We start from the raw sequence: 137,977 nt of genomic DNA, 5'->3' as shown, positions 1-137,977 counted from the left end.
GCCTCCCTCTGCCCCGGGCCCCCAGGTGAGACCGGCCCCCCCGTACCGGCCCCCCCGCCTCCCTCTGCCCCGGCCCCCAGGTGAGACCGGCCCCCCCGTACCGCCCCCCCGCCGAGACCGCCCCCCCGCCTCCCTCTGCCCCGGCCCCCAGGTGAGACCGGCCCCCCCGTACCGGCCCCCCCTCCTCCCTCTGCCCCGGCCCCCAGGTGAGACCCCCCGTACCGCCCCCCCCGCCGAGACCGGCCCCCCCGCCTCCCTCTGCCCCGGCCCCCAGGTGAGACCGGCCCCCCCGCCGAGACCGGCCCCCCCGCCTCCCTCTGCCCCGGCCCCCAGGTGAGACCGGCCCTCCCGTACCACCCCCCCCGCCGAGACCGGCCCCCCCGCCTCCCTCTGCCCCGGGCCCCCAGGTGAGACCGCCCCCCCGCCGAGACCGGCCCCCCCCGCCTCCCTCTGCCCCGGCCCCCAGGTGAGACCGGCCCCCCCGCCTCCCTCTGCCCCGGCCCCCAGGTGAGACCGGCCCCCCCGCCTCCCTCTGCCCCTGGCCCGCAGGTGAGACCGCCCCCCCCGCCGAGACCGGCCCCCCCGCCTCCCTCTGCCCCGGCCCCCAGGTGAGACCGGCCCCCCCGTACCGCCCCCCCCGCCGAGACCGGCCCCCCGCCTCCCTCTGCCCCGGCCCCCAGGTGAGACCGGCGCCCCCCCGTACCGCCCCCCCGCCGAGACCGGCCCCCCCGCCTCCCTCTGCCCCGGCCCCCAGGTGAGACCGGCCCCCCCGCCGAGACCGGCCCCCCCCGCCTCCCTCTGCCCCGGCCCCCAGGTGAGACCGGCCCCCCCGTACCGCCCCCCCGCCGAGACCGGCCCCCCCGCCTCCCTCTGCCCCGGCCCCCAGGTGATACCCCCCGTACCGCCCCCCCGCCGAGACCGGCCCCCCCGCCTCCCTCTGCCCCGGCCCCCAGGTGAGACCGGCCCCCCCGTACCGCCCCCCCGCCGAGACCGGCCCCCCCGCCTCCCTCTGCCCCGGCCCCCAGGTGAGACCGGCCCCCCCGTACCGCCCCCCGCCGAGACCGGGCCCCCCGCCTCCCTCTGCAACGGCCCCCAGGTGAGACCGGCCCCCCCGCCGAGACCGGCCCCCCCGCCTCCCTCTGCCCCGGCCCCCAGGTGAGACCCCCCGTACCGCCCCCCCCGCCGAGACCGACCCCCCCGCCTCCCTCTGCCCCGGCCCCCAGGTGAGACCGGCCCCCCCGCCGAGACTGCCCCCCCCGCCTCCCTCTGCCCCGGCCCCCAGGTGAGACCGGCCCTCCCGTACCACCCCCCCCGCCGAGACCGGCCCCCCCGCCTCCCTCTGCCCCGGCCCCCAGGTGAGACCGGCCCCCCCGCCTCCCTCTGCCCCGGCCCCCAGGTGAGACCGGCCCCCCCGCCTCCCTCTGCCCCTGGCCCGCAGGTGAGACCGCCCCCCCCGCCGAGACCGGCCCCCCCGCCTCCCTCTGCCCCGGCCCCCAGGTGAGACCGGCCCCCCCGTACCGCCCCCCCCGCCGAGACCGGCCCCCCGCCTCCCTCTGCCCCGGCCCCCAGGTGAGACCGGCGCCCCCCCGTACCGCCCCCCCGCCGAGACCGGCCCCCCCGCCTCCCTCTGCCCCGGCCCCCAGGTGAGACCGGCCCCCCCGCCGAGACCGGCCCCCCCGCCTCCCTCTGCCCCGGCCCCCAGGTGAGACCGGCCCCCCCGTACCGCCCCCCCGCCGAGACCGGCCCCCCCGCCTCCCTCTGCCCCGGCCCCCAGGTGATACCCCCCGTACCGCCCCCCCGCCGAGACCGGCCCCCCCGCCTCCCTCTGCCCCGGCCCCCAGGTGAGACCGGCCCCCCCGTACCGCCCCCCCCGCCGAGACCGGCCCCCCGCCTCCCTCTGCCCCGGCCCCCAGGTGAGACCGGCCCCCCCGTACCGCCCCCCCGCCGAGACCGGCCCCCCCGCCTCCCTCTGCCCCGGCCCCCAGGTGAGACCGGCCCCCCCGTACCGCCCCCCCCGCCGAGACCGGCCCCCCGCCTCCCTCTGCCCCGGCCCCCAGGTGAGACCGGCCCCCCAGCCTCCCTCTGCCCCGGGCCCGCAGGTGAGACCGCCCCCCCCCGCCGAGACCGGCCCCCCCGCCTCCCTCTGCCCCGGGCCCCCAGGTGAGACCGCCCCCCCCCGCCGAGACCGGCCCCCCGCCTCCCTCTGCCCCGGGCCCGCAGGTGAGACCGCCCCCCCCCGCCGAGACCGGCCCCCCCGCCTCCCTCTGCCCCGGGCCCCCAGGTGAGACCGGCCCCCCCGTACCGCCCCCCCGCCGAGACCGGCCCCCCCGCCTCCCTCTGCCCCGGGCCCCCAGGTGAGACCGGCCCCCCCGTACCGCCCCCCCGCCAAGACCGGCCCCCCCGCCTCCCTCTGCCCCGGCCCCCAGGTGAGACCGGCCCCCCCGCCTCCCTCTGCCCCGGGCCCCAGGTGAGACCGCCCCCCCCGCCGAGACCGGCCCCCCCGCCTCCCTCTGCCCCGGCCCCCAGGTGAGACCGGCCCCCCCGCCTCCCTCTGCCCCGGGCCCGCAGCTGAGATCGCCCCCCCCCCGCCGAGACCGGCCCCCCCGCCTCCCTCTGCCCCGGGCCCCCAGGTGAGACCGCCCCCCCCCGCCGAGACCGGCCCCCCCGCCTCCCTCTGCCCCGGGCCCCCAGGTGAGACCGCCCCCCCCGCCGAGACCGGCCCCCCCGCCTCCCTCTGCCCCGGGCCCGCAGGTGAGACCGGCCCCCCCGCCGAGACCGGCCCCCCCGCCTCCCTCTGCCCCGGCCCCCAGGTGAGACCGGCCCTCCCGTACCACCCCCCCGTACCACCCCCCCCCGCCGAGACCGGCCCCCCGCCTCCCTCTGCCCTGGCCCCCAGGTGAGACCGGCCCCGCCCGTACCACCCCCCCCGCAGAGACCGGCCCCCCCGCCTCCCTCTGCCCCGGCCCCCAGGTGAGACCGCCCCCCCCGCCGAGACCGGCCCCCCCGCCTCCCTCTGCCCCGGCCCCCAGGTGAGACCGCCCCCCCCGCCGAGACCGGCCCCCCCGCCTCCCTCTGCCCTGGCCCCCAGGTGAGACCGCCCCCCCCGCCGAGACCGGCCCCCCCGTACCGCCCCCCCGCCTCCCTCTGCCCCGGCCCCCAGGTGAGACCGGCCCCCCCGTACCACCCCCCCCGCCGAGACCGGCCCCCCCGTCTCCCTCTGCCCCGGCCCCTAGGTGAGACCGGCCCCCCCGTACCACCCCCCCCGCTGAGACCGGCCCCCCCGCCTCCCTCTGCCCCGGGCCCCCAGGTGAGACCCCCCCCCCGTACCGGCCCCCCCGCCTCCCTCTGCCCCGGGCCCGCAGGTGAGACCGGCCCCCCCGCCTCCCTCTGCCCCGGGCCCGCAGGTGAGACCGGCCCCGCCCGTACCACCCCCCCCGCCGAGACCGGCCCCCCCCGCCTCCGTCTGCCCCGGCCCCCAGGTGAGACCGCCCCCCCGCCCTGCACGCACTGCCCCGTGTGTCATACTCCCCGCACTGCCCCCAGCCCCAGGGCTCGGCCTTCGCTAAGATGCGGCCAGGGTCCCTGCTGCCAGGGTGGGGGTGAGTCCCAGGGGCTCCATCCTGCGCCCCCCACGTCTGGGGCAGGGAGCCTCTGACTCTGGGAGCTGCTGGGCTGGGAATCTGGGGGGAAAAAGCTGCAAGGGAGAAGCTGTTCCAGCCCCCCCCCCTCCCGCCAGTGCCCCTCACTCCTGACCTGCAGCCCCCCCAGCCCAGCCCAGCTGTGATTCTCTCTTAGGCAGGGGAAAGGTGAGTTGTGCTGCCCTCCCAGTGTGTGCCCGGGGGGGGGCGTGGGACACGTGGGGGGAGCGCCCCCCCCCACAGGGGTGTGGAAGGCACCCTTAGGTGCAGGGTGCCAAGTGCTGGAATCTGGGGCCTTCCCCTCTCGGGGGCACCAGTCCGGCCCTGGCCTGGGGGCGCTGGACTAGGGCTGCTGGGGTCCCCGCGGCCCCCCCAGGCCGGCTCTGTGCGGAGGTGTCACTGGGTCCGAGCTGCCCGTTACCGCCGCGCAGGAGGGGCGTTGGCTCCCCGCCTCCGTCCAGACGGGCGTCCAGTCCTTCTCGCCCTGTCGGTGCCCCTCACTCCCGACCCGCAGCCCCTGGCTCCCCGCCCCCAGCCGCCGGCCTGGAGCCACGCCGGCCTGGAGCCACGCCGGCCTGGAGCCACGCCGGCCTGGAGCCACGCCGGCCTGGAGCCACGCCGGCCTGGAGCCACGCTGGCCTGGGGCTGGGCCCTGTGCAGGTACCAGAGCCTTCGCTCTCCTGCCCACCCCCCGGGCGTTTGGCCCAGAGGGGCCCGGGGGGGTGGCTTGTCCGCTGTGGCCCCGGATCCTTTGGTGTCCCGCTGAGCTGGCGTGTGGCACCGGCTGCCAGGGGCAGGGGAATCTCAGGCCTTGCCGGCGTGGCCCCGGGGAAACCAGCCGTTTTGCCCAGGACTCGTAGCCGGCGCCGCGTGGCTCTGCTGGGATCCACGGCCACGCACCGCACCCCCACTTATCAGCCCCTGTGAGGGGCCCCCGACATCCAGCGGCCTGTTCCGGCTGATCGCTCGGCAGCTGGCGCCAGCCACGGGCGGACACGGGACGCTGGGCTGCCGGGGCCCTCGGGTGACCTTGGCCTGCCCGGCGGGGCCGGGGCAGCTGGACGCCCCGGCTGAGGCCCCCGGGAGTTGGCGCCGGGCTGGGGAGGGAGGGGCCCAGCCAGAGCGCGCAGGCCGGGGGGCTCATCCCTCCCCCACCTAGGCTCTCTGGGGTTTATCGTCACCGCGACCCAGCTGGGGCAACTGAGGGCCCAGGGCAAGGGAGGTTAATGGAGCAGCATCCCCCAGACCCCCACAACAACCACCAACCCCCTGGGACCGAGTCCGGCTCGAGCTCCCTCCCACGTCTCTCTCGCCCCAGGCATGAGGTCAGCTTGTTCCCCAGGAGCTCCCCCGGTCCCCTACCCAGAGCGCCCCCGAGCATCCCCTGCCGGACATGGGACACAGGCTCCCTGAGCCTCCCCTGAGCCCCCCGCCGGACCCAGTCCCCGGCCCAGAGCCCCCCCCGAGCCCTCCTGCCGGACATGGGACAGAGCCCCCTCCTGAGCCCCCTCCTAAGCCCCCCCGGTCCCCTGCCCGGAGCCTCCCCTGAGCAGCCCCCACCGGACACGGGACAGAGCCCCACTGAGCCTCCCCTGGCCCCCCCGCCGGACATGGGACTGAGCCCCCCCAGTCCCCTGCCCAGAGCCTCCCCTGAGCACCCCCCGCCGGACATGGGACAGAGCCCCCCCCCGAGCCCCCTCACCGGTTCCATGCCCAGACCCCCCCTGAGCACCCCACGCCGGACACAGGACAGAGCCCCTCCTGAGCCTCCCCTGCCCTGAGCCCCCTCTGAGCCCCCCCGCTGGACATGGGACAGAGCCCCCCCCCCGAGCCCCCTGCCTGCTCTGTGCTGGCTGGTCCCACTGTGGGGGTTCGGGGGGAGGGGGCGTGCGAGCCATCGGGGCTGGCGGCGCTGTTAGCCCGGGGACTGGGGCAACGCCGCTCAGGCTGGGGGAGCTGCAATCGGCCTGGCGGTGCCCAGTCCCCCCCTGCCCGCCCCATGCCGGTGCACCCTGGTTCCAGCCTGTCAGCAAGTGCCCCCCAAGCCAGGCCACAGAGCCTCTTGGGCACCTCTGGGGAGGAGAACGGCGAGCCCACGTGCTGTACCGTGCACCTCGCTGGGCTGCAGACTGGCAGGTCTCTGCCCAGGGCCAGTCCGGCGGGGCTCCCAGCTCCCCCCGGCCAGGGCCAGCCCCTCACGGCCCGGAGCCCCGAGTGGATCAACTGTCCCCGGGATTCCTCCTGCGGGGGAGGTGGCCGGGGCCCTGCGCGGCTGGTCGGACTCGGCCGATTGCCTCTCTCTGGCCTCGCTCTGGGGGCTTGATAGCGGCTGCCCCGGTGCCGTGTGGTACTTCGAGTTCTGGACAGGATCTTTTCGGGGGGGACAAGGTAATCCATGTATCAATCCCCACTCTGTCATCGGCATAGGGTGGATTGATAGCCCCAGCGATGCCAGGGCCTTCCTGGGCCCTGCCCAGCACCCGGCCAGGGGGACCATGTGGTGGTGAGTTCCACAGGCCAACGGGGCTCGGGGCTGAGAGGCATTTCCTCTGCCCCCCTCAGCGTCAGCGACTCCCCCTCGGTCTGGGGGAAGCAGGAGGTAACGGGTCAGACTCCCGATTCTCTCCTGTCGGCCCTGGGCCAGCCCGGCCTGGTCGCTCTCCCGGGGCAGGAATCTCTCCAGCCACTGAGAGTTCCCAGAGCCCATCTCTGCCCCCACCTCTCTTCCACACCAGGGGGTGGATCCAACGCGGTGCCCGGGGGGGGGGAGTCGGGGGGAGCGGACCCAGCGAGGCGCCCGGGGGGGGCAGTCGGGGGGAGCGGACCCAGAGCGGCGCCCGGGGGGGGGGGCAGTCGGGGGGAGCGGACCCAGCGCGCCGCCCGGAGGGGGGGAGTCGGGAGGAGCGGACCCAGCGCGGCGCCCGGGGGGGGGGAGTCGGGGGGAGCGGACCCAGCGAGGCGCCCGGGGGGGGGGAGTCGGGGGGAGCGGACCCAGCGTGCCGCCCGGGGGGGGGAGTCGGGGGGAGCGGACCCAGAGCGGCGCCCGGGGGGGGGGAGTCGGGGGGAGCGGACCCAGAGCGGCGCCCGGGGGGGGGAGTCGGGGGGAGCGGACCCAGCGAGGCGCCCGGGGGGGGGGAGTCGGGGGGAGCGGACCCAGCGTGCCGCCCGGGGGGGGGGAGTCGGGGGGAGCGGACCCAGAGCGGCGCCCGGGGGGGGGGAGTCGGGGGGAGCGGACCCAGCGAGGCGCCCGGGGGGGGGGAGTCGGGGGGAGCGGACCCAGCGAGGCGCCCGGGGGGGGGAGTCGGGGGGAGCGGACCCAGAGCGGCGCCCGGGGGGGGGCAGTCGGGGGGAGCGGACCCAGAGCGGCGCCCGGGGGGGGGGCAGTCGGGGGGAGCGGACCCAGCGTGGCGCCCGGGGGGGGAGTCGGGGGGAGCAGACCCAGAGCGGCGCCCGGGGTGGGGGGAGTCGGGGGGAGCGGACCCAGAGCGGCGCCCGGGGTGGGGGGAGTCGGGGGGAGCGGACCCAGAGCGGCGCCCGGGGTGGGGGGAGTCGGGGGGAGCGGACCCAGAGCGCCGCCCGGGGGGGGGGAGTCGGGAGGAGCGGACCCAGAGCGGCGCCCGGGGGGGGGAGTCGGGGGGGAGCGGACCCAGAGCGGCGCCCGGGGTGGGGGGAGTCGGGGGGAGCGGACCCAGAGCGGCGCCCGGGGTGGGGGGAGTCGGGGGGAGCGGACCCAGAGCGGCGCCCGGGGTGGGGGGAGTCGGGGGGAGCGGACCCAGAGTGGCGCCCGGGGTGGGGGGAGTCGGGGGGAGCGGACCCAGCGAGGCGCCCGGGGGGGGGGGGGGAGTCGGGGGGAGCGGACCCAGCGTGCCGCCCGGGGGGGGGAGTCGGGGGGAGCGGACCCAGCGAGGTGTCCAGGGCGGGGGCAGTCGGGGGGAGCGGACCCAGAGCGGCGTCCGGGGGGGGCAGTCGGGGGGAGCGGACCCAGAGCGGCGTCCGGGGGGGGGAGTCGGGGGGAGCGGGACCCAGCGTGCCGCCCGGGGGGGGGGAGTCGGGGGGAGCGGACCCAGCGCGGCGTCCGGGGGGGGAGTCGGGGGGGAGCGGACCCAGAGCGGCGCCCGGGGTGGGGGGGAGTCGGGGGGAGCGGACCCAGCGCGGCGTCCGGGGGGGGGGAGTCGGGGGGAGCGGACCCAGCGAGGTGTCCAGGGCGGGGGCAGTCGGGGGGAGCGGACCCAGAGCGGCGCCCGGGGGGGGGAGTCGGGGGGAGCGGACCCAGCGCGGCGTCCGGGGGGGGAGTTGGGGGGAGCGGACCCAGCGCGGCGTCCGGGGGGGGAGTCGGGGGGAGCGGACCCAGAGCGGCGCCCGGGGTGGGGGGAGTCGGGGGGAGCGGACCCAGCGCGGCGTCCGGGGGGGGGGAGTCGGGGGGAGCGGACCCAGAGCGGCGCCCGGGGGTGGGGGGAGTCGGGGGGAGCGGACCCAGCGAGGCGCCCGGGGGGGGGGGGGAGTCGGGGGGAGCGGACCCAGCGAGGTGTCCAGGGCGGGGGCAGTCGGGGGGAGCGGACCCAGAGCGACGTCCGGGGGGGGGCAGTCGGGGGGGAGCGGACCCAGTGCGGCGTCCGGGGAGGGAGTCGGGGGGAGCGGACCCAGAGCGGCGCCCGGGGGGGGGGAGTCGGGGGGGAGCGGACTGCCACACTGGTCCCCACCGGGGTGTCATGCCCGGCCGTCAGCCCAGCGGCTGCCCCGGTGCCGTGTGGTACTTCGAGTTCTGGACAGGATCTTTTCGGGGGGGACAAGGTAATCCATGTATCAATCCCCACTGTGTCATCGGCATAGGGTGGATATTACACTCCCGCACACACACACACGCACATGCCGTCTCCTCGTTACCAGCTCGTTGCTCCCCTGAACATCTCTGGCCAGCTGAGTTCGACAGGGGAGGGGTGGAGCCGGGCTTCTGCCGATCCGGATCAATGCTCCCACGTTGACAAGACGAGACCCGAGGTCCTCTGCACGACACCTCGCACATATAGCCGCTTCCCTCTCCTGCAAATCGAGCCCAGCGTCAAAATTTGTGTCTGTGGGTCCCCGGCGGTGCTTCCTTCTGGGCACTGTCCCACTGCCCCACGTTTACGTCCAGAGAGGGTGTTTTCAAAAGAAGGTGCCGCATCTAACCCCCAAGGCCGTCAACACGTCTGCTCTTCTGCCGTGAGCCCACTGGGCCGGTTTTGCTGTTCTTGGCCCTGGCTCCCATCCCCTCTCGTCCCCTAACGCCCCTACTCGCGCTATATTGATGACATCTTCATCATCTGGACCCATGGAAAAGAAGCCCCTGAGGAATTCCACCATGATTTCAACAATTTCCATCCCACCATCAACCTCAGCCTGGACCAGTCCACACAAGAGATCCACTTCCTGGACACTACAGTGCTAATAAGTGATCGTCACATAAACACCACCCTGTACCAGAAACCTACTGACCGCTTTTCCTACCTGCATGCCTCCAGCTTTCACCCTGACCACACCACACGATCCATCGTCTACAGCCAAGCTCTGCGATACAACCGCATTTGCTCCAACCCCTCAGACAGAGACAAACACCTACAAGATCTCTGTCAAGCTTTCTTACAACTACAATACCCACCTGCGGAAGTGAAGAAACAGATTGATAGAGCCAGAAGAGTTCCCAGAAGTCACCTACTACAGGACAGGCCCAACAAAGAAAATAACAGAACGCAACTAGCCGTCACCTTCAGCCCCCAACTAAAACCCCTCCAACGCATTATTAAGGATCTACAACCTATCCTGATGAAGTGAGCTGTAGCTCACGAAAGCTCATGCTCAAATAAATTGGTTAGTCTCTAAGGTGCCACAAGTCCTCCTTTTCTTTTTGCGAATACAGACTAACACGGCTGTTACTCTGAAACCTATCCTGAAGGACGACCCTTCACTCTCACTTGGGAGACAGGCCAGTCCTTGCCTACAGACAGGCCCCCAACCTGAAGCAAATACTCACCAGCAACCACACACCACACCACAGAACCACTAACCCAGGAACCTATCCTTGCAACAAAGCCCGTTGCCAACTGTGCCCACATATCTATTCAGGGGACACCATCACAGGGCCTAATAGCATCAGCCACGCTATCAGAGGCTCGTTCACCTGCACATCCACCAATGTGATCTATGCCATCATGGGCCAGCAGTGCCCCTATGCCATGTACATTGGACAGTCTCTACGTAAAAGAATAAATGGACAAATCAGATGTCAAGAATTATAACATTCATAAACCAGTCGGAGAACACTTCAATCTCTCTGGTCACGCGATTACAGACATGAAAGTTGCAATATTACAACAGAAAAACTTCAAAAACAGACTCCAGCGAGAGACTGCTGAATTGGAATTCATTTGCAAACTGGACACGATTAACTTAGGCTTGAATAGAGACTGGGAGTGGATGGGTCATTACACAAAGTAAAACTATTTCCCCAAGTTTATTCCCCGCCCCTCCACCCCCCACTGTTCCTCATATGTTTCTTGTCAACTGCTGGAAATGGGCCACCTTGATTATCACTACGAAAGGTCGTTCCCCCCTCCCCCGGGCCGCTCTCCTGCTGGTAATAGCTCACCGTACCTGATCACTCTGGTTACAGTGTGTATGGTAACACCCATTGTTTCATGTTCTCTGTGTATATAAATCTCCCCACTGTATTTTCCACGGTATGCATCTGATGAAGTGAGCTGTAGCTCACGAAAGCTCATGCTCAAATAAATTGGTTAGTCTCTAAGGTGCCACAAGTCCTCCTTTTCTTTTTGCGAATACAGACTAACACGGCTGTTACTCTGAAACCTCTCCGAGGGTTGCGGCTGTCTGGAGGTCCTTCCGCGGCCCCCGTTCACACCTCGTTCATCCAACTGGACAATGGATTAAAACGGGGGGCGGGGACCTTGTTCTGCTCCTCGCGAAAAGACATTTTTTAACATCATACCAAGGTTCAATACAAGGTTTCCTGTATGAGGATCTGACACAAAGTTGCATGAAAACGGAGGCCGCACATGGACAGACCCAAGACAAGGTTGTGCGAAGAGGCCTGACACAAGTCGCGTGGAAGTTCTGCGAAGATGCTTAATGCGGAGATTTCTCGACAGCCAGGAGAGGCTGTGCCCGGAGGGGAGGGGGGAGCAGTGGGCGCAGGGTGGGAGCTGGCAGACAGCGGCCAGCATGGCCCAGCCACAGAGCATGGCGGGAGCCATCCTGAGGCAGAGTCAGTGGGGGCCCCCCCAGGCACCATCATGGGCATCCTGGCTCCCAGCCCCCCTGCTCTAACCCACCACACCCCCCTCCCCGAGCCAGGCAGGACCCAGGCATCCTGGCCACCAGACCTCCACCGCCCCCCCCCCCCCCCCGAGCTAGGCAGGACCCAGGTGCCCCGGCCTCACACTGCCTCTCCATCCCCACAGACCTGGACTTCACGGTGCGGGTCCTGCTCTACTCGCTGATCTTCCTGCTCAGCGTCTTCGGGAACTCGCTCATCGTCGTGGTCCTGGCCCTGAACCGGCGGCTCCGCACCGTGACCAACTGCTTCCTGCTCTCACTGGCGCTGAGCGACCTGCTGCTGGCCCTGTGCTGTATGCCCTTCACCCTGCTGCCCAACCTCATGGGCACCTTCGTCTTCGGCACCGCCGGCTGCAAGCTCATGGCCTATCTCATATGAGTGAGTGCGGCGGGGCTGGGCGGGGAGCTGGGCGGGGCCGGGCATCTGGGGGGGCCGGGACCGGGGAGCTGGGGGGGGCCGGGGGCTGGGCAGGGCTGGGGATCTGCGTATGCTGGGGATCCAGCTCGGGGTGGGGGGGAGTGGGTAGCCAGGGAGCTCCTGGGTAGAGCTGCCAGCCCTGGCTGGTGCCGGGGGGCGGGGGTCAGGCCTGGGGCGGTCTCCCTGCCCCTGGGAGCGGGCTGGGTGCCCGGTTCTCCTGCTGACCCCCGCGCTGGGCAGGGCTGGGCGCAGGCCTGGGGCCGGTTCTCACGCGGCGTCCCCCCCCGCCCCAGGCATGTCCGTCAGCGTCTCCACCTTCAGCCTGGTGGCGATCGCCACTGAGCGGTACAGCGCTATCTGCAAGCCGCTGCAGTCCCGCGTGTGGCAGACCCGCTCCCATGCCTACCGGGTCATCGCCGGCACCTGGCTGCTCTCCCTGCTGCTCATGCTGCCCTACGCCATCTACAGCACCACGGTGCCCATTCCCGCCCGGCCCGGCCTCGCCCAGTGCCAGCACCTCTGGCCCAACCAGCACTTCACACAGGCCTGGTGAGTCGCCCGCACCGCGGGCCCCTGAGCCTCCCTGCGCTGCACCCCCCGTCACGGGCCCGGGCGAGAAACCGCTCCCTCCGGAGCCGGGCAGGACTCTGGGGGGGTCTCCTCTCTGGGAGCAGCCTGTCTGCAGGACACACAGCTCCCCCGGCTCCACCTTCCTGGGTCCGACCCCGGAGCCTTCAGCCTCCTCTGCCCCTCCGTGCGCTTCCCCCCAGCGAGTCCGCCCGGGGGGGTCCTGGGGGGGCCAGAGCGTCCTGCCCCCCAACTCCGCAGTCAGACGTGACTCTCAGCCAGCCGGGGAAACAGAAGGTTTATTAGACGACAGGATCATGGTCTAAAACAGAGCTTGCAGATGCAGAGAACAGGACCCCTCAGCTGGGTCCATTTTGGGGGGCAGTGAGCCAGACAACCCCGTCTGCACTTCACTCCATGTCCCCAGCCAGCCCCAAACTGAAACTCCCTCCAGCCCCTCCTCCTCTGGGCTTTGTCCCTTTCCTTTGTTCTCCAACCCTTTAGCTCTCACCTTGCAGGGGGAAGGGCCCAGGCCATCAGTTGCCAGGAAACAGGGTGTCGGCCATTCTCTGTGTCCAGACCCCTGCACACCCCTGCCCTCTAGGGCTCTGCAACGATCATACACCCTTATCCCACCCCTAGATACTTAAGAAATGCACAGGGGAAACTGAGGCACCCACCCAGTATTCAGAGAGAACATTAAGAACAGTCCCACTTCGTCACATCCCCACTGTGCCCCCAACACCCTCCCGCCCTCCCCCACTGCCGTGGGTCCTGGCCTGGGCAAGCAGCAGGTGCTGGGCTCCGGCCCAGAGGACGCGCTGCCCGGGGCGGTGCCGGAGCCAGGCCCCTGTTGGGATGGGGCAGCTGGAGCAGGAGGCACGGCATGGCTGACTGCGGGGGGTGTCCAGGCCATGGGGAGCCCCAGGGCCCGGCCTGGCGGTGGGCTCGTGACGGAGCAGGGCCCGGGAGGGGGGTGGCACACGGGCAGCCAGGCTGAGGGGCTCCCGTGTGACAGGCTGTGCCCGCTCCAGGTACATCCTGCTGCTCCTCATCCTCTTCTTCATCCCCGGCGTGGTGATGGCCGTGGCCTATGGACTCATCTCCCGCGAGCTGTACCGCAGCATCCGCTTCGAGACGGACATCAGGAGAGAAGCCACGGGTGAGTGAGGGCTGAGAGCCCCCGGCGACGTCCCCCCGGCCACGCGCACGCCCCCGGCCACATCCCCCCGGCCACGCGCACGCCCCCGGCCACGTCCCCCCGGGCCACATCCCCCCGGCCACGTCCCCCCCGGCCACGCGCACGCCCCCGGCCACGTCCCCCCGGCCACAGCGCACGCCCCCCGGCCACGTCCCCCCGGCCACGCGCACGCCCCCGGCCACGCGCACGCCCCCGGAGCCCCCCCGGCCACGCGCACGCCCCCGGCCACGCGCACGCCCCCGGCCACGTCCCCCCAGCCACGCACACAGCCCCGGAGCCCCCCCGGCCACGCGCTACGCCCCCGGCCACGCGCACGCCCCCGGCCACATCCCCCCGGCCACGCGCGCCCCCGCCCACCCCCCCCAGCCATGCGCACGCCCCCAGACCCCCCCACCATCCACACACACCTCTCTTGGGGCCCCCATTCACACACCTGGCCCCCCCCGTACACGCACGCCCCGGCTCTCCACATCCACGCACGCCCCCAGACTCCCCCCCCCCGTCCACGGCGCACGTCTCCGGCCCTCCCATCCACATACACCACCCTTGGGGCCCCCATTCACACCCCCAGCTCCCCCCATCCACACACATCCCTGTCCACTTGGTAGCACGGAAATCAGTGACTTTCAGCACAGTCCATCTTGGGAGTCCTGGGCCAGACACCCTGGATTCCCCGGTCCAGTCCCCCCCACGCAGGCCTCCAGCCACCCAGTCTGACATCCCCCTGTTCTCCTCTGTCTCTTTGTCTCGCTTCCCAGCAAAAGGTGTCACCCGGTCGCATCCACCCTCCTGGGTCTCTGGTCACAAAGGTGCAAACAGCTGGGCAGCCTCACCTACCCTGAGGGCCTCAGCAAAATCACACCCCCAGTTCCCACCCCCGCAGGGTTGGTGCAGCACCCAGGGAAACTGAGGCACGCCCAGTATTCGTGCAGCACCCAGGGAAACTGAAGCACACCCAGTTTTGGTATAGGACAGTAAGACTCGCATGCAACAAAACAAGATGAATAAAACCCCACTTCGTCCACACCGTCCATCCCCAGGATCCCTCATTCACACCCGCCGACACCCCCCATCCACCCTGGGGCCCCCTGTGCTCCCCATCCGCTTCCTGGGCCCCCACCCCTTGGACTCCTTGGGCCTGTCGGCTGACGGGCGGCAGCAGGCTGACCCCTGGCTCTGCCGCGGGGCGGCCCGTGGCTCTGCTCTCTCCCCAGGTCTGCAGCACGGTGCCGCGGGAGCCCCTGGCCCCGGGGCTGGAGGACGACGGGTGCTACGTGCAGCTGGCCAGGCCGGGGGGGGTGCTGGAGCTGAGCTCGCTGGGCCGGGCGGGGCGCGGGGGGGGCGCAGGAGGACGGCGCCCCGCGTCAACAGCTCGCAGGCCAAGCTGCTGGCCAAGAAGCGGGTGATCCGCATGCTGATCGTCATCGTGGTCATGTTCTTCCTCTGCTGGCTGCCCGTCTTCTCCGCCAACACCTGGCGCGCCTTCGCCCCGGCCTCGGCCCAGCGCGCGCTCTCGGGCACCCCCATCTCCTTCATCCACCTGCTGTCCTACACCTCGGCCTGCGCCAACCCCCTCATCTACTGCTTCATGAACCGGCGCTTCCGCACCGCCTCCGCCGCCACCCTGGCCCGCTGCCGGCCCCGGCGCCCACGCCGCCCCCCGCCCGACGGCGAGGTGCACGCCACGGGCACCTCCCTCTCCAAGACCAGCTACACCACCGTCAGCAGCCTGGGGCCCCCCTAGCCCCCCGCCGGCAGCCTGGGGCTCCCCCGGCCCTCCCCCGCCGGCAGCCTGGGGCCCCCCTAGCCCCCCCGGCAGCCTGCGGCTCCCCCGGCCCTCCCCCGCCGGCAGCCTGGGGCCCCCCTAGCCCCCATGTCAGACTGGGGCTCCCCCAGCCCTCCCCCGCCGGCAGCCTGGGGTCCCCCTAGCCCCCCGCCGGCAGCCTGGGGCTCCCCCGGCCCTCCCCCCCCCGGCAGCCTGGGGCCCCCCTAGCCCCCCGCCGGCAGCCTGCGGCTCCCCCGGCCCTCCCCCGCCGGCAGCCTGGGGCTCCCCCGGCCCTCCCCCGCCGGCAGCCTGGGGCCCCCCTAGCCCCCATGTCAGACTGGGGCTCCCCCGGCCCTCCCCCCACCGGCAGCCTGGGGCCCCCCTAGCCCCCCCGTCAGACTGGGGCTCCCCCGGCCCTCCCCTGCTGGCAGCCTGGGGCCCCCCTAGCCCCCCGCCGGCAGCCTGCGGCTCCCCCGGCCCTCCCCCGCCCGCAGCCTGGGGCCCCCCTAGCCCCCCGCCAACAGCCTGGGGCCCCCCAGGCACCCCCGCCGCTGGCAGTCCCCCTGCCGCCGGCAGCCTGGGGCCCCCCCGGGTCCCCCTGCAGCCCCCCCGGGCACCCCCGTCAGCAGTCTGGACCCCCCCCAGGCCCCTCCATCAGCAGCCTGCAGCCCCCCCGCGGGCAGCCTAGGGCCACCTTGAGTCGCCTCTGCCCCTGTCTCTTACCCGCCCCCCCCCCCCCCGGGCTGTGCAGTCCCATGGACTCCTAAAGGCCGGGGCCTGGGCTCCCTGGTGCTGGAAGTGGGGCCGAGGAAGGCCGTGCCCCATCGGGGGGCTGGGCTCTGGATGGGGGTTGGTATCCCGAGGGCCGGGCTCGGGGCCACGCTGGGCTTAGGGTCACCAACATGAATCGGGCTCGATCTCCTGGAGGCTGCTGCAGCCGACCCGGAGGATTTGCCGGGCGGCGCAGTGGGGCCAAGGCTGGCTCTCTGCTGCCCTGGCCCTGCGCCGCCCCCAGAACTGGCCGGCATGTCCAGCCCCCAGGCGCAGGGGGGCCAAGGGGTCTCCATTTGCTGCCCCCACATCCAGTGCCGGCTCTGCAGCTCCCGTTGGCCGGGAACTGCGGCCAATGGGAGCTGCGGGGGCGGTGCCTGCAGGCAGGGGCAGGGACATGCCAACTGCTTTCGGGACTGGCGCAGGGCCAGGGCAGGCAGGGAGCCTGCCTTAGCCCCACTGTGCCGCTGACCGGGAGCCACCTGAGCCCCCTGCCAGAGCCTGCACCCCTCACCCCCTCCCACACCCCAACCCCCAGCCCTAAGCCCCCTCCCAGAGCCTGCACCCCAAACCCCCTCCCACACCCTGCACCTCCTCCCGCACCCCAACCCCCAGCCCTGAGCCCCCTCCCAGAGCCTGCACCCCTCACCCCCTCCCACACCCCAACCCCCAGCCCTGAGCCCCCTCCCAGAGCCTGCACCCCAAACCCCCTCCCACACCCCAACCCCCAGCCCTGAGCCCCCTCCCAGAGCCTGCACCCCAAACCTCCTCCCGCACCCCAACGCCCAGCCCTGAGCCCCCTCCCAGAGCCTGCACCCCAAACCCCCTCCCACACCCCAACCCCCAGCCCTGAGCCCCCTCCCAGAGCCTGCACCCCAAACCCCCTCCCACACCCTGCACCTCCTCCCGCACCCCAACCCCCAGCCCTGAGCCCCCTCCCAGAGCCTGCACCCCTCACCCCCTCCCACACCCCAACCCCCAGCCCTGAGCCCCCTCCCAGAGCCTGCACCCCAAACCCCCTCCCACACCCCAACCCCCAGCCCTGAGCCCCCTCCCAGAGCCTGCACCCCAAACCTCCTCCCGCACCCCAACGCCCAGCCCTGAGCCCCCTCCCAGAGCCTGCACCCCAAACCCCCTCCCACACCCCAACCCCCAGCCCTGAGCCCCCTCCCAGAGCCTGCACCCCAAACCTCCTCCCACACCCCAACGCCCAGCCCTGAGCCCCCTCCCAGAGCCTGCACCCCAAACCCCCGCCTGCACCTCCCGCACCCCCAGCCCTGAGCCCCCTCCCAGAGCCTGCACCCCAAACCTCCTCCCGCACCCCAACGCCCAGCCCTGAGCCCCCTCCCAGAGCCTGCACCCCAAACCCCCTCCCACACCCCAACCCCCAGCCCTGAGCCCCCTCCCAGAGCCTGCACCCCAAACCTCCTCCCGCACCCCAACGCCCAGCCCTGAGCCCCCTGCCAGAGCCTGCACCCCAAACCCCCTCCCACACCCCAACGCCCAGCCCTAAGCCCCCTCCCAGAGCCTGCACCCCAAACCCGCGCCTGCACCTCCCGCACCCCCAGCCCTGAGCCCCCTGCCAGAGCCTGCACCCCAAACCCCTCCCACACCCCAACCCCCAGCCCTGAGCCCCCTCCCAGAGCCTGCACCCCAAACCTCCTCCCGCACCCCAACGCCCAGCCCTGAGCCCCCTCCCAGAGCCTGCACCCCAAACCCCTGCCTGCACCTCCCGCACCCCAACCCCCAGCCCTGAGCCCCCTCCCAGAGCCTGCACCCCAAACCTCCTCCCGCACCCCAACGCCCAGCCCTGAGCCCCCTCCCAGAGCCTGCACCCCAAACCCCCGCCTGCACCTCCCGCACCCCAACCCCCAGCCCTGAGCCCCCTCCCAGAGCCTGCACCCCAAACCCCCTCCCACACCCCAACCCCCAGCCCTGAGCCCCCTCCCAGAGCCTGCACCCCAAACCCCCTCCCACACCCTGCACCTCCTCCCGCACCCCAACCCCCAGCCCTGAGCCCCCTCCCAGAGCCTGCACCCCAAACCTCCTCCCGCACCCCAACGCCCAGCCCTGAGCCCCCTCCCAGAGCCTGCACCCCAAACCTCCTCCCGCACCCCAACGCCCAGCCCTGAGCCCCCTCCCAGAGCCTGCACCCCAAACCCCCGCCTGCACCTCCCGCACCCCCAGCCCTGAGCCCCCTCCCAGAGCCTGCACCCCAAACCTCCTCCCGCACCCCAACGCCCAGCCCTGAGCCCCCTCCCAGAGCCTGCTCCCCAAACCTCCTCCCGCACCCCAACGCCCAGCCCTGAGCCTCCTCCCAGAGCCTGCACCCCAAACCCCCTCCCGCACCCCAACCCCCAGCCCTGAGCCCCCTCCCAGAGCCTGCACCCCAAACCCCCTCCCGCACCCCAACGCCCAGCCCTGAGCCCCCTCCCAGAGCCTGCTCCCCAAACCTCTTCCCGCACCCCAACGCCCAGCCCTGAGCCCCCTCCCAGAGCCTGCACCCCAAACCCCCTCCCGCACCCCAACGCCCAGCCCTGAGCCCCCTCCCAGAGCCTGCACCCCAAACCCCCTCCCAACCCCCCAGCCCTGAGCCCCCTCCCAGAGCCTGCACCCCAAACCCCCGCCTGCACCTCCCGCACCCCCAGCCCTGAGCCCCCTCCCAGAGCCTGCACCCCAAACCTCCTCCCGCACCCCAACGCCCAGCCCTGAGCCCCCTCCCAGAGCCTGCACCCCAAACCTCCTCCCGCACCCCAACGCCCAGCCCTGAGCCCCCTCCCAGAGCCTGCTCCCCAAACCTCCTCCCGCACCCCAATGCCCAGCCCTGAGCCCCCTCCCAGAGCCTGCACCCCAAACCCCCTCCCACACCCTGCACCTCCTCCCGCACCCCAACCCCCAGCCCTGAGCCCCCTCCCAGAGCCTGCACCCCTCACCCCCTCCCACACCCCAACCCCCAGCCCTGAGCCCCCTCCCAGAGCCTGCACCCCAAACCCCCTCCCACACCCCAACCCCCAGCCCTGAGCCCCCTCCCAGAGCCTGCACCCCAAACCTCCTCCCGCACCCCAACGCCCAGCCCTGAGCCCCCTCCCAGAGCCTGCTCCCCAAACCTCCTCCCGCACCCCAACCCCCAGCCCTGAGCCCCCTCCCAGAGCCTGCTCCCCAAACCTCCTCCCACACCCTGCACCTCCTCCCGCACCCCAACCCCCAGCCCTGAGCCCCCTCCCAGAGCCTGCACCCCAAACCCCCGCCTGCACCTCCCGCACCCCAGCCCTGAGCCCCCTCCCAGAGCCTGCACCCCAAACCTCCTCCCGCACCCCAACGCCCAGCCCTGAGCCCCCTCCCAGAGCCTGCACCCCAAACCCTGGCCTGCACCTCCCGCACCCCAACCCCCAGCCCTGAGCCCCCTCCCAGAGCCTGCACCCCAAACCTCCTCCCGCACCCCAACGCCCAGCCCTGAGCCCCCTCCCAGAGCCTGCACCCCAAACCCCCGCCTGCACCTCCCGCACCCCCAGCCCTGAGCCCCCTCCCAGAGCCTGCACCCCAAACCCCTGCCTGCACCTCCCGCACCCCAACCCCCAGCCCTGAGCCCCCTCCCAGAGCCTGCACCCCTCACCCCCGCCTGCACCTCCCACACCCCAACCCCCAGCCCTGAGCCCCCTCCCAGAGCCTGCACCCCAAACCCCCTCCCACACCCCAACCCCCAGCCCTGAGCCCCCTCCCAGAGCCTGCACCCCAAACCTCCTCCCGCACCCCAACGCCCAGCCCTGAGCCCCCTCCCAGAGCCTGCACCCCAAACCCCCTCCCACACCCTGCACCTCCTCCCGTACCCCAGCCCCCTGCCCTGAGCGCCCTCCCAGAGCCTGCACCCCAAACCCCCACCTGCACCTCCTGCACCCCAACCCCCAGCCCTGAGCCCCCTCCCAGAGCCTGCACCCCAAACTCCCTCCCACACCCCAACCCCCAGCCCTGAGCCCCCTTCCAGAGCCTGCACCCCAAACCTCCCACACCCCAACCCCCAGCCCTGAGCCCCCTTCCAGAGCCTGCACCCCAAACCCCCTCCCACTCCCTGCACCTCCTCCCGCACCCCAGCCCTGAGCCCCCTCCCAGAGCCTGCACCCCAAACCCCCTCCCACTCCCTGCACCTCCTCCCGCACCCCAACCCCCAGCCCTGAGCCCCCTCCCAGAGCCTGCACCCCAAACCCCCTCCCACACCCTGCACCTCCTCCCGTACCCCAGCCCCCTGCCCTGAGCGCCCTCCCAGAGCCTGCACCCCAAACCCCCGCCTGCACCTCCTGCACCCCAACCCCCCAGCCCTGAGCCCCCTTCCAGAGCCTGCACCCCAAACCCCCACCCACTCCCTGCACCTCCTCCCGCACCCCAACTCCCAGCCCTGAGCCCCCTGCCAGAGCCTGCACCCAGACCCCCACCTGCACCTCCTGCACCCCAACCCCCAGCCCCTGAGCCCCCTCCCAGAGCCTGCACCCCAAACTCCCTCCCACACCCTGCACCTCCTCCCGCACCCCAGCCCCCTGCCTCAAGCACAGCGAGGTTGGTGATGCTGTCAGGTGCCCCGGCTGGGAGGCTCTGTCCATCCGTCCCCGCGGGCACCGGGGGCTGGGAAAGGCGTCCGTGGCACGTCTCCCCGGTGCCCCCCAGCCCTGCTAGCAGGGGGCTGGGTCTCAGCCCAAGGCAGGGTGATCTCAGCATATCCCCCTGCCCATGGCTGGCTAGGCCTGGGGCCTCCAGCATGCAGCCCCCCCCATGTGTCCAGGCCCCAGCAGAGCCTGTCCACTCGTGCCCGGCTGCCCCTGTCCTGGGGTTGGGGCTGGGTGAGTGAACCCCCTCCCCGCCAGCTCTTAGCCTGGACCCCATGGGGCTGGCCTGGGCTCCAATGGGGAAAGGCCTTGGATGGGCGGAGAGCTGCCCGCCGGCGCAAGACACCCTGGGGCAGACACAGAGCTCGCCGTGGGCGGCAACGTGCCCCCAGCCAGGCCAGCCCCCGGGCTCAGGGAGAGGGCAGGAGCATTTCCAGGGGCCCTGAGCTGGGAGCCTGGTCGGGGGGCAGGAGTGTGGGGAGCAGGTGCAGGAAGGGGGCTGCTGTAGGCTGGTCAGGGAGCCCTGAGGGACGGTGCGTGAGCAGCGCGGGGGGCTGCTGGGAGGATGGGGTCCCCTGGGGAGGAGGAGCCAGCCCCACAGGGGAGTGGGAAGCGAGCAGGGCCCTGGCCAGTCTCTGAGCCCTGTTCTGGGGGCCCCGCGGGAGCCGTGCCCGGGGGGGTAACGGGGCAGCAGGTGGCTGACCTGGGGGGCGAGGGCCGCAGACCAGCAAGGCTGGAGATTGCTGGGGTGGTGAGTGTGAGCCCGTAACCCCCCCCCCGCCCCCGCTGCTGCTTGGCCCCACACGGGGTCGCGGATAATAAACGTCTTGGAACGGCCCCGCTCCGGTTCTGCTTCCGCCTCGGGACCCGATCCCCAGCCCGGAGCGACTCCGGCCAGCGTAACACAGGACAGTCCGTGAGCGTCTGAACCCGGCACAGGAAACTCCCCGGCCTCAGGCCTGGCCTCCCCAGCCCATCCAGGGGGGCTCTGCCTGCTCCCTCCCCCCCGCCGAGCCCCCAATTCACCGCCCCCAAGCCCTGCCTCTGCCCTTTGTCTCGGTCGCTGGGGCCCCTCTCCTCCGCCCTTTGTTCCCCCCTGGCCGGGACCGCCTGGTCCGGTCACCGGGATCCTCTCCCCACAGCCCATTGTCCCCCCGCAGCCAGACCCGGCTGGGCCCCCAGGTCCCCAGTCGCTGGGGCCTCCATTCTCCAGGCCATTGGCGGGGTCCCAAGTTCCCTCACCGGCCCTGTGTCCCCACAACCCCCCTCCCCTCCCCTCTTTGTGACGGAGCAGGGAGTGGGGCGCATTGACCTGGGGATGTTGGGGGGAGTTTGACTGGGACTGGCTGCGTCGGTGTGGGATGGTGGGGGGGTATTGGGGGTGACGTCACTGGCGGGACGATACCTGAGCAGGGGACCTGAGCCCAGGAAGGGGTTGGGGCCAGGTGACACCTGCCCAGGCACCTGGACAAAGGCTGGAGGAGGGGCCAGGGGGTGGGGGGGCTGGGTGCGAAGGCTGGAGGGGGTTTCAGTTTGGAGCTGGCTGGGGAAACGGGGGGAGACCCAGGGCCGGGCTCCAAGCTCCCTGTCCCCCTGACTGAGGGATCCTGGTCTCTGCACCTACAAGGTCTGGTTTGGGCCATGTTCCTGTCGCCTAATAAACCTTCTGTGTTACTGGCTGGCTGAGAGTCCCGGGGAATCGCAGGAAAGGGGGGGTGCGGGGCCCCAACTTCCCCACACTCCGTGACACTCGTTAAACAAGCAACACCCAGGGAAACTGAGTCCCACCCCTCTGATGCAAACCATGGGAAAAACAAGGAAAAAACCAAGAAACAGCCCAATTTAGTCACCTCTCCCCTTCCAGCCTGAGTGGAGCGGGGCCACTGAGCCAGTGACCCGGGGAAGCTGAGGCCCCCGCCCCGCCCCGTGATAAAGCGTGGGCTCTAACCTCGGCACTCCCGCCCCCTGGCCCACCTCCATGTGATACCCCTGGGGGCAGGCTTGGCAGCAGCCCCTTTCTGGTGCAGCCACAGCAGGGCGGATGGTCCGTGTCCACCAGGGGCCGCATGCGGCCGCCAAGCCCCCTGCCCCTGCGTGCCGCCCCCCTGCCCCCCAGCACTTTCCTTTGGCCCCGCTTAGGACTTCCCAGGAGGGTGGGGGCGGGGCGGGGATTTTGGGGAAGGGGTAGGAATGGGGGTGGGGCCGGGGCCTCGGGCCAAGGTGCTAATCCTCGTGTGGCACTCGGTGCTTCCAGGGTGCACACCGCGAAACGCCGCCCCATAGATCCGGCTGCAGCGTCTCCAGGGCCTGCCCCACGGCCAGGCATTTCTTCTCGATGGCCACGTAGGGCTTGGCACTGTCCGGGTTTACCAGAGTTACCGGGCCCTGGATTGGAGCCTCCTTCCGCGCCCAGAGAGCCCCCTGGCACTGCTCGGTCCCGACCACCTCGTCTGGCTTCTTCGTGCACAGCTCCGTGATGGGGGCAGCTGGGGAGCTCAAGTGGGGTCAAACCCCCGGTAGTACCCGCCATCCCGATAAAGGCCTGGACCTGTTTCTTGGTCTGGGGAGGGGGCCACTCCTTGATTGCCTCCACCTTGGCTGGCTCCGGCTTCCAGTGGCCGCTCCCACCTGAAGACCCGTGCGGGGGGGGGGGGGTGCTTGGAGCAGGGCTGGATTGGGGGGCAGGGGCAGGGCTACTACTGGGGCTCCCTGGCCCAAGCCAGCTCCTGGCCCGGACCCTTCGGCTGCTCAGTTCCTGGCTCCCCCAACTTGAAGGTGCTGCAGGTGTCCTGGCTGCGCAGCCTGAACCCTGGGCACCCACCCCTCCTCCATCCCTGCCAGTGCCCCTCACTCCCGACCCGCAGCCCCCCCCCCACACCCGGCCCAGGTTCCCCCCATCCCCGCCGGTGCCCCTCACTCCCGACCCGCAGCCCCCCCCTCACCCGGCCCAGGTTCCCCCCCATCCCCGCCGGTGCCCCTCACTCCCGACCCGCAGCCCCCCCCCACACCCGGCCCAGGTTCCCCCCCATCCCCACCGGTGCCCCTCACTCCCGACCCGCAGCCCCCCCCCCACACCCGGCCCAGGTTCCCCCCATCCTCGCCGGTACCCTCAATCCCGACCCGCAGCCCCCCGCCACACCCGGCCCAGGTTCCCCCCATCCCCGCCGGTGCCCCTCACTCCTGACCCGCAGCCCCCCCCACACACCCGGCCCAGGTTCCCCCATCCCCGCCGGTGCCCCTCACTCCCGACCCGCAGCCCCCCCCCCACACCCGGCCCAGGTTCCCCCCATCCCCGCCGGTGCCCCTCACTCCCGACCCGCAGCCCCCCCCACACACCCGGCCCAGGTTCCCCCCATCCCCGCCGGTGCCCCTCACTCCCGACCCGCAGCCCCCCCCACACACCCGGCCCAGGTTCCCCCCATCCCCGCCGGTGCCCCTCACTCCCGACCCGCAGCCCCCCCCACACACCCGGCCCAGGTTCCCCCCATCCCCGCCGGTGCCCCTCACTCCCGACCCGCAGCCCCCCGCCACACCCGGCCCAGGTTCCCCCCATCCCCGCCGGTGCCCCTCACTCCCGACCCGCAGCCCCCCCCCACACCCGGCCCAGGTTCCCCCCATCCCCGCCGGTGCCCCTCACTCCCGACCCGCAGCTGTGACGATGTGACTCAGCAGGGAGGGGGGAGTGTTGACCTGGGAATGTGCCCTGGGGATGGGAGACCTGAGAGCCTGTCCCCTGAGCCAGGAGGGGGAGAGGGAGGTGACACCTCTGCCCAGGAATGTGGACGGAGAGTGCAGCAGGGAACCTGCTGGGTGGGTTTAGTTTTCAGTTTGGGGCTGGGGAGAGGAACACAGGGAACCCCAGGGCTGGGGTCTAAGCTCCCTGCTCCCCCAGAAGGACGTGATTGAGGGGTCCTGGTTGTACCCACAAGCTCTGTTGTGGACTGTGTTCCTGTGGTCCAATGAACCTTCTGATTTACTGGCGGGCTGAGAGTCTCAGTGAATCCCAGGAAGAGGGGTGCAGGGCCTGGACTCCCCCACACTCCGTGACAACTGGTGGCAGAGGTGGGATCTACTGCACCCCGTGAACGGCGCTTCCTGCAGTAAGTGACTGGGGAACAGTAAAACGAAGGGGAATTGACGAGGACCAGGCGTGCTGAAGATTCAGAGAGAGACGGTTTCGGGGGGCGGTTAACCCCTGGGAATGTGTGACCAGAGAGAAGGACTTTTGCAATAACAGGGTCCCCCGGGGGATCGCAGCGAGCGGTCCCAGGGGCGGAGGAGTCTGCAGCTCGACCCTGGCAAAGAGGTGGTGACCTCAAGAAGGACTGGCACACTAAGGGCTTTTCCTGGAAACCGTGGAAAGCTGCCCGGCCTGCGAGTGGCCAGCAGGGAGATGTACGCTAAACGCCTGAAGAGCGACCTGGTGGAGCTGTGCAGGCAGAGGGGGCTGCACATCGGGAGGTCCACCAAGGAACAGCTGATTGCCCAGTTGGAGGAGAGGGATCGCTTGGATGACCCGATCCCTGTCCCTGAGGGAAGCCGCCCGGCGGACGCAGCGTGGGCCCTGGGGCCTGACCGGGCTGGGAGGGGTCAGACTGCCGCCCAGGACATCCCGAGACCCTTCCTACCTAGGCCTGGGGGAGGGGTTGGGGGAAGCCCAGCGAATACTGAGGGCACCCTGACCCCGGCAGCCAGCAGGGGATCCTCTCAGCAGAGCTCCCCATCCCTGGAGCGGATGCGGCTGGAATGGGAGAGGGAGATGAAAATGAGGGAGCTGGAGGATCATGAGAAACAACGTCAACATGAGGAGAAACAACGTCAACATGAGCAGGAGGAGAAGGAGAAACAACGTCAACATGAGCAGGAGGAGAAGGAGAGGGAATCAGGAGAAGGAGAAACAAAGACAGCATGAACTGGAGCTGGCCAGGCTGAGGAGCAGTGGGGCCCCGGCTGCGGTGAGTGAGGGGGGACCCAAGACTGCAAGGAGCTTTGATAAGTGCTTCCTGGCCCAGCGGAAGGAGGGGGAGGACATAGATAGCTTCCTGACGGCCTTTGAGAATGCCTGCGAGATGCACAGGGTTGACCCTGCAGACAGGCTCCAGTTTCTCACTCCCTTACTGGACCCCAAAGCCGTGGAGGTGTACAGCCGAATGTCAGGGCCGGAGGCAGGGGACTATGAACTATTCAAACAGGCCCTGCTCCGTGAGTTTGGGCTGACCCCCGAGATGTACCGGAGAAGGTTCCGGAGTCAGCGTAAAACGCCTGAGGTCACCTACCTACAACTGGTCAACCGGATGCAGGGATATGCCCGCAAGTGGACAGCTGGGGCCCAAGCTAAAGAGGACCTGCTTGACCTAATCGTACTGGAGCAACTGTGTGAACAGTGCCCTTCCGACCTGAGGCTGTGGCTGGTGGACAAAAAGCTGGAGAACCCCCAGCACGCAGGGCAGCTGGCCGACGAGTTTGTGAACAGTCGGTCAGGGGGTAGCTGGGAGGAGTCCCAAAAGAACAGGCCCCCCCCGATGCAGAGAGAGAGTCACCATGGGGCCTCCCAGCGGGGAAATAGGGAGAACCCCCTCCCAAGGGGGACGCCTGGCGTCGGGCCCCTCCGACCCGCTCGAGGGGACCAACGTGACCTGAGCTGCTATCACCGTGGCCAGAGAGGCCACGTACGGACCCAGTGCCCCGGGCTCAGGGACAGACTGAGCAGACCCAACCTACCCAGGGTTAACTGGGTAGGGACTCAGCTGGACGAGGGGCAGACGACCCAGGCAAGGGGGGCTACCAGTTTACCACCTGCGCAGGAGGGAAGAGTACCCCAGGCCAGCTCCGCCAGAGGGCTGGAGGCTCTGGACTCAGGGTGCTCAGTTTACAGGGTGGGCGCGGGGCTGTCCCTCCGGAGAGAGTGCCTTGTTCCCCTGGAGGTGGATGGGAGGAAGGTCAACGGGCGCGGAGGTGACGCTGGCCCGGCCCGAGGTGGTGGCCCCAGATCGGGTGGTGCCCAACACCTACCTGACCCTGACAGGGGTGGGCGGGACCCCATTTAAGGTGCCCGTGGCAAGCGTACACCTGAAATGGGGGGTCAAGGAGGGCCCCAAGGATGTGGGGGTACACCACCATTTGCCCACTGAAGTTTTGATGGGGGGAGACCTAGAGGACTGGCCAAGCAAGCCCCAGACCGCCCTGGTTGTGACCCGTAGCCAGAGCCGGCGAGGGGCACCGCACCCTGACCTCGGGGAGGGTACCGCACCGGAGGCGCAGGACCCTACCCTGGTGGGGAGGGAGCGCCGAGGGGCACGGCTCAGAGAGGCTGAGGCCTCAGACCTGGCCACTGAGGGGGAACCGGGCCCCATCCCTTCCCCAGCCGCTGAGTTCCAGGCCGAGTTGAGGAAAGATCCCTCCTTGCGGAAGCTCAGGGATCTGGCAGACCTCAGGGTGGGACGGACCATGAGGAGAGGCTGCCAGGAGAGGTTCCTGTGGGAGAAGGGGTTCCTGTACCGAGAATGGGCTCCCACAAGGGAAGTAGAGTCCTGTGGGATCAGGAGGCAGCTGGTGGTCCCCCAGAAGTATCGCCGCAAGCTCCTGTCCCTGGCCCATGACATCCCCCTCGCAGGGCACCAGGGAATCCGGCGCACCCGGCAGAGGTTGCTACAGAACTTTTACTGGCCCGGGGTCTTTACCACGGTCCGGCAGTATTGCCGATCCTGTGACCCCTGTCGCAGGGTGGGGAAGGCCCGGGACAAGGGGAAAGTGGCTTTGAGACCTTTGCCCATCATAGAGGAGCCTTTCCAGAAGGTGGCCATGGACATCGTGGGGCCTCTCAGCAAGACGACCCGGTCGGGGAAGAAATACATTCTGGTGGTGGTAGATTTTGCCACCCGCTACCCCGAGGCAGTGCCCTTAGCTTCCATTGAAGCCGACACCGTGGCCGATGCACTCCTGACCATTTTCAGCCGAGTGGGGTTCCCCAAGGAAGTCTTGACAGACCAAGGCTCCAACTTCATGTCGGCCCTGCTCCGGTGCTTGTGGGAGAAATGTGGGGTCCGGCACAACTGGGCCTCAGCTTATCACCCCCAGTCCAATGGGCTGGTGGAGAGGTTTAACGGGACGCTAAAGATGATGCTGAAAACCTTTATGAACCAGCACCCGCAGGATTGGGACAAGTACTTACCTCACCTGCTGTTCGCGTACAGGGAGGTGCCCCAGGAGTCGACCGGATTTTCGCCTTTCGAACTGTTATATGGCAGGAGGGTGAGGGACCCCCTGGACCTGATGAGAGACGAATGGGAGGGGAAGGCCACTCCCGATGGAGAGTCAGTGGTGGAGTATGTCCTGATCTTCCGAGAGAGACTGGCTGAACTCATGGGCCTGGCCAGGGAGAATCTGGCCAGAGCCCAGAGGAAGCAGAAGGTCTGGTATGACCGCACGGCGCAGGCCCGTACCTACACCACCGGGGATCAGGTGATGGTTCTCATCCCCGTGAGAAAGAACAAACTACAGGCCGCCTGGGAGGGCCCTTCCAAGGTCATCAAGCAGCTCAATGAGGTAAACTATGTGGTGGAGCTGTCGAACCGGGTGCACCACCGCCGGGTGTACCATGTGAATATGATGAAGCCATATTATGCCAGGGGGAAGGTGGTGTTGGCCGTGTGTGGACAGTGGGAGGAGCAGGGAGATGACCCTTTAGTAGATCTATTCCCTGGGACCAGAGCTGGTTCCCCCCTGGAAACAATTCCCCTCTCTGATCAGCTAACCCCTGCCCAGCAAGCTGAGGTCAGGTGTGTGCTGCATCCGTACGGACAGCTGTTTTCCAACCAGCCTGGACGCACTAATCTGACTGTCCACCGGGTGCAGACCGGGTCGCACCCACCGATAAGATGCTCCCCCTTCCGAGTCACAGGGAAAACTGCTCAGGACCTGGAAAGAGAGGTCCGGGACATGCTGGCTTTGGGGGTGATCCAGCCATCGGCCAGCCCGTGGGCCTCGCCAGTGGTGCTGGTCCCCAAAAAGGATGGGTCGGTCCGGTTCTGTGTGGACTGTCGGAAGCTCAATGCCATCACTGTATCGGATGCCTACCCCATGCCCAGGCCGGACGAGCTCCTAGACGAGCTGGGAGGAGCCCGGTACCTTACCGCCATGGACCTTACAAAGGGCTACTGGCAAGTGCCGCTGGATGCAGATGCCCGGCTGAAATCGGCCTTTATCACACCTCTGGGGCTCTATGAGTTCCTGACCCTGCCGTTCGGCCTCAAGGGAGCGCCGGCCACCTTCCAGCACCTGGTGGACCAGCTCCTGAGGGGGATGGAGAGTTTTGCCGTGGCGTATATTGATGACATCTGTGTCTTTAGCCAGACCTGGGAGGACCACGTGTCCCAGGTTAGACAAGTGCTGGACCGACTCCAGGGGGCTGGGCTGACTGTAAAAGCGGAGAAGTGCAAGGTGGGGATGGCGGAAGTATCTTACCTGGGCCATTGGGTGGGGAGCGGCCGCCTAAAGCCGGAACCAGCCAAGGTGGAGGTGATCAGAGACTGGCCCGCTCCCCACACCAAAAAGCAGGTCCAAGCCTTTATTGGGTTGGCAGGATACTACCGACGATTTGTGCCCCACTTTAGCGCCATAGCCGCCCCCATCACTGAGCTATGCAAGAAGGGGAAGCCAGACAAGGTGGTCTGGACCGAGCAGTGCCAGGAGGCTTTCTGGGCGCTGAAGGAGGCTCTGGTCAGTGGCCCAGTCCTGGCAAACCCAGACTTTGACCAGCCCTTTATGGCATTCACCGACGCCTCAGACACGGGACTGGGGGGGGTGTTAATGCAGGAGGATGAAAAGGGGGAGAGACACCCCATCGTGTACCTGAGCAAGAAGTTGCTACCCCGGGAGCAACACTACGCGGCCATCGAGAAGGAGTGCCTGGCCATGGTGTGGGCCCTCAAGAAACTAGAGCCCTATCTCTTCGGGCGACACTTCACCGTGTACACCGACCACTCTCCCCTGACCTGGCTGCACCGGATGAAAGGAGCCAACGCCAAACTCCTGAGATGGAGCCTGCTCCTGCAGGATTACGACATGGACGTGGTCCACGTGAAGGGAAGTGCCAACCTGATAGTGGATGCGCCGTTCCGGAGAGGGGCCCCGAACTTCCCCAGGTCACTGGTCACAGTGACCCCGCTCAGTTCAGTCTCGAAGGGGGGAGAGATGTGACGATGTGACGCAGCAGGGAGTGGGGAGTGTTGACCTGGGAATGTGCCCTGGGGATGGGAGACCTGAGAGCCTGTCACCTGAGCCGGGAGGGGGAGGGGGAGGTGACACCTCTGCCCGGGAATGTGAAGACAGGCTGCAGGAGAGAGCCTGCTGGGGGGGTTTAGTTCCAGTTTGGGGCTGGGGAGAGGAACACAGGGAACCCCAGGGGTGGGGTCTAAGCTCCCTGCTCCCCCAGAAGGACGTGATTGAGGGGTTCTGGGTGCGCCCACAAGCTCTGTTGTGGACTGTGTTCCTGTCGTCCAATAACCTTCTGTTTTACTGGCTGGCTGAGAGTCTCAGTGGATCCCAGGAAGAGGGGTGCAGGGCCTGGACTCCCCCACACTCCGTGACAGCAGCCCCCCCCACACACCCGGCCCAGGTTCCCCCTTTCCCTGCCGGTGCCCCTCACTCCCGACCCGCAGCCGCCCCCCCCCCCCCCACACCCGGCCCAGGTTCCCCCTTTCCCTGCCGGTGCCCCTCACTCCCGACCCGCAGCCGCCCCCCCCCCCCCACACCCGGCCCAGGTTCCCCCTTTCCCTGCCGGTGCCCCTCACTCCCGACCCGCAGCCGCCCCCCCCCCCCACACCCGGCCCAGGTTCCCCCTTTCCCTGCCGGTGCCCCTCACTCCCGACCCGCAGCCGCCCCCCCCCCCCCACACCCGGCCCAGGTTCCCCCTTTCCCTGCCGGTGCCCCTCACTCCCGACCCGCAGCCGCCCCCCCCCCCCCACACCCGGCCCAGGTTCCCCCTTTCCCTGCCGGTGCCCCTCACTCCCGACCCGCAGCCGCCCCCCCCCCCCACACCCGGCCCAGGTTCCCCCCTTCCCTGCCAGTGCCCCTCACTCCCGACCGCAATCTCTCGCCAGCCCAGCCCTGCTAGGAGCCTGTTGCACACACATTCTTGCACAACCACAGATTTGCACAAGGATTCACAAGAGGTGATTTCCACAAACGGGTCCCCTGCCCCCAGCGGAGGCCAGGCCCAGCCTGTGATGGGGATTGTCCCCAGAGCCATGGGGAAGCCCCGTCGACCCCAGCTCTGCCCCCCAGCGCAGAGGCAGCATTGTATGGGCCAGGCCGGCTCTGCTCTGCGACAGTGTCTGGCTGCGCCCGGCCGTTTGGGACAGGAAGTGCCTGCAGATGAGTGCGGGGGAGGGCAGACCCAGTTAGCCGGCCCAGGTGCCGGGCTCTGAGCCAGGACCCGTACAGCTCGGTCGCAGCCTGCGGGTCACAGACGTGTCGTTAGAGCTGCAGGCGTGGGTGGCTCCGGCCCCGGCCGCGGCTCTCACTCCACCCCCGCCCAGGAGCGGGGAACGGCCAGTTCCAGGCAGGGCTGAGACTAGAACCCAGGCATCCTGGAGCCCCGGGCCTGTGGTGACGGGCGGGTGCTGGGGCGGAAGAAGCATCCGTGGAAACCTCGGTCTCCGACTGGGGCGGGCTCAGGACGAGGCCAGATTCCAGCCCAGCTGGGAGAGCCCCTGGCCAGCGCTGCCTCGGGCTGGGGGCCCCTCCGGGAGTGGGCAGCGGGTGCTGTGGGCCCCGACTGGAGCCACCTGGGCTCTGCACCTGGGCACCAGGGGATGGGAGACTGGCGGCAGGCTGGAGCCCAGAGGCTCTGTCTTGGAGGCCCTGAGGCCGTGTGGCCAGCCCTGGAGCAGAGCGGGACACCCGGGACGCTGGCCGGCCGAGGGGCCCCTCGCTGGGGCGCGGTGCCGGTCCCAGCCTGGCCAGGGCTTCGCTGCCCTGAGCAGGGTCAGAGTCTGCTGTAGGTTGTAAGCTGCCCCCTGTTCTGGCCAGGCCCCGCCACCTGCCCCTCACCGGCCGGCACCAAGCTGGTGCCTCCGGTGCCCCGTCTCCCCCAGAGCCTGGCCATTAGCACAGAGCCCCCAGCCGGGCGCCCCGTGTCCCGTGGGGCTTCGGCCTGGCCCCTCGGCGCCAGCCGTGAGCGAGAGCTGCCCAGAGCCACCAGGTGCCTGGTCTCTGGGGTCCCCCCCAGCGCTCAGCTTCCTGCCTGTGGCTCTGGCTGATTGAATTAATGGGGCAGCGCCGGGGGGGGCTGGAGTCGCTCAGCAGCCGGCCTCCGAACGAAGAGCCTGGTGCACAGCCAGGGAGCAGGCACTGGGGCGGACAGAGACACCGAGATGGGGGGGGTGTCACGGAGTCCCCGGGCAATGCTCTGGAGCTGCTCCCCATGAAGCCAGTCAGGACTCTGGGGCAGTCGCCTTCCTGTGAGCAGCCTGTCTGCAGGACACACAGCTCACCCGGCTCCACCTTCCTGGGTCTGACCTCAGAGCATTCAGCCTCCTCTGCCCCTCCGGGCGCTTCCCCCAGCGAGTCTGCTCAGGCGGGGTCCTGGGGAAGCCAGAGGGCCCTGCCCCCCAACTCCGCAGTCAGACGTGACTCTCAGCCAGCTGGGACACCAGAAGGTTTATTAGGCAACAGGAACACAGCGTAGGGCAGAACTTGGTAGCACAGAAATCAGTGACTTTCAGCCAAGTCCATCTTGGGAGTCCTGAGCCAAACGTTCTGGATTCCCTGCTTCCCCCCACGCAGACCCCCAACCTCCAGCCACCTGACCTCCAACACCCCTGTGACGAAGTGGGACTGTTCTTAATGTTTCCTCTGAATAGTGTGGGGATGCCTCAGTTTCCCCTAGGCAGTTCTTAAGTATCTAGGGGGTGGGATAAGGGGGTATGATCATTGCAGAGCCCTAGAGGGGAGGGGTGTGCAGGGGTCTGGACACAGAGAATGGCCGACACCCTGTTTCCTGGTAACTGATGGCCTGGGCCCTTCCCCCCTGCAAGGTGAGAGCTAAAGGGTTGGAGCACAAAGGAATCCGATGACCTCCTGGACCGGGAAAGGGACAAAGCCCAGAGGAGGAGGGGCTGAGGGTGAGGCAGTTTGGGCTGGCTGGGGACGTGGAGTGAAGGGCAGACGTGGTTGTCTGGCTCACTGTTCCCTGTGACGAAGTGGGACTGTTCTTAATGTTTCCTCTGAATAGTGTGGGGGTGCCTCAGTTTCCCCTAGGCAGTCCTTAAGTATCTAGGTGGTGGGGTAAGGGTGTACAGGCTGCTCACAGGAAGGCGACTGCCCCAGAGTCCTGACTGGCTTCATGGGGAGCAGCTCCAGAGCATCGCCCAGGGACTCTGTGACAACTGCTGGCCGCGGTGGGATGTACTGCACCCCGTGGACGGCACTTCCTGCAGTGAGTGACGGGGGAGCAGTAACACAAAGGGGGATTGACGGGGACCAGGCGTGCTGAAGGCTGAGAGAGGAGCGGTTTCGGGGGGCGGTTAACCCCTGGGAGTGTGTGACCAGCGAGAAGGACTGTGCAGTAATGGGGTCCCCCTGGGGACTGTGGGGAGCAGTCTCAGGGGCGGAGGAGCCTGCGGCTTGGCCCTGGGAGAGAGAAGGACTTTTGCAGTAACAGGGTCCCCCGGGGGATTGCAGCGAGCGGTCCCAGGGGCGGAGGAGTCTGCAGCTCGACCCTGGCAAAGAGGGGGTGACCTCGAGAAGGGCTGGCACATGAGGGGTTCTCCCTGGAAACCGTGGGGAGCTGAGAGCACACAGGCCTGTGAGTTCACAACAACTTGGGAGGAGCGGAGTGATGGCCTGTCACCGTCTCCTTAAGAAGGACATTGTAACCCTGTGCAGAAAGAGAGGGTTGAGCATTGGGAAGTTCACCAAGGCACAGTTCATCCTGCAGCTGGAGGAGGATGACCGCTCTAAGGAACAGATTCCTGACCCAAATGGGGCTATAGCAGGATCTGGGAGCAGCTGGAGTGGGAGCCAGGCATCCCCAAGACTCCTGTCCCCGACCAGACGAGGGTCTTCACGATCGGGTTCCCCATCGGGGGATCGGAGACGGACGGGATTGGAGCTGAGTCCGAGAGAGCAAGAGGACTGTGGGAGACAGCGAGAGCCCGAGGAAGAGCTGCAGAAGCAGCAGCAGCATGAACTGGCGGTGGGGGAGCGGAGCGGCCTAGGGGACCTCCCAGGGGTGAGTGGGGATAGACCCCGGGGGGCCAGTTCCTCAGGGAACCTCGAGACTAAATTGCTGCCCCTGGTTAAGGAGTGGGGGATGTGGATGCCACCTCACTGCCTTTGAGCAGGCTGGCAATTTGAACCAGGGGGACCCTGCGGAAAAGCCCCGGTGTCTAGCTCCCTTGCTGGGTCCCCAGGCCGTAGACTCCGCCAGCCAGATGGGTGGGGAGGTGGACAGGCTCCCACTCCTGACCCCAACCTATATGTCTGGGTGGTGTATCCTGGGGTCAGGCCCCTCAGACCTCCAGTGGGAGCGAAAGGTGATGGTCAATGGGGAGACATTTCTGGGGTGGCGAGATCCTGGGACAGAGAGAACTGTTGTCAGGCCCCTGGTGGTGCAGCCTCAGAGGCTGAGGGGCTGTGTGAGCTGGGTGAGGGTCCCAGGGATGAAGCCCCTCGCCCTGCCTATGGCCCAGATTCCTGTGCAGACCCAGGAGAGGTGGGGCTGGCTGGTCGTTGGGGTGCTCCAGGATATCGGCTGTGAGACCCTGTTGGGGAGTGACTGCGTCTCTTTGGGACAGGATCCAGGCCCTACTCCTGTAACGGCCAAGGGTTTGAATTTGAATCCAGGGGACCAATCGGCGGAGAGGGAAATGGTCAGTGAAAATACAGATGACCTGGCTGGCAACAGGGAGGAGCTGCTAGGCTTAGGCTACCTGCCTGCCTGTAACCCCTGGGGCTGGGTGGGACAGAGAGATGCTCCCCGCCCCCTTGCACACTGGAGAGGGGACTCACGCTGGCTCTGATGCAGTGAGGAAAGCAGTGAACTTGCTGCCTACCCCCACTGGGACAGCAAGGGCAGCGCTGAGCACAGGGGGAGCGGAGACCCCAGCTGAGTGCGGGGAGACACAGGCAGGACAGGGGATCTGTGGGGAGTGGTAAGGTGCTTGGTAAGGGAAGTCTGGATGAGCCTAGGCAGCCTTGTGAGCTGATGGCTTTGTCTAGTCAGCAGCGTGGGAAGGCGAGGAGAGTGGAAGATGAGTGTCCCTGGACCTTACCTGTTAGCTGGGTGGAGAATTGGGACAGGGAAGGAAACATGCCTGTGTCTGTCAGGGGTATTGACTTGCCTATGGAGAGAGCTATCCTGGTCTCCAAGCAGTTGTCTGTGAACAGCCCTGTGTGCTGGGACCAGGGGAATGAGATCCCAAGCTGGGTGTCTGGGAAAGGAGAAGGTGTGTCTGGCTCTTCTTAAGGTGTGTCTGGCTCTTCTTCCGTGGAGCAGACAGAAGGGGCCTTTCAGCCTGTGATGGTTGAGGGTCGTGCAGTTGTCTCAGAGTCTCAGACCATGTTCCTGTCGTCTAATAAACCTCTGTTTTACTGGCTGGCTGAGAGTCACGTCTGACTGTGGAGTTGGGGGGCAGGACCCTCTGGCTTCCCCAGGACCCGCCCCCCCCCCCGGGCAGACTCGCTGTGGGAAGCGCACGGAGGGGCAGAGGAGGCTGAAGGCTCCGAGGTCAGACCCAGGAAGGTGGAGCCGGGTGAGCTGTGTGTCCCGCAGACAGGCTGCTCCCTGAGAGGAGACTGCCCCAGAGTCCTGCCTGGCTTCATGGGGAGCAGCTCCAGAGCATCGCCCAGGGACCCCGTGACAGTCTCACTTCCCCGGTCAAAGGTGTCACCTAGTTGCAGCCCCCTCCTGGGTCTCTGGTCACACAGGTCCAAACAGCTGGGCAGCCTCACCTGCCCTGAGGGCCTCAGCAAAATCACACCCCCAGTTCCCACCCCCGCAGGGTTGGTGCAGCACACAGGGAAACTGAGGCATGGCCAGTATTGGTATAGGAGAGTAAGACTCACATGCGATATGACATAACAAGATGAATAAAACCTCACTTCATCACATGGGGTCTGGGTTTGTGGGGGTAGATGGGTGGTGGGTGGGATTGCTGGAGGGGGGGGGGGGCTAGAAGGAGGGGGGGGGCTGCCAGACACTTCGCCTGCCCCTGTGCGGCCAGCCCCAGGCTCTGGCTATGATGGGTTTGCAGAGGGTGACCCCCCTCCCCTGGCTGATGACCCCCTGCCCCTCCCAGCTGCTGGTGGGTCTGGCTGCCCTCAGCCAGCAGGGCCCGTCTGGGGGTGGGGCTGGGTGTCTGGGGCAGAGGGGCTGACACAAACCATGCTAGCCTCATTAGGCTCTGGGGTGATAGCCTGAGGGGTGCAGAAGGGCCTGGGTCTCCCACAGGGGATGGGACATTTCACAGCTGTGTCCATCAGGGGCTGTAACAGGGCTGTGCTGATGCGAGTTCCTGCAGCAGGGAGTTCCATGGCCCTGGAAGTTACAAAGTGTGGGGGAGTCAGGGTCCTGTACCCTTGTTTTCTGCGATTCACATTCACTGTGACTCTCAGCCAGCCAGTAGAACAGCAGGTTTATTAGAGACGACAGGAACACAATCCAACCCAGAGCTTGTAGGCATGAACAGGACCCTTAGTCAGGTCCTTCTGGGGGGTAGAGAGCTTAGACCCCCGCTCTGGGGCTCTCTCCTCTTCCCCAGCCAACCCCAAACTGAAACAAAAACCCTCTAGGGTCCCAACCAGCCTCCCCCCAGCTCCTCCTCCAGCCTTTGTCCCATTTCCAGGGCAAAGGTGTCACCTGGCCCCAGCCCCCTCCTGGCTCAGGTTACAGGCTCTCAGATCTCCCATCCCCAATGAAACTCCCCTGCCACCTTCTGTCACAGGGTCCCCGGGCGGTGCTCGGGAACTGCTCCCTAAAAAGCCAGTCAGGACTCTGGGGGAGTCTCCTCTCCGGGAGCAGCCTGTCTGCAGGGGACACAGCTCACACAGCTTCCACCTTCCTGGGTCTGACCTCGGAGCCTTCAGCCTCCTCTGCCCCTCCGGGCGCTTCCCACAGCGAGTCCACCCAGGGGGGGTCCTGGGGGAGCCAGAGGGTCCTGCCCCCCTAACTTCACAGTCAGACGTGACTCTCAGCCAGCCAGTAAAACAGAGGGTTTATTAGATGACAGGAACATGGTCTAACACAGAGCTTGTAGGTACAGAGAACAGGACCCCTCAGCTGGGTCCATTTTGGGGGGCAGTGAGCCAGACAACCACGTCTGCACTTCACTCCATGTCCCAGCCAGCCCCAACTGACTCCCCCTCCAGCCCCTCCTCCTCTGGGCTTTGTCCCTTTCCCGGGCCAGGAGGTCACCTGATTCCTTTGTTCTCCAACCCTTCAGCTTTCACCTTGGGGATGGGGGGGGGGGAAGGGCCCAGGCCATCAGTTGCCAGGAAACAGGGTGTTGGCCATTCTCTGTGTCCAGACCCCTGCACACCCCTGCCCTCTAGGGCTCTGCAAGGATCATACACCCTTACCCCACCCCCTAGATACTTACAAACTGCATAGGGGAAACTGAGGCACCCCCACACTATTCAGAGGAAACATTAAGAACAGTCCCACTTCGTCACACCTTCCCAGGTCAACACTCCCCCCTCCCTGCTGCGTCACATCTCTCCCCCCCTTCGAGACTGAACTGAGCGGGGTCACTGTGACCAGTGACCTGGGGAAGTTCGGGGCCCCCTCTCCGGAACGGCGCATCCGCTATCAGGTTGGCACTTCCCTTCACGTGGACCACGTCCATGCCGTAATCCTGCAGGAGCAGGCTCCATCTCAGGAGTTTGGCGTTGGCTCCTTTCATCGGGTGCAGCCAGGTCAGGGGAGAGTGGTCGGTGTACACGGTGAAGTGTCGCCCGAAGAGATAGGGCTCTAGTTTCTTGAGGGCCCACACCATGGCCAGGCACTCCTTCTCGATGGCCACGTAGTGTTGCTCCCGGGGTAGCAACTTCTTGCTCAGGTACACGATGGGGTGTCTCTCTCCCCCTTTTCAGCCTCCTGCATTAACACCGCCCCCAGTCCCGTGTCTGAGGCGTCGGTGAACGCCATAAAGGGCTTGTCAAAGTCTGGGTTTGCCAGAACTGGGCCACTGACCAGAGCCTCCTTCAGCGCCCAGAAAGCCTCCTGGCACTGCTCAGTCCAGACCACCTTGTCTGGCTTCCCCTTCTTGCATAGCTCAGTGATGGGGGTGGCTATGGGGCTGAAACGGGGCACAAATCTTCGGTAGTATCCTGCCATCCCAATAAAGGCTTGGACCTGCTTTTTGGTGTGGGGAGCGGGCCAGTCTCTGATCACCTCCACCTTGGCTGGTTCCGGCTTTAGGCGGCCGCTCCCCACCCGATGGCCCAGGTAAGATACTTCAGCCATCCCCACCTTGCACTTCTCCGCTTTTACAGTCAGCCCAGCCCCCTGGAGTCGGTCCAGCACTTGTCTAACCTGGGACACGTGGTCCTCCCAGGTCTGGCTAAAGACACAGATGTCATCAATATATGCCAGATACAGTGATGGCATTGAGCTTCCGATAGTCCACACAGAACTGGATTGACCCGTCCCTTTTGGGGACCAGCACCACCGACGAGGCCCAAGGGCTGGCAGATGGCTGGATCACCCCCAAAGCCAGCATGTCCCGGACCTCTCTTTCCAGGTGTCACATTATGAGTGTAATATAATATCTCATTGAGAGGTGACCGGGCCAGAAAGAGTTAATGAACGCACAGACTGACCTGAGCCAGGGCCGGACTTTAAAGACTGGTTAGGGAGAGATGGAAATGGAGAGCTTTGAAATGCAGCCAGCATTGTTAGAGAGAGAAGGGGAGATGTTTGCTCAGGTCTTGTGATGTCAGCAAACAAGTCTTGTCTATAGCTGTAGCTTTGATTCAAAAAGGAATATTAACAGACACTGGAGTAGAATAGTGTTATTGTCTACATGTCTCTTTGAAGGTTGTGGTAACCTGTATCTGAACTGTTCAATGGATAAATTATCCCGTGCTAATTGCCAGGATGTTTGGGAGAAGGAAAGTTAAGCCTGTTGTTTTCTCAGGCCAAAAGGCTGCTGGAAAGGTATAAAAACCCTGGGACATGATCCTTCTTCATCCCAGATCTGCTTTGGGCTTCAAGAGGGGGAAACCTTAAGCCATAAGGATTGAGATCCCCAGTCACTGACTGGAGTCACCCTGAACATGGACATTGGACTATAACCTCTGGACTATTTCTAAAAGGGCTTTTGGCCACTACAAACTCATCTCCGCTCTGTATCTGGACCTCAAGAACTGAATTCAAGTCTGTCTGTATATTGATCTTTTAACCAACACTCTCTTTTCTTTTTTAATAAATTTTAGTTTAGTTAATAAGAATTGGCTATAAGCGTGTATTTGGGGTAAGATCTGAGTTATCATTTGACCTGGGTCTGGGGCTTGGTCCTTTGGGGTCAGGAGAACCTTTTCTTTTCTATGATGAAATAAGATTTTCAGAATTTATCATCCTGTGTTTGACAAGTGTGTCTGGATGGAGGCCAGAGGCCGGGCACTTTAAGGGAACTGCATTATTTGGACATCTGAGTAACCAGGGAGGTGATACAGAAGCTGGTTTGGGCTGGCTGGGTAAATCTCAGTAGTGGAATATCCACCAGCGTTTGGGGTTTCTCTGCCCCGGTCTGTTTGCAGATCACCCTGATTGATTGACCTCAGCTGGCTCCCACGGTCAGCACCCTCACACAAGTTCCTGAGCAGTTTTCCCCGTGACTCGGAAGGGGGAGCATCTTATCGGCGGGTGCGACCCTGTCTGCACCCGGTGGACAGTCAGATTAGTGCGTCCAGGCTAGTTGGAAAACAGCTGTCGGTACGGATGCAGCACCCCCCGACCTCAGCTTGCTGGGCAGAGGTTAGCTGATCAGAGAGGGGAATTGTTTCCAGGGGGGAACCAGCTCTGGTCTCAGGGAATAGATCTACTAAAGGGTCATCTCCCTGCTCCTCCCACTGTCCACACACGGCCCACACCACATTCCCCCTGGCATAATATGGCTTCATCATATTCACATGGTACACCCGGCGGTGGTGCGCCTGGTTCGACAGCTCCACCACATAGTTTACCTCATTGAGCTGCTTGATGACCTTGAAAGGGCCCTGCCAGGCGGCCTGTAGTTTGTTCTTTCTCACGGGGATGAGAACCATCACCGGATCCCCGGTGGCATAGGCACGGGCCCGCGCCGTGCGGTCATACCAGACCTTCTGCTTCCTCTGGGCTCTGGCCAGATTCTCCCTGGCCAGGCCCATGAGTTCAGCCAGTCTCTCTCGGAAGATAAGGACATACTCCACCACTGACTCTCCATCGGGAGTGGCCTTCCCTCCCACTCGTCTCTCATCAGGTCCAGGGGCCCCTCACCCTCCTGCCATATAACAGTTCGAAAGGCGAAAATCCGGTAGACTCCTGGGGCACCTCCCTGTACGCGAACAGCAGGTGAGGTAAGTACTTGTCCCAATCCTGCGGGTGCTGGTTCATAAAGGTTTTCAGCATCATCTTTAGCGTCCCGTTAAACCTCTCCACCAGCCCATTGGACTGGGGGTGATAAGCTGAGGCCCAGTCGTGCCGGACCCCACATTTCTCCCACAAGCACCAGAGCAGGACCGACATGAAGTTGGAGCCTTGGTCTGTCAAGACTTCCTTGGGGAACCCCACTCGGCTGAAAATGGTCAGGAGCGCATCGGCCACGGTGTCGGCTTCAATGGAAGCTAAGGGCACTGCCTCGGGGTAGCGGGTGGCAAAATCTACCACCACCAGAATGTATTTCTTCCCCGACCGGGTCGTCTTGCTGAGAGACCCCACGATGTCCATGGCCACCTTCTGGAAAGGCTCCTCTATGATGGGCAAAGGTCTCAAAGCCGCTTTCCCCTTGTCCCGGGCCTTTCCCACCCTCTGACAGGGGTCACAGGATCGGCAATACTGCCGGACCGTGGTAAAGACCCCGGGCCAGTAAAAGTTCTGTAGCAACCTCTGCCGGGTGCGCCGGATTCCCTGGTGCCCTGCGAGGGGGATGTCATGGGCCAGGGACAGGAGCTTGCGGCGATACTTCTGGGGGACCATCAGCTGCCTCCTGATCCCACAGGAGGACTCTACTTCCCTTGTGGGAGCCCATTCTCGGTACAGGAACCCCTTCTCCCACAGGAACCTCTCCTGGCAGCCTCTCCTCACGGTCCGTACCACACTGAGGTCGGCCAGATCCCTGAGCTTCCTCAAGGAGGGATCTTTCCTCAACTCGGCCTGGAACTCAGCAGCTGGGGAAGGGATGGGGCCCGGTTCCCCCTCAGTGGCCAGGTCTGAGGCCTCCCCCTCTCTGAGCCGTGCCCCTCGGCGCTCCCTCCCCACCAGGGTAGGGTCCTGCGCCTCCGGTGTGGTACCCTCCCCGAGGTCAGGGCGCAGTGCCCCTCACCGGCTCTGGCTATGGATCACAACCAGGGCGGTCTGGGGCTTGCTTGGCCAGTCCTCTAGGTCTCCCCCATCAAAACTTCAGTGGGCAAATGGTGGTGTACCCCCACATCCTTGGGGCCCTCCTTGGCCCCCCATTTCAGGTGTACGCTTGCCACGGGCACCTTAAATGGGGTCCTGCCCACCCCCGTCAGGGTCAGGTAGGTGTTGGGCACCACCCGATCTGGGGCCACCACCTCGGGCCGGGCCAGCGTCACCTCCGCGCCCGTATCCCAGTATCCATTGACCTTCCTCCCATCCACCTCCAGGGGAACAAGGCACTCTCTCCGGAGGGACAGCCCCGCGCCCACCCTGTAAACCGAGCACCCTGAGTCCAGAGCCTCCAGCCCTCTGGCGGAGCTGGCCTGGGGTACTCTTCCCTCCTGAGCAGGTGGTAAACTGGCAGCCCCCCTTTCCTGGGTCGTCTGCCCCTCGTCCAGCTGGGTCCCTACCCAGTTAACCCTGGGTAGGTTGGGTCTGTTCAGTCTGTCCCTGAGCCCGGGGCACTGGGTCCGTACGTGGCCTCTCTGGCCACAGTGATAGCAGCTCAGGTCACGTTGGTCCCCTCGAGCGGGTCGGAGGGGCCCGACGCCAGGCGTCCCCCTTGGGAGGGGGTTCTCCCTATTTCCCCGCTGGGAGGCCCCATGGTGACTCTCTCTCTGCATCGTGGGGGGCCTGTTCTTTCGGGACTCCTCCCGGCTACCCCCTGACCGACTGTTCACAAACTCGTCGGCCAGCTGCCCTGCGTGCTGGGGGTTCTCCAGCTTTTTGTCCACCAGCCACAGCCTCAGGTCGGAAGGGCACTGTTCACACAGTTGCTCCAGTACGATTAGGTCAAGCAGGTCCTCTTTAGCTTGGGCCCCAGCTGTCCACTTGCGGGCATACCCCTGCATCCGGTTGACCAGTTGTAGGTAGGTGACCTCCGGCGTTTTACGCTGACTCCGGAACCTTCTCCGGTACATCTCGGGGGTCAGCCCAAACTCACGGAGCAGGGCCTGTTTGAACAGTTCATAGTCCCCTGCCTCCGGCCCTGACATTCGGCTGTACACCTCCACGGCTTTGGGGTCCAGTAAGGGGGTGAGGAACTGGAGCCTGTCTACAGGGTCAACCCTGTGCATCTCGCAGGCATTCTCAAAGGCCGTCAGGAAGCTATCTATGTCCTCCCCCTCCTTCCGCTGGGCCAGGAAGCACTTATCAAAGCTCCTTGCAGCCTTGGGTCCCCCTGCACTCACCGCAGCCGGGGTCCCACTGCTCCTCAGCCTGGTCAGCTCCAGCTCATGCTGATGCTGCTTTTCCTCATGCTGACACTGCCTTTCACGGTCCTATCGCTTCTTCTCTCCATCTTCCATTTCTCTCCGTTTCATCTCCCTCTCCCATTCCAGCCACCTCCGCTCCAGGGATGGGGAGCTCCGCCAGGAGGATCCCCTGCTGGCTGCCGGGGTCAGGGTGCCCTCGGTATTTGCTGGGCTCCTCCCATCCCCTCCCCCAGGCATAGGTAGGAGGGGTCCCGGGATGCCCTCGGCAGCCGTCTGACCACTCCCAGCTGGGACAGACACTGGTGCCCACGCTGCCTCTCCTGGGCTGCTTCCCCCAGAGACAGGGATCGGTGCATCCAAGCGATCCTCCTCCTCCAGCTGGGCAATCAGCTGTTCTTTGGTGGGCCTTCCAGTGCGCAGCCCCCTCTGCCTGCACAGCTCCACCAGGTCGCTCTTCAGGCGCTTCGCGTACATCTCCCTGCTGGCCACTCGCAGGCCTGGGTGCTCTCAGCTCCCCATGGATTCCAGGAGGACCCCTAGGGTGCCAGCCCTTCTCCAGGTCACCACCTCTCTCCCAGGGTCAAGCCACACACTCCTCCGCCCCTGAGACTGCTCACCGCAATCGCAGGGGGACCCCGTTATTGCAACAGTCCTTCTCGCTGGTCACACACTCCCAGGGGTTAAGTGTAGCTCCTCTGCCCCCTGAAACCGCTCCTCTCTGACTCTTCAGCACGCCTGGTCCTCGTTAACCCCCTTTTGTTTTACTGCTCCCCAGTCACTTACTGCAGGAAGCACCGTCCCCAGGGTGCAGCAGATCCCACCTCTACCTCCAGTTGTTACGAAGCCTCAGGGAGTCAGGATCCTGTACCCTTGTTTCCTGCGATTCAGCGTGACTCTCAGCCAGCCAGTAGAATAGAAAGTTTATTAGAGAGGACAGGAACACAGTCCGGACCAGAGCTTGCAGGCATAAACAGGACCCCTTAGTCAGGCCCTTCTGGGGGGCAGGGAGATTAGTCCCCCGCTCTGGGCTCTCCCTTCTTCCCTAGCCCACTCCAAACAGAAAGAAAAACCCTCCAGCCAACTCACCCAGCCTCCCACCGGCTCCTACTCCAGCCCTTGTCCAGTTTCCCAAGCAAAGGTGTCACCTGGCCCCAGCCCCCTCCTGGCTCAGGTGACAGGCTCTCAGGTGTCCCATCCCCTGCCACCTTCCCAGGTCAACACTCCCCCGTCCCTGCAGCGTCACTCTGGCATAGCCCAGTGCTGCTTATGGGACGTGCCCACCCCCGCACCTCCTGCTGGGGGGCAGAGGAGGTGACGGGACAGGGATTGTGAGGGATGAGATGCTGGGTGGGGGCACGGGGAAAGCTAATGGAAGGGGGTTCATGGCAGGATCGGGGCTACACCCCCAGCTTTGGAGCCCCGCCAGCTAGCCACCCCCCCCCAGGGTCATGCAGCTCCACCGCCTCTGGGCTCCAACTACCTGTTTCCCACCCTGAGCTCTGCCCAGAACGTCCAGCTGTGATGGGCCCTGGGGAGCCGTGCCCCCCCTGCAGGGCCCCTCCCTGCTGGGAGCCATAGCCCCTGTCCCGGGGTCCCTGGGCGATGCTCTGGAGCTGCTCCCTACAAAGCCAGGCAGGACTCTGGGGAAGTCTCCTCTCCGGGAGCAGACTGTCTGCAGGACAAACAGCTCACCCGGCTCCACCTTCCTGGGTCTGACCTCGGAGCATTCAGCATCCTCTGCCCCTCCGTGCGCTTCCCCCAGCGAGTCCGCCCAGGCAGGCTCCTGGGGAAGCCAGAGGGTCCTGCCCCCCAACTCTGCAGTCAGACGTGACTCTCAGCCAGCCAGTAAAACAGAGGTTTATTAGACGACAGGAACATGGTCTAACACAGAGCTTGTAGGTACAGAGAACAGGACCCCTCAGCCAGGTCCATTTTGGGGGGCAGTGAGCCAGACAACCCCGTCTGCCCTTCACTCCACGTCCCCAGCCAGCCCCCAACTGAAACTCCCTCCAGCCCCCCCCTGCTCTGGGCTTTGTCCCTTTCCCGAGCCAGGAGGTCACCTGATTCCTTTGTTCTCCAACCCTTTAGCTCTCACCTTGCAGGGGGGAAGGGCCCAGGCCATCAGTGGCCAGGAGACAGAGTGTCGCCATTTATGTACCCTGGTCCTTTGCTCTGCAACAATCACACCCCCTTATCCCCCCACCTAGAGACTTAAGAAATGCCTAGGGGAAACTGAGGCACCCCTACAGTATTCAGAGGAAACATTAAGGAAGGTCCCACTTCATCACACTTGGCTGCAACCATGTTCTGTGTGGTCCCAGAGTAGCAGCCGTGTTAGTCTGTATCCACAAAAGAAAAGGAGGACTTGTGGCACCTTAGAGACTAACCAATTTATTTGAGCATGAGCTTTCGTGAGCGACAAATAAATTGGTTAGTCTCTAAGGTGCCACAAGTCCTCCTTTTTTTATATGGTCCCAGTTCAAGTCAATAGCGTGATACCCCAGGAGAGCTGCCAGTGCCTGGTCCCCGCTCCTGCCCGTGGGGCTCTCGGCTCAGCTTCCCTGCAGAGAGGGGAGAGTCAGGGTCAGCACCCAGGCAAGTGGCTTTGATTCCCCACTGACATGGGCTGGCCACGGCCAGTGGTTTGTACTGGCCCCTTCCAGCTCAGCCAGGCCACAGCCCCGCTGGGTCTCTCAGGCCACAGCTATGCTCAGACCGTGGGCGACACCCATGACATCAGCCTACAGCCGCTGCGGTTCGTAAGGCCCTGGGGCACGTGACGCTCGGGTCCGTGTGTTGGTGCTGCACGTCCTCACCAGGCACCCACGGCCCTGCACAGGGCAGAGCGGCGTGAGCGGCTCCCCCAGCGAGGTACCCGCCACCGCCCAGCTCAGGGGCTGGTGGGATGTGGGATGGGTCCCCCCCAGGACGCCACCTGGAACTGGGCTACCACTGAGCCCCCTGACCCACCCCAACTCCCCAGCCCAGAACCCCAGAGCGGCATCATCTGGCCCTGGTCAAAACCTGACCAGTGTGAATTTATTACCCAGTCCACCACTTCCACAAAGGAAAGTGGACGTGCCCCAACGCTTGTTACTGAGCTGAGATTTATCCCCTTGGCACTTCAAACAGCACAGTGTGTCCTAGGCAAAATCTAAAAGAGATTTATTTATCGGAAGGACAGAACAGGTCGTGCTGGTGGGGGAGGAGCACCATATGTGAAAGAAAGTGTAGAAGTAAAAATCTTAAATGAACCAAACTGTGCTAGAGAATCTCTGTGGCTAGTAATTCCATGCCTGAATAGTAAGACGACAGCAGCAGGGATCTGTTACTGACCACCCGACCAGGATGGTGATAGTGACTGTGTACTGCTCAGGGTGATTAGAGAGGCGATAAAAATAAAAAACTCAATAATAATAATGGGGGATTTCAACTATCCCCATATTGACTGGGTCCATGTCACCTCAGGACGGGATGGAGGGGAGAGGCAATTCCTGATTTAGTCCTAAGTGGAGCACAGGATCTGGTCCGAGAAGTGAATATAGCTGGACCGCTTGGTGACCATCGCTGGGGACGGGGGTCAGAAGCCCACCGCAGTCCAGAAAGGGGAACTACACGACAGTGAGGAAGTTAGTGAAAAGGAAATTAAAAGGTACATTGCCCTGGGTCTGACGGTTCCCATTGGGCAGTGCTGTCTCGGAGAGGTTTCTGTTGTGCACAGTTCCTGGGGTAGCCCTGGGGCGAGTGTGCATTTCCCCAGTGAGCCATTAACAGGTGTGGCCAGTTTACTGTCGTACCTGAGAGGCGGCTTGTGGGTGTTCTCAGCCTCGCCTCACGTGTCAGTAGCACACACAGCCAAGCGTCGTAACGTCACACTCGACGGGAGCAGGTACAACCCAGCGGGATGTGACCGTCCAGCAGATCAACGCACTCGCAAGGACACCTCACAAGGCGCCCTTTGTACCCAACGTACCAGCGTGATCGGCCAGTGGTGACTATGGGGTGTGGCCACCGCATGGTGGGGCACAAATGGGTCGCACGCAGGCACCTGAGCTTTGCAGAGCCCGACCCCACGGCGGGGAAGCTGGTGGTCGGGGCCAGAGGAGGGGATGTCAGCTGGGCCCCTCACCCTGCCGTGAGTGCGGAGGGGCTGGGGGAGGGGTCGTGCCCCATGCAGGCACCTCCAGCTGCCTTATTCCGCCCACGTCCCTCTCTGCTCATTGAGCGAGCGGGGCCAGTGCAGCCAGCCCTTCCCAGCTGCGGGGTCGGGCTCTGCAAAGCCCAGACACCTGTCCACGATGCATTTGTGCCCCACTGTCCAGTGCCATCCCAGCCCCCAGCCACACCGGGGGCCCGTCCCACAACCCAGACGCTCCCACCGGGGGGCCCGTCCCAGTGCCCAGACGCTCCCACCGTATAGATCATTGTTGCAACCAAGGTCCTATAGTTGCACCGAATCTGATACAAAGGAGGTCCAGTGAGGTGTCTATGGAGAGGTTATGATTTGCTGGGTATGATGATGCTGTCTGTCTGGGTGTAACATTTCTGTAGTTGACATTATGAATATTGGCTCTCTGCTTTGTATCTCAAATGTATTTGATTCTAAGTAGCACCCGTGAAGTATTTGCTCAGCTTCTGGAGAAGGGACAATTCTCAGAAAGTGCCCAGTTGAGAAACACTGAACTGACAATGGACTTTGGGGGACGCCAATCCACATCTGAGGAACCTTCCTGGGAACGTTCAATGCAGCATGTGAGCCATGGCTGCTCTGCCTGCAAACTGAGTCCTGCATGGAGATGTGACTTGCCCATGTGACTCCAAACTCCATCTTGCTGCTGTGATTTTCCACAGTAAGAACAAAGGGGTGTCCTTCCACAGGCAGAGGACATAAAAGGCCATGGAGACCCTTCCAGCTTGTCTTCAATCCGGCTTCTTGCCTCTGGAGGGACTTTGCTACAAACCGAAGCTTTGAACCAAGGACTGAAAGACCCATCCCAGCTGGGGATGTTCTCCAGAGACTTGATTTGAACCTGCAGCTTATTCCATCACTGCTGCAAGCCTGAACCAAGAACTTCGCTGTTACTGTCTGTCATTGATTCCATTTCACCCATTCTAGCTCTCATCTCTATCTTTTTCCTTTTATGACTAAACCTTTAGATTTTAGGTTCGAAAGGATTGGCAACAGCGTGATTTGTGGGTAAGATCTGATTTGTATATTGACCTGGGTCTGGGGCTTGGTCCTTTGGGATCGAGGGAACCTTTGTTCTTTTACTGGGGTATTGATTTTCATAACCATCTGTCCCCATAACGAGGGGGCCCTGGTGGGGATACTGGGAAACTGGAGTGTCTAAGGGAATTGCTTGTGTGACTTGTAGTTAACCAGCGGGGTAAAACCAAAGTCCTCTCTGGCTGGCTGGTTTGGTTTGCCGTGGTGTGCACAGAAACCCCAGCCTGGGGCTGTAACTTCCCTGCTTGAAGCAATTTGTCCTGAATGGGCACTCTCAGCTGGGCCCCGCTGGAACCAGCCTCGTTACAGTCCCCCATACGAAACAAGGAAAAACAAGAAACTCCCCCACTGCGTCACACCCCTGGGCAGCCCCCAGACTGGCACCTCCAGGCCGAGCGCCTGGGCAGGGGCTGGTCTCTGCTGCGGCAGGCGGGAGCCTGGCGCACGGGGCCTGGTGAAGGCCTGGACCGCAGTCAGCAGGAGTCCGGCTCCCGGCCAACGCCGGCTCACGTCCCCTGGCTGGTCCGTGCACTTGGCAGGGGCCCAGCTGGCGCTGCCCAAACTCAGCCGCTCCCAGGACATGCCGGGCTCGGGTGCTCGCGAGTCCAGCGACGGGATAAACCCCGGCCTGGAGCTGGCCCAGGGACGCGCCGACCCCGGGCAGAGACACGGATGAGCCGGACGAGGGATGGGCTGCGGGGGGAACCTGCAGGGCTGCGGTGCAGGGTTGGTGGAGTGCCAGGCACCAGGCTGGCAACTTTCTGAATGCACAAAACTGAATGCCCTTGCCCCTCCCCCTGCCCTTCCCGGAGGCCCCGCCCCTTCCTGGAGGCCCCGCCCCTGCCCCGCCAATCTGGGGGTTTCGGGTGCGGGTGGGGGTGCGGGGTCCGGGAGGGAGTTTGGGTGTGGGAGGGGGTTCCGACAGGGGCAGGGGGTTGGGGCGCGGGTGGGGGGTGCAGGGTCCGGGAGGGAGTTTGGGGGGGGTTCCGACAGGGGCAGGGGGGTTGGGGCGCGGGTGGGGGTGCGGGGTCCGGGAGGGAGTTTGGGTGTGGGAGGGGGTTCCGAGAGGGGCAGGGGGGTTGGGGTGCGGGTGGGGGTCCGGGAGGGAGTTTCGGTGTGTGTGGGGGGGGTTCTGAGAGGGGCAGGGGTGTTGGGGTGCGGGTGGGGGTCCGGGAGGGAGTTTCGGTGTGTGTGTGGGGGGTTCTGACAGGGGCAGGGGGGTTGGGGTGCGGGTGGGGGTGCGGGGTCCGGGAGGGAGTTTGGGTGTGGGAGGGGGTTCCGACAGGGGCAGGGGGTTTGGGGTGCGGGTGGGGGTGCGGGGTCTGGGAGGGAGTTTGGGTGTGGGAGGGGGTTCTGACAGGGGCAGGGGGGTTGGGGTGCGGGTGGGGGTGCGGGGTCCGGGAGGGAGTTTGGGTGTGTGGGGGGGGTTCCGAGAGGGGCAGGGGGGTTGGGGTGCGGGTGGGGGTGCGGGGTCCGGGAGGGAGTTTAGGTGTGGGGGGGGTTCCGAGAGGGGCAGGGGGGTTGGGGTGCGGGTGGCGGTGCGGGGTCCGGGAGGGAGCTTGGGTGTGGGGGGGGGTTTCCGAGAGGGGCAAGGGGGTTGGGGTGGGGGTGCGGGGTCCGGGAGGGAGTTAGGGTGTGGGGGGGGTTCCGAGAGGGGCAGGGGGGTTGGGGTGCGGGTGGGGGTCCGGGAGGGAGTTTTGGTGTGTGTGTGGGGGGTTCTGAGAGGGGCAGGGGGGTTGGGGTGCGGGTGGGGGTGCGGGAGGGAGTTTCGGTGTGTGTGTGGGGGGTTCTGACAGGGGCAGGGGGGTTGGGGTGCGGGTGGGGGTGCGGGGTCCGGAAGGGAGTTTGGGTGTGGGGGGGGTTCCGACAGGGGCAGGGGGGTTGGGGTGGGGGTGCGGGGTCCGGGAGGGAGTTTGGGTGTGTGTGTGGGGGGGGTTCTGAGAGGGGCAGGGGGGTTGGGGCGCGGGTGGGGGTGCGGGGTCCGGGAGGGAGTTTGGGTGTGTGTGTGGGGGGGTTCCGACAGGGGCAGGGGGGTTGGGGTGCGGGTGGGGGTGCGGGGTGCGGGAGGGAGTTTGGGTGTGTGTGGGGGGGTTCTGAGAGGGGCAGGGGGGTTGGGGTTTGGGGTGCGGGGTCCGGGAGGGAGTTTGGGTGGGGGGGGGTTCCGACAGGGGCAGGGGGGTTGGGGTTTGGGGTGCGGGTGCGGGGTCCGGGAGGGAGTTTGGGTGTGGGGGGGGTTCCGACAGGGGCAGGGGGGTTGGGGTGCAGGTGGGGGTGCGGGGTCCGGGAGGGAGTTTGGGTGTGGGGGGGGGGGGTTCTGAGAGGGGCAGGGGGGTTGGGGTTTGGGGTGCGGGTGGGGGTGCGGGAGGGAGTTTGGGTGTGGGGGGGGTTCTGAGAGGGGCAGGGGGTTTGGGGTGCGGGTGGGGGTGCGGGGTCCGGGAGGGAGTTTGGGTGGGGGGGGGTTCTGAGAGGGGCAGGGGGGTTGGGGTTTGGGGTGCGGGTGGGGGTGCGGGAGGGAGTTTGGGTGTGGGGGGGGGTTCTGAGAGGGGCAGGGGGGTTGGGGTTTGGGGTGCGGGGTCCGGGAGGGAGTTTGGGTGGGGGGGGGGTTCTGAGAGGGGCAGGGGGTTTGGGGTGCGGGTGGGGGTGCAGGGTCCGGGAGGGAGTTTGGGTGGGGGGGGGGTTCTGAGAGGGGCAGGGGGGTTGGGGTTTGGGGTGGGGGTGCGGGGTCCGGGAGGGAGTTTGGGGGGGGGGGGGTTCTGAGAGGGGCAGGGGGGTTGGGGGTTGGGGTTTGGGGTGCGGGGTCCGGGAGGGAGTTTGGGTGTGGGGGGGGGGTTCTGAGAGGGGCAGGGGGGTTGGGGGTTGGGGTGCGGGTGGGGGTGCGGGGTCCGGGAGGGAGTTTGGGTGTGTGGGGGGGTTCCGACAGGGGCAGGGGGGTTGGGGTTTGGGGTGCGGGGTCCGGGAGGGAGTTTGGGTGTGTGGGGGGGTTCCGACAGGGGCAGGGGGGTTGGGGTTTGCGGTTTGGGGTGCGGGGTCCGGGAGGGAGTTTGGGGGGGGGGTTCCGACAGGGGCAGGGGGGTTGGGGTGCAGCTGGGGGGCCGGGGCCGGGCTGGGGCGGAGGCGGAGGGGGCAGTCCCCGATCGGGGGGGCGAATGTGCCCCCCCTTGGCGGGATGCTCCTGCGTGGCCCTGGTTGCCATGGCGATGGGCTGGTATCCATGGCACCAGGCTCTGACCTTGGTGGCTGCATGAGCAGCTCCCCTCCCCCTCCCAGCGCAGGCAGGCGACAGGGCAGGGGATGGGGGGCAGGGCTGGGGGGCAGGGCCGGGGGACAGGACTGGTGGGCAGGCTGTGGGGCAAGGCTGGGGGCAAGGCTGTGGGGCAGGCTGGGGGAGAGGGCGGAGGGCTGGGGGACAAGGGCTGGGGGGCAGGGCTGGGGGGCGGGGCCGGAGGACAGGGCTGGGGGGCAGGGCTGGGGGGCAGGGCCGGGGGACAGGACTGGTGGGCAGGCTGTGGGGCAAGGCTGGGGGCAGGGCTGTGGGGCAGGCTGGGGGAGAGGGCGGGGGGCTGGGGGACAAGGGCTGGGGGGCAGGGCTGGAGGACAGGGCCGGGGGGCAGGGCTGGGGGGCAGGGCCGGAGGACAGGGCCGGGGGGCAGGGCCGGAGGACAGGGCCGGGGGGCAGGGCTGTGGGGGGGCAGGGGGCTGCGGGTCGGGAGTGAGGGGCGCCGGCGGGGCTGGGGGGGGAGCAGGGGGCGGCAGGTCGGGAGTGAGGGGCGCCGGCGGGGCTGGGGGGGGAGCAGGGGGCTGCGGGTCGGGAGTGAGAGGCACCGGCAGGGCTGTGGGGGGGCAGGGGGCTGCGGGTCAGGAGTGAGGGGCGCCAGCGGGGCTGGGGGGGGGCAGGGGGCTGCGGGTCGGGAGTGAGGGGCGCCAGCGGGGCTGGGGGGGGGGCAGGGGGCTGCAGGTCGGGAGTGAGGGCCACCGGCGGGGCTGTGGGGGGGCAGGGGGCTGCGGGTCGGGAGTGAGGGGCGCCGGCGGGGCTGGGGGGGAGCAGGGGGCTGCGGGTCGGGAGTGAGGGGCGCCGGCGGGGCTGGGGGGGGAGCACAGGGCTGCGGGTCGGGAGTGAGGGGCGCTGGCGGGGCTGGGGGGGGAGCAGGGGATTGCGGGTCGGGAGTGAGGGGCGCCGGCGGGGCTGCGGGGGGAGCACAGGGCTGCGGGTCGGGAGTGAGGGGCGCCGGCGGGGCTGGGGGGGGAGCAGGGGATTGCGGGTCGGGAGTGAGGGGCGCCGGCGGGGCTGGGGGGGGAGCAGGGGGCTGCGGGTCGGGAGTGAGGGGCGCCGGCGGGGCTGGGGGGGGAGCAGGGGGCTGCGGGTCGGGAGTGAGGGGCGCCGGCGGGGCTGGGGGGGGAGCAGGGGGCTGCGGGTCGGGAGTGAGGGGCGCCGGCGGGGCTGGGGGGGGAGCAGGGGATTGCGGGTCGGGAGTGAGGGGCGCCGGCGGGGCTGGGGGGGGAGCAGGGGGCTGCGGGTCGGGAGTGAGGGGCGCCGGCGGGGCTGGGGGGGGAGCAGGGGGCTGCGGGTCGGGAGTGAGGGGCGCCGGCGGGGCTGGGGGGGGAGCAGAGGGCTGCGGGTCGGGAGTGAGGGGCGCCGGCGGGGCTGGGGGGGGAGCAGGGGGCTGCGGGTTGGGAGTGAGGGGCGCCGGGGGGGCTGGGGGGGTTGCAGGTGTCCATGTTCTCCGTCTCCCATCTGTACCTGGAGCTTTCAGTGCCCAGATGGTGCCGAGCCCCCCCTCCCGCCCCCGGCCTTCATTCGCAGCCAGGCCAGGCTCCCCCCCCAACCCTCCGGGATCCTCCGCCCGCCCCCCCGGGCTCCACACAAGCTCAAAGAAAGACTAGGAATGGAGGGGGGAGGGGAGAGACGCCCCCCCCGGCGCTGCCCCCACCTTCCGCCAGCTGGTATCAGGGCTGCAGAACCAGGCAGGACAATCCCACTGGTGCCCCTCACTCCCGACCCGCAGCCCCCTGCTCCCCCCCCAGCCCCGCCGGCGCCCCTCACTCCCGACCCGCAGCCCCCCAGTAGCCCAGCCCTGCCCCCCCAGCTCTGCCGGTGCCCCTCACTCCCGACCTGCAGCCCCCCAGTAGCCCAGCCCTGCCCCCCCAGCTCTGCCGGTGCCCCTCACTCCCGACCCGCAGCCCCCTGGCTCCCCCCAGCCCCGCCGGTGCCCCTCACTCCCGACCCGCAGCCCCCCAGTAGCCCGGCCCTGCCCCACCAGCTCTGCCGGTGCCCCTCACTCCCGACCCGCAGCCCCCCCAGTAGCCCGGCCCTGCCCCACCAGCTCTGCCGGTGCCCCTCACTCCCGACCCGCAGCCCCCACTAGCTCAGTCCTGCACCCCTTCAGCCATGCCCCCCCAGCTTTGCCCCACAGCCCCTCTGGGAGCCCTGTGGGGGGCAGCCCCAGGGCACACAGGAAGCACGGGCAGATCCGGGCGGGGGGGCATGCACATGATAAGGGGGCCCAGCACGGCCTCCCCGAATGGCTCAGGAGCGGGGTGGGGACAGGGGAGGCAGAGAAAAACCTCAGGCCGAGGAGTAAGGCAGAGTGGGTCAGTCCCAGCCCCTCTGCAGGGCCCTGGCCCCCCATTCCCCGTCAGCTCCCCCATGCGCCCCCAGGGTCCTGCCCCCATGTCCGCTGACAGCCCCCCCCCCCCCGCGGATCCTGCCCCCATCCCCCGACAGCTCCACTATCCCCCCCCAGGGTCCTGCCCCCATGTCCTCCCCATCAGCTCCCCCCTCCCCCAGGTTCCTGCCCCCATGTCCCCCGTCAGCTCTCCCCACCCCCCCCCGCGGATCCTGCCCCCATCCCCCGACAGGTCCCCTATCCCCCCCAGGGTCCTGCGCCCATGTCCCCCCCATCAGCTCCCCCCTCCCCCAGGGTCCTGCCCCCATGTGCCCTGTCAGCCCCCCCACGCGGATCCTGCTCCCATCCCCCGACAGCTCCCCTATCCCCCCCAGGGTCCTGCCCCCATGTCCCCTCCATCAGCTCCCCCCTCCCCCAGGTTCCTGCCCCCTCCATCAGCTCCCTGCAGAGGATGGATCTGGCGGGCGAAGGGGAGGCAGGTAAATGTTGCAGCGAGGCCTGTGCCCTCCCCGTCCCCCCGTCCCGTCCCTCTGGGGGGCTCTGTGACCCTCCCCCCACATGCAACCAGGCCCCGCACCAGCTTCTGCCCCGTCCCCTGCAGTGCAGCCCGGGCAATGCTGGGGCCGGGGCTCCCTCTGCTGGGGCCAGGCGGTACTGCAGGTCACAGGCCAGTAGTGGGGGTGGGCCCTGCCTGTGCCAGGCCTTGGGGGTGACCCCTGTACTGGGCCAGGCCCCAGGCCCCCGCAGCTCACAAGGGAGGCCTGCGGCCTCCGAGGCTGGGCCATTGTCCGGGGCTCCCTGCCACGAATCTGGCCCTGGCGAGGGGCTGGTGCGTCCCCATCAGGGCACGATGCTCCCCGGGACCCCGGCAGGTCCCCCTCGACCAGTCACCTGGCTACTGGCTGCCAGGCCGTGGCTGGCTGGGGTGGGGGGGCTAAGCCGGAGCAGCCTGGCCGGCATCAGGCCACAGGAGCCAAAGGCCAGAGCGCCCCAGCTCCTGTCGCCTCATCCGGCAGAGCCCTGCTGAGGTCCCCACCCGCCTGCCACAGAGCCCTGGCTTGGTGTCAGTCGTTCGGTCTTGGGGGTTCCCCTGTCCTGGATCCTCCCTGAGCTGGGTGGGTTTCAGCCGTTCTGAGCGCCCATCACCCCTCCCCAGGGGGGATCCCCCCTCTCTGCCCGGCTGCTGAGCAGAGAGCCCAGCTCCGGACCCCAGCCAGGAGGGGTGAGGTGGGGATCAGAGCTGGGGGTGGGAGGAGTCGGGGCTCTTGTCGTAGGAGCAGCAGGGATCTGTATGCTCGGTATAACCTGTATGCTCAAGAGGTCTCTTACGCCTTCCCCCTTTGTCTCCTCTCCCTCTCTGAACCCCTGGGACGGGGCTTGCCCCCGCCCTCCTGGACTGCTTGGGGGATGGATGGATGGATGGGCTGCTTGAGCAGCTGGAAGATCAGAGGAGGGAGACAAGGCGTCTGGGAGCCTGATTAGGCAGCGATCACACCCCCAAGGCAGGGACCCTGCCCGGGTGGAGTGGGACCAACCGGCCAGGTCATCTCCAGTCGCAGGCCATGTGGAGCAGGTCCTGACAAGGGGAAGGGCCATGTGCTCGGCAGGGCACTCACAAGCTTGTACCTCCCGCGAAGGCCCTTCGCCCGGCCCGCCCGGCCAGGGGTCCACCGCCTTGCATGGCATCGAGCCTCAGGAAGACTCACCTTCATCGCACCCCCTTCTTCTGCACTTCGCTAGCAGTGCAGGAAGATGGCTGCTTTCCGCCAAACTCTGGTGGGTCCTTAGTCCTCCCTCAGCTTCCTAGCTGGCCCAATTTCAGGTAACAGGGCTGACTAAGGAGACTGACGGAGCCTGAGCCCAGGGGTTCCCCACAGCCTGGCTGGCCCAGCAGGGCCTGGGATTTCCCCGTCCGTTCTCTGCCCTGCCCCCAGGCTCCCTGGTGACCGACAGACCGTCTGCATGGGTGTCACAGCAGCTCCTGGCTGGGGGTGTTGGTCCCTCCCCCTGGGGGAGGCCAAGAACTGGGCTCTGGGCTCCCCACCCCCGAGGCACACCTGACTGAGGGGTCCTGGTCTCTGTACCTACAAGCTGTGCTTTGGGCCGTGTTCCTGTCGGCTAATAAACCCTCTGTTGTACTGGCTGGCTGAGAGTCCCGGGGAATCGCAGGAAGTGGGGTGTGCAGGGCCTGACTCCCCCGCACTCCGTGACACCCACGCACCCTCCAGCGGGCAGGAGCTGCCAGTCGGGTCATTCAGTCAGCCGGCCCCTGTCTCTCTCTCCTGACCGTGCGGGTGTTTGATTGAAAAGCGTGAATTGGGAGTGCTTTGTTCCAGGTGGGCCTTGAGTGGTTGATTGGAGGGAAGCCTCTGAGCCGGGCCACCTGCTTGGAGCCAGCAGCCTTATAAAAAGGCAGCCAGTTGCGAAGTGAGTGAGCAGCGAACCGAGGACAGGCAAACAGAGGGAGTTTGCCCAGAGTGTTTCTGCCTTTCAGGCTCCGGTGAGCAGTACATACAACATCTGAAGCACCTCTTAGAAGGAAGACATGGCTAGTGAGCGATCGGCTGCTGTGACCTGCTCAGAATGTTTGTCTTTCTCCGAGAGGACAGAGGCGACTTCGGCTGTACGAAGTGCACGCTGGTCTGCATATTGGAGGAGAAGGTTAAAGGACTAGAGACCCAAGTATCAACCCTGCATCAGAGAACATGAAGATTTTCTGGATAGAAGTCAGCGTTTGGTGCTGGAAGCACAACGTTCGGAAGGTTCAGAGCGGGCGGTGCAGAACGGGGAAGAGTGTCGGCAGCAGGTGACCTCCAGAAGAAGGAGGAGGAGAGCCCACGTCCCCCCGCGCAGACAGAGGTGTGAAAGGCTCTCCGCTCAGGCACTACAGTGGAGAGGGATTTGGAAGAGCCCTTGGTGGGAAGGGAGCAGAAGGAGACCCCATCAGCTGGAAGGCCTGGGATGCACTGCCCTAGGGATGGGGGTTCCACAGCCACCACTCCCAAGAGGAGGAGGCGGGTAGTGGTGGTCGGGGACTCCCTCCTAAGGAGGACAGAGTCATCCATCTGCCGACCAGACAGGGAAACCCGAGAAGTCTGCTGCTTGCCAGGAGCTAGGATTCGCGATGTGACGGAGAGACTGCCGAGACTCATCAAGCCCTCAGATCACTGCCCCTTCCTGCTTCTCCATGTGGGCACCAATGATACTGCCAAGAATGACCTTGAGTGGATCACTGCAGACTACGTGGCTCTGGGAAGAAGGATAAAGGAGTTTGAGGCGCAAGTCGGGTTCTTGTCCATCCTCCCCGTGGAAGGGAAAGGGTCCAGATAGGGACCGTCAAATCGTGGAGGTGAAGGCGTGATTGCACAGGTGGTGTCGGAGAGAAGGCTTTGGATTCTTTGACCATGGGATGGTGTTCCATGAAGGAGGAGTGCTGGGCAGAGACGGGCTCCACCTTACGAAGAGAGGGAAGAACATCTTCGCAAGCCGGCTGGCTAACCTAGTGAGGAGGGCTTTCAACTAGGTTCGCCGGAGGATGGTGACCTAAGCCCAGAGGTAAGTTGGGGAGTGGGATACTGGGAGGAAACACAGGAGGAAAGAAGGGAAGACAAGAAGGGGAGCCTCCTGATTCATATTGCGAAAGCAGGGCAATCAGCTAGTTTTCTTAGGTGCCTGTACACGAACGCAAGAAGCCTGGGAAACAAGCAGGGAGAACTGGAAGCCCTGGCACAGTCAAGGAATTAGGATGTGATTGGAATAACAGAGACTTGGTGGGTTAACTCACATGACTGGAGCACTGTCATGGATGGGTATAAACTGCTCAGAAAGGACAGGCAGGGCAGAAAAGGTGGGAGAGTTGCATTATATGTAAGGGAGCAGTATGACTGCTCAGAGCTCCGGTAGGAAGCTGGAGAAATGCCTGTTGAGAGTCTCTGGATTAAGTTTAGAAGTGTGAGCAACAAGGGTGATGTCGTGGTGGGAGTCTGCTATAGACCACCGGACCAGGGGGATGAGGTGGATGAGGCTTTCTTCCGGCAACTCACAGAAGTTACTAGATTGCAGGCCCTGGTTCTCATGGGAGTCTTCAATCACCCTGATATCTGCTGGGAGAGCAATACAGCGGTGCACAGACAATCCAGGAAGTTTTTGGAGAGTGTTGGGGACAATTTCCTGGTGCAAGTGCTGGAGGAACCAACTAGGGGCCATGCTCCTCTTGACTTGCTGTTCACAAACTGGGAAGAATTGGTAGGGGAAGTAGAAGTGGGTGGCAACCTGGGCAGTAGTGACCATGAGATGGCCGAGTTCAGGATCCTGAAGAAAGGCAAGCAGCAGAATATGGACCCCGGACTTCAGAAAAGAAGACTGTGACTCCCTCAGGAAACTGATGGGCAGGATCCCCTGGGAGAATAACATGAGGGGGAAAGGAGTCCAGGGGAGCTGGCTGTATTTTAAAGAATTCTTACTGAGGTTACAGGGACAGACCATCCTGATGTGTAGAAAGAATAGCATATATGGCAGGCGACCAGCTTGGCTTAACAGTGAAATCTTCAGTGAGCTTAAACACAAAAAGGAAGCTTACAAGAAGTGGAAGATTGGACAAATGACCAGGGAGTAGTATAAAAATATTGCTCGGGCATGCAGGAGTGAAATCAGGAAGGCCAAATTACACCTGGAGTTGCAGCTAGCAAGAGATGTGAAGAGTAACAAGAAGGGTTTCTTCAGGTATGTTAGCAACAAGAAGAAGGTCAGGGAAAGTGTGGGACCCTCACTGAATGAGGGAGGCAATGTAGTGAGAGAGAATGTGGAAAAAGCTAATGTATTCAATGCTTTTTTTGCCTCTGTCTTCACGAACAAGGTCAGCTCCCAGACTACTGCACTGGGCAGCACAGCATGGGGAGGAGGTGACCAGCCCTCTGTGGAGAAAGAAGAGAACCTGGGGAACTATAGGCCAGTCAGCCTCACTTCAGTCCCTGGCAAAATCATGGAGCAGGTCCTCAAGGAATCCATTCTGAAGATGAGATAACTGGCTCTGTGGATATGGGGAAAGCAGTGGACGTGATATATCTTGACTTTAGCAAAGCTTTTGATACGGTCTCCCCAGCAAGTTAAAGAAGTATGGGCTCGATGAATGGACTATAAGGTGGATAGAAAGTTGGCTAGATTGTCGGGCTCAATGGGTAGTGATCAATGGCTCCATGTCTAGTTGGCAGCCGGTATCTAGTGGAGTGCCCCAAGGGTCGGTCCTGGGGCCGGTTTTGTTCATCTTTATTAATGATCTGGAGGATGGTGTGGATTGCACCCTCAGCAAGTTCGTGGATGACACTAAGCTGGGAGGAGAGGTTGATACGCTGGAGGGAAGGGATAGGATACAGAGAGACCTAGACAAATTGGAAGATTGGGCAAAAAGAAATCTGATGAGGTTCAACAAGGACAAGTGCAGAGTCCTGCACTTAGGATGGAAGAATCCAATGCACCGCTACAGACTAGGGACCGAATGGCTAGGCAGCAGTTCTGCAGAAAAGGACCTAGGGGTTACAGTGGATGAGAAGTTCGATATGAGTCAGCAGCGTGCCCTTGTTGCCAAGAAGGCCAACGGCATTTGGGATGTATACGTAATGTATACATTGCCAGCAGATCGAGGGACGTGATCGTTCCCCTCTATTCGACACTGGTGAGGCCTCATCTGGAGTACTGTGTCCAGTTTTGGATCCCCCACTACAGAGAGGATGGGGACAAATTGGAGAGAGTCCAGCGGAGGGCAACAAAAATGATTAGGGGACTGGAACACATGACTTATGAGGAGAGGCTGAGGGAACTGGGATTGTTTAGTCTGCAGAAGAGAAGAATGAGGGGGGATTTGACAGCTGCTTTCAACTACCTGAAAGGGGGTTCCAAAGAGGATGGATCTAGACTGTTCTCAGTGGTAGCAGATGACAGAATGAGGAGTAATGGTCTCAAGTTGCAGTGGGGGAGGTTTAGATTGGATATTAGGAAAAACTTTTTCACGAGGAGGGTGGTGAAGCACTGGAATGGGTTACCTTGGGAGGTGGTGAAATCTCCTTCCTTAGAGGTTTTTAAGGTCAGGCTTGACAAAGCCCTGGCTGGGATGATTTAGTCGGGGATTGGTCCTGCTTTGAGCAGGGGGTTGGACTAGATGACCTCCTGAGGTCCCTTCCAACCCTGATCTTCTGTGATTCTATATAGGCAATAACACTATTTCACTCAAGTGTCTTTCTAAATGTTAATATTCCTTTTTTTTATCTTTGAATCCAAGCTACAGCCATAGACAAAACTCGTTTGCTGACATCACAAGACCTGAGCAAACATCTCCCCTTCTCTCTCTAACAATGCCGGCTGCATTTCAAAGCTCTCTTCATTTACAGATCTTCCTGAGTCTTTACAGTTGGGCCCTGGGTCAGGTCAGTCTGGGAGTTAATTAACTCTTTCTGGCCTAGTCACCTTTCAATGAGATGTTATATGACAATTCTAATGTCACAGAGGGGTGTTGGCCCGGGGCCCACCGGGAAGGGGTGTGTCACGGAGTCCCCGGGCGATGCTCTGGAACTGCTCCATACGAAGCCAGGCAGGACTCTGGGGGAGCCTCCTCTCTGGGAGCAGCCTGTCTGCAGGGAAAGAAGCTTCCCCAGCTTCCACCTTCCTGGATCTGACCTCGGAGCATTCAGCCTCCTCTGCCCCTCCGTGCGCTTCCCACAGCGAGTCCACCCAGGCGGGGTCCTGGGGAAGCCAGAGGGTCCTGCCCCCCAACTTCGCAGTCAGAAGTGACTCTCAGCCAGCCAGTAACACAGAAGGTTTATTAGACGACAGGAACATGGTCTAACACAGAGCTTGCAGGTACAGAGAACAGGATCCCTCAGCCGGGTCCATTTTGTGGGGCAGTGAGCCAGACAACCCTGTCTGCCCTTCACTCCATGTCCCCAGCCAGCCCCAAACTGCCTCCCCCTCCAGCCCCTCCTCCTCTGGGCTTTGTCCCTGTCATAAATATAAAGGGAAGGGTAAACCCCTTTGAAATCCCTCCTGGCCAGGGGAAAGCTCCTCTCACCTGTAAAGGGTTAAGAAGCTAAAGGTAACCTCGCTGGCACCTGACCAAAATGACCAATGAGGAGACAAAATACTTTCAAAAGCTGGGAGGAGGGAGAGAAACAAAGGGTCTCTGTCTGTCTTTATGCTGCTTTTGTCGGGGATCGACCAGGAATGGAGTCTTAGAACTTTTAGTAAGTAATCTAGCTAGGTATGTGTTAGATTATGCTTTCTTTAAATGGCTGAGAAAAGAATTGTGCTGAATAGAATAACTATTTCTGTCTGTGTATCTTTTTTGTAACTTAAGGTTTTGCCTAGAGGGGTTCTCTATGTTTTGAATCTAATTACCCTGTAAGGTATCTACCATCCTGATTTTACAGGGGGGATTTCTTTATTTCTATTTACTTCTATTTCTATTAAAAGTCTTCTTGTAAGAAAACTGAATGCTTTTTCATTGTTCTCAGATCCAAGGGTTTGGGTCTGTGGTCACCTATGCAAATTGGTGAGGCTTTTTACCAAACCTTGTCCAGGAAGTGGGGTGCAAGGTTTTGGGAAGTATTTTGGGGGGAAAGACGTGTCCAAACAGCTCTTCCCCAGTAACCAGTATTTGTTTGGTGGTGGTAGCAGCCAATCCAAGGACAAAGGGTGGAATATTTTGTACCTTGGGGAAATTTTGACCCAAGCTGGTAAAAATAAGCTTAGGAGGTTTTTCATGTAGGTCCCCACTTCTGAACCCTAGAGTTCAGAGTGGGGAAGGAACCTTGACAGTCCCTTTCCCGGGCCAGGAGAGCACCGGATTCCTTTGTTCTCCAACCCTATAGCTCTCACCTTGCAGGGGGGAAGGGCCCAGGCCATCAGTTGCCAGGAGACAGAGTGTCGGCCATTTATGTACCCTGGCCCTTTGCTCTGCAACAATTACACCCCCTTATCCCACCCCCTAGAGACTTAAGAAATACCTAGGGGAAACTGAGGCACCCCTACAGTATTCAGAGGAAACATTAAGAACGTGACTCTCAGCCAGCCGGGAAAACAGAAGGTTTCTTAGACGATAGGAACATGGTCTAAAACAGAGCTTGTAGAAACAGAGACCAGGACCCCCACAGGTCTCTCTTGGCGGATGGGGAGCCCAGAGCCCCATCTGGGCCGCCCTCCATTTCCCCAGCCTGCTCTAAACTGAAGCCCCCTCCAGCCCCTCCTCTGGCCTTTGTCTCTTTCCCAGGCCAGGAGACCACCTGATCTCTTTGTTCTCCAACACCTTTGTGACGTTATTGACAAAATCTGTAACTGAATAGATCATTGTTGCAACCACTGCTATAAGTTTGCAGCAAATATTCGGTATAAAGGTTGTCGTGTAAGGGGTCTATGCAGAGGTTATGGTTTGCTGGTTATGATTATGCTACCCCGGACAAGTTGGTGTCAGCTCTGCCCAGCCTGCTGGATGGCCCATTAAGGACCATCAGCGACACAACTGACCCATGGAGAGAAGGCAGACATGCCTTGTGACTCAGCCAGGTGTGCAGGGCCCTGCCTATGGTCAGAACCCTGAAGTGTTTCCAGGCCATGTGCTGGATAGTGTGTCCTTGGGACAAAGAAAGCGAAGACCACATGGCAAGAGACAATAAAAGGCTGATGCCTCATCTCCATTTTGTCTTCAATCCTCCTTCTTGCCTCTGGAGGGACTTTGCTACAAATGGAAGCTCTGAACAAAGGACTGAAAGACCCATCCCAGCTGGGGATGTTCTCCAGAGACTTGATTTGAACCTGCAGCTTATTCCATCACTGCTACAAGCCTGAACCGAGAACTTTGCCATTACTGGATGTAATTGATTCCATTTAACCAATTCTAGCTCTCATCTCTATCTTTTTCCTTTTATCATAGAATCATAGAATATCAGGGTTAGAAGGGACCTCTGGAGGTCATCTAGTCCAACCCCCTGCTCAAAGCAGGACACCGATCCCTGACTAAATCATCCCAGCCAGCGCATTCCAGTGTTTCACCACCCTCCTAGTGAAAAGTTTTTCCTAATATCCAACCTAAACTTCCCCCACTGCAACTTGAGACCATTACTCCTTGTTCTGTCATCAGCTACCACTGAGAACAATCTAGATCCATCCTCTTTGTAACCCCCTTTCAGGTGGTTGAAAGCAGTTATCAAATCCCCTCTCATTCTTCTCTTCTGAAGACTAAACATCCCCAGTTCCCTCAGCCTCTCCTCATAAGTCATGTGTTCCAGTCCCCTAATCATTTTTGTTGCCCTCTGTTGGACATTTTCCAATTTTTGCACATCCTTCTTGTAGTGTGGGGCCCAAAACTGGACACAGTACTCCAGATGAGGCCTCACCAGTGTCGAATAGAGGGGAATGATCACATCCCTCGATCTGCTGGCAATGCCCCTACTTATACAGCCCAAAATGCCATTGGCCTTCTTGGCAACAAGGGCACACTGTTGACTCATATCCAGCTTCTCGTCCACCGTAACCCCTAGGTCCTTTTCTGCAGAACTGCTGCCGAGCCATTTGGTCCCTAGTCTGCAGCAGTGCATGGGATTCTTCCATCCTAATGAAGGACATAAATCCACATCGTGTAGAGGTCAAGCACAGGAGTTTATTATGTACAGCACTGACGGAGTGTCATCTCGTTTATTAGGCTCAGAGACACTGTCAATCAATTGATTACAGTGGAATATATGAATTTTCCATGGGCGGGGGAAAGTGAAGGGGTAGGCAGTCCCACACCCCGGACTGGTTTAGCTGCAAGACATGATAGCACAGTAGCCAATGGTCAAAAGGTTACATAATGTCTCCGCCCATGGTCTCAAGTTAACAAATTAACATTTTAGCATTTAATTAGTACTTTAATAAATGTATTAGCATAGAATATAATTTGAATTCTGATTTGGGGTCCATAGGAATGAAGTAGCTCCTTTGATTGTCCAACAGATACATATCTAGGGGTAAAAGCAAAGAAACAGTGAAAGTATATGGCAATAAAGATTGTCTTTCAAGTTGCTTATTTGTATTTTAAGGCAGGCATTGGTCCCTGGGAAAGGGAGGTGGGAGGAGGCCATATATTATACTGACATGCTTGGACCTTTCATAAACTCAAGGTTGGATGTGTGGGAACATCTCCCTACAGAAGAAACTAACACAACAGAAACAGGGCTTCTTTGTTCCATTTGCAACTTTGAATAAGACACAATTATTGCCCCCAACATCTGGTGTTTTGCTGACCAGGCATATCTTAGCAAAAGCAAGGATATCTTTGGTTATTCTGCTTTCTCTTAGCTAATCCCTATTTGCTAGGCCTCTGACCTCTTGACCAAACTCTGGACTTTGGGCCTGTACACAAATCCATATACCAGGTTATTACATCAGCAATCAATTTTAACCCTTCACCTCAGTGCAGGACTCTGCACTTGTCCTTGTTGAACCTCATCAGATTTCTTTTGGCCCAATCCTCTAATTTGTCTAAGGCCCTCTGTATCCTATATCCCTACCCTCCAGCGTATCTACCTCTCCTCCCAGTTTAGTGTCCTCTGCAAACTTGCTGAGGGTGCAATCCATGCAATCCTCTAGATCATTTATGATGATATTGAACAAAACCGGCCCCAGGACCAACCCCTGGGGCACTCCACTTGATACCAGCTGCCAACTAGACATGGAGCCATTGATCACTACTTGTTGAGCCCGACAATCTAGCCACCTTTCTATCCACCTTATAGTCCATTCATCCAGCCCATACTTCTTTAACTTGCTGGCAAGAATACTGTGGGAAACTGTGTCAAAAGCTTTGCTAAAGTCAAGCTATATCACGTCCACCACTTTCCCCTCATCAACAGAGCCAGTTATTTCATCATAGAAGGCAATTAGATTAGTCAGGCATGACTTGCTGTCATAAATATAAAGGGAAGAGTAAACACCTTTAAAATCCCTCCTGGCCAGAGGAAAAACCCTTTCACCTGTAAAGGGTTAAGAAGCTAGGATAACCTCGCTGGCTCCTGGCCACAATGACCAATGAGGAGACAAGATACTTTCAAAGCTGAAGTGGGGGGAGAAACAAAGGGTCTGGGTCTGTCTGTGTGATGCTTTTGCCGGGGACAGAACAGGAATGGAGTCTTAGAATTTAGTAAGTAATCTAGCTAGAGATGCATTAGATTCTGATTTCTTTAAATGGCTGAGAAAATAAGCTGTGCTGAATAGAATGGATATTCCTTTCTGTGTGTCTTTTTGTAACTTAAGGTTTTGCCTAGAGGGATTCTCTGTGTTTTGAATCTAATTACCCTGTAAGGTATTTACCATCCTGATTTTACAGGGGTGATTCTTTTACTTTTTCTTCTATTAAAATTCTTCTTTTATGAACCTGATTGCTTTTTCATTGTTCTTAAGATCCAAGGGTTTGGGTCTGTGGCCACCTATGCAAATTGGTGAGGATTTTTATCAAACCTTCCCCAGGAAGGGGGTGCAAGGTTTTGGTGAGGATTTTGGGGGGAAAGACGTTTCCAAACAACGCTTTCTCAAAAATTAACCCGGTTAGACGTTTGGTGGTGGCAGCAAAAGTCCAAGGGCAAAGGGTAAAATAGTTTGTACCTTGGGGAAGTTTTAACCTAAGCTGGTAAAAGTAAGCTTAGGAGGGTTTCATGCAGGTCCCCACATCTGTACCCTAGAGTTCAGAGTGGGGAAGGAATCTTGACATGGTGGCAGAGCGGTGGGATTAACTTGAAATCATTTTGAGATCAATTTGAGATTTTTTGAACCAGAAACACAGATTTTAAAAGGGAATTTTTTTTCCTTTGGGCTGCTGGAAAGCAGGTTTTAAGCTGAAAGCAGTTAGAGGTTTTTTTTGTCTCTGCTTGGGGGCCACAGCAGAGACAAAAGGGAATTGTCTTTTGTGAGCTGGAGTTTTCTCTACTTAAAGGCAGGGTAGTTAACCTCCTGCAGGGAAATTCACAAGTCTTCACAGACCGGAAGTTTTTTGTTTTTTTTTTTCTTCTCCAAAGAGCAACTAGAGGGGATTTCTGTCTATTTGCCTGGCGACAAAAGTGTTAGGGGTTTTTTTTAGGATTTCTCTGTAGGCTGACAATCATTATCAGAGAACATAGTATCCGGACAGCACAGCAAAATTATACAAGCCAAGCTTTTTTGTTTTGGTTTTCTTTCTAACTCTCGGGTGTAAAGTTAGTTAAAAACAGAGAGCTTAGGATGACAGACTCCACGGTTCAAGAAAAGCTGGAATTAGCCAGATTTGAGGCTGAGGAAAAACAAAAGGAATATGAAAGACAGATAGAACTCATACGGAAAGAAATGGAGGCAAGGGAAAAAGAAATGGAGGAGAAAGAAAAAGAGAGGAAGCACGTGGAGGAAGAGAAGGAAAAAGAGAGGAAGCATGCACTGGAGATGGACAAGGCAAAGGCTCAGTAGAATATACCAACAAACCCTAGCAATCCTTCTCCAGGTACCACTTCCCATCCCAGAAAGTTCCCCACCTACAAGGCAGGCGATGATACCGAGGCCTTCTTAGAAAACTTCGAAAGGGCCTGCCTTGGGTACAGCATCTCTACCGACCAATACATGGTAGAGCTGAGGCCGCAGCTCAGTGGACCCTTAGCTGAGGTGGCGGCTGAAATGCCTAAGGACCACATGAATGAGAATGAACTGTTTAAAACCAAGGTGAGAGTCAGAATGGGGCTAACACCCGAGCGTTCCCGTAGGCGGTTCAGAGCCCTAAGGTGGAAACCAGACGTGTCATTTGCCCGACATGCCAACCACATTGTGAAACATTGAGATGCCTGGATATCAGGAGCAAGTGTTAAATCTCTGGAAGATTTGCCCTTCCTAATGCAAATGGAGCAGTTCTTAGAGGGTGTTCCTGAGGAAATAGAAAGATACATCCTAGATGGGAAGCCCAAAACTGTAATCGAGGCGGGGGAGATTGGAACCAAATGGGTGGAGGTGGCAGAGAAGAAAAAAACTGGTCACAGTGGGAGCGGATACCAGAAGGGACAACCTCAGATCACACCCTATACCGCGGGCAGCCCAAGGCCCCACCTACCCCCCAAGGAACACTCCAGCCACCTTATCGTCCCGCCACCCCGTTCTCCAGCAACCCCCCTTGCCCCAGTGACCCGTCAGCTAGACGATGTTTTAAATGTAACGAGCCGGGGCATGTAAAGGCCAACTGCCCCAAGAACCCCAACAGATTACAGTTCATTGCACCGGAATCACCCCAGAGGTCCTCAGGCCCAGATACCTCCCAGATACCCTTGGAGCGGAGGGAAACTGTGAGTGTGGGTGGGAAGAAGTTCACCGCGTGGAGGGACACCGGGGCACAAGTGTCAGCTATCCATGCTTCCTTAGTGGACCCCAATTTAATCAACCCAGAGATCCAAGTGACGATTCAACCCTTCAAGTCCAACTCTTTCAATTTGCCTACAGCCAAGTTGCCTGTCCAGTACAAGGGTTGGTCAGAAACGTGGACTTTTGCAGTCTATGATGATTATCCCATCCCCATGCTGTTGGGGGAAGACTTGGCCAATCAGGTGAAGCAGGCCAAGAGGGTGGAAATGGTCACCCACAGCCAGGCTAAACAAGCTGTCACACCGAGCTCTGTTCCGGAAACTTCTACCAGGACCCGGTCAGAGGTGATGGACCCGGACACCAGGCCAATGTCTGCAACAGCAGTAGTGGACCCAGTCCCAGAGACCCAGACAGAGGCAGTCCCAGAACCGGAACCGGCTGAACAACCAGCACCAGACCCATTCCCAGCACTGAACCCAGTACTTGCAACCCCAACACCAGAGGGCCCCACCGAACCTGAACCAACAGCAGCCCATAACCCTACACAAGAGGCTCAGCCGGAGCTTGAAACCCAACATAGTGCACCAGCGAGAGCGGTTCACAGTCAACGGAAACAGCCCTGATAAAGAAAAGAACCAGAAAACAACCCTATAATCATGTAAAGCTAGGCTTCTGTCTTTTTTCTATGCTTAGCTGTCCTTTCCCTACGTTTATGGGTAGAAAGAATTTGAACTATGTGTAACCTGTACTCCCTGTTTGGGGAAAGAATTCCTTATACGGATGGGCCTCCATGTTCATTCCTCAGGACTCAGACCAACAGGGGTTGACCGGTTTGAACTGGAAGAGATATCACAAAGTATGTTGAACCAAGCTATAAAAGTTCTACCTTGTTCTTTGTTCTGCGCTTCGCCATTTTCCTCTGTGTAGGAATTGGTGAGCCCTTCAGCTGTGGTACTTGCTAGCATTAAAGTGCCTCATTTTATCTAAGAGTCCTGACTCTGTGTTTGTTTGGCTAATACAGAAGTCCAGGGAAGGCTACCCTCCCAACCCTAGACGGGAGGGAAACCCTTTTTCCCAAACAGCCCCATCCCCTACATCACTTACAGAGGGACCAAGCCCAGGTCCACAATCCAATGAGGAACTGATGTCTCCAGTATCAAGGGAACAGTTCCAGATCGAACAGGAAGCAGATGAAAGCCTCCAGAGAGCTTGGACGGCAGAACGGAGCAACCCACCGCCTCTCAGCTCTTCTAATCGATCCAGGTTTGTTGCAGAAAGGGGACTTTTATACAAGGAAACTCTTTCTGGTGGACACCAGGAAGACTGGCATCCTCAGAGACAGTTGGTAGTTCCAACTAAGTACCAGGTCAAGCTCTTGAGCTTAGCCCACGATCATCCTAGTGGCCATGCTGGGCTGAACAGGACCAAAGACCGTTTGGGGGGGGTCATTCCACTGGGAGGGAATGGGCAAGGATGTTTCTACCTATGTCCAGTCTTGTGAAGTATGCCAAAGACTGGGAAAACCCCAAGAGCAGGTCAAAGCCCCTCTCCAGCCACTCCCCATCATTGAAGTTCCATTTCAGCGAGTAGCTGTGGATATTCTGGGTCCTTTCCCGAAAAAGACACCCAGAGGAAAGCAGGGCATACTGACTTTCATGGATTTTGCCACCCGATGGCCGGAAGCAGTAGCTCTAAGCAACACCAGGGCTAAAAGTGTGTGCCAGGCACTAGCAGACGTTTTTGCCAGGGTAGGTTGGCCCTCCGACATCCTCACAGATGCAGGAACTAATTTCCTGGCAGGAACTATGGAAAACCTCTGGAAAGCTCATGGGGTAAATCACTTGGTTGCCACTCCTTACCACCATGAAACAAATGGCCTGGTGGAGAAGTTTAATGGAACTTTGGGGGCCATGATACGTAAATTTGTAAATGAGCACTCCAATGATTGGGACCTAGTGTTGCAGCAGTTGCTCTTTGCCTGCAGAGCTGTACCACACCCCAGTTTAGGGTTTTCCCCATTTGAACTTGTATATGGCCGTGAGGTTAAGGGGCCATTGCAGTTGGGGAAGCAGCAATGGGAGGGGTTTACACCTTCTCCAGGAACTAACATTCTGGACTTTGTAACAACCTACAAAACACCCTCCGAACCTCTCTAGCCCTTGCTAAAGAAAACCTACAGGATGCTCAAAAAGAGCAAAAAGCCTGCTATGATAAACATGCCAGAGAGCTTTCAGAGTAACAGCCGTGTTAGTCTGTATTCGCAAAAAGATAAGGAGTACTTGTGGCACCTTAGAGACTAACACATTTATTTGAGCATAAGCTTTCGTGAGCTACAGCTCACTTCATACAGTCCACTTTATGCATCTGATGAAGTGAGCTGTAGCTCACGAAAGCTCATGCTCAAATAAATTGGTTAGTCTCTAAGGTGCCACAAGTCCTCCTTTTCTTTATGCCAGAGAGCGTTCCTTTAAAGTAGGGGACCAGGTCATGGTCTTAAAGGCGCTCCAGGCCCATAAAATGGAAGCATCATGGGAAGGGCCATTCACGGTCCAGGAGCGCCTGGGAGCTGTTAATTATCTCATAGCATCCCCCACCTCCAATCGAAAGCCTAAGGTGTACCCTATTAATCCTCTAAAGCCCTTTTATTCCAGAGAGTTAAAGGTCTGTCAGTTTACAGCCCAGGGAGGAGACGATGCTGAGTGGCCCGAAGGTGTCTACTACGAAGGGAAAAGTGCTGGTGGCATGGAAGAAGTGAACCTCTCCATGACCCTTGGGCATATGCAGGGACAGCAGATCCAGGAGCTGTGCACTAGCTACGCGACTGACTGAACAGGCATACCACTCCATTGACACAGGTAATGCTCACCCAATTAGTGTCCAACCTTACCGGGTGTCTCCTCAAGCTAAAACTGCTATAGAACGGGAGATCCAGGATATGTTACAGATGGGTGTAATCCGCCCCTCTGAAAGTGCATGGGCATCTCCAGTCGTTCTAGTTCCCAAACCAGATGGGGAGATACGTTTTTGTGTGGACTACCGTAAGCTAAATGCTGTAACTCGCCCAGACAACTATCCAATGCCACGCACAGATGAACTATTAGAGAAACTGGGACGGGCCCAGTTCATCTCTACCTTGGACTTAACCAAGGGGTACTGGCAGGTACCGCTAGATGAATCCGCCAAGGAATTCACCACACATCTCGGGCTGTATGAATTTAATGTACTCCCTTTCGGGCTGCGAAATGCACCCGCCACCTTCCAAAGACTTGTAGATGGTCTCCTAGCACGATCAGGAGAATCTGCAGTCACCTACCTTGATGATGTGGCCATATTTTCGGATTCCTGGGCAGACCACCTGGAACATCTACAAAAAATCCTTGAGCGCATAAGGGAGGCAGGACTAACTGTTAAGGCTAAGAAGTGTCAAATAGGCCTAAACAGAGTGACTTACCTTGGACACCAGGTGGGTCAAGGAACTATCAGCCCCCTACAGGCCAAAGTGGATGCTATCCAAAAGTGGCCTGTCCCAAAGTCAAAGAAACAGGTTCAATCCTCCTTAGGCTTGGCCGGTTATTACAGACGATTTGTACCGCAATACAGCCAAATTGCCGCCCCACTGACAGACCTAACCAAAAAGAAACAGCCAAATGCCGTTCAGTGGACTGAAGAGTGTCAGAAGGCCTTTAACCAGTTTAAAGCGACACTCGTGTCTGACCCTGTACTCAGGGCCCCAGACTTTGACAAACCGTTCCTAGTAACCACAGATGCGTCTGAGCATGGTGTGGGAGCAGTTTTAATGCAGAAAGGACCTGATCAAGAATTCCACCCTGTCGTGTTTCTCAGCAAGAAGCTGTCTGAGAGGGAAAGCCACTGGTCAGTCACTGAAAAAGAATGTTATGCCATTGTCTACGCTCTGGAAAAGCTACGCCCATATGTTTGGGGACGGCGTTTCCACCTGCAAACCGACCATGCTGCACTACGGTAACTTCATACCACCATGGGAAATAACAAAAAACTTATTCAGTGAAGTTTAGCTCTCCAAGATTTTGATTTCGACATCCAACACATCTCAGGAGCTTCTAACAAAGTGGCTTATGCACTCTCCCGTGCAAGTTTCCCAGAATCAACTGGTTAAAATCATCCTTGAGATGTGGAAAATATTGTTAGTCTTTATGTACTTGGTAGTATATTTAGAGGTGGATGTGTCTTATTAACTCTGTTTTTTCCTTGAGCTCCAGGAAGAAATCCCAGCCAGCGTTTCACCCTAGCTGAGATTTGGGGGGTGTGTCATAAATTTAAAGGGAAGGGTAAACACCTTTAAAATCCCTCCTGGCCAGAGGAAAAGCCCCTCTCATCTGTAAAGGGTTAAGAAGCTAAAGGTAACCTCGCTGGCACCTGACCAAAATGACCAATGAGGAGACAAGATACTTTCAAAGCTGGAGGGGGGGAGAAACAAAGGGTCTGTGTCTGTCTGTGTGATGCTTTTGCCAGGGACAGAACAGGAATGGAGTCTTAGAACTTAGTAAGTAATCTAGCTAGAGATGTGTTAGATTCTGATTCCTTTAAATGGCTGAGAAAATAAGCTGTGCTGAATGGAATGGATATTCCTGTTTTTGTGTCTTTTTGTAACTTAAGGTTTTGCCTAGAGGGATTCCCTATGTTTTGAATCTAATTACCCTGTAAGGTATTTACCATCCTGATTTTACAGGGGTGATTCTTTTACTTTTTCTTCTATTAAAATTCTTCTTTTATGAACCTGAATGCTTTTTCATCGTTCTTAAGATCCAACGGTTTGGGTCTGTGGTCGCCTATGCAAATTGGTGAGGATTTTTATCAAACCTTCCCCGGAAAGGGAGTGTAAAGGTAAGGGAGGATTTTTGGGGAAAGACGTTTCCAAACGGACCCTTTCCTAGTAATATACTGGTTAGACGTTTGGTGGTGGCAGCGAATGTCCAAGAGTAAAGCAAAGAGTAAAATAGTTTGTACCTTGGGGAAGTTTTAACCTAAGCTGGTAAAAGTAAGCTTAGGAGGTTTTCATGCAGGTCCCAACATCTGTACCCTAGAGTTCAGAGTGGGGAAGGAACCTTGACACTTGCCCTTGGTGAATCCATGCTGACTGTTCCTCATCACTTTCCTCTCCTCTAAGTGCTTCAGAATTGATTCCTTGAGGACCTGCTCCATGAATTTTCCAGGGACCGAGGTGAGGCTGACTGGCCTCTAGTTCCCAGGATCCTCCTTCTTCCCTTTTTTAAAGATGGGCACTACATTAGCCTTTTTCCAGTCATCCGGGACTTCCCCCATTCGCCACGAGTTTTCAGAGATAATGGCCAATGGCTCTGCAATCACAGCCGCCAACTCCTTTAGCGCTCTCGGATGCAGCGCATCCAGCCCAATGGACTTGTGCTCGTCCAGCTTTTCTAAATAGTCCCGAACCACTTCTTTCTCCACAGAGGGCTGGTCACCTTCTCCCCATGCTGTGCTGCCCAGTGCAGCAGTCTGGGAGCTGACCTTGTTCGTGAAGACAGAGGCAAAAAAAGCATTGAGTACATTAGCTTTTTCCACATCCTCTGTCACTAGGTTGCCTCCCTCATTTAGTAAGGGGCCCACACTTTCCTTGACTTTCTTCTTGTTGCCAACATACCTGAAGAAACCCTTCTTGTTACTCTTAACATCTCTTGCTAGCTGCAACTCTAGGTGTGATTTGGCCTTCCTGATTTCACTCTTGCATGCCCGAGCAATATTTTTATACTCATCCCTGGTCATTTGTCCAATCTTTCACTTCTCATAAGCCTCTTTTTTGTATTTAAGATCAGCAAGAATTTCACTGTTAAGCCAAGCCCGTCGCCTGCCATATTTACTATTCTTTCTACACATCGGGATGGTTTGTCCCTGTAACCTCAATAAGGATTCTTTAAAATACAGCCAGTTCTCCTGGACTCCTTTCCCCCTCATGTTATTCTCCCAGGGGATCCTGCCCATCAGTTCCCTGAGGGAGTCAAAGTCTGCTATTCTGAAGTCCAGAATATTTTTTATGAATAAACCTTTAGATTTTAGATTAGAAAGGATTGGCAACAGCGTGATTTGGGGGTAAGATCTGATTTGTATATTGACCTGGTGTGACGAAGTGGGACTGTTCTTAATGTTTCCTCTGAATAGTGTGGGGGTGCCTCAGTTTCCCCTAGGCAGTTCTTAAGTATCTAGGGGGTGGAGTAAGGGTGTGTGATCATTGCAGAGCCCTAGAGGGCAGGTGTGTGCAGGGGTCTGGACACAGAGAATGGCCAACACCCTGTTTCCTGGCAACTGATGGCCTGGGCCCTTCCCCCCTGCAAGGTGAGAGCTAAAGGGTTGGAGAACAAAGGAATCAGGTGACCACCTGGCCCGGGAAAGGAACAAAGCCCAGAGGAGGAGGGGCTGGAGGGGGTTTTCAGTTTTGGGGCTGGCTGGGACATGGAGTGAAGTGCAGACGTGGTTGTCTGGCTCACTGCCCCCCAAAATGGACCCAGCTGAGGGGTCCCGTTCTCTGCACCTGCAAGCTCTGTTTTAGACCATGATCCTGTCGTCTAATAAACCTTCTGTTTTACTGGCTGGCTGAGAGTCACGTCTGACTGCAGAGTTGGGGGGCAGGACCCTCTGGCTTCCCCAGGAGCCCCGCCTGAGCGGACTCGCTGGGGGAAGCGCACGGAGGGGCAGAGGAGGCTGAATGCTCTGAGGTCAGACCCAGGAAGATGGAAGCCGGGTGAGCTGTGTGTCCTGAAGACAGGCTGCTCAGAGAAAGGCGACTGCCCCAGAGTCCTGCCTGGCTTCATGGGGAGCAGTTCCAGAGCATCGCCCAGGGACTCCGTGACACCTGGGTCTGGGGCTTGGTCCTTTGGGATTGAGAGAACCTTTTTCCTTTTACTGGGGTATTGGTTTTCATAACCATCTGTCCCCATAACGAGAGACCTTGGTGGGGATACTGGGAAACTGGAGTGTCTAAGCGAAAGGCTTGTGTGACTTGTAGTTAACCAGTGGGGTAAAACCAAAGTCTTCTCTGTCTGGCTGGTTTGGTTTGCCTTGGTGTGCACAGAAACCCCAGCCTGGGGCTGTAACTGCCCTGCTTTGAGCAATTTGTCCTGAATTGGCACTCTCAGCTGGGTCCCGCCGGAACCAGCCTCGTTACAACCTTCAACTTGCACCTTTGCAGGGGAAGGGCCAGGCCCTCAGCGGCCAGGAGACAGGGCATCGGCCATTCTCTGTGCAGACACCATTACACTGGCCCTCTAGGGCTCTGCGACAATCACACCCCCTTATCCCCCCACCTAGAGACTTAAGAAATGCACAGGGGAAACTGAGGCACACACCCAGTATTTGGAGAAAACATTAAGAACAGTCCCCCTTCCTCACAGGCTGTGACCCTGGGGCCCACGGGGGAGGGGAGTTGGGTCCCTCAGGCCCAGAGAGCCCACGAGAAGCGGGAGCCCAAACTGCTGCAGGTAACAGAGCACCTGGCAGAAGCACATCCCAGTCAGGGATTCAACGAGACACTAAAGCCCCCACAATCCCCTCGGTGCCCCCCCAGTAACCCCACAGCCCCACAATGCCCCACGGTGCCCCCCCAGTAACCCCACAGCCCCCACAATGCCCCACGGTGCCCCCCCAGTGACCCCACAGCCCCACAATGCCCCGCGGTGCCCCCCCCAGTGACTCCACAGCTCCACACTGCCCCGCAGTGCCCTCCCAGTAACCCCCCAGCCCCACAATGCCCCGTGGTGCCCCCCCAGTCCCCACAATGCCCCGCGGTGCCCCCCCAGTGACCCCACAGCCCCCACAATGCCCCGCGGTGCCCCCCCAGTGACTCCACAGCTCCACACTGCCCCGTGGTGCCCCCCCAGTGACCCCCCAGCCCCACAATGCCCCGCGGTGCCCCCCAGCCCCCACAATGCCCCACGGTGCCCCCCCAGTGACCCCCCAGCCCCCGCAATGCCCCGTGGTGCCCCCTCAGCCCCCACAATGCCCCGTGGTGCCCCCCAATGACCCCACAATGCGCCACAGTGCCCCCCCAGTGACCCCACAGCCCCACAATGCCCTGCGCTGGCCCCCCCCAGTCACACCTCAGCCCCACAATACCCCGCGGTGCCCCCCCAGTGACCCCACAGCCCCCACAATGCCCCACGGTGCCCGCCCAGTGACCCCACAGCCCCACAATGCCCCACGGTGCCCCCCACAATGCTCCACAGTGCCCCCCCAGTGACCCCACAATGCTCCACGGTGCCCCCCCAGTGACCCCCCAGCCCCCACAATGCCCCGCGGTGCCCCCCAGCCCCAGAATGCCCCGCGGTGCCCCCCCCCGTGACCCCACAGCCCCACAATGCCCCGCGGTGCCCCCCTGACACTACAGCCCCCACAATGCCCTGCGCTGCCCCCCCGACACTACAGCCCCCACAATGCCCTGCGGCGGGTTCTCTCGAACAGGGAGGGGCACCAAGTTTTAAAGTCATGATAAATAGTTGCAAACAGGGTCTTGTTGGAGAGATTCCCCCCCCATGAGTTTCCCCCCCCCAGAGAACCCAGGAGTTCCCGCTTTCCCCCGGCCTGGTGAGAACCCAGGAGTCCTGGCGCCCACCCCCCAAGTTCCCCCTCCTGGAGAGAACCCCGGAGTCCCGGCTCTATCCCACCGCCCCCCCCCCCCCCCCGAGCCGGGGAGAGAACCCAGGAGTCCTGGCGCCCACCCCCCACCCCCCGAGTTCCCCCTCCTGGAGGAACCCCGGAGTCCCGGCTCTATCCCACCGCCCCCCCCGCCCCGAGCCGGGGAGAGAACCCAGGAGTTCTGGTTCCCACCCCCCTCACCCTCCAGCCCTCCCACAGCTGAGGGGGAGGCCGGAGTCCCGCGCCCCCCCCGGGGGCTGCAGCCAGGTGGGGTGGTGGGAGCCGGGGCGTCGGGGCCGGGCCAGCGGGGAGCAGTTCGGGTCCGAGGCCACGTGCAGGGGGGGAGCTCCTGTGGGGGCGGGGAGCGGCGGCGGACCTGGGGGGGAGTTCCCGGGCGGCGCCCGGCTGGGAGCTTCTGGGGGGGCGGGAGCGGTGGGGGGGGCCGGCGGGGCGCTCCTGGGGGGCGGGAGCTGGGGGGGGAGTTCCTGGCCGGGGCCCGGCGGGGCGCTGCTGGGGGAAGGCAGCTGGGGGGGCAGGGCCCGGGCGGGGAGCTCCTGGGGGGCGGGAGCTGGGGGGGGCAGGGCCCGGGCGGGGAGCTCCTGGGGGGCGGGAGCTGGGGGGGGAGTTCCCGGGCGGGGCCCGGCGGGGCGCTTCCTGGGCGGGCGCTGCGGGCTCCGGCGCTGCTGCCGGACTCGCCATGGCCGGGGCCGCCGGGCTGCTGCTGGCTCTGGCCTGGCTGGTGCCGCTGGCCCGGCTCGGCTCGGCCCGGCCCGGCGCCTGGGGCCCGGCCCCGCTGGAGGAGCAGCTGGCGGCCGCGGGGGCGCAGTTCGGCTGGAGGAACCTGAGCTGCGCGGCCTGCCGCGTCCTCTTCTCCGCCATCGACCTGGGCGTGCAGGTAGCGGCCGCCGCCCCTCACCGCCGCCTCGGGCCGGACCCCCGGGCCGGGACCTGCCTCTGCTCCGCTCCGAAGGGAACCGCCGGTTCCGCAGAGCGTCATTCCGCCTCCGCCTCCCCCACCGGATGCCTGGGTTCCCTCCCTCTCTGGGTGGGGAGCGAGGTCTGATGGGGTAGAGCGGCGGGGGGGCTGGGAGCCAGGATGCCTGGGTTCCCTCCCCGGCTCTGGTGTTAGCGTCTGACAGCGGTGTGAGGTGCCCGTCCCAGCTTTGGTACGAGATACAATCATCCGTGGGGCTGGGCAGCCTGCTCCATGGGGACTCCGGGATCGGGACCCGCTGCCTGCCTCGCTGACCTCCGCCGCCCCCCAACCCCCCCAGTGCCTGCTGGGAACAGATTCTCCTCCCAGCCCCCGGAGTCTGTCCTCGCTTCCCCTGTGTTACAGAGGGAAACTGAGGCTGCTGGCTGGGACAGGGCTGGGTACCCTGTGGGTCTGTGGCAGAAGCCAGGGTCTGAACCCAGCCCCCCCCCCCACCCCGTTGTCGGAGCGGGACGTGTTTGCTGTCACCCATGGCACAGCTGTGTCTCCCCTTGTGCAGAGCCCGGCAGGCTGGTGGGAGAGCGGGGCAGAGTTAAGGGTGTCTGCCCACCTGGTGCCCCTCGGTCTGAGCCCCACAGCAGGGTCCTATCCCAGCGATGCGCCCTCAGGCCAGGTGTCCTGGGTCCTGCCCCAGCAGCAGAGAAATTCTGGGCCCGAGCTGCCAGGACAGTTGCCCAGAGCCCCTTGTGCCCTGAGCATATGGCCCCCCGGCAGTGCTGCAGTGACCCCCTCCCGGAGCCCCTCGACAGGCCCCCTGCCCCCCGCTGGTCCAGCCCCAGTGCGGTACCTGCGGCATCGTGCACGGCCAGCTCTGCCTGGCTGTGTGAGGCAGGACCCTTGGCTCAGCCTCCACCTGCCCCCCCCGCCACATCTGCCGGTGGCTGACCCCCAGGGGCCGCACCGAGCCGATGGGGGACTGACTGGCCCTGTGGTCCTTGTCGAGGGCAGAGCCTGCCCCGCTTTCCCCCCCTTCCCGGGGCCTTGACCCGCTCCTGCGCCCCCCACAAGGCCTGGGGACCCTTGGGCAGAGATGCCAGGGCTGCGGGCGAGTCTGGCGGGGAACCTGCCGTCCCCGGGGGAACCAGCCCCTGCCCTGGGCTGAGCAGCCTTGAGACAAGCGGAGTCCCCCCCCGCCCCGGGGTCAGCGTGTGGGGCTGCGGCGGGGCGTCCCGTGTGCGTGGGGGCTGGATCACGGCGCCCGGGCCCTGGGCTGCGGGCAGAGCCCAGGTGCAGAGGGAGCCTTGTGAGGGACACCGGAGGCTGGGCGCTGCCCTGACCCCGTGGCTCTTGCAGATGCAGTCGAGCGAGGCCCGCCTCGGGCGCCTGGCGGCGAGCGTCTGCACGGAGCTGCGGCTGGCGCGGCGGGAGGTCTGCCGGGACGCCATCCGGCTCTTTGAGAAGGACGTGGTGTCGGCCTGGGTGCGCTCGGTGCTGCGGCCGGCCGAGATCTGCGGGCTGCTGGTGGGCGCCGGCTGCGGGCACTGGGACATCCTCTCCGACTGGAACGTGACGCTGCCCGGCACGCCCAAGCCGCCGGTGCAGCCGCCCGCGCCCCCCCCCGCCCGGCGCCCCCACCGCCCGCCTGCTCTTCCTCACCGACCTGCACTGGGACCGGGCCTACGCGCCGGGCAGCGACCCGGCCTGCAAGGACCCGCTGTGCTGCCGGGGGGGCCGGGCGCAGGGGCCCCCCCACGCGGGCGCCGGCTACTGGGGCGAGTACAGCAAGTGTGACCTGCCGCTGCACACCATCGAGAACCTGCTGCAGCACCTGGCGCGCGGCCCCCCCTGGCAGCTGGCCTACTGGACGGGCGACCTGCCCGCCCACAACGTCTGGCAGCAGAGCCGCACCGACCAGCTCCTGGCGCTGCGCACCCTCAGCGCCCTGCTGCGCAAGTACCTGGCGCCCCTGCCCGTCTACCCCGCCGTGGGCAACCACGAGGCCGCGCCGGTCAACGGCTTCCCCCCGCCCTACGTCCACGGCAACCAGTCCTCCGCCTGGCTCTACGGCGCCATGGCTGAGGCCTGGGAGGACTGGCTGCCCCCCGAGGCGCTGGAGACCCTCAGGTGGGGCAGGGGCTGGGGGGCATGGAGAGATAGGGGAACTGGCTGGTGAGGAAAGGGGGCCGGGCGGCAGGGCCCTGAGGTCTGCGGGAGGTGGGGGAGCTGGGGCTCAGGGGGGCAGGGCCCCGAGGACTGGGGGAGATGGGGGCAGCTGGTGCCCGGGGGGGCAGGGCCCTGATGGGGGGCGGGGTTGGGGCTCAGGGGGGGCAGGGCCCCGAGGACTGGGGGGGCTGGGGCTCGGGGGGGCAGGGCCCTGAGGACTGGGGGAGGTGGGAGCAGCTGGTGCCCGGGGGGCAGGGCCCCGAGGACTGGGGGGGCTGGGGCTCCGGGGGGGCAGGGCCCCGAGGACTGGGGGAGGTGGGGGCAGCTGATGCCCGGGGGGGCAGGGCCCCGATGGGGGGGCGGGGCTGGCGCCCGGGGGGGCAGGGCCCCGATGGGGGGGCGGGGCTGGCGCTCGGGGGGGGCAGGGCCCCGATGGGGGGGCGGGGCTGGCGCCCGGGGGGACAGGGCCCCGATGGGGGGGGCGGGGCTGGCGCCCGGGGGGGCAGGGCCCCCCAGCCGGGATCTCACCCCCCCGCCCCCGCAGACTCGGCGGATTCTACACCCTGCGGCTCCGGCCCGGCCTGCGGCTCGTCTCCCTCAACATGAATTTCTGCTCCGAGGCCAATTTCTGGCTCCTGATCAACGCCACCGACCCGGCCGGGCAGCTGCAGTGGCTGGTGGGGGTCCTGCAGGCGGCCGAGGGGCGGCAGGAGAAGGTGAGGGGTCTGCGGGGGCTCGGAACGGGGCACGGTGATTGGGGGCCACTGCCCCTCCCCCGACCTTGCTGGCTGACTCCAGGGTTGCCGCTTCACCCCCCCCGCAGTAGGAACCCCTCCCTCAGTGACCCCCGGGCTCCCCTCCCCCAGCCTGCCCCCCCTGCAATGGGAACCCCTCCCCCAGTGACCCCCGGGCTCCCCTCCCCCAGCCTGCCCCCCCCCGCAATGGGAACCCCTCCCCCAGTGACCCCCGGGCTCCCCTCCCCCAGCCTGCCCCCCCCCGCAATGGGAACCCCTCCCCCAGTGACCCCCGGGCTCTCCTCCCCCAGCCTGCCCCCCCCTGCAATGGGAACCCCTCCCCCAGTGACCCCCGGGCTCTCCTCCCCCAGCCTGCCCCCCCCTGCAATGGGAACCCCTCCCCCAGTGACCCCCGGGCTCTCCTCCCCCAGCCTGCCCCCCCCTGCAATGGGAACACCTCCCCCAGTGACCCCCGGGCTCTCCTCCCCCAGCCTGCCCCTCCCCCGCAATGGGAACCCCTCCCCCAGTGACCCCTGGGCTCCCCTTTCCCAGCCTGGGCCCCCGCCCCTCCTGGTGGGGCCAGCCTGGTACCGGGGCTGGGGTCAGGCAGGGCCCTTTGCTGTTTGGCCCCAGCTGCCCCCTGGTGTCACTGTTCCCCGGGTGGGGGATGGTCACTGCTGGGGGGGCCCTGTCCTGGGGGGGGGGGCGTCTGTGCGGTTCCCACTCACACCCCCTGCCCCCCCAGGTGCACATCATCGGGCACATCCCCCCCGCGCACTGCATGAGGAGCTGGAGCTGGAACTATTACCGCATCATCAACAGGTGAGCCCCGCCCGGACGCCTGGGTTCTCGCCCTGCCCCCAGGAGCCCCGCCCCGCCCGGACGCCTGGGTTCTCGCCCTGCCCCCAGGAGCTCCGCCCCGCCCGCACGCCTGGGTTCTCGCCCTGCCCCCAGGAGCCCCGCCCCGACCCGCACGCCTGGGTTCTCGCCCTGCCCCCAGGAGCCCCGCCCGGACGCCTGGGTTCTCGCCCTGCCCCCAGGAGCCCCACCCCGACCCGCACGCCTGGGTTCTCGCCCTGCCCCCAGGAGCCCCACCCCGACCCGCACGCCTGGGTTCTCGCCCTGCCCCGCCCGGACGCCTGGGTTCTCGCCCTGCCCCCAGGAGCCCCGCCCCGCCCGCCTGGGTTCTCGCCCTGCCCCCAGGAGCCCCGCCCGGACGCCTGGGTTCTCGCCCTGCCCCCAGGAGCCCCACCCCGACCCGCACGCCTGGGTTCTCGCCCTGCCCCCAGGAGCCCCGCCCGGACGCCTGGGTTCTCGCCCTGCCCCCAGGAGCCCCACCCCGACCCGCACGCCTGGGTTCTCGCCCTGCCCCCAGGAGCCCCGCCCCGCCCCACCCCGCACGCCTGGGTTCTCGCCCTGCCCCCAGGAGCCCCGCCCGGACGCCTGGGTTCTCGCCCTGCCCCCAGGAGCCCCGCCCCGACCCGCACGCCTGGGTTCTCGCCCTGCCCCCAGGAGCCCCGCCCACACGCCTGGGTTCTCGCCCTGCCCCCAGGAGCCCCGCCCCGCCCCGCACGCCTGGGTTCTCGCCCTGCCCCCAGGAGCCCCGCCCCGCCCCGCACGCCTGGGTTCTCGCCCTGCCCCCAGGAGCCCCGCCCCGACCCGCACGCCTGGGTTCTCGCCCTGCCCCCAGGAGCCCCGACGCGGACGCCCGGGTTCTTGCTCTGCCCCTAGGCTGGGAACCTCCTGACCAGCCCCTCCCAGAGCCCCCCTGGCTGACCGGTCATGGAGCCACTGGACCAGCCCCAGGCTCTCCACCTGGCATGGACCAAGCTGGGGTGTCCTCGGGGGGCCCTGGCCCTTAAGGCTCCATCTCTGCCTGCTCGTAACCCTCCTGCTGGGGCCTTCGCTCTGCTCCCTGGGGCCTGGAGGTGTGGGGGTGCCCCAGCCCCACCCCCCGCCCGGGGGCCTGGCCGCCCCCACAGGGATGTGGCTCTCAGGGCAGGGTGGGCCCAGCAGCACAGGGCCTCTCGGCGCCAGGCACCCGCAGCTCCAGTGCCAGCCGAGGCCTCCGCAGCGGGTGCTGGGCTTGGGCACTGCAGGGGGGCCCTTGGGAATGGCCGAGCAGCCGGCTGGCAATGGAGGGCACCCGCCCCGCCCCTTCCAGAGCTCCTGGAGCCGCTGGCCCTCCGCCGGAGCGCAGCAGGGCTGGGCTCAGCCCCCCACGGGCAGCCCCTGGCCCAGCTGCGGGGCCCCACGGTGAGCACTTCCGTCTCCGCCCACGGCAGGTTCGAGGGCACCATCGCGGCTCAGTTCTTCGGGCACACGCACGTGGACGAGTTTGAGATGTTCTACGACGAGGAGACGCTCTCGCGCCCCGTCTCCGTGGCCTTCGTGGCCCCCAGCGTCACCACCTACATCAACCTCAACCCCGGTGAGTCCAGCCCCCGAGCCGCGGCCTCCCCGCCCGGGGCCCCGCCGGCCCGCAGGGGGTGACTCTCCGCTCTCCCCAGGCTACCGCGTCTACCAGCTGGATGGCGACTACCCCGGCAGCTCCCACATGGTCCTGGATCACGAGACCTTCATCCTGAACCTGACGGAGGCCAACGCGCCGGGGGCCGAGCCGCGCTGGCAGCGGCTGTACCGGGCCCGCCAGGCCTACGGGCTGCCCAGCCTCTTCCCGGCCGACTGGGACGGGCTCCTGCGGCGCTTCCAGGCCGACGAGCCACTCTTCCAGCGCTTCTGGTTCCTCTTCCACAAGGGCCACCCGCCCCGGGAGCCCTGCCGCGAGGCCTGCAAGGCGGCCCTGCTCTGCGCCCTGCGCACCGGCCGCTCCGCCGACCCCGGCCTCTGCCACGCCCTGAGCCCCCGCCTGCCCTTCCACCGCGTCCAGGCCCTCTGGCGGCAACGCCGGCTCTGCTGAGCTGGGGGGCGGGGGGCTGAGCCGGGCCGGGGGGGCGGGGGCCGTGCTGAGCTGGCTGGGGGCTGAGCCGGGCATGGGGCCGGGGGGGCTGAGCTGGGCTGGGGGGCGTGCGTGCTGAGCGGGCACTTGGTGGGGGGGACTCCGGCCCCTCAATAAAAGCGAAGAGAAACACAGACGTGCTGCTCATGACTGCTGGTGACTGGGAGCTGAGACAGGCCTGGGGTGGGGCGGGGCGGCTGAGTCAGTCCAGGGGGGCGGCTGAGCCGGGCATGGGGCTGGGGGGGCTGAGCCAGGGCTATGGCTGCCCAAACTTCCTGGAGTTCTTGGCCATGTGGCCCGGCCCCAGGGCGGGTCTGTGACGAAGCGGGACTGTTCTTAATGGTTCCTCTGAATAGTGAGGGGGTGCCAGAGCAGACGGGGGTCTTCACGATCGGGTGCCCCATCGGGGGATCGGAGGCGGACGGGATTGGAGCTGAGTCCGAGAGAGCAAGAGGACTGTGGGAGACAGCGAGAGCCCGAGAAAGAGCTGCAGAAGCAGCAGAAGCATGAACTGGCGGTGGTGGGGCGGAGAGGCCTAGGGGACCTCCCCGGGGTGAGTGGGGATAGACCCTGGGGGGCCAGTTCCGCAGGGAACCTCGAGACTAAATTGCTGCCCCCAGTTGGGGTGGGGGGGGGATGTGGATGCCACCTCACTGCCTTTGAGCAGGCTGGCGATTTGAACCAGGGGGACCCTGCGGAAAAGCCCCGGTGTCTAGCTCCTTTGCTGGGTCCCCAGGCCACAGACTCCGTCAGCCCGATGGGTGGGGAGGTGGACAGGCTCCCACTCCTGACCCCAACCTATATGGTCCTGCACTTAGGACGGAAGAATCCCATGCACCGCTACAGACTAGGGACCGAATGGCTAGGCAGCAGTTCTGCGGAAAAGGACCTAGGGGTGACAGTGGACGAGAAGCTGGATATGAGTCAGCAGTGTGCCCTTGTTGCCAAGAAGGCCAATGGCATTTTGGGATGTATACGTAGGGGCATTGCCAGCAGATCGAGGGACGTGATCGTTCCCCTCTATTTGACATTGGTGAGGCCTCATCTGCAGTAGTGTGTCCAGTTTTGGGCCCCACGCTACCAGAAGGATGTGGAGAAATTGGAGAGAGTCCAGCGAAGGGCAACAAAAATGATTAGGGGTCTGGAACACATGACTTATGAGGAGAGGCTGAGGGAACTGGGGATGTTTAGTCTACAGAAGAGAAGAATGAGGGGGGATTTGATAGCTGCTTTCAACTACCTGAAAGGGGGTTCCAAAGAGGATGGATCTAGACTGTTCTCAGTGGTAGCAGATGACGGAACGAGGAGTCATGGTCTCAAGTTGCAGTGGGGGAGGTTTAGGTTGGATATTAGGAACAACTTTTTCACTAGGAGGGTGGTGAAATGCTGGAATGCGTTACCTAGGGAGGTGGTGAAATCTTCTTCCTTAGAAGTTTTTAAGGTCAGGCTTGACAAAGCCCTGGCTGGGATGATTTAACTGGGAATTGGTCCTGCTTTGAGCAGGGGGTTGGACTAGATGACCTCCTGAGGTCCCTTCCAACCCTGATATTCTATGATTCTATGATATGTCTGTGTGGAATTTCCTGGGGTTGGGCCCCTCGGACCCCCAGTGGGAGCGGAAGGTGATGGTCAATGGGGAGACATTCCTGGGGTGGTGAGATCCTGGGACAGAGAGAACTGTTGTCAGGCCCTGGGTGGTGCAGCCTCAGATGCTGAGGGGCTGGGTGAGCTGGGTGAGGGTCCCAGGGACGAAGCCCCCCGCCCTGCCTATGGCCCAGATCCCTGTGCAGATCCAGAAGGGGTGGGGCTGGCTGGTCGTTGGGGTGCTCCAGGATATCAGCTGCGAGACCCTGTTGTGGGGTGACTGTGTCTCTTTGGGACAGGATCCAGGCCTTGCTCCTGTAAAGGCCGAAGGTTTGAATTTGAATCCAGGGAACCAATCGGCGGAGAGGGAAATGGTCAGTGAAAATACAGATGACCTGGCTGGCAGTGGGGAGGAGCGGCTAGGCTCAGGCTACCTGCCTGCCTGTAACCCCTGGGGCTGGGTGGGACAGAGAGATGCTCCCCACCCCCTTGCACACCGGAGAGGGGACTCACGCTGGCTCTGATGCAGTGAGGAAAGCAGCGAGCTCCCTGCCTGCCCCCACTGGGACAGCAAGGGCAGCGCTGAGCACAGGGGGAGCGGAGACCCCAGCTGAGTGTGGGGAGACACAGGCAGGACAGGGGATCTGTGGGGAGTGGTAAGGTGCTTGGTAAGGGAAGTTTGGATGAGCCTAGGCAGCCTTGTGAGCTGATGGCTTTGTCTAGTCAGCAGCGTGGGAAGGCGAGGAGAGTGGAAGATGAGAGTCCCCGGACCTTACCTGTTAGCTGGGTGGAGAAGTGTGACAGGGAAGAAACATGCCTGTGTCTGTCAGGGGTATTGACTTGCCTATGGAGGGAGCTACCCTGATCTCCAAGCAGTTGTCTGTGACCAGCCTTGTGTGCTGGGACCAGGGGAATGAGATCCCAAGCTGTGTGTCTGGGAAAGGAGAAAGTGTGTCTGGCTCTTCTTTGTCTGTGGAGCAGACAGAAGGGGCCTTTCAGCCTGTGACGGTTGAGGGTCGTGCAGTTGTCTCAGAGTTGGTTCTGGATTCAGCTAAAGCCCAGGAAGGGAAGGGTCCTAAGTTTGGGTCTGCTCGGGAGAATGGCCCTGTAACTAGGTCGCAGCCAGTTAGTGTCTATGCAAAATCCCAGAGCCCAGACAATTCTGGTGCGTGTATTTTGCCTGTTGCTAGTGTGTTGTTGGGAAAGGGTGTCGCAACTCTGTCTAATCAGGTGAGATCCTAGCCAGGGCACAAGGAGAGCATGAAGGTGATGTGATTGTTACCTACTGAGGGTGTGGAAACCTGTAGCAAGAAGGAAAAGATTCCTGAACTTGTGTGTGGCAAAGGGAAGGAGAATGCTTCTAGCCTTTTATCTAGGAAGTCTGTAAGTTTGCCTGAAAGGGGATAGTCTAGGAATCCGCCGGATGGGCCAGAGGTGATTCTGGATGTAAGGGAGACCCAGAAAGAGTCTGTTGTTACTCAGGAAAGTGTTCCTCTAGAGTAAGCCCTTGGTAAAGAGGGTAAGAGCACAATTTCTGTGAGGGGTGAATTGTTGCATAGAAAAGCCCTAGGGAAAGGAATCCTCATGGAGTCTTTGCAAGCAGTTTACTGCAACTGAAGGGTGTGAAAGTGATTTAATCAAGAAAGTTTCAGTTCCTAACGGCCAGAAATTTTCTGTTGTGAATGAAGCCACTTTCACTTTGTTGAAAGACCCAGTGTGGAGAGCTTTGAGAAGGTCTCAGATCGAGTGACAGCTGTTAAGAAAGTTAAACAGTCCTATAACCAAGTGGCTGTGTTTGGCCGGCTTGTTGGGGAGCAGACCCAATCCCAGTTTGACCCCCTGGGGTTTTGGGGTGGCCAAAGGGCAGGGGCTGCATAAACCTTCCCACATGCGGCCTGCGAGTGCTATCGACCACCCCCCCGACCTAAGGGAGGGCGTGAAACTGGAAGGGCCTGGTGTAACTCCTACCAAGGAATGGGAGAGATGCTGGGGCATCCATGGAAACGTTGGTGGCTTCGAACTTCCCCAGGTCACTGGCTAAAGTGACCCCGCTCAGTTCGATCTCGCAGCGGGGAGAGATGTGATGAAGTGGGACTGTTCTTAATGTTTCCTCTGAATAGTGTGGGGGTGCCTCAGTTTCCCCTATACAGTTCTTAAGTATCTAGGGGTGGGATAAGGGTGTATGATCCTTGCAGAGCCCTAGAGGGCAGGGGTGTGCAGGGGTCTGGACACAGAGAATGGCCGACACCCTGTTTCCTGGCAACTGATGGCCTGAGCCCTTCCCCCCTGCAAGGTGAGAGCTAAAGGGTTGGAGAACAAAGGGATCCGGTGACCTCCTGGCCCAGGAAAGGAACAAAGCCCAGAGGAGGAGGGGCTGGAGGGTAAGTGAGTTTGGGGCTGGCTGGGGACAGGGAGTGAAGGGCAGACGTGGTTGTCCGGCTCACTGCCCCGCCCAAAATGGACCCAACTGAGGGGTCCTGTTCTCTGCATCTGCAAGCTCTGGTTTAGACCATGTTCCTGTCATCTAATAAACCCTCTGTTTTCCTGGCTGGCTGAGAGTCACGTCTGACTGCAGAGTTGGGGGGCAGGACCCTCCGGCTTCCCCAGGACCCTGCCTGTGCGGACTCGCTGTGGGAAGCGCACGGAGGGGCAGAGGAGGCTGAAGGCTCCGAGGTCAGACCCAGGAAGGTGGAAGCTGGGTGAGCTGTGTCCCCTGCAGACAGGCTGCTCACAGAGAGGAGACTCCCCCAGAGTCCTGCCTGGCTTCGTAGGGAGCAGTTCCAGAGCATTGCCCGGGGACTCCATGACAGGGTCATAACGGCCTGGGATCCCCTGCAGGATCGGGGCCTGGCCCCAATCATGCCAGTCCCAGACTCCCCTCCCCCTGCCAGCCAGTGATGGGGGTGGGGCAGGCCCCGGGGCACAAGGTACCCACAGGCCAGCGCAGGGGGCAGCGGGGCCAGGTTTGTGCCAGGGCGGCTGCCAGATTCAGAACAGGGTCGGCCCTGCCCCCCAGGCCCTTCTCCCCTCTGCCCCGATTCCGGCGCTCCGTTGGCGAACTGCCCCCCCCGTCCCCCATGGGCGAGCCTGGCGAGTTCACACACGCACCCCGTTGGTGCACAGAGCGAGCCGGGCCGGTTGGGCCGGCCGGGTTTATTAACGAGTTAGTACAACACCAACCTCGTGACAGCCTAGACGCAGCTCCCAGGGCCCCCCCAGCACTAACCAGCGGGTCACATGCAGGGGGGCGGGGCCCCATAGGCGGGGGGGGGGCTGAGCCAGGATCCCCGTCTCAGGGCCCAGAACAGAGGCGGGGCGGGAGGGGTCGGGGCCTGCAGATGGGGGGAGGGCGGGCAGCCCAGGTGCCGTGGGGCCGCTGCCGTGGGCCCAGCTGTGGCCTGGTCCCTGCTTTGTGCCTATAGCCCTGGCAGGCTGCCCGTGGGCGCTGCCCCCGGCGGGGTCGCCCCGGCTCACGGCGTCTGCGCCCCAAGGCGCGAGGGCTTCAGGCTCCCCAGCAAGCTCCGGACGCCCCTGCGGACGCTGGACCCCACGCGCCGGGCCACGGAGTCAGCGGGCGGCGCGGGCAGGCAGGAGCTGGGGGCCTGGGGCCGGGCATCTAGGCACTTCTGATAGCGCAGCTGGGGGGAGACGCGGGGTTACCAGCTGGGGAGAGAAACCCAGAAACACCCCACCCACCCAGAGGGAGGGGCGCCTGCCCCCTGTAGGCTCTGGGTCCCAGGGCAGGGATGGGGCAGGCCCTGAGTGCACGGTCCCGGGGGGCAGGGCTCAGGTACAGCACCCTTTTGGTTGGGGGGGCAGGGCCCTGTGGGTTGGGGAGCAGGCCTGGGGGGCAAGGATGGGAGGCAGGGAGCAGGGCTCTGGAGGGCAGGGCCTCAGGGGGCAGGGATGGGGGGGCGGGGGGCAGGAGGCAGGGCTCTGGGGGGCAGGCCCCATGTGTCTGGGCAGCAGGGCTCTGGAGGGCAGAGCCCCTGGGGCAGGGTTGGGGGGCAGGGCTCTGGAGAGCAGGCTCTAGCGGGCAGGGTTGGGGGCAGGGCAGGGAGCAGGGCCCTTTGGGCAGGGTTGGGGGGCAGGACACGGAGCAGGGCTCTGGAGGGCAGGGCCCCGGGGGGCAGGGTTGGGGGGCAGGGCAGGTGGCAGGGCCCCGGGGAGCAGGGCCCCTTGGGCAGGGTTGGGGGGCAGGGCAGGGAGCAGGGCCCCGGGGAGCAGGGCCCCTTGGGCAGGGTTGGGGGGCAGGACACAGAGCAGGGCTCTGGAGGGCAGGGCCCCGGGGGGCAGGGTTGGGGGGCAGGGCAGGTGGCAGGGCCCCGGGGAGCAGGGCCCCTTGGGCAGGGTTGGGGGGCAGGACACGGAGCAGGGCCCCAGGGAGCAGGGCCCCTTGGGCAGGGTTGGGGGGCAGATCAGGGAGCAGGGCCCCGGGGGGCAGGGCAGGGCAGGGAGCAGGGCCCCTTGGGCAGGGCAGGGAGCAGGGCCCCGGGGGGCAGGGTTGGGGGGCAGGGCAGGTGGCAGGGCCCCGGGGAGCAGGGCCCCTTGGGCAGGGTGGGGGGGCAGGACACGGAGCAGGGCCCTGGGGGGCAGGGTGGGGGGGCAGGGCCCCGGGGGGCGGGGCGGGGCTCACCATGCAGGCGGCCTGCAGGGCCTCGCTGAGCCCGGCGGCGTTGGGCCGGCACCAGAGCATGTGGCAGTGGAAGGCGCCCGGGGCGCTGGCCGTGATGAAGGCGAAGGAGCGAACGTCCCGGCCCACGCCCATGAAGGAGAGAAACCGCACCCGGCACTCGCACAGCACCGCCTCCGTCTGGGGGGAGAGCAGGGGTCAGGGGCCGGACCCCCACGGCACGGCTCCCGGGGGGGGGGGAGAGGGGGGAGAGCAGGGGCCGGACCCCCTGACGGCACGGCTCCCGGGGCGGGAGAGCAGGGGCCGGACCCCCACGGCATGGCTCTGGGGGAGGGGGGAGAGCAGGGGCCGGACCCCCACAGCACGGCTCCCGGCGCCGGGGGGCGGGAGAGCAGGGGTCAGGGGCTGGACCCCCACGGCACAGCTCCCGGGGGGGGGAGAGCAGGGGCCGGACCCCCTGACGGCACGGCTCCCGGGGGGGACAGCAGGGGCCGGACCCCCACGGCACGGCTCCCGGGGCGGGAGAGCAGGGGTCAGGGGCCGGACCCCCACGGCACGGCTCCCGGGAAGGGGAGAGCAGAGGTCTGAGGGCGCATGGGGCAGGCCTGGGCATGGGAGAAGGACCCTGCCCCACGCAGTGGGGGGGCGGAGCAGGGAGTGGGGCGCACTGACCTGGGGATGTTCCTGGGACTGGCTGCGTTGGGGCTGGATTGTGGGGGGGTATCGGGGGTGACGTCACTGGCGGGACGATACCTGCGCAGGTGACCTGGGCCGGGGGGGGCTGGGCGAGACGGCTGTTGCGGGGGTTTCAGTTTGGAGCTTGCTGGGGAAATGGAGGGAGGCCCAGATGGGGCTCTGGGCTCCCTGCCCCCCAAGATGGACCCGGCTGGGGGGTCCTGGTCTCTGCACCTACAAGCTCTGTGTTAGACCATGTTCCTGTCGCCTAATGAACCCTCTGTGTTCCCGGCTGGCTGAGCGTCCTGGGGAATCGCAGGATGTGGGGGTGACAGGGGCCCCTGACCCCAGATTGGGGAGGGCAGGAGTGGCTGAGCCAGACCTCAGGCCTGAGGGAGCGAACGGGTCTGGCATTTGCAAGGGGTGCAGGTGCCATGGTGCCTGCCCTGCGGTGGGGGGCATGGGCAGATGGGCCCTGGTGGGAACACTGGGTGTGCCTCAGTTTCCCCATGTCTTACTCAAGTACCGAGGTGGTGGGACAGGGTGTGTTATCATTGCAGAGACCCCCAGAGGGCAGGTGTGGCTGCTGACGGGCTGCAGAGAACGGCGAACACTCGGCAGCCTGGAAACTGCTGGCCAGGCCCCCTCCTCTACAAGGAGCAGCCGGGGGTGTTGGAGACCAAGCGAGAGGTGATGCCGAGCGCGGGGCAGGGGAGGGGGGTCTCACCTGTGCTTGGGTGACGCTGAGTGTGTGGGGGCGGGGGGGGGTCTCACCTGCGCGTGGGTGATGCTGAGCGTGGCGGGGGCCACATGGACGTGGCTGGGGGTCCAGTGGTCTCGGCTGGGGGCCGCCAGGGCCGAGTCCAGGGCGGCGTTGATCACGTCCATGCCTGGGAACGGGCCAATCACAGCGACCGTCAGGCCCTGCCCCGAGCCCCATGGAGCCGCTGGGGGAGCCCGCCCAGGGGGCCCTGCCATGGGGTGGCCCCCGGCCCCGCTCCCCCCAGCCCCCAGGCCAGCGGCAGGCAGAGGCTGGAGCCCCAGCCATTAACCCCTTGTGGACAGGAGCCCGCTGGGCTCAGCCCAAGGGGGCAGCGTGTACCATGGGCCCCCCAGCCCCCCACGCAGGCCGTACCCACAGGCCTGGCGACGGGCGCGCTGCCCAGGTAGGAGACCTGGAACTTCTGCACCAGCTCAGTCTTGGGGGCCGGGAACTCCACTGCCAGAGAGAGACGGGGGTCAGATGGGGGCGCACGGAGTCTGGGCTGGCAAAGCCGCACAGCCCCCCCAGGACCCTGCCCCCCAGCCCAGCCTGGCCCCACCCTGCCCCCCACTGCTAAGCCCCCCATACCCCCAGCCCAGCCTGGCCCCACCCTGCCCTCCCAGCCCAGCCCCCTCTGTACCCCCCAGCACAACCTGGCCCCATGCTGCCCCCCTCTGCCCAGCCCAGCCTGGTCCCACCCTGCCCAGCCCCCCAGTACTCTGTCCCCCCAGCCAAGCCTGGCCCCACCCTACCCCCCACTGCCCAGCCCCCCTGTACCCCACCCCTCCAGCTCCCCTATCCCCCACCCTCTCCCTTTAACCCCCCCATGACCCTGCCCCCACCCCCACTCTATGACCCCACCGTATGCCCCACTCCCAAACCCCGGCCCCAGGCCCCCACCCCGCCACTGACCCTGCCTGGCCCCAGCCATGCCACCCCCCAGCACTTGTGTCCCCACCCTGCCATGAGGCCCCCAGTCCCGTCCCCCCCCCGCTACCTTGGAAGGGAATCTCCACCATCTTGGCGTGCTCCAGTGCGAGGCTGTTCACCAGAGCCCGGGTGCTCTGCCGCTGCGCCATCATCTAGGGGAGGGGGGTCACAGCGGGTCCGGCTGCAGGCAACCCCCCCAAGCACCGCGACCCCCTCCCCAGGCACCATGCCCAGGCCCCCCGCCAGGCACTGCATCCAGCCCCCCCGGTCACCGACACACACGCTGGGGTGAATCCCTGCCCCCCCAGCCCCCCAGCCCAGCCAGCCCCACACGTGTGGGGCGCCCCGGGGCCAGCTGGAGCTGGGAGCCGTTCCCGCAAGCCTGGTGTGATGGGGCCCGGGGGCGACACACCCAGACACACCACATGCTGTCTGACCGGTGGGGACTGGCGCCGGGCGAGCCTCTGCCCCGGGTCCACAGCCCAGCCCAGGGGCTGGCAGAGACCCCAGGAAACCTCTGCCCAGGGCCCTCGGGGCCGACCCACCCGGCTGGCAGCAAGGGCCAAACCGGGGGCTGCATGAGAGGAGGGGTATCATCTGGGAGCAGACGCCCTGCAGCCTGGTGGTGACGGGGGAAGGTTCGGGGGGAGGTTGGGGGCGATCAGGGGGGCTGGGGAGGTCGGGGGGATCTCACCTGGGAGCAGACCCCCTACAGACTGGTGGCCATGGGGGGTGGTTCAGGGGGGATCGGGGGCTCGGAGAGTTCGGGTGTTCTCACCTGGGAGCAGACCCCATGTAGGCTGGTGGCATCAGGGGGGAGGTTTGGGGGGGCTAAGGGGGGCCCGGGGAGGTCAGGGGTCTCACCTGGGAGCAGAACCCATGCAGGCTGGTGGCCATGGGGGGGGCTAAGGGGGGCCCGGGGAGGTCAGGGGGTCTCATCTGGGAGCAGACCCCCTGCAGGCTGGTGGCCATGGGGGGAGGTTCGGGGGGGCTAAGGGGGACCCGGGGAGGTCGGGGGGGGTCTCACCTGGGAGCAGACCCCATGCAGGCTGGTGGCCATGGGGGGAGGTTCGAGGGGCTAAGGGGGGCCGGGGAGGTCAGGGGGTCTCACCTGGGAGCAGACCCCATGCAGGCTGGTGGTCATGGGGGGAGGTTCGGGGGGGCTAAGGGGGGCCCGGGGAGGTCGGGGGGTCTCACCTGGGAGCAGACCCCCTGCAGGCTGGTGGCCATGGGGGGAGGTTCGAGGGGCTAAGGGTGACCCGGGGAGGTCAGGGGGTCTCACCTGGGAGCAGACCCCCTGCAGGCTGGTGGCCATGGGGGGAGGTCGGGGGGTCTCACCTGGGAGCAGACCCCCTGCAGGCTGGTGGCCATGGGGGGAGGTTCGGGGGGGCTAAGGGGGGCCCAGGGAGGTCAGGGGGTCTCACCTGGGAGCAGACCCCCTGCAGGCTGGTGGCCATGGGGGGAGGTTCGAGGGGCTAAGGGGGGCCCGGGGAGGTCGGGGGGTCTCACCTGGGAGCAGACCCCCTGCAGGCTGGTGGCCATGGGGGGAGGTTCGGGGGGGCTAAGGGGGGCCCGGGGAGGTCGGGGGGTCTCACCTGGGAGCAGACCCCCTGCAGGCTGGTGGCCATGGGGGGAGGTTCGAGGGGCTAAGGGGGGCCCGGGGAGGTCGGGGGGGTCTCACCTGGGAGCAGACCCCCTGCAGGCTGGTGGCAATGCGCTTGGCTGGCGTCTCGCACCGGAACACGTGGCATTTTAGCATCTGTGTCAGTGGGTCCCGGGCCACGTAGGCAAAGTCCCTGCGGGGGGAGACCCGGAGGGTCAGAGCCCCCTGCTGAGCCCTCACCCTGAGCACTGAGCAGAGGGGTCAAGGCTGAGTTCTGGAGGTCACGACCTCTGACCCTGCCTGCCAAACTGAGCCCTGCAGCATCTTCCCACCAACCCGGCCGGGCGGGAGGGATCCACAGCCCCCCCCAGCCCTGGGCTCCGCGCCGGCCTGGTGGGCCGGACTGGACCCAGATCGACCTGAGGCCAGATCCCGTCCATCCAGGGGCCAGACGAGACAGGTGTCAGCTGAGATGTGCAATGAGTCTGGAGCCTGTTTCACCTCACCAAGGGGGGCCCCCATGGGGCTGGCAGCCGGGTGCAGAGCCCAGAGCCCCCCAGCAGTGGGTGCAGAGCCCAGAGACCCCCAGTAGCGGGGTGCAGAGCCCAGTGCCCCCCCGGCAGTGGGTGCAGAGCCTAGTGCCCCCCAGCAGTGGGGTTGACATACTGGGGATTTTCCCTTGTTATGTTGAATGTGAGTGTGATGCTCTGTACCTCGGAGGAACACCCAGCACCCCCATGTTCGTCTTTATAAAATGATTGTGTGGTATCCAGTGCAAAGTTTATCGTGCTCGGGGTCTTCGGAAGTCCCATGATGCCCTGAGCATTGTTGTTATCGTGATGCTATATGTGTAATTTCATGTCTATAGTTAAGAGGCTGGAAATGTGTCCTCCTGGCTTAAAGCAAGCCCAGGCAAAACTCTCCAAGAGCAGACAGGCCGTTCACACCTCATCAGGACAAACCCGGCCCAGCCTCACAGGAACAAAGGACACTGGCCTAGGCAGCAACACAGGATCTGTTGGTCTCTCAAGTGAGTCACCCCCCTTCCCTTGGTCAGTTTGGGACTGCGATGAGGTAATGCTCACCTGACCCTGAAGGGGGGGGGCAAAGCCAAGAGTGAGGAAAGGACATGATAAAAGGAAGAGACGTTTGCCAGGCTCTTCCTCTCTCTTCCACCTCCATCTACAGACACCACACCAAGCCACTGAAGCGCTGATGAAAGGGGAGAGCCTGGCTGAAGGGCAACCAGCCAGCCTGTGGTGAGACGCATCTAAGCTTGCAAGGGCACTGAAAGTGTTAAGATCACCTTAGGATGCGTTTTGCTTTTATTTCATTTGATCAAGTCTGACTTGTTTTGCTTTGACTTATAATCACTTAAAATCTATCTTTGTAGTTAATGTTTGTTTGTTCTACCTGAAGCAGTGTGTCTGGCCTGAGGCGTGTCAGAGCCTCCCCTTAGCATAACAAGCCTGGTGCATATCAATTAATTTGTTAAACTGACAAACTCATATAAGATTGCAGTGTCCAGTTGGCATAATGGGATGCTGCAAGACTGAGGATCCTAGGGTTGTGTCTGGGACCGGAGCTATTGGCTAGTGTAATTCGGTTGCACAATCCAAGGAGCAGCTTACATGCAGAGGCTGTGCGTGACCAGCCCAGGAGTGGGGGTTCTCACAGCAGAGCAGGGTCAGGCTGGCTCCCAGAGTCAAGGCTTGGAGTGACCGAGTGTGACAAATTGGGGATTTTCCCTTGCTATGGTGTATGTGAGTGTGACATTATGAAAGGTGACATAGGGCCAGAAAGAGTTAATTAACTCACAGACTGACCTGACCCAGGGCCGAACTGTAAAGACTGGTTGGGAAGAGATGTAAATGAACAGAGCAGCCGGCATTGTTATGCAGCCGGCATTGTTAGAGAAGGGCAGAGGTTTGCACAGGTCTTGTGATGTCAGCAAACAAGTGAGGGAGGTCGAGGCTTGACAATGCCCTGGCTGGGATGATTTAGTTGGGGGTTGGTCCTGCTTTGAGCAGGGGATTGGACTAGATGACCTCCTGAGGTCCCTTCCAACCCTGATATTCTATGATTCTAAGCCTTGTCTATGGCTATAGCTTTGATTCAAAGATCAAAAAAGGAGTATTAATATTTCAGAACATACTTGAGTGAAATAGTGTTATTGTCTACATGTCTCTTTGAAGGTCGTGGTAACGTGTATCTGAACTGTTCAATGGATAAATTACCCTGGGCTAATTGCCAGGATGTTTGGGAGAAGGAAAGTTAAGCCTATTGTCTTCTCAAGCCAAAAGGCTGCAGGAAATGTATAAAAACCCTGGGACACGATCCTTCTTCATCCCAGATCTGCTTTGGGTTTCAAGAGGGGGAACCCTGAGCCATAAGGATTGAGATCCCCAGTCACTGACTGGAGTCACCCTGAACATGGACATTGGACTATGACCTCTGGACTATTTCTAAAAGGGCTTTTGGCCATGACAAACTCATCTCCGCTCTGTATCTGGACCTCAAGAATTGAATTCAAGTCTGTCTTTATATTGATCTTTTCTTTTTAAATAAATTTTCGTTTAGTTAACAAGAATTGGCTAGAAGCGTGTATTTTGGGTAAGATCTGAGTTCTAATTGGACCTGGGTCTGGGGCTTGATCCTTTGGGGTCAGGAGAATCTTTTCTTTTCTATGATGCGATCAGATTTTCAGTAATCATCATCATACCTGACAGGTGTGTCTGGATGGAGGCCGGGCACGTTGAGGGAACTGCGTTGTTTGGACGTCTGAGTAACCAGGGAGGTACTGCATGTAGATAAATCTCCGCATTAAGCATCTTCGCAGAACTTCCACACGACTTCGTGTCAGGCCTCTTCGTACAACCTTGTCTTGGGTCTGTCCACGCGCGTCCTCTGTTTTCATGCAACTTTGTGTCAAGTCCTTTGATATGGGAACTTTGTATCAAATCCTGATATAGAAACCTTGTATTGAGCTTGGTATAATGTCATAGCCCCTAAGGACAGTTAAGGTAGAAGAAAAATGTCTTTTCCCGAGGACCAGAACAAGCTCCCCAGCCCCCGTTTTAGTCCATTGCCCCGTTGGATGAACGAGGTGTGAACGGGGGTGGTGGAAGGCCGGCACCTCCAGACAGCTGCAACCCTCGGAGAGGGGATGGGAGCCAGGGCCAAGAACAGCAAAACCGGCCCAGTGGGCTCACGGCAGAAGAGCAGACGTGTTGACGGCCTTGGGGGTTAGATGCGGCACCTTCTTTTGAAAACACCCTCTCTGGACGTAAACGTGGGGCAGTGGGACAGTGCCCAGAAGGAAGCACCGCCGGGGACCCACAGACACAAATTTTGACGCTGGGCTCGATTTGCAGGAGAGGGAAGCGGCTATATGTGCGAGGTGTCGTGCAGAGGACCTCGGGTCTCGTCTTGTCAACGTGGGAGCATTGATCCGGATCGGCAGAAGCCCGGCTCCACCCCTCCCCTGTCGAACTCAGCTGGCCAGAGATGTTCAGGGGAGCAACGAGCTGGTAACGAGGAGACGGCATGTGCGTGTGTGTGTGTGCGGGAGTGTAATATCCACCCTATGCCGATGACACAGTGGGGATTGATACATGGATTACCTTGTCCCCCCCGAAAAGATCCTGTCCAGAACTCGAAGTACCACACACAGAGGCTGGTTTGGGCTGGCTGGGTAAATCTCAGTAGTGGAATATCCACCTGCGTGTGGGCTTTGTCTGCCCCGGTCTGTTTGCAGTTCACGCTGGTGGAGTGTCCTCAGCTGGCTCCATGGGCAGCACCATCACAGTGAGTCTGACTGTTTTGCATGAATGCTGGTTGTGCCTCAGTTTCCCTGTGTATTGCACCAATGCCTGGGTGGTGGGAATAAGCATGTGTGACTTTTGCCGGGGCTGCTCCAGCTGCCTGCAGAGGTGCTGTGGCCGCCCCTTCATAACCTGAGACACCGGAGGGGGATGCGACCAGATGACTCTGGCCCAAGAAGCGAGAGAAAGGCCAGAGGAGGGCAGGTCAGGAGCCAGGCACCTGGAAGCGAGTCAGTCTCCGCTGGCTTGGGGTGCAGTGGGGGGGGGGGGGGGAGGGAACCAGAGCCCTGGCTCTGGGCTCCACTTGCCCCAAGATGGACTTGGCTGAAAGTCACTGATTTCTGTGCTAACAAGTTCTGCCCTACGCTGTGGTTCCTGTCGCCTAATAAACCCTCTGTTTTTCCGGTTGGCTGAGAGTCACATCTGACTGCAGAGTTGGGGGGCAGGACCCTCTGGCTTCCCCAGGACCCCGCCTGGGCGGACTCGCTGTGGGAAGCGCACGGAGGGGCAGAGGAGGCTGAATGCTCCGAGGTCAGACCCAGGAAGGGGGAAGCTGTATGTCCTGCAGACAGTCTGCTCACAGAGAGGAGACTTCCCCAGAGTCCTGCCTGGCTTCGTAGGGAGCAGTTCCAGAGCATTGCCTGGGGACTCCGAGACAGGGGTGCAGAGCCCAGCGCCCCCCCAAGCAGCGGCTGTTCCTCTGAAGGCCTTTTCAGATTCCAAGCAATTTCCCCCCCACATCCCAAACCCCAAGGCACAGTGCCTCCTCCCCAGACCGCTGGAGGCCCCTTGGAGAGCAGGGGGGCCCAGTGGCAGTGGGAAACGGGACTGAGGTACAGGGGGGCACAAGGGGGGCAGATGGCATGTGGTGGGGGGGTGACAAAGTGTGAATGTTCTTAATGTTTTGCCTGAACACTGTGTGTGCCTCAGTTTCCCCATGTGTTACTCAAGTACCGAGGTGGTGGGACAAGGGCGTGTTATCATTGCAGAGACCCCCAGAGGGCAGGTGTGGCTGCTGGTGGGCTGCAGAGAACAGCTGACAATTGGTAGCCTGGTGTCACGGAGTGTGGGGGAGTTGGGCCCCGCACCCCCCACTTCCTGTGATTCACCAGGACTCTCAGCCAGCCAGTAACACAGAAGGTTTATTAAATGGCAGGAACATGGTCTAAAACAGAGCTTGTAGGTATAGGGAACAGGACCCCTCAGTCAGGTCCATCTCGGGGAACAGGTAGCCTAGACCCTGGCTCTGGGTCTCCCTCCGTTTCCCCAGCCACCTCCAAACTGAAACCCCTTCCAGCCGTCTCAAACAGCCTCCCCCCGGCTCCTCCTCCAGCCTTTGTCCAGTTTCCCCTGCCGAAGGTGTTACCTGGCCCCAGCCCCCTCCTGAGTTACAGGTTCAGGTATCGTCCCGCAAGTGACGTCACCCCCTGATACCCCTCTACCATCCAGCACCAACGCAGCCAGTCCCAGTAACATCCGCAGGTCAATGCTCCCCACTCCTTGCTCCATCACACCTGGCAGCTGCTGGCCAGGCCCCCTCCTCTGCAAGGAGCAGCCGGGGATGTTGGTGCACCTGGGGTGACCTGCTGGACCGGGGAAAGGGACAAAGGACGGAGGACGGCAATGGGCGTGATGGGGGCTGGGCAGCTGGAAGTGAGTCATTCTCCTGGTTGGGGACTCAGGGGCGAGGGCCCAGGGCTCTGCCCCCCACCAGATGGACTTTGCTGAGGGTTCCCGATCCCGGTGCTACCAAGCTCTGTTCTACGCTGGGTTCCCGACGATAATAACCCGTCTGTGCCACACGCGGGCTGGGAGTCACGGCTGGCTGCGGCGTGGGGGGCAGGGCCCTTTGGGGGTGAGGGTCCCCAGGGGTCCCGCCCAGGGGGACTCGCTGCGGGGAGCTCATGGGGTGACCAGGGGGCTGAACGCTCTGAGGCCAGACTCAGGAGGCCCCGAAGCGGAGCAGGGTCCTTGCCCTGGGACAGGTGCCCTGAGGACAGACGCTGCCCCAGAGTCCTGCCTGGCGTCACTCAGAGCGGGGCCAGCGCCCCCAGCCTGGGCGCTCTGGAAAGAGGGCTGACGGGAGTGTGACGTTGTTGACATAATCTAGGACCACATAGATCATTGTTGCAACCAAGGTCCCGTAGTGGCACCAAATCTTGTATACAGGGAGTCAAAGAAGGCGTCTAAGACAAGGTGATGGTTTGCTGGTTAGGATGATGCTGTCTATATGTGTGTATCATTTCTGTACTTAAAGATATAGGTATTGGCTCTGTACTGTCTGTAGTTCAAACTTGTGCTGTGCTTCGGGGTGACACCGCAGACAAGTTGGTGTCAGCTCTGCCCAGCCCGCTGGATGGGTCATTAAGGACCATCAGCGATACAATTGCAGGGACTTGCCCATGTGACTCCAAACTCCATTTTGCTGTAACTTCCCACAGTAAGAACAAAGAGGGGTTCGTACACCTGGAAGAGACTATAAAAGGGTGATGTCTCATCTCCATCTGGTCTTCAGTCCTGATTCTTGCCTCTGGAGGGACTTTGCTACAAACCGAAGCTTTGAACCAAGGACTGATGACCCATCCCAGCTGGGGATGTTCTCCAGAGACTTAGAATCATCATAGAAACATAGAATATCAGGGTTGGAAGGGACCCCTGCAGGTCATCTAGTCCAACCCCCTGCTCGAAGCAGGACCAATTCCCAGTTAAATCATCCCAGCCAGGGCTTTGTCAAGCCTGACCTTAAAAACTTCCAAGGAAGGAGATTCCACCACCTCCCTAGGTAACGCATTCCAGTGTTTGAACCTGCAGCTTATTCCATCATTGCTGCAAGCCTGAACCAAGAACTTGGCCGTTACTGTCTGTCATTGATTCCATTTCACCAGTTCTAGCTCTCATCTCTATCTTTTCCTTGTATGAATAAACCTTTAGATTTTAGATTCGAAAGGATTGGCAACAGCGTGATTTGGGGGTAAGATCTGATTTGTATATTGACCTGGGTCTGTGGCTTGATCCTTTGGGATCGAGGGAACCTTTGTTCTTTTACTGGGGTATTGATTTTCATAACCATCTGTCCCCATAACGAGGGGGCCCTGGTGGGGATACTGGGAAACTGGAGTGTCTAAGGAAATGGCTTGTGTGACTTGTGGTTAGCCAGTGGGGTAAAACCAAAGTCCTATCTGTCTGGCTGGTTGGGTTTGCTTTGATGTGCACAGAAATCCCAGCCTTGGGCTGTAACTGCCCTGCTTTGAGCAATTTGTTCTGAATTGGCACTCTCAGCTGGGCCCCGCCAGAACCAGCCTCGTTACAGGAGGCCAGACGGGGAGAGCACACGGAGTCCACGGCACATGGCGGGCCAATGAGGGCAGACAGTGGCCATGGCACACTGGAGGCAGATGTGGTGCAGACGGAGGGGCACATGGGGGGCAGAGGGGGCAGTTGGGGGCCATGGCACATGGGGGCCAGACGGGGGGGCACACCGGGGCCATAGCACGTCGGGGGCAGATGGAGGTCATGGCACATGGGGGCCAGACGGGGGGGGACACGGGAGGACACACCGGGGTCAGACGGGGGCCATGGAACACGTGTCCCGGAGCGTCAGGGTGGCTGGGCGAGGGGGCCCCCAAGCTGCGCCCTGCAGGGGCACGGCCGGTTGCCCAGGGCCACCTACCTGCCATCGTCCCGGCCGACGCCCCACACGCGGATGGTGGCCACGGGCTGGGCGTGCAGCAGCGTCCTCGCCACCGGCTCCAGCAGCTGCAGCGTCTCGTGGTCCAGGAACATCAGCATGGCCCGGCCCTAGGGGGAGAGCGGGGTGAGCGGGGGCAGGGCGGGGGAGGGGCTCGGAGAGCGGGGTGAGCGGGGGCAGGGCGGGGGAGGGGCTCGGAGAGCGGGGTGATCGGGGGCAGGGCGGGGGAGGGGCTCAGAGCGCAGGGTGAGCGGGGGCAGGGCGGGGGAGGGGTTCAGAGCGCGGGGTGAGCGGGGGCAGGGCGGGGGAGGGGCTCGGAGAGGAGGGTGAGCGGGGGGAGGGAGGGGGAGGGGCTCGGAGCGCGGGGGTGAGCGGGGGCAGGGCGGGGGAGGGGTTCGGAGCGCGGGGTGAGCGGGGGCAGGGCGGGGGAGAGGCTCGGAGCGCGGGGTGAGCGGGGGCAGGGCGGGGGAGGGGCTCGCAGCGCGGGGTGAGCGGGGGCAGGGCGGGGGAGGGGTTCAGAGCGCGGGGTGAGAGGGGGCAGGGCGGGGGAGGGGCTCGGAGAGCAGGGTGAGCGGGGGGAGGGCGGGGGAGGGGCTCGGAGAGCAGGGTGAGCGGGGGGAGGGCGGGGGAGGGGCTCGGAGCGCGGGGGTGAGCGGGGGGCAGGGCGGGGGAGGGGCTCGGAGCGCGGGGTGAGCGGGGGCAGGGCGGGGGAGGGGCTCGGAGCGCGGGGTAAGCGGGAGCAGGGCGGGGGAGGGGCTCGGAGAGCGGGGGCAGGGCGGGGGAGGGGTTCGGAGCGCGGGGTGAGCGGGGGCAGGGCGGGGGAGGGGCTCGGAGAGCGGGGTGAGCGGGGGCAGGGCGGGGGAGGGGCTCAGAGCGCGGGGTGAGCGGGGGCAGGGCGGGGGAGGGGCTCGGAGAGCGGGAGTGAGCGGGGGCAGGGCGGGGAGGAGGGCTCGGAGAGCGGGGTGAGCGGGGACAGGGCGGGGGAGGGGCTCGGAGAGCGGGGTGAGCGGGGACAGGGCGGGGAGGGGTTCAGAGCGCGGGGTGAGTGGGGGCAGGGCGGGGGAGGGGCTCGGAGAGCGGGGGGCAGGGCGGGGGAGGGGCTCAGAGCGCAGGGTGAGCGGGAGCAGGGCGGGGGAGGGGCTCAGAGCGCGGGGTAAGCGGGGGCAGGCGGGGGAGGGCTCAGAGCGCGGGGTGAGTGGGGGGAGGGCGGGGGAGGGGCTCAGAGCGCGGGGTGAGCGGGGGGCAGGCGGGGGAGGGGCTCAGAGCGCGGGGTGAGCGGGGGCAGGGCGGGGGAGGGGCTCAGAGCGCGGGGTAAGCGGGGCAGGGCGGGGGAGGGGCTCAGAGCGCGGGGTGGGGGTGCAGGGCGGGGAGGGGCTCAGAGCGCGGGGTGAGCGGGGGCAGGGCGGGGGAGGGGCTCAGAGCGCGGGGTGAGCGGGGGCAGGGCGGGGGAGGGGCTCAGAGCGCAGGGTGAGCGGGGGGAGGGCGGGGAGGGGCTCGGAGCGCGGGGTAAGCGGGGGCAGGGCGGGGGAGGGGCTCAGAGCACGGGGTGGGGGTGCGGGGTGGGGGTGCAGGGCGGGGGAGGGGCTCAGAGCACGGGGTCGGGGGGAGGGGCTCAGAGCACGGGATCAGCATAGGGTCAGAGGTCAGACCTGGGGCAGGGCAGCAGTGGGGGGATGCCTGGCTGGGGATTAGCCCTATGGGGACCCCATTCCCTGCAGCTCACTGCCCAGCCCAGCCCGCGCCCCCAGGGACTGGCCCCGCCCCCCTCCTCCCCCCAGCTGCCCCGCTCACCTGGTCCCAGCCCCCCAGCGGGGGGGCCCGCGGGGGGCCAGCTGGCGGATGCAGGAGTTCACAGCCGCGCTGCTCTTGCCTGGCGCCATCTCCTCCTCGCTCATCTCCACCCAGCCCAGCGACCGCACCGGGAAGCTCTGGGGAAGGGGACACACCATGGGCCGCTGCCAGCCCCCCAAACAGCCCCCTCAAGGCACAGCCTCCCCAGCCAGTCCCCCCCGAATAGCCACCCCGCCAGCCTCCCCCAAACAGCCTCACCTCCTGGCAGAGTCACCACCGCCAGCCCCCCCACCTGGTACAGCCCCCCGGCCACCCCCCACCGACTCTCCTCCTCCTGGCAGAGCCACCACCGCCAGCCCCCCCCCCCGGCACAGCCCCCGGCCACCCCCCACCGACTCTCCTCCTCCTGGCAGAGCCACCACCGCCAGCCCCCCCCCCCCGGCACAGCCCCCCGGCCACCCCCCACCGACTCTCCTCCTCCTGGCAGAGCCACCACCGCCAGCCCCCCCCCCCGGCACAGCCCCCCGGCCACCCCCCACCGACTCTCCTCCTCCTGGCAGAGCCACCACCGCCAGCCCCCCCCCCGGCACAGCCCCCCGGCCACCCCCCACCGACTCTCCCCCTCCTGGCAGAGCCACCACCGCCAGCCCCCCCACCTGGTACAGCCCCCCGGCCACCCCCCCACCGACTCTCCTCCTCCTGGCAGAGCCACCGCCGCCAGCCCCCCCCCCCGGCACAGCCCCCCAGCCACCCCCCACCGACTCTCCTCCTCCTGGCAGAGCCACCACCGCCAGCCCCCCCACCCGGCACAGCCCCCCAGCCACCCCCCCACCGACTCTCTCCCTCCTGGCAGAGTCACCACCGCCAGCCCCCCCACCCGGCACAGCCCCCCAGCCACCCCCCCACCGACTCTCCCCCCTCCTGGCAGAGTCACGCCGCCAGCCACTGGAGGGCCCAGGGTCTGACCGAGGGGGGCGGACGGGAGACATGGGCTGGCTGGGCCCAGGGTCTGACCCAGGGGTGAATCATACCAGGCTAAATGGAGTCACTTGCTGTACTTAGCCGGCAGCTCCTCCCAGCGCCATGACAACCGTAACCCGGCAACCCCTGCTGCCCCGGCGCCGTGACGACCGTAACCCGGCAGCCCCTGCTGCCCCAGCACCACGACAACCGTAACCCGGCAGCCCCTGCTGCCCGGCGCCGTGACGACCGTAACCCGGCAGCCCCTGCTGCCCCCGGCGACGACCGTAACCGGCAGCCCCTGCTGCCCCAGCACCACGACAACCGTAACCCGGCAGCCCCTGCTGCCCCAGCACCACGACAACCGTAACCCGGCAGCCCCTGCTGCCCCGGCGCCGTGACGACCGTAACCCGGCAGCCCCTGCTGCCCCGGCGCCGTGACGACAGTAACCCGGCAGCCGTACCTTGGAGCCCAGGGGCGAGCCCAGATGCAGCGTCTGTTCCTCGGCTTTCGGCGCGCTGAGGAAGAGCAAGAGAGGCTGGTGAAGCCCTGGGCACTGCCTGGCGCTTGGCCCCCCGCACCCCACGGGACGGGCCCCTGGGCTGATCTCCGTCACCCCCAGCCCGTGGATCCTGCAGCCCTGCCCTACTCACGTGAGGCTCAGCAGTGCCAGGTGCAGGGTGGGCTGCTCCAAGCCCTGCTGCCCGGGCTCCGGGGTCCCCTCCCTCCGACGGGACGTCCTGGGCGAGGAACAGAGCGTCACAGCGTGTCAGGATGGACAGAACCTGCCCTGGGACCCCTCACAGCCCTGCCCTGGGACCCCTCGCGGCCCCCGCCCTGCCCCTGGGACCCCTCGCAGCCCTGCCCTGGGACCCCTCGCGGCCTCCGCCCTGCCCCTGGGACCCCTCGCAGCCCTGCCCTGGGACCCCTCGCGGCCCCGCCCTGCCCCTGGGACCCCTCGCGGCCCTGCCCTGGGACCCCTCACAGCCCTGCCCTGGGACCCCTCGCGGCCCCGCCCTGCCCCTGGGACCCCTCGCAGCCCTGCCCTGGGACCCCTCGCGGCCCCGCCCCTGCCCCTGGGACCCCTCGCGGCCCTGCCCTGGGACCCCTCACAGCCCTGCCCTGGGACCCCTCGCGGCCCCACCCTGCCCCTGGGACCCCTCGCAGCCCTGCCCCGGGACCCCTCGCAGCCCTGCCCTGGGACCCCTCGCGGCCCCACCCTGCCCCTGGGACCCCTCGCAGCCCTGCCCCGGGACCCCTCGCAGCCCTGCCCTGCCCAGGGACCCCTCGCGGCCCCGCCCTGCCTCTGGGACCCCTCGCGGCCCCGCCCTGCCCCTGGGACCCCTCGCAGCCCTGCCCTGGGACCCCTCGCGGCCCCACCCTGCCCCTGGGACCCCTCGCAGCCCTGCCCTGGGACCCCTCGCGGCCCCGCCCTGCCCCTGGGACCCCTCGCAGCCCTGCCCTGGGACCCCTCGCGGCCCCGCCCTGCCCCTGGGACCCCTCGCAGCCCTGCCCTGCCCAGGGACCCCTCGCAGCCCTGCCCTGGGACCCCTCGCGGCCCCCGCCCTGGGACCCCTCGCGGCCCCGCCCTGCCCCTGGGACCCCTCGCGGCCCCGCCCTGCCCCTGGGACCCCTCGCAGCCCTGCCCTGGGACCCCTCGCGGCCCCGCCCTGCCCCTGGGACCCCTCGCGGCCCCGCCCTGCCCCTGGGACCCCTCGCAGCCCTGCCCTGGGACCCCTCGCGGCCCCGCCCTGGGACCCCCTCGCGGCCCCGCCCTGCCCCTGGGACCCCTCGCGGCCCCGCCCTGCCCCTGGGACCCCTCGCAGCCCTGCCCTGGGACCCCTCGCGGCCCCACCCTGCCCCTGGGACCCCTCGCAGCCCTGCCCTGGGACCCCGCGCGGCCCCGCCCTGCCCCTGGGACCCCTCGCAGCCCTGCCCTGGGACCCCTCGCAGCCCTGCCCTGCCCAGGGACCCCTCGCGGCCCCCGCCTTGGGACCCCCTCGCGGCCCCGCCCTGCCCCTGGGACCCCTCGCGGCCCTGCCCTGGGACCCCTCGCAGCCCTGCCCTGCCCTGCCCAGGGACCCCTCGCAGCCCTGCCCTGGGACCCCTCACGGCCCCGCCCTGCCCCTGGGACCCCTCGCAGCCCTGCCCTGGGACCCCTCGCAGCCCTGCCCTGGGACCCCTCGCGGCCCCCACCCTGCCCCCGGGACCCCCTCGCAGCCCTGCCCTGGGACCCCTCCTCGCAGCCCTGCCCTGGGACCCCTCGCGGCCCCCACCCTGCCCCCGGGACCCCTCGCAGCCCTGCCCTGCCCAGGGACCCCTCGCGGCCCCCGCCTTGGGACCCCTCGCGGCCCCGCCCTGGGACCCCTCGCGGCCCCGCCCTGCCTCTGGGACCCCTCGCAGCCCTGCCCCGGGACCCCTCGCAGCCCTGCCCTGGGACCCCTCGCGGCCCCACCCTGCCCCTGGGACCCCTCGCAGCCCTGCCCTGGGACCCCTCGCGGCCCCGCCCTGCCCCTGGGACCCCTCGCAGCCCTGCCCTGGGACCCCTCGCGGCCCCGCCCTGCCCCTGGGACCCCTCGCAGCCCTGCCCTGCCCAGGGACCCCTCGCAGCCCTGCCCTGGGACCCCTCGCGGCCCCGCCCTGCCCCTGGGACCCCTCGCAGCCCTGCCCTGGGACCCCTCGCAGCCCCGCCCTGGGACCCCTCGCAGCCCCGCCCTGCCCCTGGGACCCCTCGCAGCCCTGCCCTGGGACCCCTCGCGGCCCCGCCCTGGGACCCCTCGCGGCCCCCGCCCTGCCCCTGGGACCCCTCGCGGCCCCGCCCTGCCCCTGGGACCCCTCGCAGCCCTGCCCTGGGACCCCTCGCGGCCCCACCCTGCCCCTGGGACCCCCTCGCAGCCCTGCCCTGGGACCCCCGCGCGGCCCCGCCCTGCCCCTGGGACCCCTCGCAGCCCTGCCCTGGGACCCCTCGCAGCCCTGCCCTGCCCAGGGACCCCTCGCGGCCCCGCCTTGGGACCCCTCGCGGCCCCGCCCTGCCCCTGGGACCCCTCGCGGCCCTGCCCTGGGACCCCTCGCAGCCCTGCCCTGGGACCCCTCGCGGCCCCGCCCTGCCCCTGGGACCCCTCGCAGCCCTGCCCTGGGACCCCTCGCGGCCCCACCCTGCCCCTGGGACCCCTCGCAGCCCTGCCCTGCCCAGGGACCCCTCGCGGCCCCCGCCTTGGGACCCCTCGCGGGCCCCCGCCCTGCCCCTGGGACCCCTCGCAGCCCTGCCCCGGGACCCCTCGCAGCCCTGCCCTGCCCAGGGACCCCTCGCAGCCCTGCCCTGCCCAGGGACCCCTCGCGGCGCCGCCCTGCCCCTGGGACCCCTCGCAGCCCCGCCCTGCCCCTGGGACCCCTCGCAGCCCTGCCCCGGGACCCCTCGCAGCCCTGCCCTGGGACCCCTCGCAGCCCCCGCCCTGCCCCTGGGACCCCTCGCAGCCCTGCCCTGGGACCCCTCGCAGCCCTGCCCTGGGACCCCTCGCGGCCCCCGCCCTGCCCCTGGGACCCCTCGCGGCCCTGCCCTGCCCCTGGGACCCCTCGCAGCCCTGCCCTGGGACCCCTCGTGGCCCCGCCCTGCCCCTGGGACCCCTCGCAGCCCTGCCCCTGGGACCCCTCGCAGCCCTGCCCCTGGGACCCCTCGCAGCCCTGCCCTGGGACCCCCTCGCGGCCCTGCCCTGCCCAGGGACCCCTCGCAGCCCTGCCCTGGGACCCCTCGCGGCCCCGCCCTGGGACCCCTCACGGCCCCGCCCTGCCCCTGGGACCCCTCGCAGCCCTGCCCTGCCCAGGGACCCCTCGCAGCCCTGCCCTGCCCCTGGGACCCCTCGCAGCCCTGCCCTGCCCCTGGGACCCTCTCACGGCCCTGCCCTGGGACCCCTCGCAGCCCTGCCCTGCCCCTGGGACCCCTCGCAGCCCTGCCCTGCCCCTGGGACCCCTCGCAGCCCTGCCCTGGGACCCCTCGCAGCCCTGCCCTGGGACCCCTCACGGCCCCGCCCTGCCCCTGGGACCCCTCGCAGCCCTGCCCTGGGACCCCTCGCGGCCCTGCCCTGTGACCCCTCGCGGCCCTGCCCCGGGACCCCTTGCGGCTCCACACCCTGCCCCTGGGACCCCTCGCGGCCCCCGCCCTGCCCCTGGGACCCCTCGCAGCCCTGCCCTGCCCAGGGACCCCTCGCAGCCCTGCCCTGCCCAGGGACCCCTCGCAGCCCTGCCCTGGGACCCCTCGCGGCCCCACCCTGCCCCTGGGACCCCTCGCGGCCCCGCCCTGCCCCTGGGACCCCTCGCAGCCCTGCCCTGGGACCCCTCGCGGCCCCGCCCTGCCCCTGGGACCCCTCTCAGCCCTGCCCTGGGACCCCCTCGCGGCCCCGCCCTGCCCCTGGGACCCCTCGCGGCCCCGCCCTGCCCCTGGGACCCCTGGCAACCCTGCCCTGGGACCCCTCGCGGCCCTGCCCTGCCCTGGGACCCCTCGCAGCCCTGCCCTGCCCAGGGACCCCTCGCGGCCCTGCCCTGCCCTGGGACCCCTCGCGGCCCTGCCCTGGGACCCCTCGCGGCCCTGCCCTGCCCTGGTACCACCTCGCGGCCCTGCCCTGCCCTAGGACCCCTCGCAGCCCTGCCCTGCCCTGCCCTGGGACCCCTCGCGGCCCTGCCCTGCCCTGCCCTGGGACCCCTCGCAGCCCTGCCCTGGGACCCCTCGCAGCCCTGCCCTGCCCAGGGACCCCTCGCGGCCCCGCCTTGGGACCCCTCGCGGCCCCGCCCTGCCCCTGGGACCCCTCGCGGCCCTGCCCTGGGACCCCTCGCAGCCCTGCCCTGGGACCCCTCGCGGCCCCGCCCTGCCCCTGGGACCCCTCGCAGCCCTGCCCTGGGACCCCTCGCGGCCCCACCCTGCCCCTGGGACCCCTCGCAGCCCTGCCCCGGGACCCCTCGCAGCCCTGCCCTGCCCAGGGACCCCTCGCGGCCCCGCCCTCCCCTGGGACCCCTCTCAGCCCTGCCCTGGGACCCCTCGCGGCCCCGCCCTGCCCCTGGGACCCCTCGCGGCCCCCGCCCTGCCCCTGGGACCCCTGGCAACCCTGCCCTGGGACCCCTCGCGGCCCTGCCCTGCCCTGGGACCCCTCGCAGCCCTGCCCTGCCCAGGGACCCCTCGCGGCCCTGCCCTGCCCTGGGACCCCTCGCGGCCCTGCCCTGGGACCCCTCGCGGCCCTGCCCTGCCCTGGGACCCCTCGCGGCCCTGCCCTGCCCTAGGACCCCTCGCAGCCCTGCCCTGCCCTGCCCTGGGACCCCTCGCGGCCCTGCCCTGCCCTGCCCTGGGACCCCTCGCAGCCCTGCCCTGGGACCCCTCGCGGCCCCGCCCTGCCCCTGGGACCCCTCGCGGCCCTGCCCTGGGACCCCTCGCAGCCCTGCCCTGGGACCCCTCGCGGCCCCGCCCTGCCCCTGGGACCCCTCGCAGCCCTGCCCTGGGACCCCTCGCGGCCCCACCCTGCCCCTGGGACCCCTCGCAGCCCTGCCCCGGGACCCCTCGCAGCCCTGCCCTGCCCAGGGACCCCTCGCGGCCCCGCCTTGGGACCCCTCGCGGCCCCGCCCTGCCCCTGGGACCCCTCGCAGCCCTGCCCCGGGACCCCTCGCAGCCCTGCCCTGCCCAGGGACCCCTCGCGGCGCCGCCCTGCCCCTGGGACCCCTCGTAGCCCCGCCCTGCCCCTGGGACCCCTCGCAGCCCTGCCCTGCCCCTGGGACCCCTCGCAGCCCTGCCCTGGGACCCCTCGCGGCCCTGCCCTGTGACCCCTCGCGGCCCTGCCCCGGGACCCCTTGCGGCTCCACCCTGCCCCTGGGACCCCTCGCGGCCCCCGCCCTGCCCCTGGGACCCCTCGCAGCCCTGCCCTGCCCAGGGACCCCTCGCAGCCCTGCCCTGCCCAGGGACCCCTCGCAGCCCTGCCCTGCCCTGGGACCCCTCGCAGCCCTGCCCTGCCCAGGGACCCCTCGCGGCCCCGCCCTGCCCCTGGGACCCCTCGCAGCCCTGCCCTGGGACCCCTCGCGGCCCTGCCCTGTGACCCCTCGCGGCCCTGCCCCGGGACCCCTTGCGGCCCCACCCTGCCCCTGGGACCCCTCGCGGCCCCGCCCTGCCCCTGGGACCCCCTCGCAGCCCTGCCCTGGGACCCCTCGCGGCCCCGCCCTGCCCCTGGGACCCCTCTCAGCCCTGCCCTGGGACCCCTCGCGGCCCCGCCCTGCCCCTGGGACCCCTCGCGGCCCCGCCCTGCCCCTGGGACCCCTGGCAACCCTGCCCTGGGACCCCTCGCGGCCCCTGCCCTGCCCTGGGACCCCCTCGCAGCCCTGCCCTGACCAGGGACCCCTCGCGGCCCTGCCCTGCCCTGGGACCCCTCGCGGCCCTGCCCTGGGACCCCTCGCGGCCCTGCCCTGGGACCCCTCGCGGCCCTGCCCTGCCCTGGTACCCCTCGCGGCCCTGCCCTGCCCTAGGACCCCTCGCAGCCCTGCCCTGCCCTGCCCTGGGACCCCTCGCGGCCCTGCCCTGCCCTGCCCTGGGACCCCTCGCGGCCCTGCCCTGCCCTGCCCTGGGACCCCTCGCAGCCCTGCCCTGCCCTGCCCTGGGACCCCTCGCGGCCCTGCCCTGCCCTGCCCTGGGACCCCTCGCGGCCCTGCCCTGCCCTGCCCTGGGACCCCTCGCGGCCCTGCCCTGCCCTGGGACCCCTCGCGGCCCTGCCCTGGGACCCCTCGCGGCCCTGCCCTGCCCTGGGACCCCTCGCGGCCCTGCCCTGCCCAGGAACCCCTGGCGACCCTGCCCTGGGACCCCTCGCGGCCCTGCCCTGGGACCCCTCACGGCCCTGCCCTGCCCTGGGACCCCTCACGGCCCTGCCCTGCCCTGCCCTGCCCAGGGACACCTGGCGACCCTGCCCTGCCCTGCCCTGGGACCCCTCGCAGCCCTGCCCTGGGACCCCTCGCAGCCCTGCCCTGCCCTGGTACCTCTCACAGCCCTGCCCTGCCCTGGGACCCCCCGCGGCCCTGCCCTGCCCTGGGACCCCCCGCGGCCCTGCCCTGCCCTGGGACCCCTCGCGGCCCTGCCCTGGGACCCCTCGCAGCCCTGCCCTGCCCTGGGACCCCTGGCGACCCTGCCCAGGGACCCCTTGCAGCTCTGCCCTGCCCAGGGACCCCTGGCGGCCCTGCCCTGCCCTGGGACCCCTGGTGGCCCTGCCCTGCCCTGGGACCCCTCGCGGCCCTGCCCTGCCCAGGGACCCCTGGTGGCCCTGCCCTGCCCTGGGACCCCTCGCGGCCCTGCCCTGGGACCCCTGGCGACCCTGCCCTGGGACCCCTCACGGCCCTGCCCTGCCCTGGGATCCCTGGCGACCCTGCCCTGGGACCCCTCGCGGCCCGGCCCTGCCCTGCCCTGCCCTGCCCTGTCCTGGGACCCCTGGCGACCCTGCCCAGGGACCCCTTGCAGCTCTGCCCTGCTCAGGGACCCCTGGCGGCCCTGCCCTGCCCTGCCCTGGGACCCCTCGCGGCCCTGTCCTGGGACCCCTCGCAGCCCTGCCCTGGGACCCCTCGCGGCCCTGCCCTGCCCTGGGACCCCTGGCGACCCTGCCCTGGGACCCCTCGCAGCCCTGCCGTGCCCTGGGACCCTGCCCTGGGACCCCTGGCAACCCTGCCCAGGGACCCCTGGCGGCCCTACCCTGCCACTGGGACCCCTCGCAGCCCTGCCCAGGGACCCCTCGCGGCCCTACCCTGCCACTGGGACCCCTCGCAGCCCTGCCCTGGGACCCCTCGCAGCCCTGCCCTGGGACCCCTGGCGACCCTGCCTTGGGACCCCTCACGGCCCTGCCCTGCCCTGGGACCCCTGGCGACCCTGCCCTGGGACCCCTCGCAGCCCTGCCCTGCCCTGGGACCCCTGGCGACCCTGCTGTGGGACCCCAAGCGGCCCTGCCCTGCCCTGGGACCCCTGGCAACCCTGCCCTGGGACCCCTCGCGGCCCGGCCCTGCCCTGCCCTGCCCTGGGACCCCTGGCGACCCTGCCGTGGGACCCCTCGCGGCCCTGCCCTGCCCTGGGACCCCTGGCAACCCTGCCCTGGGACCCCTCGCGGCCCGGCCCTGCCCTGCCCTGCCCTGGGACCCCTGGCGACCCTGCCGTGGGACCCCTGGCAGCCCTGCCCTGGGACCCCTCATGGCCCCGCCCTGCCCCTGGGACCCCTGGCAGCCCTGCCCTGGGACCCCTGGCGACCCTGCCCTGGGACCCCTCGCGGCCCGGCCCTGCCCTGGGACCCCTGGCGACCCTGCCCTGGGACCCCTCGCAGCCCTGCTCTGTCCTGGGACCCCTCGCGGCCCTGCCCTGCCCAGGGACCCCTCGTGGCCCTGCCCTGGGACCCCTCATTGCCCCGCCCTGCCCCTGGGACCCCTCGCAGCCCTGCCCTGGGACCCCTGGCAACCCACCCTGGGACCCCTCATGGCCCTGCCCTGCCCAGGGATTTTCCCTTGTTATGTTGTATGTGAGCCTATGTGAGTCTTTCTGTTTTGCATGAATGCTCTGTGCCTCAGTTTCCCTTTGTATTGCACCAGTGTCTATGTGGTGGAGTGGGGCGCATTGACCTGGGGGATGTTGGGGGGAGTTAGACTGGGACTGGCTGCGCTGGTGCTGGATGGTGGGGGGTATCAGGGGGTGATGTCAAGGGACGATACCTGAGCAGGGGCCTGAGCCCAGGAAGGGGTTGGGGCCAGGTGACACCTGCCCAGGCACCTGGACAAAGGCTGGAGGAGGAGCCAGGGGGTGGGAGGGGGCTGGGTGCAAAGGCTGGAGGGGGTTTCAGATTGGAGCTGGCTGGGAAAACGGGGGGAGACCCGAGGTCGGGGTCTAGGCTCCCCACCCCCAAGACAGACCTGACTGAGGGGTCCTGGTCTCTGCACCTACAAGCTCTGGTTTGGACCAGGTTCCTGTCGCCTAATAAACCTTCTGTGTTACTGGCTGGCTGAGAGTCCCGGTGAATCGCAGGGAGTGGGGGGTGTGGGGCCCAACTCCCCCACACTCTGTGACACTAGTCCCCTCCCCTCGCCCCACTGCCCGGTCCCCTCGCCCCTACTGTCTGCCACCCTCAGGCTCACAGCTCAGGCCTCCCTGCCCCTCAGAATCCAGGTCTGCTCTGTGCCTGGCCTGTGCCAGGCCTTGGGGGTGACCCCTGTACTGGGCCGGACCCCAGGCCCCCGCAGCTCATAGGGGAGGCCCGTGGCCTCCGAGGCTGGTGTGAAGTGGGACTGTTCTTAATGTCTCCTCTGAATACTGTGGGGGTGCCTCAGTTTCCCCTCAGCATTTCTTAAGTCTCTAGGGGGTGGGATAAGGGGGTGTGATTGTTGCAGAGCAAAGGGCCAGGGTACATAAATGGCCGACACTCTGTCTCCTGGCAACTGATGGCCTGGGCCCTTCCCCCTGCAAGGTGAGAGCTAAAGGGTTGGAGAACAAAGGAATCCGGTGCCCTCCTCACCCGGGAAAGGGACAGAGCCCAGAGGAGGAGGGGCTGGAGGGGGAGTCAGTTGGGGGCAGGCTGGGGACGTGGAGTGAAGGGCAGACGGGGTTGTCTGGCTCACTGCCCCCCAAGATGGACTCGGCTGAGGGGTCCCGTTCTCTGCACCTACAAGCTCTGTGTTAGACCATGTTCCTGTCGTCTAATAAACCTTCTGTTTTCCTGGCTGGCTGAGAGTCACGTCTGACTGCGGAGTTGGGGGGCAGGACCCTCTGGCTTCCCCAGGACCCCGCCTGGGCCGACTGGCTGTGGGAAGCGCCCGGAGGGGCAGAGGAGGCTGAATGCTCCGAGGTCAGACCCAGGAAGGGGGAAGCCGGGTGAGCTGTGTGTCCTGCAGACAGGCTGCTCCCCGAGAGGAGACTTCCCCAGAGTCCTGCCTGGCTTAGTAGGGAGCCGTTCCAGATCATCGCTCGGGGACCCCGTGACAGCTGGGCTGTTGGCACCAGCGACCCGTCTCTGTCCGGGGCTCCCTGCCGCAAATCCGGCCCGGCGAGGCCCTGGCAAGGGGGCTGGTGCGTCCCCGTCAGGGCGCGATGCTCCCCAGGACCCCGGCAGGTCCCCTTGACCAGTCACCTGGCTACTGGCTTCCAGGCCGTGGCTGGCTAGGGGTGGGGCTAAGCCACGGGCCAGAGGCAGGGGTGGGGGGCTAATCCATGAGACATCAGAGGAAGCCAGTGAGAGGAGCCAGCCCAGCTGTGGGACGCCAGCCCAAGCTCTGTTCCCCTGGCCCCACGTCCCACCCTCTTAGAGGGGATTGTTCAGGGCTTCGTCTTTCTGATCCTCTGCTGATCTGAGTTCGTTTCCCCCCGTCCTTTTTCCCAGACAGGGGGCGACCCCCCCACACCTCTCACTGGGTGGCCATGCAAAGAACAGAGGGAAACTGAGGCACACACGGGATTAATACAAATATTACAGAACGCCCCTGCCCCCAGGACACAGGCCTGGTCCCTGCCCCCCCAACAGGACGTGGTGCCCACAGTGACCTGGCCCGTGCTTTGCTGCTATTCTCCAGCCACTGGCTGGGTGGTGAGCACCCCGATTGCTGCCCAGCCTGCCCTGCCCAGCCTGGGCGCCCCCGACACCGGCCCCGCCCCGCAGTGCCGCACTCACCTTCCAGCCCTCGGCATCCGCCAAGCGCTCGGCCTCCACAAAGCCCGTCCAGGTGAGCTGAACAGCGGGACAGAAACCAGCCAGTGTGGGTCAGTGGCCTGCCCCGGGGTTAGGGGTGTCTGTCTGCCCCCGATGGGTATCACCCTCTGCCTCGTGGGGCGAATTCCCAGGGCTGCCCAGAGATAGGGGGACACCAGAGCAGCATCTCTTTGTCCCCTGATGAAGTGAGCTGTAGCTCACGAAAGCTTATGCTCAAATAAATTGGTTAGTCTCCAAGATGCCACAAGTCCTCCTCTTCTTTTTACGGATACAGACTAACACGGCTGCTACTCTGAAATGTGTCCCCTGAGGGGTCGAGGATCCCCAGGGCATCTGAGGCATCGCCCTCTGCACCCCAGGGTGGGGGGTCCCCGGGGCACTGGCAGTGTCTCCCCAGGGTGGGGGGTCCCTGGGGCGCTGGCAGTGTCTCCCCTGAAGGAGGGGTGGCCCCTGGGATACTGGCAGCACCTCCCCAGGGTGGGGGGCATCCACGGGGCTCTCACCTGCTGCTCTTCGGTGGGCGTGTTCCCCTGGGAGTCACGGTCGGGGCCGCGGCCCCCCTCGCCCTGCCCCAGGTCTGTGGGCGGCTCCCACTGCGTGGTGCCCGTGGGGATGTGCCAGTAGTAGGTGCCCGAGGCGTCCTGCACCCTCACCCATCCGGCCGGCAGGTCGGAGTCCGTCTCGAAGGCGTTGCGGGCCCAGGAGGCGTCTGTGGAGGGTGGGGGGTAAGTGGGGCCAGGCACCCCGGGGAGTTGGCATGGGCCAGAGCTGGGGCAGGACGAGGCCCCAACATCGGCCCAGGCCCCAGCCCAGCCGCCACCCCACCGCCCTGCCCCTCACTCTGCCCACTCGTCCCCCAGGGCCAGCCCTCACCTCAGCCCCCCCAGCCCTCCAGCTCTTTCCAGGGTGGCTGCTTCCCAGGGCCAGCCCCAGCCAGGCCCGGGGCTCCCCGGCGTGACCTGGGCTCGGCTGGATTGACTCGCACGGCCCCAGCGCCGGCTCGCTCGGGGCACAGCCAGCCCCCCGTTACCCCCCCATTTCCCAGCAGTGACGGAATCGTTGCCTGCAGCCCAGGCCAGCGCGTGGCGAGCACCGGGCTGGGAACAGCCCCGGCGGGACCCCAGGAACAGCCCCGGAACCCGGGGCCCCCATTGCAACGATGGGCGGTGCCTGGCAGAGCCTCGTCCGGACGGCACCAAGTCAGACACCTCCGAGCCTCTGCCTACGACACAGTCCCCTTGTCGTCCCCCCCAGCCACACCCAGCCGAGCCGGGCACCAGCTAGACCCAGCCAAGCACAGACCCAGCCAAGCCGGGCACCGGCCAGACCCAGCCAAGCCGGGCACCAGACCCAGACGAGCCCAGACCCAGCCAAGCCGGGCACCAGACCCAGCCGAGCCGGGCACCAGCCAGACCCAGGCGAGCCCAGACCCAGCCGAGCCGGGCACCAGACCCAGCCGAGCCAGGCACCAGACGCAGCCGAGCCAGGCACCAGACGCAGCCGAGCCAGGCACCAGTCGTACCCAGCCGAGCCCAGACGCAGCCGAGCCGGGCACCAGACCCAGCCGAGCCCAGACCCAGCCAAGCCAGGCACCAGACCCAGCCGAGCCGGGCACCAGACCCAGCCGAGCCGGGCACCAGCCAGACCCAGCCGAGCCCACAGTGATAGTGATCACTGGGCCGAATGCGTCCCAGCTCAGCCTCCCCATGAGCAAGGGGGAGGCAGCCGCCTGCCCCTCCCCCCGCACGGCCCAGCACTGACGAGCAGCTCCTGCCATGGGCTGCCCCACCCACAGGGACAGACCGACAAACCCAGCCGGGGCTGCAGCCCCCCAACCCCGCCAGAAGCTGCAGGCCCCCTCCCCCAAACTCAGCCGGGGCTGCAGGGCCCCCTGCACCAGCCTTTGTCCTCTGCATCCCCCATGGGATGGGCACTTGTCAATTTGGGTGAGTTTCAAGCACTTTAATGACTCCTCAGTCCCCCCAGACAAGCAGGTGACCCCCACCTGCGTTCCTTCGCCTCCCCAAGAGCAAACTCAGTCCCTTCCCTCCCGCCCGGGAAACGAGGCCCGCCGGGGAAACTGAGGCACACCAAGGCTTCATACAAATATTGCCAACAAATGCCCGCGTTGTCCCCCTGCACTGAGCCCCGAGACCCGGGTTGGGCTGAAGCCTCTTCCCGGAAGGCCTCCAGCCCGGCTTGAGGGGCACCAGGGCCAGCGACACAGGGGGACTTTCCATAACATCCTCACTAGGTGGGGAAACGTGGTTGGCAGAGACCCAGAGATCGGCTGTGACAGCGCCTGGCTGCCTGGGGCCCGGGCCCATGGGGAGCCCCACAAGACAACGGCCCTCCAACTGCCCCGACATTTGGCACCTAGCGACTAACGCCCGGGGATGGGTCCCACTTGGCAGGGAGCAAGCCCCTGTGACCAGCCGGAGAGCAAAGGGCGGAGGAGGGGCCGGGGAGAGGGGTTGGGAAGTGGGGGGCTGCCAGAAGGAGGAGAAGCTCCTGGATGGGGATTACAGAGGGGCCGGGGGGCTCTGATCCGACCCGGCTGGCCCAGGCTCTAACTCTCTGCGCTGGGTCCAGACCCCCAGGCACCCCCCTGCTGTTACCCGCTGGCTGAGTCACTGCAGAGTCAGGCAGGGGGGTGCCTGGCTCCCTTGGGGTACAAGTCTCCCGCGGGGGTCCCACCCAGGGGGACTCACCGAGGGAGCTCCCGGCGTCAGGCGGGGGCTGGGGGCTCCGAGGGTTGGTCCCGGGAAGGGGGGAGCCAAGGGGCTGACCCCAGCAAGTGTGACCCGGAGGGGGCTGACGCCTGCAGGGGGCTTGCCAGGGCCTGTCCTGGAGCCGGGCAAGGGCACTGGACCGGTGGAGCTGGGCAAGGGCTGGTGGAGCTGTGACGGACGGTTCCACTGATCAGGCACGTCCCTGGATTCAGCTTCCAGCCCTTTCTTGGCCGGCCTGTCCCCCCAGAGCACAGAGCCCCCGAGCCAGCCGGTCCCCCCTGTGGCGAAGTGGGAATGTTCTCAATGTTTTCTCTGAATACTGTGGGGCTGCCTTTGTTTCCCCTAGGCAGTTCTTAAGTCTCTAGGTGGTGGGATAAGGGGGTGTGATTGCTGCAGAGCCCTAGAGGGCCAGTGCGATGGTGTCTGCACAGAGAATGGCCGATGCCCTGTCTCCTGGCCACCGATGGCCTGGTGCTGACTGAAGGGGCTGGAGAACAAAGGGATCAGGTGGCCTCCTGGCCGGGGAGAGAGACAAAGGCCAGAGGAGGGGCTGGAGAGTTTCAGTTTGGAGCTGGCTGGGGAAACGGAGGGAGGCCCAGTTGGGGCTCTGGGCTCACCGCCCCCCAAGACGGACCCGGCTGAGGGGTCCTGTTCTCTGTACCTACAAGCTCTGGTTTGGACCATGTTCCTGTCGTCTCATAAACTTTCTGTGTTAGTGGCTGGCTAAGAGTCCCGGGGAATCGCAGGAAGTGGGGGGTGCAGGGCCCAACTCCCCCACGCTCCATGACACCCCCAGAGCACGGAGCCCCCAGCGCAAACCAGCCGACGCTCCTTTGTCCTTAAGGCGCCATAGACACAGACCCTCCCCCCAGACACAGACCCCCCCACACACTGAGCTTAGGGCCCCGACATGCCAGGCACCCCACAGAGCCCCCCAGCCGACGCCCCGGGCACTGTACAGTCTCTGTGGACAGTCCCTGCACACCCAGACAGATGTGGGGGGCAGAGGGCCTGAGGATCACACCGGACGCCCCGGCAGAGCCCGGCCCTGCACCCAGCCCATGGCCCGGGTCTGAGCCCTGGGCCTTGGCCCCAAAGCAGCCGGCAAACAAGCCCAGGCCCCGTGACGCAGCCCCCGAGAGCTCACCCTGCCCGGGGCTCCTCTGGTGCTGGGGGCAGGCGGGCAGCGTCCGTGGTCGCTCCCAGAGCCTGGCTGTGCCCCGCTCCCGGCTCCCTTCCTGGGCGAGCAGCCAGCGAGCGACGGCCTGGCAGGGATCCGAGCTGTACGTGGTGCTGGCAGCCGGTGCCACCCGCCCCCGTGGGCCCAGCTGGCCGGGAGCAGCGTAAACAGCCTCCTGCCTGGCTCTGCGCAGCACCGTGCCCTCCCCGCTGCCTCCGGCTGCCTCCCCCGGGGCGGGGGCCCTGCGAGCTGCATGGAGCTCGCTGCAGCTGGCATCCACACACCGCCCTCGCCCCCCTCGAATGGAGCTCAGTGGGGGGGTCTGGGTCGCCTTCGGGGCAAAGGAGCATCGGCTGGTTTACACTGGGGGCTCCCTGCTCTGGGGGGCAGGCCAGCCTGGGGCGGCTCTGTGCCCTGGGGGGACAGGCCGTCCCAGGGGGGCTCCGTGCTCTGGGGGGACAGGCCGTCCCAGGGGGGCTCCGTGCTCTGGGGGGACAGGCCAGCCCGGGGCGGCTCCATGCTGTGGGGGGACAGGCCGGCCCCGGGGGGCTCCGTGCTCTGGGGGGGACAGGCCGGCCCCGGGGGGCTCCGTGCTCTGGGGGGGACAGGCCGGCCCGGGGGGGCTCCGTGCTGTGGGGGGGACAGGCCGGCCAGGGGGGGCTCCGTGCTCTGGGGGGGACAGGCCGGCCCGGGGGGGCTCCGTGTTCTGGGGGGGACAGGCCGGCCCAGGGGTGTCCCTAGCCTCTGTTTGCCAGAAGCTGGGAACTGGGGTGTCACAGAGTGAGGGGGAGTCACGACCCTGCACCCCCCTCCCGGCTCAGGTGACAGGCTCAGGTATCGTCCCTCCAGTGACGCCCCCCCCCCCCCGCTATCCCATCCCCAGTGGAGACAGTCCCAGCAAAACTCCCCTGCGACACCCCCAAGTCAATCCGCCCCCCTCAGTCCCTGCTGCATCACAGGGGGACGGGGACGGGACACTGGGCTGGACGGACCGTCGGGCTGACCCAGTCCGGCCGTTCTCATGTAACTATAGTATCTGCCCGCCCCCGCCCTGCCGGTGCCCCTCACTCCCAACCCACAGCCCTGGGCTCCCCCAGCTCTGCCAGTGTCCCTCTAGGGGCCCCCATCCCTCATCCAGGCCCAGGGTGGGGACTGGCTGGCTGTGGGGCAAGGAATGGGACATGAGGCCTGTCCCCTCTGGGGGGCACCAGTCCTGTGGGGGAGTGGGGTAAGGTCCATGGCTCCTGTCTGATCTGGAAGGGACCCAGGAGTCCTGACACAGCTCCCCCTCCCACCTACTCAGCGAGGCGACTCCTTTGGTGAAGCTGGCCAGAGACTGCCGGGGCCCCAGCTCCTACGGTGGGTGCTGCGGCCCTGTGCCCCCCGCTCCATGCGGCTGGCCAGGTCACAGCACCCCCCCGCCACTGACTGGGCAGTGGGAGGTATGTGGGGAGGTGGTCCATATGGGGGGGCAGCAGGATGTGGGGGGAAGGGGTCGTTGCCCTGGGGCAGGTGCCCTGAGGGGAGACGCTGCCCCAGAGTCCTGCCTGGCGTCACTCAGGGCGGGGCCGGCACCCCCAGCCTGGGGCTCCCTGTGGGGCCCCCGGCAGAGTCAGGCATGCTGGAGGTTCCCAGGGGGCCGAACCCCAGAGAGAGCCCCCCTCGCTGTCACGGTGCCCTGGCAGCCAATAGCCAGGTGACTGGTCAAGGGGGACCTGCCAGGGTCCCGGGGAGCATCAAGCCCTGACGGGGACGCACCAGCCCCTCGCCGGGGCCTGGCCGGGCTGGATTCGCAGCAGGGAGCCCTTGACAGAGATGGGTCGCAGGTGCCAACGGCCCAGCCTCGGAGGCCACGGGCCTCCCCTGTGAGTTATGGGTGCCCGGGGCCCAGCCCAGTACAGGGGTCCCCCCCATGGGCCTGGCAGGGACACCCCCATTGATCTGTCCATCCGCCCATGCAGAGCTCCGCCCCCTCCATCCATCCGCCCACGCAGAGCTCCGCCCCCTCCATGCATCCGCCCCTGCAGAGCTCCGCCCCCTCCATCCAGCCGCCCCTGCAGAGCTCCGCCCCCCATCCATCCAGCTGTGCAGAGCTCCGCCCCCTCCATCCAGCCACCCGTGCAGAGCTCCGCCCCCTCCATCCAGCCGCCCCTGCAGAGCTCCACCCCCCATCCATCCAGCCGTGCAGAGCTCCGCCCCCTCCATCCAGCCGCCCCTGCAGAGCTCCACCCCCATCCATCCAGCCGTGCAGAGCTCCGCCCCATCCAGCCGCCCGTGCAGAGCTCCGCCCCATCCAGCCGCCCGCGCAGAGCTCCGCCCCCTCCATCCAGCCGCCCGCGCAGAGCTCCGCCCCCTCCATCCAGCCGCCCGCGCAGAGCTCCGCCCCCGCTCCATGTGTCCGTGCAGAGCTCCGCCCCCTCCATCCAGCCGCCCGCGCAGAGCTCCGCCCCCTCCATCCAGCCGCCCGCGCAGAGCTCCGCCCCCCCTCCATGTGTCCGTGCAGAGCTTCCCCCCGTCCCCGCAGCGTCTGGCGGTTCTGCCCCCCAGTGCCGGGCCAGCAGAGGAGCTGAGCGAGCCCGTGGGCCCCGGCCTGCCCCTACCTGTGTCGTCGGGGGAGCTGCAGGCCGGGCTGCCCTGGCTCAGCGTGGCCCAGCTGGAGTCCTCGTCGCTGGTGGCACTGGCCCGCGGGCCGAAGAGCAGGCTGGCGCTCTTGCCGGGCTCGCGGGGCGCACGCTCCGAGCTCTGCTCCGACTCAGCCGTGATGGGGTCGCTCTGTACCGGGGTGGAGTCGGCGTCCTCCTCCTCCTCCTCCGGGCCCCCCAGGGGCAGGTCACTGAGCAGCTCCGTGGCCAGGGGGCCAAGCTCGTTGCGGTTCTGGTCCTGCTCGGCCGCCTGGAGCAGCTGGTTCTGCCCGTCCTTCACCCACTTGGCGTTGGCGGGCTCCTCCGCAGGCGGGGGGCCTGGACCCAGGGCGCTGTGTAGGGCGGGGCAGGCGCAGGGACTGTGCCCCGGGGGCGAGGCGTGGCACGGCAGCATGCCATTCAGCAGCTCGTTGTGGGGCGCCCGCAGCGCCAAGCTCAGCCCCGGGCAGCTGTTGTCATTGGCCAGGTCGCTCCTCTGGCTCAGCGGCCGCGACATGGCCCCAGGCACCCTGGGAAGGGAGAGATGCTGGCGTGAAGGCCGGCCCGGCACAGAGCACACGGCTGGGCCTGGGCCTGGGTGCAGCCAGCCAGGGGCACATCCATAACAACACAAGAACAGTCCTACTGGGTCAGAGCAAAGGTCCATCTAGCCAAGTGTCCTGTCTCCCGACAGTGGCCACTGCCAGGTGCCCCAGAGGGAGTGAACAGAACAGGGAATCATCAAGTGACCCATCCCCTGTCGCCCACTCCCAGCTCTGGCAAACAGAGGCTAGAGACACCATCCCTGCCAATCCTGGCTGATAGCCATTGATGGACCTATCCTCCATGAATGTATCTAATTCTTTTCTTGAACCCTGTTATGGTCACAAGATCCTCTGGCAAGGAGTTCCACAGGTTGACTGTGTGTTACGTGAAGAAATACTTCCTTTTGTTTGTTTTAAACCTGCTGCCTGTTAATTTCATTTGGTGACCACTAGTGGTTTTTTACCTATGAAAGCTTATGCCCAAATAAATCTGTTAGTCTTTAAGGTGTCACCAGACTCCTTGTTGTTTTTGTGGATACAGACAAACACGGCTACCCCCTGATACTTGACACCTAGTTCTTGTTGTATGAGGAGTAAACAACACTTCCTTATTCACTTTCTCTGCACCAGCCATGATTTCATAGACCTCAATCATATCTCCCCTTAGCCGTCTCTTTTCCAACCTGAAACGGGTAGTGATCAATGGCTCCATGTCTAGTTGACAGCCGGTATCAAGTGGAGTGCCCCAAGGGTTGGTCCTGGGGCTGGTTTTGTTCAATATCCTCATTAATGATCTGGAGGATGGTGTGGATTGCACCCTCAGCAAGTTTGCAGGTGACACTAAACTGGGGGGAGAGGTAGATACGCTGGAGGGTAGGGATAGGATACAGAGGGACCTAGACAAATTGGAGGATTGGGCCAAAAGAAATCTGATGAGGTTCAACAAGGACAAGTGCAGAGTCCTGCACTTAGGACGGAAGAATCCAATGCACCGCTACAGACTAGGGACCGAATGGCTAGGCAGCAGTTCTGCGGAAAAGGACCTAGGGGTGACAGTGGACGAGAAGCTGGATATGAGTCAGCAGCGTGCCCTTGTTGCTAAGAAGGTCAATGGCATTTTGGGATGTGTAAGTAGGGGCATTGCCAGCAGATCGAGGGACGTGATCGTTCCCCTCTATTCGACACTGGTGAGGCCTCATCTGGAGTACTGTGTCCAGTTTTGGGCCCCACACTACAAGAAGGATTGGAAAAATTGGAAAGAGTCCAGCGGAGGGCAACAAAAATGATTAGGGGTCTGGAACACATGACTTATGAGGAGAGGCTGAGGGAACTGGGATTGTTTAGCCTGCAGAAGAGAAGAATGAGGGGGGATTTGATAGCTGCTTTCAACTACCTGAAAGGGGGTTCCAAAGAGGATGGATCTAGACTGTTCTCGGTGGTAGCCGATGACAGAACAAGGAGTAATGGTCTCAAGTCGCAGTGGGGGAGGTTTAGGTTGGATATTAGGAAAAACTTTTTCACTAGTGGGACTATTCTTAATGTTTCCTCTGAATAGTGTGGGGGTATCTCAGTTTCCCCTAGGCAGTTCGTAAGTATCTAGGGGGTGGGATAAGGGTGTATGATCATTGCAGAGCCATAGAGGGCAGGTGTGTGCAGGGGTCTGTACACAGAGAATGGCCAACACCCTGTTTCCTGGCAACTGATGGCCTGGGCCCTTCCCCCCTGCAAGGTGAGAGCTAAAGGGTTGGAGAACAAAGGAATCAGGTGCCCTCCTGGCCCAGAAAGGGACAAAGCCCAGAGGAGGAGGGGCTGGAGGGGAAGGCAGTTTGGGGCTGGCTGGGGACATGGAGTGAAGTGCAGATGTGGCTCACTGCCCCCCAAAATGGACCCAGCTGAGGGGTCCTGTTCTCTGCACCTGCAAGCTCTGTTTTAGACCATGTTCCTGTCATCTAATAAACCTGTATTTTACTGGCTGGCTGAGAGTCACGTCTAACTGCGGAGTTGGGGGGCAGGACCCTCTGGCTTCCCCAGAACCCCGCCTGGGCGGACTCGCTGGGGGAAGCGCACGGAGGGGCAGAGGATGCTGAATGCTCCAAGGTCAGACCCAGGAAGGTGGAAGCTGTGTGAGCTGTTTGCCCTGGGGACAGGCTGCTCTCAGAGAGGAGATTTCCCCAGAGTCCTGCCTGGCTTCGTAGGGTCAAAGAATTCTAGGAGATTGGTGAGGCATGATTTCCCTTTACAAAAACCATGTTGACTCTTTCCCAATAAATTGTGTTCATCTCTGTGTCTGACAATTTTGTTCTTTACGATAGTTTCAACCAGTTTGCCCAGTACTGAAGTGAGGCTTACCAGCCTGTAATAGCTGGAATCACCTCTGGAGCCCTTTTTAAAAATTGGCGTCACATTAGCTATCCTCCAGCCATCTGGGACAGAAGCTGATTTAAATGATAGGTTATAGTCTACAGTTATCAGAGTAACAGCCGTGTTAGTCTGTATTCGCAAAAAGAAAAGGAGGACTTGTGGCACCTTAGAGACTAACTAATTTATTTGAGCATGAGCTTTCGTGAGCTACAGCTCACTTTTGAGTCCCTTCAGAACTCTTGGGTGAATCCCATCGGGTCCTGATGATTTATTACTGTTTAGTTTATCAATTTGTTCCCAAACCTCCTCTAATGACACCTCAATCTGGGACAGTTCCTCAGATTTGTCACCTGAAAAGAATTTGGCTAGCTGTTCTTCAAAATTTTTTTTGGCCTTCCTAATTATGTTCTTCCACTTCACTAGCCAGTGTTTATGCTCTTTTCTATTTTCCTCACTAGGATTTAACTTCCACTTCTTCAAGGATGCCTTTTTGCCTCTCCCTGCTTCTTTTACTTTGTTGTTAGCCACGGGGACACTTTTTTGGTTCTCTTACTATGTTTTCTAATTTGGGGTATACACTTAAGTTGAGCCTCTGTTATGGTGTCTTTAAAAAGTTTCCATGCAGTTTTCAGGGATTTTACTTTTGGCGCTGGATCTTTTAATTTCTGTTTAACTAACCTCCTCATTTTTGTGTAGTTCCCCTTTCTGAAATTAAATGCTACAGGGTTGGGCCACTGAGGTGTTTTCCCCACCCCGGGATGTTAAATTTAATTATATTGTGGTCACAATTACCAAGCAGTCCAGCCGTATTCACCTCTTGGACCAGATCCTGTGCTCCACTTAGGACTAAATCAAGAATTGCCCCTCCTCTGGTGGGTTCCAGGACTAGCTGCTCCAAGAAGCTGCCATTTAAGGTGTCAAGAAACTTCCTCTCTGCATCCCGTCCCGAGGTGACATGTAGCCAGTCAATATGGGGGTAGCTGAAATCCCCCATTATTATTTATTATTATTATTATTATTGAGTTTTTTATTTTCTAGCCTCTCTAATCTCGCTGAGCATTTCACAGTCACTATAACCATCCTGGTTGGTAACAGATCCCTCCTGCTATCGTCTTATTATTAGAGCCTGGAATTACGATCCATAGAGACTCTATGGCACAGTTGGGTTCATTTAAGATTTTTATTTCATTAGATTCTACGCTTTCTTTCACATACAGTGCCCCTCCCCCACCAGCAGGACCTGTTCTGCCCTTCCGATATGTTTTGTACCTGTGGTATTACTGTGTCCCATTGGTTTCAGAGTAACAGCCGTGTTAGTCTGTATTCGCAAAAAGAAAAGGAGGACTTGTGGCACCTTAGAGACTAACCAATTTATTTGAGCATGAGCTTTCGTGAGCTACAGCTCACTTCATTGGATGCATACCCATTGATTATCCTCATTCCACCAAGTTTCTGTGATGCCTATTATATCAATATCCTCATTTAATATGAGGCACTCTAGTTCACCCATCTTATTATTTAGACTTCTAGCATTGTATATAAGCACTTTAAAAACTTGTCACTTTTTAGCTGTCTGCCATTACACAATGTAATTGAAAGGGACTCTTTTTCATTTGACTGTTTCTCATCAGATCCTACACATATTTTATCATCTTCCATCCTCTCCTCCTTACTAGGACACAGAAAATCTCCATTAATAGAGCCTCCCCTAAGGGATGTCGCTGTTCAAACCACATGTTCCTCCGCACCTGTCGGCTTTCCCCAGCCCTTAGTTTAAAAACTGCTCTACGACCTTTTTAACGTTAAGTGCCAGCAATCTGGTTCCGTTTTGGTTTAGGTGGAGCCCATCCTTCCTGTATAGGCTCCTCCTTTCCCCAAAGTTTCCCCAGTTCCTAATAAATCTAAACCCCTCCTCCCTACACCATGGTCTCACCCACGCATTGAGACCCTGCAATTCTGCCTGTCTACCTGGTCCTGAATGCTACCATGGAGTTCCTGGACTTCAATCTCTTACCTAGCAGCCTAAATCTGGCCTCCAGGACCTCTCTCCTACCCTTCCCTATGTCATTGGTACCTCCATGTACCATGACCACTGGCTTCTCCCCAGCTCTACTCATAAGTCTATCTAGATGTCTCGAGAGATCTGCAACCTTCGCACCAGGCAGGCAAGTCACCATGCGGCTCTCCCAGTCATCGCAAACCAAGCTATCTATGTTTCTAATGATCGAATCCCCCAGTACAAGAGGATACCATAACATCATCTGGAAGGAGGGTCCCAACTATGGGATCATTTCCCTCTGCTCCAGTTGGATGTTCTCCTTCCCTGAGACTTTCATGCTCCTCAACAGCACACAGGCTGTCAGACCGGGGGTGGGACCATTCTACTGCATCCCAAAAAGTCTCATCTATGTATCTCTCTCTCTCCCTTAGCTCCTCCAGCTCAGCCAGCCTGGTCTCCAAAGCCCGTACGCGGTCTCTGAGGGCCAGGAGCTCCTTTCACCGAATGCACACATACGCCTACAAGGCCGGTAATCAGACACGCTGCATTGGCTGCAATATACTGGGATATATACACGGTATAACCAGAACCACATGCCTGACAGCCCAGCTCCTGGCCTCAGGCCCCGCCAGGCTCCCTCAGCCAGGGTAGGGGCACACGACCGAACTGCGAGAGCCCAGGGCCGGGTGACGCTCAGCCATGGGGGATGAGGGAAGCTGCTGAATGCAACCGCACCCTGGCCAGGCACCCCAGTGCGGGCACCCCGGGCATCTCCAGGACAGGCACCCTCGGCCTCTGCTCACACCGGGGGCCCTGTGCACAATGGCACCTCTGCGATCCAAGCCTGCCAGAGGTGGCCAGGGACCCTGGAAGTGCTGTAGCAGCTTGGGCAACAGGCCCATCTACCCGGGCATCCTGTCCTGGAACCACCGCCCCACAGAGCTAGAAGGGACCGCAGGGGTCAGCTAGTCTGGCCCTGCTGAGATGATGCAGGATTGGTGGGTTCTGACCGATCCCAGACAGGCCCAGCCTCTTCTGGAAAGCCTCCACTGAGGGAGCTTCCCTGACCTCCCGAGGCGTCTGGTCCATTGTCCTCCTGGTCTTACAGTCAGAAAGTTCTTCCTGAGACTTCATCTAAACCTGCTCTGCTGGAGTTTGATCCCATCGCCTCCTGTCCTACCCTCTGTGGCCAGAGAGAACAATTTTTCTCCATGTTTCTATGGCGTCCTTTCAAGGATCTGAAGACCATGGTCACGTCCCCCGTCAATCTCCTCTCTTCCAGACTAAACATACCCAGTTCCTTCAGCCTTTGCTCGTATGGCTTGTATTCCACCCCTTGGATCCTCTTTGACACTCGCCTGTGGATCCTTTCCGGTTTCTCTCCATCCTTCCTAGGCACTGGTGACCAAACTGGACACTGTGCTCCAGCCGAGGCCTGGCCAGCAGCAGAGTGGTGCTCTCCCCTCCCGTGACTCGCACGCACTGCCTCTGTTACTGCAACCGGACAAGGCATTTGCTTTCAACAGCATCGCACGGCTGACTCGTGAGGAGGCTGCGACCCACCCCTGCTCCCAGCTCCTCAGCCACGCTGCTGCCAGGCCAGCTCTCCCCCAGGCTGCATTGGTGCGTTCGGTTTCTCTTCCCTAGGCGGAGCACCATACATTTGTCTTTCTTGGCTTTCTATAAAATTTTAGTTTTATCCTCCAAAGTGTCGGTGCCCCCCCCTCCCCCCCCCCCCGGTTTGTGTCATCTGCATATTTGATCAGTACGCTCTCTCATCCAGTTCATTAATACAGACCAGCCCCAGAACCGATCCCCGTGGAACCCCACTCAAGACCTCCCGCCAACCCGACCTCAGTCCATTCATAGTCCATCTTTCCTGGATCAGACTCACGGCCTGTCCAGCCCGGGATCCCATCCGCCCCTCCTAGCTCACTGGGCACCATTCTACAGGCCCAACAGCGCCCCCGGATGGCGCCCTTACCCTCTGGCTGCAGGCCAAGGGTGCCCCTGAGGACCGGGACATCCGTGTCCATGCGGGGGTGCTGCGGGGGACCAACTCCCAGTACCTGGAGACAGAGGAACAGGAGAGGGGGTCACTCGGGAGGGCAGTGTGGTCAGACCAGATCCCAAGGGCAGGCGAGATGGACGGGATCAGCTGATCTGACGCCCTGCCGAGCACAGGCCACAGGACGCCCCAAATTCCCCCCATCAGACTAGAGCCGTTCTAGGCAAACGTCCCAGCGGGACTCAAAGCCAGTTGGGGGGGACAATCCAGGCCGACCCTGGGAAATGCCCCAGCAGCTAATTCACCCCACTCCAGGGAAACTGGCTCGGGTCAGACCTTCGTCTGCCAGGCTCAGGAGCGCAGCCCGGACTGTGATCCCCCGAGGGCTCAGGATTCGGGGCTCCTGGGCCTGCCCCTGCTTTGGGGGGGTTTCTGGGCGCTCGGCAGCACATGGGCTGGGATCAGGCGCCCTCCCAACCTCCCACGTGTGGATCACGTCTGGATATCAATGGCCAAGGAATCCAGCCACCACGCAGCCCAGCCCCAAAGGGGGGTGACTAGCCGCAGAGCTAAGCTGCACCCAGCACTGCTCACCCACACGTGTGCCCCACGCCTGGCAGGGCCTGACCCACAGCCCCACAGACACGTAACTCCACACCCTGGGCTCCCCTGGCCCCGCTGGTGCCCCTCACTCCCGACCCGCAGGCCCCTGCACCCCACACTCCCGACCCACAGCCCCCCGGCCCCCCTCACTCTCGACCCGCAGCCCCCCGCCCCCCCCGAACCAGAGCCCCCTACTCCCCCCAGTCCCCCTCACTCCCGACCCGCAGGCCCCTGCACCCCTCACTCCCGACCCACAGCCCCCCGGCCCCCCTCACTCCCGAACCAGAGCCCCCTGCTCCCCCCAGTGTCCCTCACTCCCGAACCGCAGCCCGCCCGGCGCCCCTCACTCCCGACCTGCAACCCCCTGCTCCCCCCGGTACCCCTCACTCCCGACCCACAGCCCCCCGGCCCCCTCACTCCCGACCAGCAGCCCCCCGCCCCCCCGAACCAGAGCCCCCTGCTCCCCCCAGTCCCCCTCACTCCCGACCCACAGCCCCCCGGCCCCCCTCACTCCCGACCCGCAGCCCCCCCGCCCCCCCGCACTCCCGAACCAGAGCCCCCTGCTCCCCCCAGCCCCCCCGGAGCCCCTCACTCCTGACCCGCAGCCCCCCCGGCCCCCTCCGGCACCCCCCACTCCCGACCCACAGCCCCCCGGTGCCCCCCACTCCCAACCCGCAGCCCCCCGCCCCCCCCGAACCAGAGCCCCCTGCTCCCCCCAGTCCCCCTCACTCCCGACCCACAGCCCCCCGGCCCCCCTCACTCCCGACCCGCAGCCTCCCGCCCCCCCCGAATCGCAGCCCCCCCGCCCCCCCGCACTCCCGAACCAGAGCCCCCTGCTCCCCCCAGCCCCCCGGTGCCCCTCACTCCTGACCCGCAGCCCCCCCGGCCCCCTCCGGCGCCCCCCACTCCCGACCCGCGGCCCCCCGGTGCCCCCCACTCCCGAACCGCAGCCCCCCCGGCCCCCCTCACTCCCGACCCGCAGCCCCCCCGGCCCCTCCCACTCCCGACCCACAGCCCCCCGGCGCCCCTCACTCCCGACCTACAACCCCCTGCTCCCCCCGGTGCCCCTCACTCCTGACCCGCAGCCCCCCCGGCCCCCTCCGGCGCCCCCCACTCCCGACCCGCGGCCCCCCCGGCCCGGCCGGTACCTGCCGCGGCTCGGCTCGGCTCGGCTCGGCACTGGGGGAGGAGCCGCCGCTTCCGCTTCCGAGAGACTTGCCCCGCCCGGGGGCAGCTGGGGGGCAGGTGGGCGCTGGGGGGCTGCCGGGGCCGGTGCAGGCAGGTCCGGGCCCCCCCGGACCCAGCCAGGCCCCCCCCGGCCCGGGCCCCCCGAGCCAGCAGTGGGGTGACCCCGCTGGGGGCGGCCGGAGGGGCCGGGCGAGCTGGGGGGGGCCGGAGGGGCCGGGCGAGCTGGGGGGGGCCGGAGGGGCCGGGGGCGGCCGGAGGGGCCGGGCGAGCTGGGGGGGGCCGGAGGGGCCGGGCGAGCTGGGGGAGGCAGGAGGGGCCGGGGGCGGCCGGAGGGGCCGGGCGGACCGGGGGCGGCGCGGGCCCCCCACGCTCCCAACGCGCGTGTCTGCCTGGGGGTCATTCGCCAGGGGCAGGACGGGGGTCCCCCTGCGGGGGGGCGAAGTGGGGGGCGCTTGGCTGTCAGTGGTTTGCAGGCCGAGGGGTGGGACTCAGTTTCCCTGGGTGTTGCTGGTTTAAGGAGGGGAGGGGAGAGGGGCTGGTGGGGACACAGGGCCGGGGGGGAACAAAGGGCGGAGGAGAGGGGCCCCAGCGACCGAGACAAAGGGCAGAGGCGGGGCTTGGGGGCGGTGATAGGGGGGCTCGGCGGGGGGGAGGGAGCAGGCAGAGCCCCCCTGGGTGGGCTGGGCTGGGGGAGGCCAGGCCTGAGGCCGGGGAGTTTCCTGTGCTGGGTTCAGACGCTCATGGACCCTCCTGTGGTATGCTGGCCCAGAGTCGCTCAGGGCTAGAAAATGGGGGGGGGGCATTATTCCCTCTGGGGGTGGGGGCTCCGGGGGGCAGAGCGAGGGGGCTCCCTGAGGGGGCCCATGGCAGAGACAGGTGGGCTAAGGCTCAGAGAGGTGCAGTTCCAGGAGGTGGAGGGGCTGGACTCCCGAGAGAGAGTGGCCCCCCAAGAAGGGCTGTCGCACTGAAGGGGGCTCCCCCCAGGGACTGCACGGGGCCAAGAGTGGGCATGACCTGGGAGTCTGTGACAGGGGGTCAGTAGATCCCCAGTGAAGTGGGGGGTTCCCCTCACTGGGGGTTGGTGGATCTGAGGGGGAGTGGTGGGTTCCCCTCGCGGGGGGTCAGTGGATCCGCAAAGGAGGGGGAGTTCCCCTCGTGGGGGGTCAGTGGATCCCCGGGGCGGTGGGGGAGTTCCCCTCGTGGGGGGTCAGTGGATCCCCGGGGCGGTCGGGGGGTTCCCCTCACTGGGAGTCGGTGGATCCCCGGGGAGGTGGGGGGTTCCCCTCACTGGGGGTCGGTGGATCTCCGGGGGTCTGCTCTGGCTCCGCTGAGGGGGCTGATGCTGGCGTCACTGGGGGTCAGTAAATCCCGGGGTAGATGGATGTGGAGCTCAGCGGGGATCACAATGGCTACAGAAGGGAGCGAACCCCTGAAGGAGCCAGGACTGGGGGGGCCGAGACGCTGGGCCAGGAGCCATGGCACTGAGCTCTGCCCTTGGCAGCCCGGCCCCCGCCCGCCACATGTGCTTGGCGAGCAGATAAGGCCGGGATATCAGCGGGGAAGGTACCCGCTGCTCAGTCCTCGAGCCCGAGCTGAAGGCAGCATCACCCTTGGGGCCCCTGGATCAGGTAGGGGCCACGGACTCGCTGCCTGGGGACCCTGGCTCTGGCCAGCCCAGCCCCTTGCTCCCGGGCTGCAGGGAGGTGGGACCAGGCTGCTCCAGCCTGAGGTCCCCCCATGCATCCCCAGAGGCAAAGACCCCTCCTGGCAGGGGGTGTTGGCTGGGGGTCCTGCGGGTGCAGGTCTCTTTGGTCCCGGCAGGGCCTGTTCTGCCCAGGGTGGGCCTGGGGGCCTTGGCAGAACAGGGGAGAAGGGGAGCCCAGCGAGAGGCCCTCTGCAGCCCCTCCTGTCCCAGCTGGGCCGCTCCCTGAGGCTGTTTGCACCCCGGTCCCAGCGCCCTGCCTTTGGAGCCGGCTGCGACCCACCTGGGCTGGGACGTGCGTCTGGTGGGGTCACCTTCAGCAGGTGGCTCCCGCCCGGCTCCCTGGGCCTGCCCCCCCGGAGCCAGCCAGGCTCCCTGCACCCCCCCCAGGGCCCCTGGCACCCACTTTTCTGACAAAAGGGAGTTTGTCCCGTTCGCTCTTGGTCGGCAGCAAGCAGGAGAGATACCCACTTCTGCCAGAGGCTGTCCCGGCCAAAGTGGGAGGTGCGGTCGCTCTGCCGCAGGGGGGCTGGCAGAGAGCAGGGCTCAGAGTCCTGGCTTGGGCTGGCACATCCCCAAGTGAGATAGGGGGCCAGGCACTGCACAGACCCTGAATGAGACTCCCCCACACCCGGCCCCCCTGGGCGCCCATCCCCACTGTGCTCACTCACAGCCCCGCACGCGTGCCCAGCCCCGCACGCGTGCCCAGCTCCCACCGTGCGCCCAGCTCCCACCGTGCGCCCAGCTCCCACCGTGCGCCCAGCTCCCACCGTGCGCCCAGCTCCCCTGTGCGCCCAGCTCCCACCGTGCGCCCAGCTCCCCTGTGCGCCCAGCTCCCACCGTGCGCCCAGCTCCCACCGTGCGCCCAGCTCCCCTGTGCGCCCAGCTCCCACCGTGCGCCCAGCTCCCACCGTGCGCCCAGCTCCCACCGTGCGCCCAGCTCCCACCGTGCGCCCAGCTCCCCTGTGCGCCCAGCTCCCCTGTGCGCCCAGCTCCCACCGTGCGCCCAGCTCCCACCGTGCGCCCAGCTCCCACCGTGTGCCCAGCTCCCCTGTGTGTGCCCAGCTCCCCTGTGTGTGCCCAGCTCCCCTGTGTGTGCCCAGCTCCCCTGTGCGCCCAGCTCCCACCGTGCGCCCAGCTCCCACCGTGCGCCCAGCTCCCACCGTGCGCCCAGCTCCCCTGTGTGTGCCCAGCTCCCCTGTGCGCCCAGCTCCCACCGTGCGCCCAGCTCCCACCGTGCGCCCAGCTCCCCTGTGCGCCCAGCTCCCACCGTGCGCCCAGCTCCCACCGTGCGCCCAGCTCCCCTGTGCGCCCAGCCCCCCCCAGCTTGCGCCCAGCCCCCTCAGCATGCACCACGCCCCCCACCGTGCACACACCCAGCCCCCGCAGCCGGCAGAGGGACGCGCTGTCCCTGGTGGACGTGAACAGGGGGTTGGCGCGAGGTCGTGGTGGTCACAAGTGGGGCAGCCTGGGTCCCCCCCGTTGCTCACACCCAGCCACAGGCCCCAGACTCTGCGAGATCCCATCCTGCCCCTGACCTGTGGGGGCCCTGCTCCTCCCACCCCACTGCCGCAGCCCCGGGGCGAGAGGGAAGAGGGGCTCCCGGGGCTGAGTGTGGCCCCCCCAGGCCGCGGCATGGCGCTCTTCGGGCAGCTCCTGGAGCCCCCGGCTCCCTGCAGTCTCTGTGCTTGCTGATGCTGGGCGTGGTGGCACAGCGGCAGGGCACGGCCATGCCCGAGGAGCTGGCGTTCGCGCAGCGGGAGCTGGAGCTGCTGGACCGGCAGCTGGCAGGGGGCCCGGGGCTGCTGGACGGGGCGCTACGAGGACAGCGTGGCTGCCGGGTACGGGCGGCTGGGGGGGCCGTGCGGGCGGGCGCTGCCCACGCCCCGCGCGAGAAGGAGCTCCTCCTGCAGAGCTGTGCCCAGTATGAGCTGGCGCGGCAGCTGCTGGGGCTGTGCCGGCGGGTGCAGGGCGTCCCCGTGCTGCTGGGGCGGCCGGCGCTGCTGGGGCAGGCTGTCCAGGCCCACCGGCCCCGCCGCTGGCAGGTGGCTCGGTTCTGCCAGCAGCTCAGCCTGGTGGCGGGCGCGGGGCTGCTGTGCCTGCTGACCCAGGCCGGGCTGACGGGGCAGGACGGGGCCCTGCTGCTGGCCCGCTGGGCCGGCCGCGTGGGGGGCCGGCCGCGTGGGGGCCCTGCACCAGCGCATGAAGGAGGCCGTGGCCCAGTGCGCCGCCTACTTCCAGGGGCAGGCGCAGGAGGACCTGGCCGGCGGCCTGGCCCCGGCCCCGCGGCCTGGCCCCGCCGAGGTGGCCGCCAGGGTCCTCAAGAAGCTGGAGAAGAACTTCGACTGGCTGCGCTGGGCGGTGGTGGCGTGGGGCGGGGAGCCGCAACCCGGCCCGGATGGGGACCGGGTGCTAGCCCAGGGCAACTACATCACGGGCCAGGCGGCCTGCGGGCTCCAGGTGGTAGCCTGCCACAGCGAGAGCCCCTCCTCGCTGGACAAGGGCCGCACCCACCAGCTGATCGGGGAGCTGGAGTGGAAATTGCCCAACCCGCCGCCCGAGGTCTATGCCAGCCTGGAGGCCAAGCCAGCCCAGGCCCATGGCTACCTAGCCCAGCGCATGCTGCAGAAGCTGGGTGAGGGGCTGGGGCCTGGCGTCACCGTCCACGTGGTGCCTGGCAAGCTGGAGATGAGGAGCAACTTCCCGCCGGCCGCCTGCCTGCTGCACAAATACCGGCACCGCCTGGCCTCCGGCACCGTCTGCATCTTCGGCTGAGCCGGCGTGGCCAGCGGGGGGGGCTGTTCTGGGGGCCCTGCCCGCCCAGCTGGGCTAAGCCAATAAAGCTTCGGGCTCCAAAATGCTGCATCAGTCGGCCGTGCATCATCCGCCCACGCAGATCTCCCCCGGGCACGTCCCCACGTGGGCACCGCTCCAAGCCGCACCCTCACGCTGCCTAGGCTTCTGCTTTAGTCCGACACCTTTCCAGAACCCCGGCACAGAGCCACAGGGTCGGCACTACCCCCAACTTTCAGACAGGCCCTTGGGGGGGCCCCATTGGTGCGCCAGAGCTGCAAGGGGTCCCACTCTCCCTTCAGGATAAACACACAGGAGGAAGGACTTCACCTGCGACACTGCCAGCCTGGGCAACTCACTGCCAGGGGCTGCTGGGAAGGGCAAAAGTGTAACAGGGTTCAAAGAAGAACTAGCTACGTGCATGGAGGGTGGGTCCATCAGTGGCTATTAGCCGGGGTGGGCGGGGATGGTGTCCCTAGCCTCTGTTTGCCAGACCCTGGCAATGGGCGACAGGGGATGGGTCACTTGAGGATTCCCTGTTCACTGGGCTAGAGGGACCTTTGGTCTGACCCATTAGGGCCGTTTGTATGTTCAGGGCGAGCCACAGGGCCGCGGAGAGAGTTGTAAGCGGGGGGAACGGTCCTGTTGTGGGGAACACCACCCCAGTGAAATGGGCTAGTGAAAGGATCTGAGTCCTCGCTCCCACTCCTTTACCCAGAGGCCTGCCTGACTCGAGGGGTCTCCTTCCACTCTCCTGGGTGGCAGAGTCCTCGTAGCCCCGACCAGGGTGGGCCCAGGATTCCTGGGGCTTGACCCCCAATCTGGCCGTTGTACTTAGGACAGGGCTCGGGTGTCCCCACTCCGGGGTGCTCTGTCCACGCCAGGCGCTTCCCTGACCCGCTCATCATCACAGACTGTTCAAAGAAAAGACGATTTATTCCACAGCAAGTCATTAAAAATGAGGAGAAACTGGGAAAGGTGGAAGGAAAAGCCGTCACCCCCGCTCTGTGGCCCGGGGGAACCCCAGACAGCCGTGGCTGGATGTCAGGGCAGTTCACGGTCTGTCCCTCACACGGCCCAGGCCCTGCCCAGCTGGCTGCGCTGCAGGGATGCCGCAGGTCAGACACTCGCTCTGGCCGTGGCCACACGCCCTCAGGCTCTAGGGGGCAGGGCCCTGCCCCCCAGCATTGCCTTCTCCCCCCCATGGGGGTTACGATCCCCCTCCCAGGCCGGGCTGCAAGGTCTCTTGGCCGGGGGGCCTCTCAACTCTGCCCAGCTGGCTGCTCACGCACTCGGCTCCGGTCTGCTCCAGCCCCACCTCTAGCTCCCAGCCCCAACCCCAGCCCCAGCCCCCAGCTCGCGCCCCCAATTCCAGCCCCAGCCCCAGCTCGCGCCCCCAATTCCAGCCCCAGCTCGCGCCCCCAATTCCAGCCCCAGCCCCCAGCTCGCGCCCCCAATTCCAGCCCCAGCCCCACCTCTAGCTCCCAGCCCCAGCCCCCAGCTCGCGCCCCCAATTCCAGCCCCAGCCCCCAGCTCGCACCCCCAATTCCAGCCCCAGCCCCAGCTCGCGCCCCCAATTCCAGCCCCAGCCCCAGCTCGCGCCCCCAATTCCAGCCCCAGCTCGTGCCCCCAATTCCAGCCCCAGCCCCAGCCCCCAGCTCGCGCCCCCAATTCCAGCCCCAGCCCCCAGCTCGCGCCCCCAATTCCAGCCCCAGCCCCACCTCTAGCTCCCAGCCCCAACCCCAGCCCCAGCCCCCAGCTCGCGCCCCCAATTCCAGCCCCAGCCCCACCTCTAGCTCCCAGCCCCAGCCCCAGCCCCCAGCTCGCGCCCCCAATTCCAGCCCCAGCCCCCAGCTTGCGCCCCCAATTCCAGCCCCAGCTCGCGCCCCCAATTCCAGCCCCAGCCCCACCTCTAGCTCCCAGCCCCAGCCCCAGCCCCCAGCTCGCGCCCCCAATTCCAGCCCCAGCCCCCAGCTTGCGCCCCCAATTCCAGCCCCAGCTCGCGCCCCCAATTCCAGCCCCAGCTCGCGCCCCCAATTCCAGCCCCAGCCCCAGCTCCCGCCCCCACCCCAGCTTCCAGCCCCCGCCCCCGCCCCACTGCTGCTCTCCCTGGGCTGCCCCCCCTGGCTGTGGCTGCGGCTCTGTTCCCCCCTTAGCGCACCCCGCTCTGGCCCGGGCAGCCCCAGCTCCCACCGAGGATGGGACCCCTGGACTCGTCTCTCCCTCATTGGCCTGTCGCCCTGTCAGTCAGGCTGACCGGGAGCATGGGCCTCTCCCCATTGCCCCTGGGGCCTGTCAGTCTCAGGGACCTGGTTTCCCATCGACGCTCCCCCTTCCTTTTGGTGCTGGGGGAGAGCCAATCAACCCCCCCCCCGTGTCAGTGCGGGGCCAACAGCCCCCCCCAACACAGAGCCTCTGCCCCAGCCACCTGCACCCCCCAGCTCCTGCACCCCCCCCCACAGCCAGTCAGGAGCCACAGCCCCCCCCAGCCACCTGCGCCCCCCAGCTCCTGCATCCCCCCCCCCACAGCCAGTCAGGAGCCACAGCCCCCCCAGCCACCTGCGCCCCCCAGCTCCTGCATCCCCCCCCACAGCCAGTCAGGAGCCACAGCCCCCCCCCAGCCACCTGCGCCCCCCAGCTCCTGCATCCCCCCCACAGCCAGTCAGGAGCCACAGCCCCCCCAGCCACCTGAGCCCCCCCCAGCTCCTGCATCCCCCCCCACAGCCAGTCGGGAGCCACAGCCCCCCCCAGCCACCTGCGCCCCCCAGCTCCTGCATCCCCCCCCACAGCCAGTCGGGAGCCACAGCCCCCCACAGCCACCTGCGCCCCCCAGCTCCTGCATCCCCCCCCCCACAGCCAGTCAGGAGCCACAGCCCCCCCCAGCCACCTGCACCCCCCAGCTCCTGCACCCCCCCCCCCACAGCCAGTCAGGAGCCACAGCCCCCCCAGCCACCTGCGCCCCCCAGCTCCTGCATCCCCCCCCACAGCCAGTCAGGAGCCACAGCCCCCCCCAGCCACCTGCGCCCCCCAGCTCCTGCATCCCCCCCCACAGCCAGTCAGGAGCCACAGCCCCCCCAGCCACCTGAGCCCCCCCCAGCTCCTGCATCCCCCCCCACAGCCAGTCGGGAGCCACAGCCCCCCCCAGCCACCTGCGCCCCCCAGCTCCTGCATCTCCCCCCACAGCCAGTCAGGAGCCACAGCCCCCCCCAGCCACATGCGCCCCCCAGCTCCTGCATCCCCCCCCACAGCCAGTCAGGAGCCACAGCCCCCCCCCAGCCACCTGCGCCCCCCAGCTCCTGCATCCCCCCCACAGCCAGTCAGGAGCCACAGCCCCCCCAGCCACCTGAGTCCCCCCCAGCTCCTGCATCCCCCCCCACAGCCAGTCGGGAGCCACAGCCCCCCCCAGCCACCTGCGCCCCCCAGCTCCTGCATCCCCCCCCACAGCCAGTCAGGAGCCACAGCCCCCCCCCCAGCCACCTGCGCCCCCCAGCTCCTGCATCCCCCCCACAGCCAGTCAGGAGCCACAACCCCCCCAGCCACCTGAGCCCCCCCCAGCTCCTGCATCCCCCCCCACAGCCAGTCGGGAGCCACAGCCCCCCCCAGCCACCTGCGCCCCCCAGCTCCTGCATCCCCCCCCACAGCCAGTCGGGAGCCACAGCCCCCCACAGCCACCTGCGCCCCCCAGCTCCTGCATCCCCCCCCACAGCCAGTCAGGAGCCACAGCCCCCCCCAGCCACCTTCGCCCCCCAGCTCCTGCATCCCCCCCCACAGCCAGTCAGGAGCCACAGCCCCCCCCAGCCACCTGCGCCCCCCAGCTCCTGCATCCGACCCCCCACAGCCAGTCAGGAGCCACAGCCCCCCCCAGCCACCTTCGCCCCCAGCTCCTGCATCCCCCCCCACAGCCAGTCAGGAGCCACAGCCCCCCCCAGCCACCTGCGCCCCCCAGCTCCTGCATCCGACCCCCCACAGCCAGTCAGGAGCCACAGCCCCCCCCAGCCACCTGCGCCCCCCAGCTCCTGCATCCGACCCCCCACACCCAGTCAGGAGCCAGAGCCCCCCCCAGCCACCTGCGCCCCCCAGCTCCTGCATCCGACCCCCCACAGCCAGTCAGGAGCCACAGCCCCCCCCAGCCACCTGCGCCCCCCAGCTCCTGCATCCCCCCCCACAGCCAGTCAGGAGCCACAGCCCCCCCCAGCCACCTGCGCCCCCCAGCTCCTGCATCTCCCCCCACAGCCAGTCAGGAGCCACAGCCACCTGCGCCCCCCAGCTCCTGCATCCCCCCCCACAGCCAGTCAGGAGCCACAGCCCCCCCCAGCCACCTGCGCCCCCCAGCTCCTGCATCTCCCCCCACAGCCAGTCAGGAGCCACAGCCACCTGCGCCCCCCAGCTCCTGCATCCCCCCCCACAGCCAGTCGGGAGCCACAGCCCCCCACAGCCACCTGCGCCCCCCAGCTCCTGCATCCCCCCCCACAGCCAGTCAGGAGCCAGAGCCCCCCACACACACCTGGTGCTCCCATGAGAACCCCCCAGCACCTCCCCCAGCGGGCGCCCTCAAGGGCCTTGTTGCTGGTCGGGACCCACCTGGTCTCAGCTCCCAGCCCTTGGCTCCTGTTCTGGGCCCCTCCTGCCCGGGGGGTCCCCAGGGGAGGTGCTTGGTGCAATCAAGGCACCTGGGAGCTGGGCTGGGGGGCCTCTCCACGCCATGCCTGGCAGCAGTGTCCCGCGTTGGGCTCCCCCACCTAGTGAGGACAAACCCCCTGCTCCGCCTCACTGCCCCCGGGGCCTGCGGCTGCCAGGCCCCAAGCAGCAACCCGTCTGCCGCAGCGCCCCCCTCCTGTGGGCAGCTCCCGGGCACCCGCCTGCCCCCTTCCCCTCGCTCCTAAGCCCTTCCCGCCCTGACAGGGCTCCCTGGTTGCGGGGGGCTCGTTGGGGAGCCAGAGTCTCTGTGGATTTGGGTGGGTTTCAACCATTCCTGTGACGTCCCCGTCACTACACACACAGACATGCAAACTCGCACACATGCAATCACACCCGCATACACCATGCACACGCAACTGCACACACAAACACACACATGCAATCACGCAACTGCACACACAAACACACACATGCAATCACACCCACATACACCATGCACACGCAACTGCACACACAAACACGCACATGCAATCACACCCGCATACACCATGCACACGCAACTGCACACACAAACACACACATGCAATCACGCAACTGCACACACAAACACACACATGCAATCACACGCACATACACCATGCACACGCAACTGCACACACAAACACACACATGCAATCACACCCGCATACACCATGCACACGCAACTGCACACACAAACACACACATGCAATCACACGCACATACACCATGCACACGCAACTGCACA

The 137,977-nt window shown here is 65.0% G+C and overlaps 3 protein-coding genes across 3 annotated transcripts in view; 2 read left to right on the top strand and 1 right to left on the bottom strand.

Moving 5' to 3' along the window:
• Window positions 1–14,900, top strand: part of CCKBR (cholecystokinin B receptor) — a 19,811-nt gene extending 4,911 nt beyond the window's left edge. Inside the window, 7 exon segments of the mRNA XM_077838178.1 lie at window positions 11,096–11,353; window positions 11,682–11,937; window positions 12,990–13,117; window positions 14,371–14,390; window positions 14,392–14,484; window positions 14,486–14,515; window positions 14,517–14,900. Coding sequence (XP_077694304.1) covers window positions 11,096–11,353; window positions 11,682–11,937; window positions 12,990–13,117; window positions 14,371–14,390; window positions 14,392–14,484; window positions 14,486–14,515; window positions 14,517–14,900 — 1,169 coding nt within the window.
• A 60,668-nt stretch (window positions 14,901–75,568) lies between these two features.
• Window positions 75,569–81,784, top strand: SMPD1 (sphingomyelin phosphodiesterase 1). The gene is given in 7 exon segments (XM_077809875.1): window positions 75,569–75,806; window positions 77,199–77,456; window positions 77,458–77,969; window positions 78,553–78,724; window positions 79,488–79,564; window positions 81,028–81,173; window positions 81,253–81,784. Coding segments are annotated over 7 exon segments (1,773 nt in total). The 5' UTR covers window positions 75,569–75,608; the 3' UTR covers window positions 81,663–81,784.
• Window positions 81,785–86,408: 4,624 nt separating this feature from the next.
• APBB1 (amyloid beta precursor protein binding family B member 1) lies at window positions 86,409–128,068 on the bottom strand. The gene is given in 17 exon segments (XM_077809740.1): window positions 86,409–86,923; window positions 87,922–88,098; window positions 89,368–89,483; window positions 89,729–89,812; window positions 90,354–90,438; window positions 91,968–92,082; window positions 99,384–99,511; window positions 101,193–101,215; window positions 101,218–101,329; window positions 102,617–102,671; window positions 102,807–102,877; window positions 102,879–102,893; window positions 112,803–112,859; window positions 113,345–113,550; window positions 119,354–119,904; window positions 126,264–126,348; window positions 128,039–128,068. Coding segments are annotated over 15 exon segments (1,950 nt in total). The 5' UTR covers window positions 119,892–119,904; window positions 126,264–126,348; window positions 128,039–128,068; the 3' UTR covers window positions 86,409–86,755.
• Between the last annotated feature and the right edge of the window lie 9,909 nt (window positions 128,069–137,977).

The sequence above is a fragment of the Eretmochelys imbricata genome, chromosome 1, assembly GCF_965152235.1.
Source record: "Eretmochelys imbricata isolate rEreImb1 chromosome 1, rEreImb1.hap1, whole genome shotgun sequence".
Taxonomy (NCBI): Eukaryota; Metazoa; Chordata; order Testudines; family Cheloniidae; genus Eretmochelys; species Eretmochelys imbricata.
The sequence above is the reverse complement of the archived record's forward strand: the minus strand, read 5'-3'. Positions and strand labels throughout refer to the sequence as shown.